Source organism: Pelecanus crispus, chromosome 19 (genome assembly GCF_030463565.1).
Source record: "Pelecanus crispus isolate bPelCri1 chromosome 19, bPelCri1.pri, whole genome shotgun sequence".
Taxonomy (NCBI): Eukaryota; Metazoa; Chordata; class Aves; order Pelecaniformes; family Pelecanidae; genus Pelecanus; species Pelecanus crispus.
This window is the reverse complement of record NC_134661.1, coordinates 1,382,111-1,523,233: the sequence shown is the minus strand read 5'-3', so window position 1 is coordinate 1,523,233 and position 141,123 is coordinate 1,382,111. Positions and strand designations below refer to the sequence as shown.

Genomic DNA, 141,123 nt, shown 5'->3' with positions numbered 1-141,123 from the left:
GGGCTGCTGGATCTTATTTTAAGAGAGAACTTTTGAGGGATGCCGAGGGGATGCCTTGTGGCTCATCGGCCGCTGTTGATGGTGCTTTTAAGGAGTTACAGAAGAAACCTGGAGCCACCGAGGGTTTCAGCTGCCACGGCAGGTTGCTGCATCCCATCTCAGGTTGCTGCATCCCATCTCAGGTTGCTGCATCCCGTCTCCCAGGTGTCTCAGCTCTGTGCACAAGGGAGGGACGACAGTAGTGCCTATCTGGGGATCGGGGTGTATCAAGGATTAGAGGAATTATCAAAGGCTTGCAGGAGGCTGCCAGCAAGCTAGCAGGGGGTCAGAAGGTTATCAGCACGATGGAGAAGCTATATTTCTTGTATGTCTTTCCACGAGAGGAAAAAACCTCAGCTGAGTTGGGAAAGCCCCATCAACTGCGCCTTCTTGCTGGCACTATCCTCTAAGATTTAGGGGACAGCAAAGAGGCCCCATGTGCCCCAGGGCAGTGACTCCTGAAGGAGTACCGGGTCCACAAAGTCATTCTTTTCGTGCTGGGATCTGATGGAGGGCACAGGGTGGAGGGCAGTCAGTCAGACGGAGCACGAACAGAACTGAAAGAGAGCTGCAAGCTCCCCAGGGCTGGCCTGGGGAACGTCCCCCGGCAGCAGCGATAACTGATATTAAGAAAATAGAGAACTACCTCGTCTTTCTCTCTCTCAGTTTGGGGAAGTGAGAGGGAAATCTCCTACTGCAAAGGGCCTGCAGATGCTGATGAAGAGGTCCAGCACCAGCATTTGCACAGAAGGATGATGTTTCCTTTGAGCGTGGAAAGAGGCAGCCCTCAGCCCAGCCGGAGAAGCCGCAGTCCTCACGGGCACAGGGTGCACTTTCTTGCATCAGTGAACACCAGGGTGAGCCTCATAACAAGGTAGCGATGGGTTGATCACCGCGATGCAGCCCCAAAGCTGGTGAACCAACCGTTGCCTGCAGCCTAGGCGGCAACCATTGCCACCTCCCCGTGAAGACATTTTCTTCCACCTTCCCCATCTTTGCCCTCTAACAAAGATAACCCATGGGGAGACAGAGAGGCTGCAGGACAGACTGGGCAGGGCTGGAGGGGAGCTGGTGGAGCACAGCGGGGTTCAACCCATGCTGCAGGTCCTACCCCAGCTGAGCTCCCCCACTGCCTGGCTCCCAGGTCGGTAACACTCTGAAATGCTGGCACCTTGTGGCAGCTTGGAAAAATAGCATTTATACCGAAGCCAAACCTGTTCATCCCTTGCTATTTCAGATCTGCTTGGATGGGGAGGAAATTCTGATAAGCAGAGCGAGAAACTGGGCACATTTGTTTGGGGAGAAGGTATGAGGCTGCCAAGAAGGGATGTGGAAGTCCTGCTCCTCCCACCGCACTATTTCTGCAGCAGCCCTGTCCCGGCTGTGCGAGCCTTTCATAGGATGTGGTCTTTCAAACAACAAACTTCCCAGATGCATTTTGATCCTGATTCTTCCTCCGTGCCATATTTTGCCCTCCCTGTGGTATCTGGGCTGGGAATCTGTGTCAATCAGCTGAGGAACTGAGACCACATGAGACATTTCCCTCATCCTGGAGATCTCTCTCATCTGATTTTGGAAGATCTAAGAGACCTGGGATTTGATGGCAGCTCTGTCCCCACTGGCCAGCAGTGCTAGATATATTGTAGGGGTAAAAAATATCTGTGGGTTTGGCTCAGATCTGATACAACTCTTTTTGCCAGATGGACTATCAGCTGAGCTCGGCTGCAATGCTGCGGATCCTTATCCGGCAAGGGAAGGGTTATTTAAACCATATGAACAAGTGAGTTCCCACAAATGCAGCTTAAGGTTGATTCATATAGGTGCTCAGCGGGTGCCAAATCTCTTCACTAAGAGTCTGGACAGCCGTCCTATAGAAGCACAAATTTTTATCTCGGTGCATTAAATTGTCAAGATACTGCAGAGCAGCTCCCACCCCTCCCTCCTGCTCCTGCACTGCTCTCCCAGCGCTGCTTTTCCACGCACACCGTTCCTGGTGTGGAGAAACCGTCTGAGATGCTCCAGGAGCTCCTATGATCATCGCTGCTTTACGGCTTTGAAAATGTCTTGGGGACCTGGAGCCCTTTAATAGAACAGGAAACGTCAAATATTACATGGATATAAATAACTCAGTAAAAGTGGGTTACAAGAACATCTGGTTTTGCACACTCCCATGCAGTCTGGTGGCACTGGGAGAGAAACAGAGAGATAACTCACAATTTTTGTCCGTAGGAAGAGACTTTTGGACGTCAGCAGGGCCACGCCTTGGTCATCCAAATCTGCAAGTCCCCTGTCAGCTATGATGGGAGTCCAGGATTAAAGATGAGTCCAAGTCAGTAGCATAGTGAGTGGACATATGTCCTACCTCCAAGGCACAGTCCTACTTGTCATCAGCTCTCCCAAATACTTCCTCGTGCTTACCCGTGTTGACTGTCCTGTCCGGGTTGAGGCCCAGCCAGCTGGCCCGTGGCCAAGGGCTGTCTCACTCAGGCTTTGGGAGATGTGAACTCAAAAAACCCGGAAAGGATGACGTAGACCCAGGTGTCCATATATCTGTCCTGACGCACCTGGCCGTGCTGCCAGCAGTGATCTCTTCCCTGCTCCCCGTGGCTTCGTGCCTTAGCTCAGAGGCAGGAGGACGGGAAGGTGTCATGGAGATCGGGGGAGCCATGGAGGTGTTTTCTGCCGAGCATCTGCTTGTCTCACAGCCTGTGGAGGCTGGAAGGACCAGGGTGGCTATGCGCTCCCAGGGAGGACTTGTGAAACGTGTGCGTTTGCAAAATGTGCTGGGGTTGCTTCTGAGAAAGATAACCGACTTACAACGAATGTGCAGGCTTGCTGAAGCAATGTTTTTACAGCCATGGTGGGCTACGGAAGATGATGCTTGTAGAGAAAAGACCAACTTAAGATAGATGAACTGCAACAGTGGGAAAGAATAGACACACTTTTGGGTGCAAGATCATTCTTCAGTGACTGCTTTGTGCTTTTGTTTTACTGGTGAGACAGCCTGTGAGCATTTCTTTACCCAGAGAGGCTTCTGACATGTAAGCCCAGCTCTAAATAGCTTCCTCCTTTATTAGAAATAACCATTGGCACAAGCTGCCACGGGAAGTGATGGATTCTCCATCTCTTGAAGTCTTTAAATCAAGACCGGATGCCTTTTTGGAAGAGATGTATAGCCAAACAGAAATTATTGGGCTCACTGTAGGAATAAGGGGATGGACTCATATGGCCTGCGTTAGACAGGAAGTCAGCCTGGATAATCTATGGTCCTTTCTGGCTTTAAGATCTATGAAAGTTCAGATCCGCAGCCAAAGTATGGGGCTCTTCACGTGTCTTTAAAACAAAAGCACCCCGGGGTATGGGAAAGCCTCTGAACTCCTTGGAAAGCTACCAGTACCCATGGATTTATTTTCACTGGTACCTGAAGCAATGCCATGTCCCAGTAAATTATTTCTTCTCAAGACTTTGGATGGGGAGAAGACCTCAGAGGGCCAGATGGGGACCTGGGAGGCAGGCAGGACAGTGCAGGATTTGGGTTGCACCCCTACTTGGGGAGATAACTGCGGCTGGAGGGACCATCTCCATGTACCACACGGAAATGCCGGCATGAAGAAATGCTCTGGCATGGCTGCTCCAGGCTGCTGAGTTTGGCCGCCCAGCTCTGCTGCTATGGGATAACCCCGTGGAGAGAGAAAGAGGGGCTGGGGAGGATTTGGGGCATTGCCTCAAGTGTCGACTTGTGTCGGACTTGGCTCCTTCGCACTTACGGGCTTGCCATGAAGAGGCTTCCCCCTCGAGGGGAACTCTTCCCTGGGAGAAAATGAGAGACAGGGCTGCTCAGTCTGATGCAGTAAAATAATAAGTAAACCGAGGCTTGATTGATCAGAAAAAGGAGGGCAGACAGGTTCAGAGTTCAGGAATGAGTCAGTGCGAGCTAGGTTCCCCCTGGCCCGCGCACCGCGAGCTGTGCACGCTGGCCGGCGCCTGCGGCGTGCAGTCGGGTATGTCACTGTGCGGGGAGGCTTCGTCTTACCCGCTGGGACCCCCCTCCCCGCAGCTTTCGTTGCCCCACACCTGCCTCTTCAGCCCAGGTGGTGGTTGTGGTGGTTTGAGCTTGAAGCAGACTGAGCCTCCGCCAAGCTCGTTTCATGCTACCCGCCAAAAAACCCCTCCAAACGATCGCGGCTTTTGGCTCCCAGGAATGGTTGGGCCCTCAAGCCGTGGCTGCAAATGCGTCTTCTCCACCATCCATCCCCTTCCCAGTTCTTCAGCATTGGGGGGTGCCCTTTTTTTGCCCTCTCATCCCAAGTGACCTCATCTCATAGTAATTACAGCAGCAGGGAAAGCCGGTGCGAACTCCCTGCCTCTGCAAGCTGAGCGGCCAAAACAAGTGGAGCTCGGAGAATATATTTTTGGCTCCATCTCCTCTTTTCAGCACTCAGGAGATGAATGTGGAAAGCAAGCCAGAAAAGCCAGTAGTGAATGAATCCACTGGGTGCAAAATTAAGAAGAAAAGCACGATCCAGATCTGTTAACAGTGATGTTGCGCTTCAGATCTTCCAAAGGTGAACCGAAATAAGGGAGACCAAAGACAAGTTTATGAGTTTATAACCCTTGTGCGCGTTTTCCAGCTGATCTAATAAGAAAAGGGCGTGTTGCTTATGACCTTTGCCTCCCTGAAGGAGAAAAGGGGACAGAAAAGGAGTCTTTCTTCAGCTACGAGCCTGTCTGCACCTGCCAGATCTTGTGACCTCGGCCCAGAGGAAGGCGGGTTTGCGCTACACTTCACTGGGGCTCACTCATCTCTAACCCTTCTCAGTGTTTTGGCTCTGGCCCAGGGCTTGCAGTGCCGGACGGATGGCGCCAGGCGGCTCCCAATGATGCTTTTCAGGCCACAGCTTGTTGCAGGCTTAAAACAATTCCAGAAACACAGGGAAGCGGAGAGTGTCACTTCAGAGAAAAGCAAAATGTGAAGTATGTGCATACTTTTAGTCCCGCGAAAAAGAAAAAAAAAACCCAACCCCAAAATAATGAGAGGTGCCAGGAAATGTGTGCAAGTCTTCGGTGGCGAGATGCACCCGCAGCACACCCGGCTTTTGCTTCAGCTCAGATGCTTTTTCACGTAGCGTTAAGTCTTTTAAGTGAAGTCAACAGTTTAGAAACAGTCTTAAAGAGTTCAAATCTGCCTTAACCTTAAAAACAAGCTGCTTCATTACTGGAGAAATGCCTCTACATTCCCTCCTCTTTTTAATTTAAACAAAAACGTTATAATGTTGCAACCTAAACATTTGTGCTAATAGATGAGAACTTAGGTGGCATTGACTCGCTGCTGATAGTAAAAGGAAGTGAAACTGGTTAAAATGTTTTCATTACCCAAGAAGAAAGAAAGAAAGAAAGAAAGAAAGAAAGAAAGAAAGAAAGAAAGAAAGAAAGAAAGAAAGAAAGAAAGAAAGAAAGAAAGAAAGAAAGAAGGAAAGAAAGAAAGAAAGAAAGAAAGAAAGAAGGAAAAGAAAGAAAGAAAGAAAGAAAGAAAGAGAGAAAGAAAGAAAGAGAGAGAGAAAGAAAGAAAGAGAGAAAGAGAGAAAGAAAGAAAGAAAGAGAGACAAAAGAAAGAGAGAAAGAAAGAGAGAAAGAAAGAAAGAGACAAAAGAAAGAGAGAAAGAGAGAAAGAGAGAGAGAGAGAAAGAAAGAAAGAAAGAAAGACAAAAGAAAGAAAGAAAGAGAGAAAGAAAGAAAGAGAGAAAGAGAGAGAGAAAGAGAGAAAGAAAGAAAGAGAGAGAGAGAGAGAGAAAGAAAGAAAGAAAGAAAGAAAGAAAGAAAAGAAAGAAAGAAAGACAGACAGACGACTATTGCATTATGATTTTTTAGTTGTAGGAATGGAAGGACTTCACTGTAACACCAGTGAGGATTTTATTTGCTCTTACTTTTAATTGCAAAATGTGCTTTTAATGCAACTAAAATAAATATAGAAATGTGTGTGTGTTTGCTGAAGTGGGTGCACTGGAAGCATATTGCACTGAGCCCAGGTAGGTTTGTCGAGCCTGGGGGACTCAGCAGCGGCTGTGCCAAGGGACGGGTTTCTGCTCAGCGATGGTGGACAACCCCCTCCTTTCCCCGTGCTTTGGTTTCCAGCTGTATAGCAAGGATTACAAAACCTTCCTCCTGTGTAAGGAGCACTGAAATGTGCTGATGAGCGGCGCAGCAGAAATGGGGTTTCATCCTATAGGTACCGTGTTGCGCCCGTGGACATATGTTCTCTGGATGCCCTGCCCGGACCTTACCAAGTTAGTTAATCCTGCTGCAGGGTAGGATCCCTTGACGTACCGCGATGCTCCAACATTGCTCCACGGAGGTGCCTGCGCTGGCACCGCTGTTTTCGGAGCCAAGTCACTTGACCTCTTGCTATAGCTCAGCTCCCGACCGTTTTGAAAGTAAATACACTCCTTTCCTACGGTGGGGGTGACAGCACTTCCCTGCCGTACAGATGTGCAGCAAAGATAAACAGCCTGAAGAGTGTGAGCTTCTCCAGATGCTGTGATGGGGGCAACTGGAGGCAGAAATAACCCAAAAAAGCAGGATGACACCCCATCTGGGTGCTCCGGACCTGATCCCCATGAGCGCAAACCTCCTGAGAGCACAGTGATTTTTGCCAAAGCAAGGATGTGCTTGTGCACAATAACCCTCTTTTATCAGAGGACCGTGGACCCCCTTGCTTTGCCCCCCGGGGAGATTAAGGGGCTTGGGGGGGACCCCGGGGCGAGGGCTGCCTTCAGGAGGCGTGCTTGTGCTTTCTTAGGCGCTCGCTGCCCTAGAAGGGAGAGGCAAAGCAGAGATGCAATCCCTCCTGTTTATAGCAAACCGTCTCTCGAAAACACAGCGCCTTTGCTGCAGGAGATGCAGCTTTCTGGGAAGGTGCTGCCCGTGACCGCTGTGAATTTAAAAGAAAAAAAAAAAAGAGTTCTTTTAATTGTGAACTACAAAGGTTTGGGGTTTTGAAGAAGCAAAAACAACTTTGAGGATGCTGGAGTGTGAGCAAGCTATGGGCTTCAGCATCACAAATAAGCGCATCGAGGAAGAGAAGAGCTCGTTGCCTGTAAGATGTGGAGATAATCCAAAGCCCAATGCGGGTCTTACATGGGAAGGTGTCCCTAAAGGGGTGCTCCTTTCTCGTTGGGGCGGAGGCTGCAGTCCTCTCCACTTCCCATGCAGGGTGGTTTGCCAAAGCTCTTAGTCACGCTGTGTGTGCCCCAGATGCTGCTGCCCTGTCCTAACCTGTGCCGTGACCTCCGCAGGGGAAGAAATACAGTGGTCTGAGTGGAGGGAGGGGGAATCAAGACTTCCTGAGCAGGACTGGAGGAAAAATAAAAATAACTTGGAGAAAAATAAAGCCTCAGCCCCAAATCCCCTTATTCTTTCCCCTGGGGCTGCATCCCTACTTTGCATCCCCTTCTCCAGCTTGGGAAATGGGTCTGGCAGCACTTGCTCCCCGCTCGAGCCTTCCAGCTCCGTGATGTTTCCGAGCAGGATCACCGTAAAAGCACCCAGATGAAGCTGCGGGCGGGAGGGCCGCGGCTGCTTGCTGCGATTCTCCTCTTGATGAAAGCCAGTGGGGTTTTTCACCAATAAGGCAGGAGTGAAAGCAGGGCCTCAGCGTTTGGCTCCTTGTTATTAAATTGCCTGTAATTCTAGGCAATGTCCCAAGGCCTGCCGAAAGGACTGTGTTCATCATACAACAAAATAATAGCCATCATAATTAATAAACTCTAATGGCAAAACACAGAAGCCAGAGCGCAGGTAAATGACAGGGGCAGAGGATCCTTTTAATGTCTACAGGACTAACCCTTCATGCTTCCCTCACTGCCGAATGCACTTCAAGTATTTCCCAATCATTTGCACATTCTTGGCTTATAATTTGCATTGCGGCCCTTCACAAACACGGTAGCTCAGATTTCCAGGGCTGCGATGCTCGGAGCACCCGTGGATTTGCTGTCCCCCATTAGCCCGGAGCGGGCTGCATCCCGCTGTGGTCCCCGGTCGTCCTCACCTCCCCATCCCCGAGCATGTCTGGCCTGTGTGAGCGCGGCTGGAGGAGACGGAGAGGATGGGAAGGTTGGCTGTCGCTGGGGCTGGGAGAAAAGCGGGGAGCAGGGGTGCTTAAAATAAACCTGATCCGCACATGAGTGTTATTGCAGCCGTGCTGGGTAAGGCCAGGGCTGTGTCCTCCCAAGAGGAGTGCTGGCCGCCAGCAAAAATCCTCTTAACAACAATTAATGGCATCTAATTACTCTTTCTTTTGTCTTTTATTTAACAACAAGGCTCAGCCCAGGAAGTCCTGGCTTCCACCGTTGGAGTGTTTTGACTCTGGGACTGTAAATGGCCTCGTTTCTTGGACAAGCACCACCACGAAGGTCCCCAAGCTCCTGCTGGTCTTCTCTTACCCCCCACGGATGCCCAAGGGCACGGGGCGTCGTGGCGAGATGCCCTGCACCATCAGCATCCGCTGCACTGCCTCGTGTCTCGGCACGGCCCGAGCTGGGAAAATTTCCCTCCTTCCCTCCCCAGATCCCCTTTTCCCCAGTGTCCCCTTGGGGGCTGTGTCTGTCCCAGGGAAGGGAGGTGTGTGATGAAATGCTTGCATTAACCCAAACCAGTGGCCCCACCACGGGCTCATACTGGGAGCCAGAGGCGGAAGTAGAAGAAAAGGGCCTGATCCTTCCCCAGTATCCTCCCTGAGCGCCGATAGCTGCAGCGCTGGGATTTCCTGACCCAAAAGCGGTTTCTTTAGCAGCCCTCAGTGGATTTTTCTTCCTTGAATTCCTTGAGCTGGTTCTTGACCCCGTGCCAGCCTTTCATCTCTTCTGGCAGCTGGCGATAGCATCCATCTCGTCGTCCTCCCACGGTGGACGAACGGGCTCCAAGGTGGGATGCAGCAGGCCTCGGCTCCTGGCTCCCGGCACAGCATCTCCGGCAGATCCAGGAGATGCAGGAGCGGGACCGTCTCCACGGGGGGACTTGCGAGGGCAGAGGACCACAAGGATCAATTTTAACTGCTGGGAAAGAGCACCCCGATGCCAAGCGCCAGCGTAGCTGGCACGAGCGGGCATAGATGTCTGGGGTGCAGAAGCCGCTCGTTGCAGACAAGGGTTTTTTTTGGGAAATGGTGGGGGATAACCACAAGCCAGTCCCTGGCGGAGTAAAAGGCTGCAGGGACTCCCCGTGCCCCACAGCGTGCATGGAAGGGGGGCAGGAGGGCCCGCTCCCGAGCCGGGACGGGGAGGTGAAGCCACGTTTGGGGAGGATGGGTGTGCAGCAGGGTGGAAGGATGGGGATTTACCTCCGTTGTTTGGAAAGCGTGAAAACGTGGTAAAACTCTCCCCGTGAGCCGAGGGCAGGGGAGTGACCCCTTTTCTGCCACGGAGGGGGCACGGGAGGGGACCGGCCCAGGATGGGGCAGCAGCCACACGTGCAGGCAGGAAGAGGCAGCTAAAATAAGCAGATGGGTGGAAAAGGGAGGAGAGAGTATTAAGGAGATAACAGAAAGGTTAGAGAGGAAAGTCGGAGGAAGTGAGCTGAAAACAGCCTGAATGTCATGAAAAGGTGAAGCTGAGCCTCATGACGGGCACAGAGCCCCGAGATTAGCAAAGCCGTGTCGTGATGCGCAAGGCTGCGTCGAGACACACCAAAAGCTGCCCCCCCTGCATCCTCCTCCCTCCGGCATCGACCCAGGGGGTCACTTGGAAATCGTCCGTAATGTCAGGCGTGGGCTCCCGAGGGCAGCGCGCAGGCAGCGGCACTGCCGGTGCCCGCAGCAGCTGGGCAGGTTGCCTCTTCCCTCATGGGATTATTTTTTTATTCCCTCCAGAAGGCGATCGGCTGCTTTGTAGCGTGCAATATGTCCTTGGCATTTGGGAACGAAGCCCAAATAAATGATCGGCTCCAATCGTTTCTAACACGGGCTGGTTTTTATTTCAGCGGCTCATCCACGTGTGGGAACAGAACCGGTGTAACACTTTGCTGCTGCTTCGACATTATCGTGAGCCAGATTGAAATACTCGGGGGCTTTGTGTTTTCCAAATGCAGAGCAAGCTTACGACTAAGCCCCCAGGTGCCATTACCTCATGTTTGTTTGCACGGGCTGGGAATAACACCGGCAGCATTTGGTGTCAAAGCCCTGCCAGACACCTTTTCGCTTGATGTAATTCTTGTGGCAGCCACCCCAGCACTGAGGATGCTCTTTGGCCCTTACGGTTTACTCCCATTTCCTGACTGCCAATCTTCATTTAACTCATTGAGCTCTGCATCACGACACGGCCAGGGCGATGAGCCTCGTGGCCTCGGCGGAGGAGCTGGGGCTGTAGCAGCTGGAGAAAAAGGAAGAGGAGAGGACCAGGGAGATAAAGCCCCCTCCCCAGCAAGCCTGCGCTGCAGCTGATAAGAGCCCTCACGGGTTGTAATGGGAGCCCTGGCTGCCTGTTTCCTCACAAAGTCATGACTCAGGGATAATGTTCACATCCTCCGAACGGCGAGGGAGCTAAAAATACAGCCAGGAAAATGAGAATGAGCGAGCGAGCATGAATGAGAGCGTGAGCGAGAAATGCACTGGGGAAAAGAGAGAGGAAGCATGAATGAAAGAGCCTGGGAGAGAGAGAGTGAAAATAGCCGGACCCTTCCAAGTTTCCAAGCTGCAAACCTTTGCTTGCAATCAACGCTCTGGCAAAGCCCTGCTTGCAAGTCAAGCCCATCCCGTGAATTCGTCTTTGTAAGCAACCCTCCTGGCATCCCCCTCCGCGAGCGGGAGGGCAGGACACCCTGCTCCGGAGGGGCTGCATCCCCCGGGGACACCGCGGGGGCTTCCCCCCGTGCCACCCATGCCGCAGCATCGTCCGCAAAGGAGGGCGTCCAGCCTATGTGGGCAAACCCAAACGCACAAGCGAGTTGTCCCATGGCTGCACACGCCGTTGTGGTCTCCCCTGGAAGGAGGGATGCGCCTCTGCCCTCGGCGTGGGTCCCTGCCCCACCGTTCCCCCAGACCCTGTTTCTCCATCATTTCCCAGTGTTTTGTTTTTTTTTTTAAAATGAGCGCCGTTGCTGTGAGTTACTGCCTTCCCCCTCTCCGAGCCCCAGGCACCTGCACGCACACAAGAGCTCATTCTCCTGAGAAGACAAATGATTTTGCCCCCCCCGCCATAGCCCCCCTGTATTGCAAAATGGCCCCTTGGAGCTGAAATATGTTTTACACGTTTATCACAGGGCTGAGGTTTCACCTGCAGCCCCCTTGGCACTGTGCGCTGCACCAGCGCAGGGGAAAGGCTGCTCCCTGTCCTCTGTCCTCTACAGCTCCCCTCCTGCAAAGCCAGGGTGGATAAATGCGCCCTAGAACAGGTCTTTAAGGTTGGGAGACCCTCTCTGCCCCGGGTGGAAGGTGCATTCCAGAGCAGGATTATAAGAAGTGTCTCTGGGTTCTTGAGAAATGCCTGCAGCGTCATTTTCTCTCTGGCTTTGGCAGGACTGAGGGGAACATCCTGCAGAAAGCAAAGCCCCTTCCCTGCAGGCTGCAGTTCCATTACCGAGAGGTTTTTCTACCAAAATGCCACGTTCGGATGTCTCCCCTCCCTCGCCATCTCGGCCGGCAGCGCCGAACGCGCCGAACACAGGCTGGTCCCTGCCCGCAGCGCCCAGAGAGGGCTGGCAGGGAGCGGTCTCCCCGACACATCCCATCTCCCGGCACGTGCCGGAGCCTTGTTTCAATTACTTCTTCCTGGGGATCCGACTGATCTGACACAGGCCCTCGCCCGCCACTTCCCCGCTCCTGGTTTTTGTTCCGAGTTTCTTTTGTCCGAGGTTTCCTCCGTGGGGTCGGGCAGGGAGAGGGATGCTGGAGGGATGCTGCTGCGCGGGGCAGGGAGAAGCGAGCCTGCACAGTGAGGCGGGGAGCCCACGGGTCCGTAACAGCCATTAGGCACGCACCGACCGTGTGCAACACATCCCTGGGAGCAGCTCTGGAGCATGCAGGTGTTGCAAGGGTGTCGGGATTGGGAGGATGCCGGGGCCAAGACACGGGATAAAAGATGGGGAAAGAGGTTCACGGCTGGATGGGGATGTGTTGCCGTCGCAGCCCTGGCCCCTGGTACTCATTGCAGGGGCTTTGTGGCAGAAGACTCTGATGGCAAGGACCAAAGGTGCTAAGAAACCGCTACAAACCAGGGGGTCTCTACCACTGCCTAACCAGGATTTACCTAAAAACCAGCAAATCCAGCCCAACACATGCTAAAGCTGTAAAAAAGAGCAATTCTTGTACCCCCACCCTCCAGAGCTGCACAGGAATCGGGCTACGGATGGCATGCGGGTTCCTAAGCAACCTTTTTTTGGGAAAGAAATAAAAAAGGATTACTGACTCCTGAGTCATATGGATCCTATAGGCACTGCAGAATTCCTGCCAGCAGGAAGTCGCTCGGCCCCGGCGCTGCAGCCAGCCGCTGTCTGTGTGCCTGGATGCCAGTGGGTCACAAAGGGACAAGAAGAGCCGGCAAAGCCGGGCTAAATTCGACCCGTATCACAGATAGGAAGCGAGATTAGGTCCTCCTCCGTCATCGCCGCTGAGCCCAGCTCTCCTGACAAAGGCCCCAGGGGTGAGCCTGGTGCTAATCCAAGGAGCCAATTTTAGAGCCCGCTCTCCACAGACAATCTCTGATTGTTTGGGCTGTTTTGAAGTTTTCCCAGCCGTACCGTCATCGCATCCTGTGACTTGGCAGGAAAGGCTTTTGCGCAGGCACTGCTGCCAAGAAGCCCAAGAGGTGTGACAGCGTGGGCCGCGTGTCCCCCCGTTGTCCCCCTCCCCGGGTGTCGGGGAAGGGACTTGGTGGCCTCGGTGGAGGTGGTGGGGAAAAGCGGGTGGCTCCGGGCAGCGGATTGCTTGCGGTGTGACGGCCGTGCCACGGGGACCAAACACAGATGTGGCAGCTCAGGGCCACCCACCCTGGGTGCAGGGGACCCCTGCGGCCGCTGCAGGTGGGTGGAGGCGGCTGCAGCTGCGGGGTGCCCCGAGGAGCTCGGATGGGGCCGAGAGATGCTGAAAGGAGCAGGGGATTTTTCTCCCAGGCTGGGGGAAAAGCCATTACAACTGCAGCACAATTCTTCCCCTTCTTTCCCCTGCTAAATAACGTCTTTTTCCTCCTGGCAAACTACCAGCCCCACGCGCCTTCCTGTGCACCCCCAGCACCGTTGCATTCCCCCAGCTTTTCTGCTCCCTCGTCACCTGCAGCCCAGCAGCCGCCCGGCACGACCCAGCTCTGCCTGTGGGTTTTCCCTTTCGGCTGTCAGCAGTTTTGCCAGCTCCCTCTCGAAATGGGAAGCGGCCAAAGCAAGCAGGGATACCTGAACCTGCCATCCACCCACTTCTTGTCTGGACTCAAGATGTTTCAAAGCTCTCCCCTTTCTATTTCTATCCTTATTGTCATCCTGCTTTGAGAGGAAGGTCTCTTATTCCCCCCCTCCTTTTCTCTCTACAAAAATGGGACATTGTTTCTTCTTTCTTTGATTTAAAAGCCAAAAACAGTTATAGGAAACTGTTCAGCAGATGTTTTACAGTATGAACCTAGGGGGAGAAAAAAAAAAAAAAAAAAAGCTCTCCGATTTTGCTTGAGGATCTATATTTAGCCTAATGCTTCCTCCGATTCAGGGTTTGTGTTGGCATAGATGAGGCGTAGGTTTAAGCACTTTGATTGTAGTATTTATTTTATTTCTCCCATTTGTTGCATCCATTAAAATCTGGAGCTGACTGCATGAGCTAATGAAGCTCATTCAGGGAGGAGGTAAATTCGGCTTGCTCTGTGTTTCAGAAAGGTCCCTTTCAGCTCACAGATGCTCAGGGCGGGATTAAAAAAACATAATTTCTCATCCTATTTGCATTAGGATAAGCAAGGCTGTGTCCGCGCTCACGGCAGTGCCCTGTGCTTGTGCCCAGGGTGGCCAAAATAAAACAAAACTCCCGGCTGAGATTTATAAAGTCTCAGAGGGAGATTTACAGGCACTGAATGAACCGACGCTGTGAGCCTCGGTTCCTTGCGATGCGCTGAAAATGGAATTCGCTGATTTTTGGAAACAGCTTCAATCAGGACAGCCAAAACCCATCCTGTAAACCTTCCCCAGGCCAGACTCCTGCCGACTTCAAAAACCCAAGGACTCGGTACCAGCTGAGCAAGACCTTCTGGATAAGGACAAGGGTTAATGTTGCCAGCCGTGTGTGTTCCTCCCTCAACCAGAAGCAATGGGAGAAATCTCATCTTTGCACCATAAGATTATACTGCGGATGGGAAATAAAAAAGCCATCTGCTACCTGCAGGTCTGGGAAAGGCAGCTCTTGGGCAATGATGGCATCTCACCTGCTGTGAAATCCCTTCCCTGTCTCCATGTGGACCCTGCTTCCAAATGCTTGCAGTGCCACTCAACAAGGCAGACCCAGGAGGGGTTTGCTGGTGGAAAATGGAAGCTTGGAGTTTGCCCAAGGGACTGAGAGGAAGGCAACGCCGCGTTATCGCTGCCTGGTGAAGGTTGAGGCGTTCCCCATCTGGGAAAAGCGTCTGGAGCGGGAGTGACAGCCCGGTGATGCTCCACCACGGTGCTCTCCATCAGCCCTTCCTGCGAGCCGGGCTCCCCTTCTTGCCCGCTCTCAGCCTGAGCCAAAATTTCCATATCCTGCTGCAGGGCATTCAGCTGGAGCTGCCAGCTCTTCCCCCTGGGACACCGAGGGAAAACCTTAGGGAAAACCTGCTGGGATGCAGGTTCCCACAGGCTGGCACTCTGGATACGTGAGCAGGCAGCCACATTTGGGTGCCAGTGGTGGGAGCAGGAACAAGAGGCTCAGAGGTATCTTTGGGATGCAGTTTCTTCTGGACTTTGTGCTGAAAACTCACGTGTTTGCAGCTTATGAAGGGAGGGGATACCAGGACTACGTGTTGGATCTCCTAAGGAGCATCTGCAGTGGGACAAGACCGGGCAGAGACCCTGTAGACATTTCACTGAGCACCTCCACCAAGATGGAGAATCATCAGCAGAAGAAACCAGAAGATGAGTGTTAGTGAAGATACAGCTTGTTTGCAGCACCTAGCACAGAGATCCTTTGCAAACCTCCTTATCCTAATGGAGAGCCAAATCTAGGACCAAAAGTAAACCCCATACTTGCTTACTATTGGAAGTTTTCCATCAGGAAAAGCCGCACTGCGGTCTTATTTCCAGGGCTGTAAACCCAGAGCATCTCCCCTGAGACGGGAGGTGCACGTGGGCACCCAGGTGTAAGAGCAGGGAGGAATAAATCCGTGCCGGGACACGGGCTGGCCTTAAATGTGACACTGGGCACCACTGGCAGAGAGCTGGGCTGTGGTTTCGAGGCTGAAATCAAAGCTGTGTTTCCAGACATTAATGGCTTGTTTGTTGTCTAAGATGGTGGAAAAGCAGATAAAAGCCGTAGCCCAAATGACCTGTTTGATTTCCAATAGGGCATTGTTCGTGCCAGTTCTAAATAGCCTGCATTAGAAAGACAGAGCAATTAAAAAGGCAAACTCACCCAAATTCATGGGCTGAGCTCTGGGATGCTGGAAGGATAAAGGTCTAATTCATAGAAACATCTTTGGCTCCTTTATTTAGGATTTCTGTATATTATATATGCAGACAACCAGGAATGTAATTTTTTCCAGACTGCTTTTTGCATAAATTAGGATTGTTTGCTGTTCATCAGCTAACCCTGCCATGACCCCCCCTCCCCTCCATCCCCCCTTGCTCTGCTTAAAACCCGAGGGCCCACGCTGGCTCCCGCAGACTTCTGCCAGTGCTGGGAAGGGGGAAGGCCGGCTGGGGCATCCCAAGCTGCCCAGGGTGGCTTTTTTGGAGAGCTCTGGAGCTGCAATAAGGATGGACGGGTTAATGAAGCACCTAGAGCAGGTCGTAGGCTGTCGGTGAGGGTCCCCCCTCTCCTGGGTAGCCTCATCCAAGCTCAGCGGACGGATGCTGGGACGTGGTTCATGCACTTGGGGTCATGTAGTGCTGCATGGGAGATGCGAAGCGCTCCTTAAGGCAGCCTGGGTCTGGGTGGAAACCTGCTCGGCCCCGGGAGCGCTGATAAATGAGACGCTGCTGCTTCCCCTCCCACCCACACACTTCCACTTTCACTTCACATGTGGGACCCAGCACTGCAATCCCCAGCCTGGCCATAAATAACCCCTCCATCACCAGGCAGTCATGGTGACAGCGTGTATTAAGCGTGCCGGTACAAGCATTATTTTTCCTCTTTCTTCCTCCAGGAGCTCTCGGTGTCCTTCATGGAGGGGAACACCGTACCTCTCGGGGGATGTCACCTGTGTCCTGTTATCCCGCCTGAGCTCCCCCGATAATCGACGGAGGATACAAAAGAGAATCTGTCCAAATGTGCTTGGTGGAGCTCAGGAATTAAATATGAGAAGACACAGCTGTTCCGAAAGCCTAATCTTTGTCACAGACAAACTTTCCTTGACCTGGAACCATGTGGAAAATAAACAGAGAGGTAAAGGACACGTTAATAACTCATTTCCACAAAACCAAGCCTCACGTTTCTGCTACCGTATTTTTTTTCACCTTCTGCTCACTCTCGTAACAAAAAGTATTTTGTAAGATACGTACAGTTTTGCATGGGTTTAGACATGTAATTAGAGCGTTGTGCTGAAATACCTCCAGTCTACCTTGAGCCGTCGGGCACATCACACAACTTCCCTGCCCTATGGTTCTTCATACAGAAACACAGGATGATAATATTTTCTTTGCTGAGCACGTAACTCGTGTTCCTGGCCGGACGGTGGTACCCAGGAGGGCACAGATTTCGGCTCGGACCTCCTGAGATTATTGTAAAAACCACCGAACCCTTGCTTGTCCTCTGTTGTGCGTCTGTCAGCTGAGGGGGAACAAAAAGGCCCATCTGATATTGGAAAAAGGCCTCAAGAAAAAGAGTTTCCCAGGTTTCTCTGCTAGCCATATAACTCAAATGCAATGAAATTGCTTAGTTCTTACATCATTCGAGTTTTTTTCTCCTCCTCGCCCCCATCACAGTGGCATTTCTGACATTGAAAAGATGTGAGCCATGAAAGGAGAAGCCCAGCGACTTCAAAGGATGTGCTGTCTTGGGTCTGAGTCAAGTGATGAGTCACGAAACGGTGGTGATGGAAAGCCAACCGCTCCTTTCTCCGGGCCTGGGATCACGCACCCGGACCACGAGCTGATTTATGGATGCGGCTGCGATGCCGTGCTCGGCGGTGCTGCTGAGGTGTCCTCTCTCCTAGGGGGAAAACAGACCTCCCCAGGTCTCCAGGACCACCTTGAGTGGAGCCAAATGGGAAACTCGGGCTCTGCCTTCACAGCCTGCTCTCCAGATGCCGCTTCAGCCCCGCTGCCCACCCTCAGGGGCAGAGCAGGAGCTTTTTCACCACTCAACCCTTCCCCAACGTTTTTGGAGGCACTGCTTGCCAGGAGGGAGGTCTTCCCAGCCCAGGACACCAAGGCCACCGCATGCTGCTCTCCAAGCAAGGCCGCCTACCCTACAGAACCCAGTATCTGAAGAGAGCAGGCGGCACGAGGGGACCCAGCTTTCAGATTTCGGCTGGTGTCCTCAGACAACAGCAACAGCAGTAATGATAATTACAGCTTCCCGTTCATTATCATCATCCTTTAACCATAATAAGCTGCTTATTATTGTCAGAATGGGTTTTATATGACATTTTCACTGCGGTGCTAATCTTATTTTTTTAAAAAAGAAGATGCAAAGGGAAGCAGTTAAATGATCTCGATTCATTTTCTGTATTTTTATACTGGCTTGAGAAGCAGTTGACTTTTTAAAAATGTCAACATTTTTATCAACATTTTGAATTTCACTGCAGCAAGATGCAGGGAATATTTTAACAGATAAAAGAAAATAAAAATATCTCTCTTTTTTTACCCCCATGCTAATAGTAAGTTAAGTAATAAAGAGCAAGTGATTAACTGGCTGCTGAATTCATTTTGAAATCTGGCCAGATGTGTTCGAGCGAGCAGGAATTGTTAGTTGATAGCATTTTGTAAATCCGATCTTTATTTATATGCTTGCCTGGGAAAAGGGCACTTCTGAAATCTGGCTTTATAGTCCTAGATTAAATGATTTTGAATGAGGATTTTAATTTACAGATTTGAAGAGGGTATGTGTGATGAAATGCTACCATTTTTTTGTTCTGAGTGTATCAGACAGTCTAATCAAAGCTCCCCCTCCCTACCAACAGGCTTAATTTTTCTTGAAATGAGAGAGCTGGCAAATGATGACTGATTTTCCAGTTAACATTTTCATAAATGATAACTGATTTCCCTTTTTCTTACAGCTTTCAGGAGTTTCCACACATCCTCCCCTTGCGTTGTTAACGGTGTGAGCAGGACAGGCACCTGCAGAAAGGAGATTACGATGACAATATTCACATTGGCTGTTAGAAGAGTGATTATTTTTTGTGTTTGCAAGGCAGAATTCACAAATTTGCATCTTAAGGGCTCAGATTTGCAATGTTATGGCTAGAACTTCCCTAGAGATGTTGCTTAACATCAGAGTTAGAGCTGAGTGGAAATTTCTTACTTCCTCTTCCAGAATGAAAATATGGATGGGACTTGGTGTTATTTTGGGTTTTATCATATATATATACCCGTATATGTATTTATAGTCATGTGTATAGACTTCACATGAAAACTCAGAGTTGAAGGAAAGAATTTTTCTGCACATTGTGTCACACCCAAGCCAGTCTAACATCTTCAGATGCCAACATTATTTAAAGCCCATTTCTGCACGGTCCTTGTACCCCTTGTAGGAGTGAGGTAAACCATGTATGAGCAAGTTTATAGCAATTAACTCAATGCATATGAAGGAGATTTAACTGTAGCAGCTTCTAACCTAACACAGCCTCGCGTAAGTCACGTGTGGACCAGTTTTAAGCGTTCAGGATGCTCCCCGTACACCCTGAACTGCCTCTCTTTTCGTGTCTATCCTGTATCCATCACGTTGTATTGGAGACGATGGGTGTGACGCCTGACCTCAGGATGGAAAAACCCTGTTCTCCTGCTTTTGAGGACAGATATTTCCCCTGGGCTTGGACAGGGCATGCAGCATCCTTGAGCTCCATAGAAGGAGGCGATTAATCTGGGCAGAAGGGATGAGCGCTGGTGGTGCCTCTGGTTTGCTTTCGAGGCCAGCCAGCGACGGAAAGCCCCAGCACCTGGAGACCAGATGTGCACAGCTCTTGGTGGACCACTGCTGAAGCATCTGGGGCACAGGCTGTGTGACATTGCCTTGATTTTGCGGAGGGGCAGGGGGGAACGCTGCTGCAGCCTGGGCAAACCTGCCACAGCATTTACAAGCATGGGCAGCTCCGTGATCTGGCTGTATCACCCTCTCCCAGGGCAAACAGTGGTGGGGAAGGTAACCCTCCAAAATCCCCTTTCTTTGCTCCGTTCTGCTGGGGTCAGCACGTAACACCTGAAAGCAGACTCAGGCACTCAGGGCCATTTTATCAGTTCCTGCTCTGTTTTTCCAGTGTAATATGGAAATTATGATACTTACAGATCTATAAAGCGACGTGGAAGTTTATTACATGCAGCTTCTCACCCTTAGCGGCTTATGATCCTCAAACAGGACCGCAAGGCTGCAGGATCTCTCCCTGGAAAGCAATCTGGGGGCTGCAAGGGGGGGAGTTGTGGTAGGTGACAGTCGGTGACAGTCAGAGCACTCTGGCTGTGATGAATTTTGCCCAGGTGATCTGTGTTCACTCCCCAGCTCCGGGATACAAACCGTGACCCCCTCCAGTCATAGCCACCTCCAGGATGATGCTACTCTCATTTTCCATCCGTTCCTCTAGCTGCAAAATGGTCATAGGGATTTCTTAGGTTATTGGGAAAGGGGCTGTTTCTGCTGACACCTACGTCCAGCGCCTTCCAGAAGGAGCCCGTGTGCCCCTAAATTTAAGCAGCCTCCCAGTGCACAGCCCATGAAACATCCACGAGACATCTCAGATTCGGTAAAAACATTAATAACTACTTAGGTTAAACATTACGGAATCATTTTATATTTTTACGAGTACAAAGGAAATCCAAACCATCTGAAATGGAAAGTACTTCTCGAGGCACAATGGCTTTATGATAGATTCCATGAACCACCCGAAATTTAACCCAACTTTTTGCTGTGAGGTGAAGCAACTGGTTTAGGTGACTAATGTGGCAGCAGCGACCCCGAAACCAGGCGACCGTGTGCAAGCCGAGCGAGGTGATCGGCACGCAGCAGACGTCGTGCTGCCTTGTAAGAAACAGCCGAAAGCAGAAGCCTCTCCATTTTGCAGACACACAGTCGATTGGACAGCCATAATACACAGGCTATTAATATATAGATTACTGTATCGGAAGAACCGTCTGCTGCAGAGCAAAGCATCCAGCCCAGGGAAAGACATCTTGTTTGCAGCTGCCAGCGGGATTTATCCTGCAGCCTTGGGAAGAGTTGCCCAGATAAAAATTGATTGCTGGATGCATTCCACTCCTTTGGCGCTCAGACGTGACCAAGCCTTTGTACCAAAGCCCAGGAGGCTGGAAACTTTCCTGAGAAGATGGGAACCCTTTAAATAATTTCCTGCATTAAAATAGCTACAAGAGCGATCCGTGCCTTACAGCTGCAAGTTCAACAGGTAACGTATATTCGGGCCACCTGTAGCTGTGTGTTTCTAAGTTCAGGCAATGGCTAAAGTGGAGATCAGTTCTTAGGAGCTCGAGAAAATCCTCGAAGGACCTGTTAATAGTTTTATGTGCATAAATATTGTGGGGTTTTTTTGTTATTTGTCACTATGTGCATTTGAGCAATCCCCTGGGCTGGAGGGTGAAGAACAGGGGAGTCCCTTATGCCTGTGAACGCTAAAGTTTTGCAGGTTTGATTTCTCCGGGAAGCGTTTGGCAGCAGTAGACGCCACAGAAGCCCTGTGCAGGCAGAAATCATCCACGTGATAGCAAATACAGTTTTGGTCTGCACTTCGTAAATGTCCACTCAGCTGGGAGAATCCAAAATACCCATTTTTGGGCTGGGGAAGGGCGTCCCCAGGAGTTATTTCTCTCCCCAGACTGATCAGTGCTTCAGCCTGGATTTCCAGTGACAGTACGTAGATGTACACACTGCATCTTTTCAATCTGAGAATGCTGCAAACTTCCCTGAAAACCAGCCACTTGCCAAAATTCTGGCAAGCAGAATATTACAGTGTCAGCATATTGAGGCAATAAGGGCTGAGTCCCACGGCTTTTTTCCTGTTATATTACAGTTCGCTATTAGGATTTCTAGGGAAAATCAGCGCAGCTGTTCCCAGCGTCCCATTTTGCCCATAAACAAAATATCCCAGAACAGCACATATCCAACCCTTGGTGTTTGGGCTTTGCCCCGCTCCTGGGGCTGCTGGCAGGGGCTCGGCCGGAGGCAAGGCGGGGAGACGGGGATCTGAGCTGGAGCTGGAGAGGATTTTCAGCCTGGAGCCCTCTCCTGGAGGAAAAGGCAGCTTTGCTGCCTGGAGAGTGAGAGCAGGGGAGGCTGGATGGGCACCGTCCTCCTGCGTCCAGGACCTGGGGGTAGCGCTGGGGCTTTGGAGGTCCCTGGCCAGGCTGCGAGGGTGAGCAGGCCGGGCTGGGGGAGGCAGAGGTGGTGGGAGAGGGCAGCCCCACGTCCTGCTCCCCCAGAGCGGAGCGGGTAATTTACACTGAGGTTTTTGGAGTGAGCCCGCTGTAACCTGTGTTTCCGTCTCCCTCCCTTTTCCTGCCCAGCCGGGAAAACGCTTGCTTGCCCTTCTCCTCCCGGCAGCCTTCTCCTCTCCGGAGACCCCCTGGCCTCCTTTAGCATCTGCGTTAAAAGCAGTGATGCATTTGGGGTGATGCATGTTGGGGCCATCCACCTCTATCAATCAGGGGGCTGAACCAGTGGCTCCGTGCTGCCCGAGCGTCTCCCCTCTACGGTGCCATATGTAAAGGGAGATTGCTTCAGCCTTTATGCTTTTAAAAGCAAGCAGCAGCTACCATGGCGGGGTTTTTTGGCATGCCTGGTACCAGAGGCATGTGATAAGGGGTTCTGGGGCACGCTCCCAGGCTGCATCCGCAGCAGCGAGGGGAGCCTGATGGCTGGATCCTGCCCAGCTTTGGGGGTAAGGCAGGCACCAGAAAGTGCAGTGCCCTGGAGCCAGCGATGCCCTGGGATGTACACAGGAGCAGGAAAGCTGGAGGTGCCCAGGGGACCTTTTAGGAGGAAACAGCAATTTCTGCCATTAGGCACCTCCAGGCAGAGGCAGCAGCTGAGCTGAGGTTCGGGAATCAGGGCTGGATAAACCTCACCCCAGCTGTGCTCTACGTGCCTTTTTTTTTCAGTCGCCGTGCAAGAATAAGCTCCACTTCGCAGGGACTTTGGGGGGCCTGATTAACACCCCCGAAGCACGCTGGAGCCCTCGGATGGCTTCACAGGACACAGGAGCAGCGTGGACCCAAAGGCCACCGCCGCAGCCCCGGGGAGGCTGGTGGGAAGCTGCCCCCCATCACCACCTCCAAGCAACATGATTTTTTTTTTCCCCCCACCGGCGTGACATCTGCCAGAGGTGGCTTTTTCCTGGCTAGCGGTGGCCGCTGGAAGTGTGAGCGGCGTGGAGCTCGCCTTTCCCACCGCCCTGGATGCGGGGCTGACCACTCCCCCTCCCTTTGAATAGGCGGCCCTGCTGCAAACACTATGGTATTTCCATCCTCTCCAGCTCCAGCGCAGAGGATAGCACCAGGTAGTTGGAAAGAGATCGGAGACAAGTGTGGGAAGCCGTGGAGGACATAAGCTTTTCCCCTGGTCTTTCAGCTAAGTAGTAAGTGGTGGTGGGGAGAGAGTCGCTTTAAACTCTTTTGCGGGTTGTAGGTACCTGTGTTGATTTTCAGGACATCTAAGATTTGTTTTGCCGGTGATTTACTTTTACTCTCTCCATTTCCAGTTTCACCCAGTAACTGATTCACGTGCTTGCTAACAGTACTGCAGGATCTTATATAAATGTCTGAGCTGATGCTTCCCTTTAAAAATCCCTTTTTTTTTTATATAGAATATATACATTTTATATGTGTGTTTAGGAGAACGTTATTATTTTCCTCGTCTAGGTAGAAGGCTGCGCCTTGGCATTATTACAGTGGATTAAATTTGCAGTTCCTTTTATGTTTTGAGTTGCGTTTTGGTTTGGGTGGGGGTTGGTTTGTTTTTGCTGCAAGGCAGGGGGAGAAGCGAAGTGCCCGGGGTCAGATGCTCCCTCGACTCCCTCCAGCCCTGCTCACAGACAGACAGACAGAAGAGGAGTGGACCCCCTCAGACCGGGGCCGATTCCTGCCCTTGGAGGGACGCTTGTAAGGGGTTTGCTGCCACACCTCCGCCTGTTTTCAATAGCAATGCCATCCCCCAAAGGGCGGAAAGTGCCACAGGTGCCAGCGTTTGCTTTTGGGAGGAACCGGAGCCCCGAGTGCGCCAGCGGCAGGGATGTGCTGCCGTGCCGCTGCCGTGCCTTGGGAAGGGCACAATCCCGCACCCCTCACCCAGCCAAAAAGAGCCAGCGGGAGTTACGAGTCCCTGAGGAGCACAGCCAAGGCCTTCCCCCTTCCCATTAGTCTCTAAATCATTGCTTTGCTTGTGGTCACTCATTTGGTATTACAGTTACCATCAACTTCCCATCCTGTGCTGTCAACTGACACCTTTGGGGCTGTGGGCTGGGTCCAGAGCGGTTTCCTGCTTACGGGCTATTCCTGCTGCCTCTAATTTGGCTGTTTTTTCAAGCTCGCCCCTGCCAGTCGTGTAAACAATTTTCTGGCAAGCCAGATATTTTGGGCTACCCGGACATTTTCACCTTGAGCAGCAGGGAATGGCACCACTCAGCCAGTGGCTGGGATTTTTGTGGAAGCGCGCCGCGCATTTTGTGCATGGGGACTTAGCGCTGAGCTTCGGGTACCACGTGCACCTCCAAATTAGAAAACACCCCAGTGCCCTTTTCCTCCAACATCTGGCAAGTTGAGGCACAGAGAAACGAAAGATAACCTGGCTTTCTAAAGCGCTTTGGATGCTTAATGGAGAGAGGTGCTTGGTGGGATTTTCAAAGCACCAGTGGATCTGGGCAGGCTGCTCCCAAGCATCCTGCTGCGGGTTATACAGGGAGTCTGGAGCAAAACACAGACTTACAGCTGGGCCTTCAATCCCTAACCAAGACCCCTTTGCCACAGGGCAGGTTGGGCCCTCTGAGACGGGGAACGCGTGCTCCTCGCAGGGCCAGATCCTTCCCTGGTGCGGGGGATCCCTCGCTGAACAGTGGGAAACTCGTCCGGTTCTTTCCCCCTTTTGCTTTGCCCCAGCTGAGGATACGGCCCGTGACGTGGTGCTGTAAGTCTATTATTTGACGGAGGGAAATTCGTGAGTGAAATAACAGATGACCTAATTAACCCCCCACCCACCTATTCACATCTTCCTGCAATTGCAAGTAGCTGCTAGGATCCAAGGGAGAGCCACAGGATTTAATGGCAACAGCCTCTCTGGTTTAGTCTCCCACCTAAACCCCTCTCCTGGCCATGACCTGCCTCGTCAGCTCGCTATAGATTTGGCGGCGGCGTTATTTTAGCTTAATTATAAAATAGCAGCTGAGCAATAGATGAATGAGCAGGGTAAAGGCGAAGTCTAAAGCAGAAAGCACAGAGAACAAGGGCTCGTGGGCGCATGTGTATATGAGGCCGGTCCAAACCTGAACTGTCCTGGCACTGTCTCGCGACCGCTGTCATCCACCCCAGCTAGAGTTTGTCCAGCCAAATGGGAAGGCTCTTAAGGTACCGTCATATCTCCTTCAGATCTGACAGCTACCCAGAAAGGAAAGAGCACAGCTTTTAAAGCAGAAAGTGATGTGCTGACAGGCAGCCCCTCCTGCCCCAGCAACGGTGCGGACAAGCTTCTTACGGCAACGCTAATCCGGCGGCAATCACCACCGGGTAGTTAAGATAGTGGCTCAGGGGCTCCGATACTCGGCCTCTCACCCTCACTTTCCCTGTGTGACCTTAGCCAAGTCGTTTAATCTCTCGGAGTATCTACCAAGGGTGCAGAAGGGCAATTGCTATATTGCTCTATTTACCATAGCATCATTATTTACTGCCCTGCCCGGCTTCCCTTCAGCAAATCAGGTATTATCTCTGAGAACGCTGCAAACTTTTAAAATCGTAACAAATGTGGGATCCCCTGATACGAAACGGAGACGGGAGGCGGCCGATCTGTTAAAAAGCATGGTTTGTAACTAGGCAGGAAGAGAAACATGCTCGTTTCTATTGCTTGTATCCCTGCATTAGGGATGCTCCTTTTATTTTAAGCTGGTGCCGAGGTTTGATGAATTGTATGAGGTTTTTAACATGCCAACGGATCAACAAACACTCTTTCCCCTGAGAACTGAATTGGCAGGCGGCCTGGAAAGTGCCAGGTTTCCAAGGGTTAAAGCCTTGCGGAAGAATGTCATTTCCACAAGCTATTTTCCCCACCCCCTCAAAGATGATAAATTATTACTTGATGCAAAAATAAAATGGCTATCACTAAGCAGCTTTGGGTCAGTGAGCTGCCCCAGCGCAGCAGCCCGTGGACGATGGTCGTGTTGAAGGTGCTGCTTCTCATTTTTAAAGTCTTCATTCATGTTCTGGAAGTTAGAACTATTTTGGTGGGGTTGCTGATGCTGCCCCATCCTCCTGGCTTCCCATCTAACCCCATGGAAAAGGAATCTTGTTGGTTTATTGGGATGGAGAAAAGCACGCAAATACTGTTTTGCAGCTGTCCCGGTGACACCTTTACTGGGTCGCCAGCCTGGGGCTGAGGGATATGGGATATAGGATATGGGATATGGCATTTTCCTACAACTCGGAAACTGGGGAGCAATCTGAGCCAGCGGATTTTACAAGAAACAGGGGAGATGCGTGCACAGAGCACTAAACTGGGAAACAGAGATGGGAGCTGCTGCTCTTAACTCTGCCACAGGAAAGCCACTGTGGTCTTACTCCACTTCCATTTCCCCATCCTTAAAACAATATAATACTTAGGCATTATATGGGAATATTGTAAAGGGGCTTCATACATCCAGTAGACGAAGCTCGCTTTGTTTTAATACACATTTTTAACTCCTTCCTAACTTCTGCATGGGGGTGTGTGTTAATCAGGAGGACAAACAGCTTTTCCCTTTTTAAACTAAGCTGGGTAATTCGTTTAAAAAACAATCAAGTTTGCAAAAGAGGAGGGATGGATGTTGAAACGAAATTAAAATTTTAATTTAGTTTAGAAACGACCCAAGAGTCTAATAGCTTTGGCTGGTACTTGATCAAGCCCCAAAATAAATGCTGTTTCTCTCACACATGTTTTCACAATAAGACAGGAATAATAAGAGCAAACAATGAGACTGAAGTCAAGCTGTTAAGTCATTAAGGGTTTTACCAAATGGCTCCGAATCCCCTCTATTTATTAACAGCTCTCAGCAAGCTGTGGATCTTGATTATCTCGGTGTAAATCTGCAGTGATTTCCTTAATATCGGCCAAGTTACCTGCCACGAAGAGTGCTATCATTGAATTTAGTTCAGCTGCAAGCTCCTGAGCGGTCATTAAAGCTATCTAATGGCGTCCAAGGGGAGGAGAGGAACTATTTAGGCTCTTATTAGAGGAAGCTACAGAGAAGAAAAATATCGCTCAAACATCAGGGAAACTTGCTGACAGTGAGAGATGTATTGGGCTGTGAAGTAGTTTCCTATGGGAAGTGGTGGAAGTTCTGTTAAAATTAGCCCCGACAAAGCACTCCAGAGCTCCCTTTCTGCTGTCATCTTGCCTCCCCTTGCTGGCCTTGCATACCTGTTTTTCCAGAGCACAATTATTTTTGTGCACAGAATCTGCTCACCTGCCCTTTTCTAGCAGGGCTTGTCTTCCAGGTCCTTTTTGCAGCCTAAAGCCTGCGTCTCTCTGTCGTTTAACTGTTATCACCCACAAAATCTGCATCGGGCTGGGGGACTTGATTTAACTGGCATTGCAGTTGGACTTGTCTCGAACAGGCAGGGGCAGGGGTGCAAATGGTTGCTGAGGTTTGCGCTGTATTTCTGACCCCCGCTTGTGCTTTTTAACTTGCAGGGGAAGAGAACTTTTAACTTGCAGGGGAAGAGAAACTGAAAAGCAAAATGTCCTTGCTATAAATCTATCTGGTGCTGCTGTCTAAAGATGATGATTCCTCTTTTCCAGTCCAGGGCTCAGGAGGGGGTTGCTGGTGCTGCTTTGCAGCTCTGGCAATCTTATTGATATTCTTTACTGCATGAAGCCTTGTCCTGGGTGTCAGGATGGGTTTAGTGCTTCTCCTGTGACCGAAGCTCACGCTGCTTCGAGCATCAAGTGTGGTACTTTGCTGGAAGGTTCAGGTGGCAACGACATCCTGAGAAAGATGCAAATGACATTCAGAGAGGCATGAAAGCAGTTCTCGAGAACCAGTGCTACTTAGGTGTCTTGATCAAAGGGGGAAAAAAAAAAAAACCCAAACCCCAACTGCCTATTGCACAGGCTGCAAAGCAGGAAAAAGAGCTGCTCATGGAGACTGCTGTTTTAACTGCTGTTCTAAGGCTGTAACTCCTTACTCTCGGACACATGTGTGTCATCGAAATAGGTGAATCAGCCTGGAGATTTCTCTGTCTCCATTTTGCAGTGTCTGTCTTGCTTTGGTACGGTTTGGCAGCATTAGTCTTTACTTCAGAGCACGAGGGAGATCCGTTCATGTTTACGTGAGGCGGTTTACACTTGGGTAAGGTTAGGATCAGGGGACAGGTGTGTGATGGGCCGGGACTGACCGCCTTGCCCTTCATTAGCTGGGTTGCAGAAATGGGCTCCACGCACCTTCTTTGTTTTACCCAGCTGCAGGCTGACCCAGCTGCAATGAGATTTAAGCAAACGTGTTTTAACGCCTAGTTAGAGCAGGCTGGTAGGGTGTGCACAGATGCTGAGATTAGTTAAGGCTGCTCAGTCACAGTAACTTGCTGTATGTGTGGTTTTGAGTTGCTTCAAGTGCAAAAAAGAAATAGGCTCGTTGTTCTTTCACCACGTCGGTAGTTTGCAGTTTTGTGAATTAAGAAGTTTAAAAAAAAAAAAACAAAACAACAACAACTGGTGTTAGAGCAAAAGTTAGTAATAACAAGCAGGAAATTATGATAATAATTTAATATGCATAGGCATGCAGGTGTTTCACATTTGGCCATTAGTCACAGCGCGCGGTGGGAGACGCTATCCTGTTTGCTGAAGTGGTGAGTGAGGCACAGCTGAAGCAGGCTCTGTCCTTTGCCTGGGGTTTTGCCGGCTGCTCCCCGGCAGCAGCGGAGCCCCTGGCTCTGTGAGCAGGGAAGGAGCGGAGGGGAGGCTGGGAGCAGGTCCCAGCGCCTCCAGGAGCTGTTTGTGGGTGCAGTGCAGAAGTAGAGGTTGAAGGTAACGTGGTTGCGCCGGCTCTGTCTAGAAGACGACTTGGAGAAGTGTTTGCATCCGCGCTGGTTGCAGCCGGTGGCACCGGAGTTCTACAGAAATCAAAAGGGAGGTATTTCAGGGGAGCCGGAGCTGCTGTGTCCTCAGAGAGGTTAAAGCGGTGGCAGCTCTTCCGTCTCGCAGGCTCTGCCGTGTATCAGCGCGATGAAAATAGCCATTCCCCATGGCTCCAAGTCATATCCTGCCTGAGTGAGCCCTTCTGAGCCCAGGCGACTCCCCCTTTACTCTTTCCTCCCAGCACCTTTAAGTCATATTCCCCAAAACACAGAAAGTGCATTGGCCCTGCGTTTTCCACTGTGCATTTAAAGGAGAGGGGGAAAAAAACCCCTAGGTATTCGAAAACAGAGCCAGATTGCAGCTCCTTCACCTCAGCTACACAAATGGGCTAATCGATGATTAAAAATCACACCTGATGAACAGCACTGGTAGAAGGACTTGCTCAGAGGAGTACATCCCATGCTAGGAATGACACGTGAAACTGTAACGTGCTCCTGTGGGCTGAGACCGATATTTAGGGCGCTGCAAATGATTTGGGAATATAAGTCTCAGCAATGCAAGGGAGAGCTTTAGCAAGGGGGACGTAAGCTAAAATGCAGCAAAAGAGAAGACGTCTCTTGAAAAAAGTGAAGTTCTCTGTGAAACATTGTTCTTGATGAAAGTTATGGGGCAGCTATTAGCTCACTTGGTTTTACAGGAAAGGTGTTGATCTCAACAAACTGGCTGCTTTTTTTTTTTTGGTCAAAAAAAAAAAAAAAATCGGCAACAATTTCCCACCAGTTCTACAGCAAAGGAAATATGATCTCATCTTTCCTCAGAGTAGCTCCATCAGCTTCCAGGTGATAATTCATTCAGCACTGTCAGGCTCTCATCAGTTTACACTAATGGCTCCGTGTGTTTGCACTGTTGACACAACACATCCAATCACAATATCTGCTATTAATACAGGTATTTTTCCTCTTAACTTTTCCAGCTTAAACTCATTAAGATGATAGTCTGGTCTTAGCTTTATATGGCTGCGAGAAAGCACAGGTTTACTGACGCTCTCAATTTTTACGTTTTCTGCAGCAGGGTCTCTAATGTCCATCTCCGTTCCTGCAGGCACCTCTGAGATGATGAGTTACTATATGGACACAACCATCGGCAACACAGCCCCTTATCCTTTGGCTCGCCCTGGAGTGATGGTAAGAAAGCAGCTTGGGTTATTTTGCTTTCCCTAGCAGTGGGTTTTCTCTTTGGTTGCTGTGACTTTGCCAACCCATTCACTGACACGGCGTCAGCCGCTAAATCGTTCCAAGGTTTCACGTAGTTCAGAGCAGTGTCTGAATGCTGAGTGTTTACCCAGAGCTTATCTGAACCTCTTGAGCTTGCAAACCTCAACTGGAAATAGGATCGCTGCATCGGATTTCCTGCGCTTGTGTTCGGAGGAGGATTGTTAGGGTAACCATTGTCCCGCTGCCTCCGCTCCCCGTGCTGACCTTCACCCGCCGTGGACGAACGCAGCGGGATCAGGCTTTGGAAGAGGTTTGGTGGCTTTGGCTGGAGTTTTTGGACAATTTTGGTGCTCCCTCTCCTGAGTCATCTCCTTTCTGTCCTTGCAGCTGATGGGTGGTTAGGTATAATATATATTAGAGTGTGATCCTGGGCATGCCCGTGCCGACCGCCAGCAGCTATGGGACAGGTTTGGCCGTGCTTTGACCCTTATTTAGGGAAATCACATTAACAAATGTTTGCCCAAAGAAACGCTGGCCAGTGTTAAAGATCCTAGACGAGGTCAGATGAATGCTGTAACTCTGAGCTGAGACGCCAGGCTGCAGAGAAGACTTGCTAGAAAGCACAATTTTCACCAAATTAGGAAGAAAAGACCACTCTGACACATGAAATATTTCTAACACAGCTCGATATTTTTCCTTTAAATGGTTCCAAGCATGCATTTGGCTTTTAAATATTGATTGGGAACGAAGCAAAACCATTTCCTTGCAGGGAAATAATAATAAATGAAAACATCCAGAATTCATTTAGATGTATGTATATGTTGTTATCCTCCTATATAGAGATAAACATGTATATGTATCATATAGATATTATATGGTACATATGTACATACACGTATGTGTATATATATGGTAATTATGTCTATAAGGTATATACATATATACACACAATATCTATACATATTTACAAATATAGATGTATAAAACAGGTATGTGTAAAATAAAATTATAATTATATCCTGGGATTATTTCCATATACCTATATATGCTTGTATACGTTATACATTCATTTTCTTTATAAACTATAAATATAACTTTATATATTACACGTGTTTGGTTTTATTGTATATAAAGACAGTTATAATCTAGTATTACGTGTGGGTACATACATGCTTATATCACACATATAAACGATACATGTATATACATATTTAAAGTATTATGTGTAAACATAAAATAATACAGTATAGTTTGTAATATATGTATAATAATACATAAGTTTATCTATACACATGTGTATATGCTTCATGTCTGCATACCACGTATGTATATACACACTTATGTATACACACACATACATGTTCAGGGACACATAAACATAACTACCATAAATATAAATGCAAATCATGCAAAGATAAAGATGCTAATCACAAGTAATATCAGTGTAGATAGGAATATGAACGTAAATATGACGGCTTGCCCCAGCGCCCGCCGGCACGGGGCCGGGCTCCCCCATGGTGCCGGGGCTGCGACCCGGGCAGGGCTGCGGCCTCTCCACCCCCTCACGGCCCCCCTCATTTTGGGGGGGCAACGGGGTCCCCTCACGCTGCCAAAACCCAGCAGTTCCAGCTGGCGGGGCTGAAGCGAGCCCCCTCTGATGGAGGGTGCCCTCCCCACGGCCGGCCCTGCGGCGAGCCGCCTCCCCACCACGCTCTGGCTGAGCACAGCCTCGCTGCGGGCCTTCATTTTTTTTCCCTCCCGTTTGTTTTAAAAAGGGCCTTTTTGGCCTCCTCGTGATGCCCCCTCAGCCAGGTGAGTTTGGGTGACACCGTTTCTTCTGAGCAAACCCTGTCAGCCCGGGGCTTCGTGCCTGATTTGGGTGGGGGGGGGAAGGTGCACTGCCACCTTGCACATGGCGGCCATTTCGGGGTGCCGCTCCCCTGATGCTTTTCCCTCTCCTGCTCCCAGAAGCAAGGTGCCGCTGGCCCCTGCGAGGATCCCTGGGTGACCTGCGGCTTTCAGGCTGCCTGCTGCCAGCCCAGGACGTGCTGCCTGCTCTGGGACGAGCCTGCCACGCAAGAAGTGCCCACTGGCCTGGAGCACTACAGCACAGGTAGGACACCATTTTGGGGGTGGGTTTGTGAACGGGGATGGCACCTTTTCCTCCTGCGCTGTGGGGCTTGACAGCGTGTTTAGGTGAAAAGACAAGCCTTAAAGCCCTGCTTTGCTTTTGTTTGTTGTCCAGCGTGTCCCCCTTGTCTCCTTCCACCTGTATTTCATAGAATCATCGAATCGTTTAGGTTGGAAAAGACCTTTAAGATCATCCAGTCCAACCATTAACCTACACTACCAAGTCCACACTAAACCAATCAAGGGTAGACTAGACTAAATCAAGGGTAGACTAGACTAAATCAAGGGTAGACTAGACTACCTTCTGCCCCAGTCCTGACTTAATTTATTGGGGTGTTTTGCCCTTAATGCAGCCATAGGGCACCTACCACAGCATCACCAGGTTGGTACCTGCCTTGCTGGCTGTCGAGGGTCTCCCTCAGCGGAAACAGGGCAGAAAGCAGATAAAAACCTTAAAGCTGCTTTGTTTAACTATTCTCCTGTCAGAGTGATGCTGAAGGATGGGAGCTTCCTTCTTCCCTGCACATGGTGTGTGTGCCCGGCTGGGAGAACCCCTCTCCTCTTTCGGGTGGTGATTTTGATGTCCTGTGTGCACCTCCCTTGCATTTAGGGACTGCAGCCCTGGTTACTGATCCCTGGGGTCTTGACAGACACGGGGGTCTCCGGGAGGATACTGCGGGCAAGATGGACCTGCCAACCTGCTGGCTGCATCTTCAGCATTTCTCATAGCGTTTGCAGGCTGATGTCCTTGCCAGTGGCTTTGAAAAGTGGCCTTTGTGGAGGGTTGCAAGGAGCCGGGGACTCCCAGGTTTTAATTCCACTGTGGTAGTAATTTTGGGTCTCTTGCTGTTGTAGCTCATTGCCTTGCTCCTTGGGAGGGTGGTGGCATGGTCTTCAGGTAACCACAACTGGAGGTGTGTGGTCACGCTGTGCTGTCAGGGCTGCGTGGTTGCAATGCGCTGCACAGCTAAAGCAATTGGACTAGATGATCGTCTTCTCAAATGCATTCATAATTTGAAAGTCGTTACAAAATCGCCGGTGACTAATTCTTGCCCCGCACGTTGTTCAACCCGTGAATCTTCAAGCTGAGCTTGCAGTTTGGGTTGCTGCTTGTATAACCAACTGGTAGCACAGATGTCAGGCGGGCCCTCGGTCCTCCTGCCTGCGGGATGGGTGATGAAGCATCAGCAAAGAGCCCGGCTGCGCTGGGGCAGAGGAGAGGGCTTAAGTACGCCGTGGCACAGGCCAACCGCAGGAACTAAGCGAAAAAGCTCAAGTTGCATGAATGTGACCTTTGCAAAGGGCCAATATGAAGTTTATGTTTCGCTTAAGTCCCACATAAGCCTATCATGAAGCACTTAAATCCCATGTAAGCTTTTGCATGGCATGTGCTGGTCTTCTGTGACTTGTTCCTGGCTCGTTAGTTATGCACATTGGCCCCTCGGGAGGGGAAAAGCCCTGATGTTTAGAGACTTTCTGCAGCTAAAGAGTTCAGCAGAACCAGTGACTGTTGCAGTCAAATGTGCAGTTTGAAATCTCTCCTTGGCAAATATTCAGGCATTTCAATTTTTTTTTTTCCTCCTTTGGTGAGCACTTGTGTGTGAGCAGGAGATGGACGCAGAGCGCTGCGCCTGTGGCTGGAGCAAAACTCTGCTGCCTATTCCCAGCCGTTCTTATTTCAGCTATTTGCTCAACTCCTGTGGGTGACCTCTCTCAGCATGATGTCAACTCTGCTCTGACGAAATCTGCCCTTGCAGCATTTGGATTTACTCAAACATTTTGCAAATCTGTGCCTGGAAAGTTTTCTTTGTGTTTTTTTTCCCTACCCTCTCCCCTTTTCTGTGAAAGTGCTCTCTCCAGGGACCAACATATCTGCAACCCAGATCTTCATTACCCCATGCTGGGTCTGTGAAATTTCTTGTTGCAGCGACCAGAGCCTGGTTCAAGCCTCAGTGAAGCCAGTAAAAAAAAAAAAAAAGGCAAAAAGGCTCTCATTGTCTTCAACAGGTTTTGATCAAACTTTCGGTACATTGGGACGGGTAGGACAGGCCTCTGATTGTCTTGCAATACCTAAGAATTACTTTTCAGTTCTTCCTGTTGCAGTACAAGGTACTCTTTCTCTGATTTTCTTTCTTTTATTTTTTTTTTTTTATACTGCTGTTTCTTCAGTCTAAAGCAGTTGCTAATTTTAAATGAGAGGAAACTCTCATTTGTATATACTGCTAGGAACGGTCTTTCATTTCTCCTTTGTGTTTCGGGTGCACATTAAAACCATTTGTCATCTATTCTTCTGGTGTACTGGAGGCTATTTTGGTTTTCATGGTCTTAATGTTGGTGAAAAAAACAAGTCAACAAGGAAAATGCAAGTGTGAATATATCCTCTTGCAAAAGAAACCCACAACAATTCTAAGTTTTAGAGCTCCTTGAGTTTAGAGAAGATGTTTTGCCTTTGAAGCTTGGGTGAGGTTATTTACATTGTGCTTGAAGTTTGATTAGATTATTCAGTGATATGGATAAAGGAAAGCCTGAGGTGGATTTAGCTTGCTGATAAAGACAAGAAGGGGTGGATAAAGACAAGAAGGGGTGGTGGTGTTTTGTTTAAAAAAGCAAAAATTTGGAAATGGTATAGAGTCAGTTTTATTTGTTAGCTTGCTACCACAATCTGCAGTGCATATGTTGGGACTATTACTGCCCAGAGAATCAGCCTAAACTGGGTCCACCACAAGCAAAGGGCACATCCCAGAGGTGGTAGAAAAAAACTAGCAAGAAGGGAGCTGCTCCCTGTTTACGAAAAGCAGCTCCGCTCCTCAGACAGGTGGGAATAGGAGCATAGAGGCCATTGCACCTTAGCTGAACCATCGGGCAGCCCCAAATTAAGGGTGCCATGTGTCTGCCCGAAGCGGCAGGGCTGCTGAACGGATGCTGAAAGCCACACTTAGCGCCGTGTGTTTAATTCTTAAAGTAATAGTATCCTAATGTCACCCTCTGGTAACGTTTTTTGGCTGAGACAAGGTTAGGCACACAGCTGGAGTGGAGGAAAAGGTTTGATAGCAGTATTATCATTTCAGTACGGACATAGTCCTGACTGTGCTGCCTTTTTGAGCCAAGGCCACTTTGGCAACCCCTTCTACTCTGAATGGGTTTGTTTTCCTTAGTGATAGGGGAGATAAAACTGTTGTTAATGGCAAGCGAGGGATGAAATGACTCTGGCTGAAGAAGTTTCTACGACTGTTGTGCTGAATTAGCACGCTTGGACTGAAGGTGCTCCCAGCCTCTTGGACACTACAGGAGCATTTGGGGGAGTGATCTTGCTTTCACTGAGGCAAATAGGATCGGCTTCAGGATTTGCAAGGCAAGAAATGAGATTAAAGTGTTTTCTAGAGGAGAAATTAGAGCTGTGGATCTGATGCCACTGTGAAAGCAGTCCGGCTGATTTCGGTCAGGCTTTCCGCACCGAGATGCTGTCACGAATAAAAGGTATCACCTTAGGTTCATCCCCAACACCCAGCGCCGTTCAGACCGATGTTGTGGGAGACCAGCCTTACCCAGTCTGTTGCCGATGCTGCCTGGACATATTAGCTTAGTGCCACCTCTCAACCCACAATATTTTGGGTTTATTAGCTTTGGGGGTGGCATGTCCCTAATGCAGCAAACCTGCAGCCGACCCCCCGGTGCTTCACGGACATCGGGTCCCTGCAGCCTGGGCCATAGCAGTGTCGTGCTGGCTTTGGCAGGAAAGCAAAGCCCTTGTAGCTGGAGCAACACATTGCAGCATGCCACATTGCCCCACGCCCACGCAGACAAAATGGGGACGCCCTCCCCTTGCCCTCACCCTGCTAACTCTGGCTCTGATCTTCCTTCAAGCCCAGCTCTCAGCTCAGCCTGGACTGCAGGCAGGAGTCCCATGGGGCCCGCCTGCATCCGTGGCGAACTCTCCCTGCTTTTCCCCACGTTGCCCCCTCCTTCGCCGCGAGACCTGCTCTTTCCCTGGTGGAGATCCCCGGAGGAAAGCTCTTTCTGTGAGCAGTTTCTGGGCCGTCTTCCAGGCCCACGCTCGGAGGAAGGGGGCTTGGGGAGGAGGAGAGAGGCGGGGGAAGGTGAAAGCTGACCAGGCTCAGCCCGATGGCTTCTCCAGCTGCAGCACATTTTCTGAGCGAAGCTTATTAAAAAAAAAAAAAAAAAAATCTGCTTTTTTTTTTTCATGCCCTTTTATCCTATTTTTAACTGTGGCCTCCTTCCTTTTCTCAGCCTCCTCCAACGCTTCCCCCCTCCTCTGCGCTGCTGCTGCCTCCCCCGCACGCTCTCCGCAGAGATGAATGGGCGTCTTTTCACAGGGCACACACATCTGCTTGCGGCTGCGAGACCTAGCAGGACTTCTCAGGCACTTCTCCTGGACTGGCCAGTCTGTCCTCTCCCTCCTTAATAAACGAGGAGCGGGCAAGGGAGGATGTGGAGGAAGGTGAAGGGAAACAGAAGAGGGGGAGAAAAAAAAAAGGGGTGAACCACCACGGGGAGGGATGGGCGAGAGCCGAGGCGATGGATGCTAATTCATTGCAAGGCTCAACAAAATACCGCTTCTGCCCAACCTGCTGCCGGTTGTTTCCGCAGATCCGCAGCCACCCCTGGCCTTTCGGTCTGGCCCAGGGGACGAATGAGCCCTTTCTGCTGGGCTCTGTTGTCATCCTCTGGCCAGCGAGGTGGCCCAGCCTCTTGCAAGCCTTGGGGTCTGGTGCTGTTTATAGCCCGGTTGGAATGGGTTTTTCTTTGACCCTTTTTCCTCCTGGCAGCCTTTGGCTGTTTCATTGGCTCCAGTTAAAGGCATGTCACACCTACTATACTTGGGCGCTCCACGTTTGTTGAAAGACATGCATAATTTTCTCCATTAAAAGCACTTACTCCAATCTGTCGGTGGAGAGGAAAGATCCCTCCACACCTTGTGAACGAATTGCAGAGCCGTGGGCTGCCTGTTCGTGTCTTAGATTCTCCCGGCCCTTTTGCAAGGGCCCTGTGAAGGATGCTGAGCAGTTACTGGTTTGCTTTTCAGTGGGAGCTGGATTCAGTGTCTGACTTGTGTGGACCCTTCTTGTCTGGCAGGTGAGGAAAAGACGTGCAGGCGATACCTAGTGATGCTCCCTCTGCATCCCCTGCCGTAACCTGCTGCAAGTCAGCACTTGGAGAGGTTTCTTTGCGCTGAAGCAATAGAATGACAAAAATCCAGGCTTTCGCTTTTCTATTTGTTTCCTGCCTGACTCTGGAAAAATCCCTGTCTCGCCCCTCAAAGACAAAACCCAAGGGAGCTCCCTGCGTGTTGGGTCATCAGCAGAGAATGAGAGCTGAGCTCTTTTCCCACTTGAGCTGCAGACTGGTGTCAGCTGCCGCGCAGGGAGCAATCGCGCTCGGAACAGGGCGTTGGTCCCCTGGATGAGGCTTGGTGAAAGCTGGAAGGTTGTGGCTTGGTTTCTGGGTGATGCCTGCAAATTTGCTGAGGGCCTCCAGTATAACAGGGGGACGGGAGCTCCACAAGAAGCAAAACTCAAGTTAGCGCGCTGCACCAGGACCGTCGCAAAAATGAGCAGCAGCACTGGCAGCTTCGGTATGTCGTGGGGAAGGAATAACTTGATGTAGAGTCAAGGGGGAAAGGGACTAAGCAACAGGCTAGCCAGGGCTTCTGTGGTGCCTCGAGGATGACTGCAGAAGATGTCTCATTTTGGGTTGGTTTTGGAGTAGGATTGATCCCTCTATAGGCATGGAGTGCGGTGGATGTACCTGTTTCTTTTTCCGGAGGAGGTGACTATCCTGAGCCACCAAACACTTGCTTCAGACGGGCCACACAAAGCACAGCTGCTTTTTTTTTTTTAACTCTCCTTTGCCTACAGGGCCATGCTGGGACCCACCAGCGCTTGCCTCTGGGGATACTGGGCAGCAGAGCACACTCTCTACAGGGTTTGGGTTGCACGTGGCCAGCCCTTCTTGTAGCAGCACCTAGGTGGGCTTTGCTGTGCTGGCATGGAGCGGGGAGGGCAACATAAGTGAGGCCAGCTATTATTTTTATTTTCTCTCCGGATGGATAGGACTGGCTGGGTGATGCCAGCAGAGCGGCGTGCGTATGTGCAGGGCAGGCGGAGGGGGACGTGGGGAGCGCAGGGGGGCTGGGACCCTGAAAACAGCCTGTTTCTTTCAGATCCTGGCAGCATGAAGCACCTCTCTCTCCCTCCAGATGTTCACTGTGTTTATAGCTGCTGAAGCAAGAGACTGAACTCTCTCATTAATACGTTTCTCTCTCCCTTTCTCTCTCTCTCACATTGAAGCCAGAAGTCTCAGCTCAGAGGTTGCAGCTGGAAAGGAGCAGGGGGTGAGGGGTGGGAGAAAGAAGGGAGGTGTATGCAAGCCTCCCATCCCATTCAACTCCCCCTCTCCACTTTCCTCCCCCCGAATCCTCCCAAAATACACATGCCCCGAAAAAAGAAAAACACTAGCAGATTTTTTATTTCAGAAAGTAAACACTTAGGCCATGGGGGTCTGGAGGTTATGGGAAAAGAGGAAACCATTGGGCTAATCAGGCCAGGACACACTTCCCCTGCTGAAATAAACCAGAAATCATTGCATTACAGGGCGCCGCCGCGGTTAACCCTGGTGCTGCCAACACAGCTGAGCGCTGGGGAGCTGCGGAGAGCCCGGAGCCTGCCCACGCGTTTTCCCCGGCTCCCTGGTTTCCAGCCAGGGCGAAGCGCCGATGCGGCAGGAGAGCCAGCACTCTGCAGCAGCCCTTTGGCATGCTGGCCCTTTGGGAATGAGCCCTTGGGAATTTTTTAGTAGGGAAGGAAACCTTTTTTTTCTATGGTTTATGAGCCATCCTATAGAATTTCATAGTTATTCTTGCCTGAGAACTCTGCCTGACGGTTGCAAACCTCTGCAGAGAGGAAATCTTTCTCTGCTTAAATCAGCGAGATTTGGCGGTAATTTCTGCAGAGCTTTGAATGCTTTTCAGAAAGCTCTTTTTTCATCCTTGCTAGATTTGCATTAGGTGTATAAATGGTTAGATTACTGATTATTTAGTTGCAAACCCTTTGGGGAGGAATCCTTCCTGCTGTCTTTTACTCCTGTGTTTGTAGAGTGCCCAGCGTATGGGATCTGGCTGTAAGATGGGGACCCTTGACGCTCCTGCAGGACAAATAACAACTCCAGGTGTAAGTCCAGGTGTAAGTGAGCTAACGGGCCCTTTGTACCAACTTTACAAAGAGATCTCCATTTACCCTCTGTAAGCCTGGCCTTGGACTTCCCCTGGCTCCTTTCACAGTCTGAGTTGCACACTATAAATGGATGCTCACTACCAGGTCTCACACATTTTGAGACCGCCACATCTGTCTGTGTTTCAGAAAGGCTGGATGTTTATCGCTATAAATGAATGTTAGAGATTGTCCATTACTGTGAGCCTGGGTCTGTGTCATCAGAGCTCCTCACCGCGATTGCTGACTCCCTTTACATCCTGCCAGGCTGAGATTTTCAGAGAAGCCCGGATGGGTTTTGCACCCAGCTCCATGCTGCATCCAGGCTGCTTTGGAAACCCCAAATCTTAGCAGGATGCCCATGCTAACACAGTCTGCGACGGAGTCCATGGCACGGCACCCTAAGCCGGTGTTCCCCTGCAAGCCTTCCCTCTGCTAGCAATTACTGAGAGGGAACATGGCTGAAAGGAAAAGCCCGCATGGAGCACTTTTTAACCAAGTGAAAGTGATCTTTCCATTGGAGGTTTTACCTCATCTGTTACAGTGCAAGCGCTAGCGGTGAAAGGTGCCGTCACCGGTTCCTTGAGCCATCAGCCCTGCTCTTGCAACATTCCCACCAGAAGGCAAATCCCCAGATAGTGTGTGATAGGGGAGCTGCAGACCTGCAACGTCCCACCCCGCTATCTCAAGAATGCATTTGAACAGTAGCTGTTACTGCAGCCTCTGGAGGTCGAGGCTTCAGATGCAAATCGAGCTCTGTGGAGACAGTCCCACAGGGCAAATTTCAGAATTTTTGGAGTTGGTGTTCAGCTCAGATAAGCCCTTGAGAGCTCAGATACTTTATCTGAACCTTATCTGAGCTATTTGCATCACTTCAGTCTGAGAAACCAGGCTGTCAGACATTTGGGGAGGGCAGCAAGTTGTATTAGGATGTTCTGTCTTTTTCTTTTTTTACTGTTATTTCTAACACACAGACACCTCCAGGAGGGTTGGACTGTCCTGTGCCCCATGCAGCTCAAGGAGCTTATATGCAGGCTGGATAAATGAAGAGCAGGAAGGAGAAATGCTTAGAGCCACACAAGAGTAAGGACAGGATTAGGACCAATATTCCCAGAAAGCCCTGTAAGGGATTGCATCTCTCTGCTCTCTTTCTAAAACTGAACAGAAATAAGCTCGAGCTGCCCCTGTTGTTAAGTGTGGATGGAAATGATTCCTCCTTTTCCGAGCAGACCCAGGTCTGAGCTTTCTCTCATGCAGTGAGCTTTCTGCACCTTGTTTACTAGACCCTGTTCTGTGCACGTGAAGTTTCGCACCTTGCCTGGAGCTCCTTGGGGGAGACAGGGGGTCCGTGCTCTCTCACTGCTCTCTTAGCATCTCTCCTCTTCGTTCCTCCTTTGCAGCAATCAACTGGTCGACTGAAAGGACCCTGCAACGCCTGGTCTGTATAACACAACATCCTCTTCCCGGTCTGTGGGGTGGTTTCGTTCACCTGAGCTCTAGGTCCTGGTGGCTCTTCCCCAGCATCCATGGTCTTTTTACGGAGGAAGGGTCCTCAGGGATAACAACAGCAAATTTAGGAGATCTGGCTGAGATTACAAGGTCTTACAGCTGGGATTTGGAAGACCTTGGCTACGTCACTTACCAGAAAGTCTTTAGGCATCTAAACCCCACTGACTTCCTTTGGAGTGAGATGCCTAAATTGTTCAAAAGGCTGCCTGTGAGCCACTGCATAGCAGCTTCTCACATTGGAGATGCAGATGATTAATTCATTGCACATTTTATTGCGATGCTTAATTCATTGAGGTCAGGGGAGTGGCTGGAAGTCCCTGGAGAACGGTGTTGTACAAGTGCTTGATATTGTGGGAAAAAAAAAAAAAAAAGAAAAGAAAAGACGTTTTAAGCGACACTGAGCTGCTAGCGTGGCCGAGCCCTTGAAGCTGCTGAACACGTGCTGAAGTTTACACAGCCCACCGGACGGACCTTCCCCTCTGGGGTTTTGTATCAATAGGCTTTGAAAAAGTTGCAGCGGGTCAATTGTTGGCTGTTTCACAATAGATGAAATACAGTTTCTCTCTCTCGCAGCTGGTTCCCGGGAAGGGAGGCTGCCTCTCTGGCAAGAGGCAGGGCTAATGAGGTTGTGTGTACGTTGGGAGGATGGTTTCTCTGCAGAAGAGCCATGGGACTGTTGCAGCGGGCGGCTTGCCGGCCTCCAAATTACTCGAGTGAGGTGTGGGAAAAGCATGGGATGGAGGGTGGAATTTGCATGCGGGCTTATTTTTAGTGTTAGGCTTTCCTTTCGAGCTTCTCAGCCAGCACGAGCGGTGCAGGTCCATCCTTCGGGAGCTGCCTTCGGAGACCTCTGATCTCCTCTTAGAGACAGGGTTCCTCTTTTGGCATTTTTTCTTCCCCTGCAATGCTGCAAGGGCAGGTTAGGGTTCAAGGCCGGGATCTAGCCTTTAATCCCCCGAAGCCGGCTGCAGCCCTCGGCAAGCCTGCGGGCAAACGCGGTTGGCTTCAACCCGCTCAGTGGGAACGCCGCCACTGATTTTAGCGATGAAAGGGGTGGGTGCGCACACCGAAAAGCGATATAATAAAGTTCATGACTGGACTTCCCTTCCTGGAAAGGGAAACAAGGCTGCTGACATGTCATACGCTGCGTGAGCAGGGGCGTGCGGGGCAGCAGAAACGCTTGCAGCTATTCGTGCTTCCCAAAGCAAAAGAAACTGCTCCACCAAAGCAGAGACTTCATTTCTAAGAAGAGCTGGCCAAACTACTTCTCCCCTAAGTCATCAGCAACTATTTTTCAGGAGTCAGAAATGCCTATCTCTCCTTGTTTGTGTGATTCACTCTCCACATCCTAAGTTCAAGGCGGGGGCAGAGGGCACTTGTTTTGGCCAGACTGATGTCAGCATTGAGGTAGAATAGGAAAAAAGGAGGAGATGCCCCAAGGGAGCCTGTTCATGGAAAATTTCTAATTTGGTCAGTTCCAGGCATCTCACAGAAAAGCCTGCACTTGGGAGATTTCAACCCAGTTTTGCAGGCTCAAGAGGCATGAATAATTATGGAAGGTAGTGATGGAAATAAAGCTGGCATCTCAGTCCTGCCCTGGACCAGCTCTTCACCACGCTGCAACCGTGGGCTATCTACATCTCCTGTGAAATGTCTCCAGAGATGCTCAGACCTTCTCTTCCCCTGCTTTGCATCTAGTTACTGCCTAACCCCAGGAGACCAGATGCTTCCTTTGTCTGGCAGCTTTCGTTGTGTTTCTATCCAGGCAAACAGCTAGTACATGGAAGTAGTAGCAGTTTCCCTTGCTTTACAGTAATCAAAATGACAGGATAACGAGGCAACGCAGTAGCCTGCTTTGCCTTCCACTTGTGCTGAGTTCCGGGCTGGGTGTCAGTCCCCTATCTAGATGAAATACAGCTTTTTGACTTTTCTTCTTGTTGCTGCCAAAAGTGACGGATTGTTCCGCGGAAATCATCAATATTTTGTCAAAATGAAATCCAAACATTTCCAGCCAAAACTCAGCATTTTCTGGTGCTGGCTGTGTTGATGTGAAAACAAATCTCTGTGGGAAATGCCAACATGGAAAGCAAATGGAGAAATAGGTTGGACTATTCTGCAGAATACTTCTCCCCACTCTCTGATTCAGATGTGTGTCTGAGGTGCTGCAAGGCAGAGGGTGGTTGACCCCGAGGGCTAAATCTGGATCACTCGTATGTTTATTTAGACCAGATTGGTGTAAACAGATACGCTCTGTTGACACGCAAAAGGAGCCCGGTCTGCGCAGTTTGTACCACAAAGTATGCGTGCACAGTAAGTACCAATTCTCCCTCCCTGCTTTCTGACAGCAGGACGTGATGCTTCATCCGAGCTACAGTTTCAGGCTAAGGGAACTGATTTTTAAGGTTTCATCCATCTGCTCTTGCCTCATTCATGTCACTCTGTCTTCCTGCCCCCCACATTTGCACCTAGTAAGGCTGTCGGTCTGCCTCTGTGTTTAGTGTAGCAGATACTTCCATAACCATCCATCTTCTGAAATCCCTCCCCGGGGGCCTCGCAGCGCTGTAGTCAGCAGCCTACAGTGGCACCGGACCATGATGGGAGGACTTTCGGCTCCACACCCACCTGAAACGCAATGGTTTTATCGGGGCTCTCCCACGCCTGCCAAGTGCATCTCGACGCTCCCCTCCCTGTTGCTGCCGCTCCTCACTTCATTAGCGCCAGAGATGTTTATAAATGAAAGAGATAATATTTTTCGTTTCCAGTTTGGGTTTCCAGGGCAGCCACTTTCTAAAGCACTTAGGAAGTTTAGAGAAGATGAGGTTATATAAACGATTTTCCCCCCCTGGGCTCTTATTAATCAAGTGGCTTGTGGAGCCATTCCCATAGCTTTGGGATCAAGGGCACTAGCTGGGTGAGGGGAGGCAGGCAGTTAATACAAGACATCTTTTTCTTGGCTCTTGCCCTTTTTTTTGTAGGTTAGTGATGAATGAAGCAGTCAGACTGGCTGTTGGGGTTTGAAAGCAGCTGGAGGGCTGAGTAGCATGCTCCTAGGTTACATTCAAACTGTGTTTTGGGCTTGACTCTTGTACCAACTCCTTGTAGGCCTTCAAGCGAGCCATGTAGCATCTTTTAATGACGGTTTACCTGGCCCTGTTGATACGTCCCTGTAAAATTTTATTATTTGATGTAAAATGTTTGCATTGCTTGAGCGTAGAGTTCGTATCATTTCTCTAGCAATGGGCAATGAGCTGATCCTTGTGCTTTTACAATAAAAGCCTACGGACGTGCATACATACACTGTAATTAATATATTTCCTGGCAAGCCCTGATGCATTTCTAAAACTTCCCAGCATTTTCCCACACCAGGCTCCAACAGTGGCTGCTACCCAGGATGGCTGTGAGCAGCACGGGCGGCTCGTGGGTTTGGAAAACAGGAGCAAGCTTTTGTTCCCATTAGAACGAAACCAAGTGCTGCCTACTCCTCCTCCATGTCCTTCCTCCCGCTGTCTCCCCACCATGAGAGCTGAGGAATGGGGTCTTTCTGTTTTCCTTGGGTGGATGGAGCTCCGTCTGTAGCGGCAGATCCAGCTGTTTCAAGCCTGGAGCCAAAGGGCCACAGGAAATCAGCTCATTAGTCTGTTGACCCACCTTCCCAGTTTTCCAGCCATGCTCTCTCGGTGTGAAAATAATGATTTAAATAGCCAAGGGTGGAAAATAATGATTTAAAGGGGGTAAAGGGGATATTCGCAACTATTGCTGACTGCACACTTGGCAGAAGGAAACTGTATTTCTTCCGGGTCTTGGGAGCGTGTGAGAAAAGGTGTTGAACATCTGGAGCGATTTAGCCGTTTCGTGCTGTTGTGCGAGGCTGCATGCTCGCGGTGGTGCAAATGTAGCTCACCCTGAAGAACCGGGATGGGTTGACGGAGAGAAAAGCCGCTCGTGGAGTTTGGCTTGAGCAGGTGCAGGTTGGGCGTTGCAGAGGAGCCGTGTTGACCTTCTCCAGGGACGGATGATGGGTTGTGGTGGCCCCTGGCCTGCCTGAAGCATTGCTCGGGACTTTGCAGACAGCCCCTCTGACGTTTGATGTATCGACTGAATGAATTTTCTTGACTTGCCAGAACACTTTTTGTGTTCAAAAAACGGGTAGATGTGGCACTTTGGGAAATGGTTTATTGGGCATGGTGGTGTTGGGTTGATGGTTGGACTGATGATCTTAGAGATCCTTTCCAACCTTTATGATTCCTAGTTTTTACTTTCATTAAAAAATAATCCAGCCACCAAGCCAGGAAACATGAAATTATGACTCTCCCCTTAATTGGTTTAGTGGTGGACTTGGTAGTGTAGGTTAATGGTTGGACTGGATGATCTTCAAGGTCTTTTCCAACCTAAACGATTCTGTGATTCTATGATTCTATGGTTCTAACTAATTTGCAGATTGGAAGGAAAGTCCAAGCATCAGAGATATATTGTGTTTCATCTCACTCGTGATGCTAAAGCACAAATTGGGCTTCCCAGCTAAAAAGGCAGATTCTGTTTCAGCTCATTCACAGCCGAGACCTACCCGTCCCACAGAAACCTCCTCGAAGAGGTGAACTAAACTGGGCGAAAAGAGGGTTTGTTAACAGGTTACTTTTAATTGACTTTTACTTTTTTTTCCATTTTGAAATTTCTTCCAATTTTAAAAGTGCAAAAATAGAAAGTTTTAGCTCAGCTTGAATCACACACCATTTTCCTCGTTTATTTTCTTTTCACTGTTTTAGCCCAATGAGAAGTGTGTGAAAAAAACCCCATGGTTTGCATCAACCCAGAACATACTTAGAAAAAATGTTTACGCCTGCTTTTTTTCCTCCAACTACTAGCAAAGCCCCCAGAAATAATAAATAAATCAGCTGTTTTCACCACTTTTGCTGCAGGCGGTGGGGAAGCAGACAGGGAAGCGATCCAGTTTGTGTGCCGAACCCCCTTGTATCTCAAGATCTCCATTCAACAGCTTTCCAAAGATAATTAAAAAACCTGAAATAACTGGTGATGATGATGATAGCTGTAGATGGGTGACCATTCTTCCAGTGGAGTCGCAGGCCCCTGCTGACCAGCTGTCTCTTCCCCATTTACACCAGCAAGGATTTAGGACCTAGGCGAACTAATCAGGAGACCCTCATGGGGAGAGAGGCGTGTTATTTAATTAGCTTTACAATGGACTGACTGGGAGGCACGTGGTGGCTCTAATGGAAGGAGATAGATGTCCTTTTAGCTGGGCTAATTGTTAGGAAATAGCAGAGTCTTTGTTCAGCCCCAGCATGTGGCCTGTGATCTCTCAGAGCCCAGGGGCTGCCCGCTTATAATTTTAGACAGATCTATTCAAGCCTGCTCTGTAGCGTGGGGCCGAACAAGACGGGTATTGTTGCAGAGCCAGGATCGCCGTCCAAGAAAACCACCCCGAAAAACCCAAACACGTGTAGAGCGGAATATTTCTCTGTCGTTTATTCACAATCGGGCCGGGTTGCCAAGCGGAGACAATTGCAAGCGAGGAGGTTTCCAGCGCCGGGCGAGGGTTTTTCCTCTTTGAAACACATACGCGGGCGAATCCTTCATCCCAGGAGCGATGCGGCGGGCTGAAGGGGTGTCTCTGCCAGCAGAGCCTGTCTGGGGAGGGCAGCTTTAGGGCTTTAATTGCTAGTGTGGGTCTCATCCTGCAATTCCCTTGCCATGGGCATGGTGTACGCGGGGTAATCATGCCCATCGCCGAATTATCTCCATAGGCTGGCTGTATGCACCTGTCATCTCCTGGTCATGGTGGGGCAGTGGTTTGGGCTGGAGGGATCTTGGCCATTGTGGATGCAGTACCTGTGCCTCTCCCGCGTGGCAAGGGACGGGAATCCCAGTTCTCTTTCCTGAGCTTTCCTCTCAAATCTCTCTCTGGCAAGACCCCATCACAGTCCCCAGCTCCTGAGCTTTTCCTTCGGGACTGCCGAACTGATGTTCCCAGCCCCTTGTGAAGCAAGAAACTGTCATTTTGTTAAAAAAGGGAGATGGAGGCACAAGGGTTTGTAAGAGGTCATGTGAACATATTGACCAGGAATTAAACTTCTGTCTCTTGAACCCCCCTGTCCTGGCCACAGCGGGGGGTCATTGCAGTCAAGTGTTTTATTTCCCTGCGCTGACCACTTCCAACTGGCTGTGTGCAAGTGTGTTTTTCTGGTGGCTGCCATTCTTAGGCTGTGAATTTGTATATGAATTTTTCAGTGGTTGGTGCTGGACTGACCTTCCTTGGGAGGTGCTTGTGTGGCTCCTGGCACCTTCATGAAAGTGAGATGTGGCTGTTACTTGGTATTTCTGGAATCTTTTTTTGTCAGTGGTGACTTTTTTGAAAGATTGAAAGAGCAGGTAAGTTTAGTGAACACAGTCTAGCTGTCCAGGAGATCTGCTTTGTTAGCAATGATCCCATTGCCTCTCCTTCGCAATCCCTCACCTGTGTCCCAGGGAAGGGGATCCCAAGGACCATCAGAAATCGGTGCGGTAACCTCTGTCACCAGAGATTGGTGAATGCCAAGGGTGAAGTCGCAAGCAGAGATGTGTTGCTTAACTCTGAGCTGGCTGCATTTGTTTCTGCAATGAAGGAGGCTGCCCAAGAGATCTGACCGAAGATGAGGAGTCCTACAGATGAGGTTTGATGTGTATCATGTGTGTGTGCCCAGAGTAATTGCAGATATGAAGAGTTAAACAGCAAAAATCCTCAGGTTATGTTTACCAAGAACTCAGTGCTGTTACTTGAGGAGGAGAGGGAAAACGTACCAAGAGCAAACAGGGCTGCAGAACAGCTTATGAGGATTTTCCATCCAGCCAGTTCTTCCAGCAGGGTAACAAGTGAGTGACAGCACCCCCCGCCAACGAAATTTAAGGCAGAATTACATTGCTGGCGCCCAGATTAGCTAATCAGGTTGTGAATCAGCATGGGACCTCTGGGAAACCAGTAGCAGGAGGCACTTGAAGATGCTCGAGCAGCTTGCGAGACTGTTGATTGAGGTACCTATGGCGTGTCGACCGGAGCCGTCGCTCCCTCGCAGCCACGCGGAGATGTGTGTGCGCTGGAGTCCTGACTCCTAGCTGGCCACAAAGATGCTTTTGTGAGCCATCTCCGCTGGGGAGTTAATGAGAGCAGGAGTCCGGGAGGCTCGGAGGCGGCTTCCTCTGCTCGCGCCTGGAGGGCAATCAGAGGACGGTATTGTGGCAGCGCTGTCTCGGGGCTGAGCCGGGGTCTGAAGTCTGGATCTCCGCAGTGTGAACAGAAACTCGCTTTTAATGCAGACGGCGCGGAGGATGGGGACTTTCCGTGACTCCAGCCCTATAGCGTGGAGCAGCGAGGGGACCCCAGAGGCCACAGCCATCTGGGTCACGGAGGAGCCAACGCTTTCGTGATGGTCGTCGCCTCCTGGCCGCAAATGCTAGATCTGAGAGCAGCCTGCCTTCCCTACAGACAGCCCGGGGGGCACACGCAGTACGTGCTGACTAGTGAGCTCTGTTTCCATGCCCGCTGCTTAGCCAAAAAGGAGAGGCTCTGGTCACCAGGACTACTAATCCAGCCTCCTTTTACCAGCATAAAACAACTCGCTCAAATACCTCCCAGCTATTACGGCGCTTGAAAGAATTTCTCATATCATTTTAAATTCCAGGAAAGGTATCTCCCTGGGGAATGGTCATGGCAGCTGCTTGCTCTTTCCTCTCATTGCAGAGGGCCACCTCCACACCCAGAGCCACCTCCCTGCTCTTTCCTTTCTTGGAGTGGTGGCCGCTGCTCTTTCCAACAATGTCCCCCTGATGATAAACCCTTTCATGTCTCTGTTTCTCCCTGGAATTGCACGACACTTTTTCCCCCCCCCCCTTCCCCTTTGCTCCTGATTTTTGTCTCATGCCCTCTGGATACTGTTTACTTGACAAAACATCAAACCGAAGCCCTGACCGCTTGCGGTCATTAAAAATCCCATGGCAGTTTTGGGGAAGGCTCCAATTTGGCTAATTACGTTCTGCCATAAATATCCCCCTGCAGTTTTAATTGGATATGGTGTTCTTCATTTCCTGTCCATAACAGCTGGGTGGTGTTGCTGCGCGTTATTACGTAGCCGTTGTATTTCACCCCAGAGGTGGCCGCGCTTTGGTAGCAGCAGTGCTAGGAAAAGCTCCTTCTCCAGACTACCAGTAACACCTAATCCTCAGCCTGCTGTAACGAGAATAGGTAAATCTGAGACAGAGGAGAAGCTGTCCCAGCTCCATAACATCTGGAGGAGAGCCAGCAGCTGCCTGTTTGCAAAAAGGGCCGTGACAGGAGCAAATTTGGCCCTGCCAAAGGGAAAGAGCCGGCCCCGGCTAGGAGACAGGTCATGGAAGAGCAGTCCTGCCAGCACTGAGCGTTCGGAAATCACGGCAAAAGCTCCAGTCTTGCAATACCTTTCCTCGATGCTAAATGAATGATCATTATTATTCTTCTAAACCAAGGTTAGTCAGCGTCCCTGGGAACAATGTGGCATTACTGCCCGTCCTTTCTTTGTTCCAAACTGTTGAAAAACAGTCAGGCTGCATTGTGGAGGGAGGGCAGATGCTTATCTCCGATCAACGGCAAAGTCTTTTGGCTATATTAATGGCAGGACGGCTGTTCTCCGCAACTCAGCATCCTCCCTCCACAGGAGAGAGCTTGAATAGATATTAACGTTGAATAACGACAGAATGGAAAAGGAGGGTGAGACTTGGATGTGGAAGAGGAAAGATTTTTTTCTAAAGCCTGTAAGCAGCAAATAGGAACCAGTTGCTGAGGCGAAGTCATGTTTGGCAGGTCTTGGACTCCAAATGGTCACATCCCAGCTGAAGAAACTAATCAATGGATTCCTTCCATGCCTTCTGCGAACACTGAGCCATTGAGCGGCTCAGCTGGAGTTCAGAGCCAGGGCTTTCATGTTGCAGGCTCTGAAGTGAACACAAATTAAGGCAGCCGCTAGGACGGAGTCGAGTTCGAAGGAGAGATTCAGCTGCCCTGGGAGGAAATCTCTGTCCGCAGCCTCTCCGTTCTTTTCCTCCACTTTGGGGATTTTGCCCCAGTGCTACTTTTGGAAGCATTTCTAGATTCCCTGCACGCTGGGGCTGCCATATATTGCACAAACACAATGATACAGAAGTTTGGGGGAGCGTGGAGGGGGGCTGAGGCAGGGGAGCGGAGAAGCGCAGAGCTACGCCGCAGCCATGCTGCACCAAGCTGTGGCTTAGTGTCATCGGCTTTGCAGGATCAGGGCTGAGCCGGGATGCCAAAAGCATGTGTATCTTTCCTAATAAAAACCACACAAGCTGCGAGAAAGATCTTTATTAGAGCCTTTGTACTGGGCTAGAAGAGAAGGAGCCCCATTACAGGTGCACTGGAGCTCAGCCAGTCCTTAAGACTGTAACGCTTGCAGGAGAGGCCGAGCCAAACGCATCGGCCCATGGCAGCCAGGTTAAAGCCCAGCCACCGCAGGGGCAGCCGCTGCCTCCTCCTCCCATGCCACTTTGTAATCCCGCTGGCAGCTCCATCCGGGACCATCTCTGCTCCCGAGAGCCTTCTCCTACGCAGCGTCGACAGCCCGTCCCCGTCAGCGCCCGCTCGGGCAAGCCCCGGCGACCTCGCCGTGCGCCTCCTCATCTGTTTCAGTCTGGGGATTGTGGTTTGCTGCGCTCGCTCGGAGCGGGGTGGATTATCGAGCGCCGCCGAATCAGGGCGGCGGGGGGGGCGGAACGCTCGGGTCATTTCAATACGGTTGGGACCGCAGGTGCTCGCTGATGGCTTCATCGCCGCGGCCGAGAGCTCGCAGCCAGCTGTGTAAACCGGTCCCCCCGCGCCAGCGCGCACACACGCACGCACTCTCCCACACTCGCCCCGCCGCAGGATCGCAGCCTGCCTGCGCGCACGCTCGCCCGGGAGTTCGCAGCGCGCCGAGAGAAGTGTAGGAAGGGGAAGATTGTCAGGCTGCTGTAACTGCATCGGGTTTCTCTTCCCAAGCCTGCTCTGGAAGGGATCATGTAGAGAGGCAGCTGTTTCTCCTGAATCCCCTTTTGATTTTCAACTGGAAACATTCTGCTAAATTTCCTCTCTACGGTTTCTTCCTTCAATCGTTGCTGTCCATCCCGTATGGGGAAGAGGGGAAAGAAACCCAAAACGAAGGGCAGGTGCAAGCCCATTATCCTACACGGGGAGAGGCAACAGGGACCAAGTTTTATCCTGACAGCCATCCTCTTCTCACTTTCGGATTTCCAGGTTCATTCCTGTGGTAGGCTTCAAGGCAAGGACCCACCACCCGAGCTTCCCAACCTTGTGCCCTGCCTGAGCACAGCTCAGCTTCTCCAGAGCACACGGGAATCGGTGGAGGGAGGTTACGTATTGGTCACGCAGCACGTCGCCGCTCCTACTGCGCTGCTGCAGGAATAGCTTGCCCAATAACTGAGCTTGCAAGTAAATTGGAAAGACGATCGCCTGTAAAATTGGAAATGCGAGCGCCTGTCAGTGGGTGAGGCGCCTGCAAGATGAACTTTCGGCGGGTGCTAACTGCCTGCCCAGTTTTGCTAGCTCTCGAACTTCTTGCTGGCTGCACCTTGAGCTATCCGCCTGGATAAAACCGGCTGCTCAGGCGAGCCAGAATCAGGCTCTCGATTTGTGGCCCCAGCACCTTGCAGCTTTCTTTTAGTTACGCGACCTTTTCTTCTATAAATACACCTTAGGCAACTGAGAAAGGCACCGCCGAAGCAGCTAGAAATAATCCTAAGCTGTAACGTTTGCATCTGCAGCTCGTCTTTCAGTGCGTTTGAAGGTTTCTACGGTGTTTGCAGGCAGGACCCTGGTTCATCCTATGGGTTACGGGCAGCCTTGAACCCCGGAGGCTGACTCACGGGGCTGCCCTCTTCCCCCCGTTACAGCCGGGATGTTCATTTGAGCCCATCTTTGATCAGAGCAGCCCCGTCTCTGCCAGCATCTCAGAGACTGTTAAGACTTTCAGAGTGAGAGAACCACAAGAGTTGGTTGCTAATGACTTTTTTTTTTTTTTTTTTTAACACTTGTACCGGTAAATTGACATCTGTGAGTCATAATCTCCCTTCTGCTCTGCCGTTTGTGGTCTGAAGTTTATTGCTACCTAAATATAATAAAACATATTTCATGTGAAAACCGATATTCTTCTGTTAACTTCATGCCATGCTGGCGTGATACTCATCTTTGCATCTTTAAGATGCTTTTTATCCAGTCAGTTCCCAAACCTTTTTGGCCTCCCACCTGTACGACGCACGCCCTTCCACCACCACCCCGGCCGTATGCCCCGTCGCCAGATGGCCCGGCGTGCCTGGGCACGCTCGCTCTGCCCTGACCGGACCCGCTCATTGGGATGCGCTTGCGGGTTGGGAGAGCGTCAGGCCGCTCCGAGCAGGAGCCGTGCCGGCGATGCGAGCGCGAAGAGGGGGTGATGCGAGCGTGAAGGGGTGATGCGAGTGTGAAGGGGTGATGCGAGCATGGAGAAGGGGTGATGCGAGTGTGAAGAAGGGGTGATGCGAGCATGGAGAAGGGGTGATGCGAGCGTGAAGGGGTGATGCGAGCGTGAAGGGGTGATGCGAGCATGGAGAAGGGGTGATGCGAGCGTGAAGAAAGGGTGATGAGAGCGTGAAGAAGGGGTGATGAGAGCACAGAGAAGGGGTGATGTGAGCACAAAGGGGTGATGCGAGCGTGAAGAAGGGGTGATGAGAGCACAGAGAAGGGGTGACGCGAGCACGGAGAAGGGGTGATGTGAGCACGAAGGGGTGACGCGAGCACAGAGAAGGGGTGATGTGAGCACAGAGAAGGGGTGATGAGAGCACAGAGAAGGGGTGACGCGAGCACAGAGAAGGGGTGATGAGAGCAGAGAGAAGGGGTGATGCAAGCACGAAGGGGTGACGCGAGCACAGAGAAGGGGTGATGTGAGCACGGAGAAGGGGTGATGCGAGCACGGAGAAGGTGTGATGTGAGCACAAAGGGGTGATGTGAGCACAGAGAAGGGGTGACGTGAGCACGAAGGGGTGATGTGAGCATGGAGAAGGGGTGACATGAGCACGAAGGGGTGATATGAGCACGGAGAAGGGGTGATGTGAGCGTGAAGAAGGGGTGACGCGAGCACAGAGAAGGGGTGATGTGAGCACAGAGAAGGGGTGATGCGAGCATGAAGGGGTGATGCGAGCGTGAAGAAGGGGTGATGCGAGCGTGAAAGGCAGAGGTTCGAGTCGAGACAGGCCGGGTGAAGGCAACTGGCCTGGTTTCAAGAAACCCGGCTTTTCGGCAGGCCGCCCGCGGCTCCAGCTCGGGGCTGCGTGCAGCCAGCGGCGTTTTCCCGTGGCTACACCCGCGACTCCCTTCGTCCCTTCGCGTTTCGGGGCTGGGATGCAAGCGGAGGTCGTGGCGGAGGCGCAGCAGCACCCAACTTCGTGCTGGGTGCGCTGAGACCCCCCCCCCAGCACCCCACACCCCCATCATCACCCCGCACCCCCCCCCCCCCCCGGGGCCGCGCCGCTCCCCCCGAGCCCGGGGCAGCTCCGGCTCCGCTCCCCGCGGCGCCGGGTGCCGAGGCCGCCCCCGGGGCGGGGGCAGGCGGGTCCCTCCCCGCCGCTGTCACCGCTCGGGGCCGGCCCAGCGCCCTCCCCTCGGCGGCTCAGCCCGGGCCGGGGCGGCGGCGGCGGCGGGGGCCGGGCGAGGCGGAGCGGAGCGGCGGCGGGGGAGCGCGGAAGGGGCGGCGGAGGAGCGGAGCGGGAGAGGGGAGCGAGGGAGCGCGGCAGGAAGGCGAGAGGAGAGGAAGAGGAGAAGGAGGAGGAGGAGGAGGAGGGAGGCAGGCGCCCGGCCGCCGCTGCCCCGGGCGCCCCGCTCCGCGCACGGCGGGGCTCAGCAGCCGCCGCCGCCGCCCCCGGTCCCGGCGCGACGCCCCCGCGGCGCTGCCCCAGCCATGAAGGCGGCGGTGGACCTGACCATCATCAAGACGGAGAAGGTGGACATCGAGCTCTTCCCGTCCCCCGGTAAGAGCCCTGCGCCCCCTTCCCCCTGCCCCCCCCCGCCGCGGATCCCTTCTCCCCCTTTTCCGCAGCGAGGGGGGTGGTGGGGAAATAGCTGCCCGCTGAAAGGTTGGGGGTCGGTTGTTTGGGTTTTTTTCTTTTTGGGGGGTGTCTTTGGGAAGGGAAAATGAAAGGCCCCCCCCCCCACAAATTGCAGCGGAGCGGCGCCGCCCGGCCCTGCGCTCCCCCGGCTCTGCCCCGCGGCACCGCTGGGGGAAGGCGAACTCCCGTCCCTCGCTTCCCGAGAAACTTTTTTAAAGACTTTCCACCCCTCCACCACCACCCCCCTTCTCTTAAAAAACAACCCACCGCCCCTCCAGCCTCCCTTTCTCATGCTTCTGGCATCCTTGCGGGGATGTAGGCAAGCACCTCCGGCTGGGAGGCAGGAGGGATGCACTCGGATTTTCTTTTTTTTTTTTTTTAAATTTATTTTTTTTAATTTATGTATTTTTTAACGAGCTCCCCAGGGCACCCCTACACTTTCCCGAGTGGGTGAGCCACGCCGGGGCTGGCAGCCCTGCACAAGCTCCTTATCTGGGATGTACGTTCCCCTCATCCCTCGCTGGAAATGCCCGGTGTGGTCCAAGCGCTCCTGGTATTTGGGAAACAAAACTCCAGCGGCATCTCCTCTAGATTTACCCTGTTTAAACCAGGAAAGCCCGCTGCTTTGATTTTTTTTTTCTTTTTTTTCTTCCCCTCTCTGGAGCTGGAGAAATGGGTGGAGGAAGGGTGCAGGGAAGATAGCAATATGCTGAATCGAGGCGTGTGAGGGTTTTTTTTTGTTGTAGCAATAGGTTTAGCTGCTGCTGGCTGCGATTAACGCTAATAGTTGAGCCTTTACCATAAGAAGGGCTGTTGTTCGCATACTGATGTCGTCTGCCTGCCTGCTGACCCCAGACGCTCAACTGACCTTGCTCTGGCGAGGTAGAGGATGGGGCTTGGAGGACCTGCAGGGAAAAAAACCTTCTCTTTCTGGGTACAAGGGAAAGGTGAAATGAATCCTGTTGCTTCATCTCTCCCTGCTGTAATTCCCACCGCGCTGAAGTGGAGGTTTGCTGGATTTTGTGCAGCGCCGGCGCGCCCAGGAAAATCCAGTTGAAGATCAGAGTTGTGCGTTTCTTTGCCAGTTTGCAAGTTTCTAGGAAACCCAGAAAGGGGGCTCAGCTCCTGCCAGGCAATATGATTTCAGGCTGCATGTGGGAAATAAAATGACAGCTGACTGCTGGAGTGCAAGGGGGGCCGGAGCGGCGCAGGGGTTGGTGCTCAGACTTAAAATAGATGCTTGTGTAGGATCAGCTTGTCTGCAGAGAGCTCCAGTAAGTCAGCACAAGCCTGGGGGATCTGCCACCGATGGGCTACACGGCGTCCGATGCGGGGAGAGTGTCTTTTGCACCATCCATCTTCCCTCTCTACCTGCACGTAGAGAGGACCCGGTCTCTGGTTATAGCTATTTCGGTGCTCTGTGCCTCTGACTGCAAGGCTGAGCCTGGCTTTGAGGTGTGGGCTCTGAAGGGCCGGGCTTCAAAATGCAGTGGGGATGCTGAGGATGATTTTCCAAAGCACCTGTGCAGGTTAAATGAGAGGCTCTGGTGGAGCTGAGGACCTGTTTGTGCCTATTTCCTAAAGCTTTGGTTAAAAGAACGTTTACTGGAGGCTCATTCCTGTGCTTCAGGTCATGACAGCAGTCTTGTTTGCTTGCAGGGGAAGAAAATGGGATGGAAGAAGCATCTGGTCCATTGGGGCAGCAGGGCTGGGAGGATGTGCGGTTTATTTTTCAGTTCAGACCGGAGTATCTGTTTAAATTTCCACATCCCCTGACATGGGTGAGAGCATGTTACAGAGGCATCCGTATTGTTTAGGTGTTTGAGCATTGGATCGATGTAATTGCCTTGTGCCTGAAGTGAGGACTCGGGGTTCCGCGCTGCCTTAAGTTCATTTTCTTCTCTCCGTGAAAGCTCTTTTGCACCTTATGTCAGCAAGCAGCTTTCTGAGTTGACCCAAAGTTTAAACTTTGGCAGGAAGAGCACTGAAAAACAAAACCCAAAAAGGTAAAAAAGAGCTGACTCCCTATCGACTTCAGCTGCAGTCGCTTCTGTTTTGGTGGCTACGCTAACAACTGTGAGCCAAAAAGGTCAATGTTGTCAATTAGCTGGCTTAACCTCATTTCCCCTCTAACTTTTCAGAGAACGCTGAAGCTTTCTTCCTTGGTCGGATTGATGTTGAGAGAAGGAGTCTAGATGCTGCTAGCTTATATTTCTGTGGATCTAGCAATGCCATGCGTAGGGGACATAAATTTTCTCTACTCCTGTCTGTTTTGGCTTGCCTCTGAGGACTTAACTGCTCCCTGATGGCTTGTTCAGCCCTTGGTCTCGTTGCTGAATCTGCCACCAAATGTGCCCGTTGCCCTTCTTTTCAAAATGGGTATGAGCCTCGCTGAGAAGGAGTCCTGCCCCTTGTCGCCAGCAAGCAGCAAAGCAGAATTACTTCACGGTATCCATAGGGTTAAGCTTACACAGGGAGAGTCGTTACAGGCATAGGTTTTCAATTGTGCAAGATGTTTAATGTGCCAGGTGCTCGATGCCCCGTAAAACTGCAGAGATGCATTGGCCGTGCGGTACCGTCCCCCTCTCGCTCCCCTGAAATAAAAGCCCGCTCCAACCCACACGTGCAGGCAGCCTCTGCGTGTAAAAGTTAGATGGGATTTGTAGTGTGTCCAAAAGGTTTAAAAATAACCTGAAAGGGATGTGAAGTTGTACAAAGCTTCCAAAGCCAAATTCCCCCCCGCTGTTGCCAGCAAGAATGTGTGAGTGAGATGAAGCCCGGAGCCAAAAAACCACGGTGGTGGGCTTGTCCTTTAATATACAAGTTGTACGTGCGTGGGTTTTCATTATAAGGATCGCATAGAGGAGATGGTGGCGTCACTTTCGATTGCAGGTATATGACTGATGCACCAATGGGTTGGTGGGACTTAGTTTACCGGCTTTTTTTCAGACAGTAAAAACCCAAACCATGCAAAAGCCAACCCTAACGGGAAGTTAACCTTGCGACTGGTAAACGCTGCCCTCCGCAAATCAATTTGTTTCCTCCAGTTCTGCAAAGCTCTCTTTGCTGTCTGTGGTCAGAGTTAAAAGCAGCTCTGCAACCCTTGCTGGAAGCCGAGAGCGCGTAATTGGGACTCCCAAATACTGAGAGATAACGACATTTCTTGCTAATGAAGCTGCTGACTCGCTGCCCCCGAGGCGTCCTGCAAGGTACCGTACATAGAAGGGCTGTAATGGCAGGCGGTGATGCTGGGCATCCCAGGTGAGGCAGAGATGCTGGGCTCCCCGTCCTCCTGCATCCGCTCCCCCTCTCGCTTCCTTTCTCTGGAGGTGCGTTACGGGCACGGTGGTGGATTTGTTCCTGCCTGGCATGAAAAGAGGAATGTGGCCTGCGCACATGTGGCGTAGAAATGCCAAGGGGACGGAAGGGCCCCGTGCGTTTCGGCGCTTCCCGTGTGTACCCGAAGGACAGCTGGGAGACACGCGTTGTTGCCGTCAGCCTGTGTGTGCCTGTGGCATCCCAGGGGTGCATTTTTATCTGGCAAGAGCCTTTCCCTCTGTTTAGGGTTTGGGACAACGTCGGGTCAGGGCTGGAGCAGGATTTCTGCCGCTGTGGTTGCTGCAGGGTACAGGGAAGTGGACAGCTTCTATGCAGTGTATATTCGGATGTAGGACCTGCCTGAATGACGCTGCTTCCCCTTCCCATAGCCAGGTCAATCTTTTCTTTTTGTCCTTTGCTTTCACTTTCAATGCAGGCAAATAAGGGAGTTTGCATTTAAAGCGAGTGTTCTGGCAAATGCATACCCTCCTCCTCCGCAGTGCCTCGCTGCAGGGAAATGGCAAAGTGCTTTACGAGTCCGAATGCATCTTCGTTATGGTCTTAGGATGGGATCCTTCATCCTTCCCTCTGTCTTGTCTAGGGAGGGCAAGTTTCCAACCATACCTTTGCTCCAGGTCTTTATATATCTGCACAGAACAGGGTCACAGCTGGATCAGCCCGTTCAGGGGAGTCAATTTGCCGAGCTGGCTGGTGATAAGAGTAGTAGTGCACAGGGACTTGGAACATCACCTCTTCCAAAAAAGAAGGTGTGATCCTGACATATCCCTGTACAGCACGCAGACTCCAGGCTGGTTCCTACAGCTGTGTCAGCCGCTGCGTGACTCAGTTTCCCTGCTGCTCTTAAGAGGTCGGTCTTGTTGGTGGCTTGCATGGTCACTTTTTCGCATGCGGGATGAAATGCAGCAGCAGAATGCCAGCATTTCCCTCTCTGCTTTGAGATGTCCTCCATCCTTTCCTCTGCATCAGCTGTACTGCAAGAGCTTTTACCTGTCCGCACCGGGACGGGCTGCACGCACACAAAATGCCAGAGTGTTTGCCTGGAAGCCCAGCAAAGCCTGGGGAAAGGAAACAAGCACTGAAAGGTGAAGTGATTTCAGGGATGGGGAGAATTGCATCTGGCATCTTTCTGAATGCGTTTGCTTCTGCATTAACAGCAAAGGTGAGAGCTCAGATTGCTCTTGTGTGGGCATTGAATCATCAGCCAACAAGGGCAAGGCTCTAATAAATTGAGAGCTTTGGGCTCCTGTGGCATTTTCAATGCTGATTGCCTGTGGAGGAGGTGAGAATTTGAACTGAAAAAGAGCAATTATCTTTCTATGCACTTACAAAATGCCCATCAGTGTGGTATCCAGCTAGGATGGGGGAATGATAGTTTCCCAGGAGGGAAGGGACTGTTGGCACCTGGCTGCCACCAGCTCCAACATTTTTAGTGTCAACTTCTGTCTGCTTAAGGGACAAAGCTGTGAAAAGAGGTGCAAAGAGGGCAACTCCATGGACCTTTCCTTCAGGGATACACCGACTAAAGCACATCCCTGACTACAGCACTTGTAACCTGGGTACAGGGAGGGAGATTTCCAGGAAAAAGGACCAAAGCCCCATTCCTTCCACTTTTTCATCATGAACTTCCCCAAAGCACGTAACAACTGTGTAATTACAGTGTAGTTACACGAAGAGGCTGCTAATTTGCCATGTAATTATGGCGTGCCCTGCTTTGACAGGCCTTATAAAATGAAGGGATAACGCGGTCTCATGCTGGAAAGCCACGCTCGAGCTCTCCAAAGCGAGCTGACAAGCACGTCGGATGCCATCCCGCTCTCCCAAATCCATAGCAGATTGCTGGCAGGCAGGCAGCAAGTAGCTGGGAGCGTGCGCGCTCTCCAGTGGGACCGTGGCACGCTGGGTTTTACCAGGGGAACCAGCTTTTGAGTGAAAAAAGCAGCGACTGCATCCTCCTGGATGGATCCCTGCTGTGTGGCTGAGCTGGGGGGACAGTGGGAACCGGGTTTAGGGAAATAGCGGTGCGAAGGTCGTCCTGTGGTTAGAGCTTGGGATCACAGTTTGACGCTGGAGGCAAAAGCGGAAGGTGGCTTGGTGTTCTTCACCAGTTGCTGTTTTGGTGAGAGCAGATACATCTCAGGCACTCGGGGAAGAGGTAGGTGGGAGTAAGACCAGACTTTTGTCTGGATACGGGTTAGGGATGTAAACTTGGCAGATGCGTCATCCGGAATGGCTGTTTTCAGTTGCGGGTACCGGTATCAGGAGGGATTTTGGGAAAGAAAGGGTCTTTTCCTTTTTGCACTCTCAGCTGCTCCTTGCATGGGCACAAGGCGAGCAAATTACATGACTCAGGAGAGCAAGCGTCATTGCTGTCCCTGGAACGGATCCAAAGGATGGAGCTGCTGGCATCTTCCAGGCTTACAAATTTTGCTCGGGGGAAGACCTGGGCTTGGCAGGATGGTGCCAGGGGACTGACTGAAGTGAAGAAGGAGGGGATGATCCGCCTTACTTGAGCGTGAAAATGCCCATGGAGCCAGGGACTGACTCTTCATTGCACTGTGAGTTTGGGGATCCCCACGGAAGCTGGGGTCTTCCTTATGGGTGCAGAATTGTGCCTCCCTCGGTCGAGACCTGACTCCCCAGGTTTGCTTCTCTTCTGCGAGTCACGGGCCAGTTTGCAGCTTGTCCAAATCAGCGTAGCTCCACTGAAGCCGGGGATATATGCTCTGATCCAGAGTAAAGCCTCATCACTGCAGAAGCCAGCGGGACATATCTGTAGCTGATATAAACTGTACAGCTGTCTCACAGCCAAAAATTGGGCCTGCATCCCCCTTTTTTTTTTTTCCAACCCGCGACATAATTATGCATCTCAACTCTTTTGTTCCTCTTCCGTGACTAAGCTGCTCGCTGCCTGTGTTTCTTTTTTTTCTTCTTCATTGTATAGTTTATAATCTTCCAACTAGATACAGAAAAAAAAATTGTTTGCAGTGCTGGCCAAGAAGGCTCTGGTTTCCCTGGCATCGGGCCATGCTTACATCTCCAGTCAAAATACTGCTGGTTAAACAATAAATATTTATTGATTCTCCTACAAGCTCCTACATTTTTCCCAGGTGCAGTGGAATTTGAGGGGGGGCCACTTGAGTCCTGCCCATCACAAAACTGTGAGATCGCTCCGGAGATAACGTCTCTCTAATGGTCTGGGATGCAAAGCTGGGTTCAGTCCTGCTGCGTGGCCCCTCACGTCCAGCCTATAGATCTGCTCGCTTCTGTCTGTCCCAGCTTCCCCAGGTTTGACGATTTGTGCCTGTGACTGCTGCAGGCTTTGGTGGTAATTATCTGAAAACGTGCAAATCTACAAATCGCTTTACCTGCCTGGATATCTCCTTGAACACGCAGGAGGGACTCACATCCTGGCGGGGGGGATACATACTTCGATGTCGTGTTCGAGAGGTGGCCAAAAAAAAAAAACCCCCAAAAAAAAACTCAGGGTGGTTTCGGTTTGTAATTTGGTCAAAAGGCACAGCCTTCGTAGCTAGATTGTAGACGCCTGCCGGATCTGAAAGTATGTAACATTAACAGGCTGCAAATGTTTGCATGCAAAGCCTGAGCTTCTGCAAGGCTGCCTGTGTTTAGATGAAGGCAAAGCTCTCGGCGCTTACATTCAAAAGTGCTCTACGTTGTTCTGTTCCCTTCTCTAATGTGGTGGGTGGCTCGGAGTAACTTTTGGCTTATTTAGCCCCGGATGGGGGGCAAACCAAGAGCTCTCCGCCGTTGCTCGCCTCTTTCTGAACTGTGAGATGAAACTGCACATTTTTGTCTTGAGGTTTTTTGTGGTTTGTTTTTTTGTTTTTTTTTTTTCCACTCAACTGGCAAAAATCTGGTTTGCTCTTCTGTCCCATGCACAGCATCACGTCATTGGGACGATATCTGTATGTGCAGGACTGGGCAGGCGATGCCTTTTTCCTCGTCGCCTCCCCTGGTCTTGCTGACCGTGCACGATTTTTTGGCGTGTCTCAAATTGCTGCCGATGCCTGGCTCCCTCCGTCCGGCGACCTGTGCTCCACACAAGGTGGACCTGTGGTTTGCGAGAAGCCAGGATGCTGTGCTGGTGCGGCACGGTCGTTCAGTCGTGCCTCTGGTTCCTGTAGCCACGCAGCCTGTGGATAAATATAACCCGCCAGAAAAATATTACAAATGCAAGGAAGAAATAACAGCTTTCTTTCCCAGAGAGGAAAATCACCTCGTTTCTGTGGTTCCCTCTGGTTTGGGAATGAGAGCTGAAGATCAGAGGTCACCGTGAGCCCTCAGCTATTTGCTGGCGGCAGCCCCCGTTGTGGATTGGGATGTGCAAAATCGCCGGGCTCTGTCTGGGTCTGAGCTGTTCGGGCTCTGGGGCTGTAATTCCCATCTCCATCATCTCCTGGCTGGTGATGGACACGGCAGCAATCCCCTGCTCCAGCAATCCCCTGCTTTCCAGCTTTTTTTGCTCCTGGTAAACCTTTCCTATAAAGCCAGAAGAGGCAGAGACCTCCATTTCAGGTGGTGGGTGCGGAAAACCCAGCGTTATTCCGACTGGAACGCGTGTCTGGTGGGCTAAGCCGTGCCGGCTCCGCATCCCCCAGCGCCCTGGCTGGCTTTGCAGCGGGGATTGCTCTCCTGTGAGATGTGGCTGTGCGTAGGAAACCTTCCCTGCTGAAGACCGTGTTGCTGGGGTGACTGTGGAGCTGCAGTCCGGCTCCTCACCCCGGCTGAGCGTTCAGAGCTTGTTAATGAACGAAATGCATTTTCTTACATGGAGGGGATTTTAAATTGGCTCCACATGGATTATGTACGTTGTCGCACTTTCCCGGAGGGTGATGGCATGAGTAGGAATGTGGGTTTGATGAAAGAAGCCAGACTCTGAGTCAAAAGCGGAGCGGCTCCCCCCGCGCTCTCCTCCCCGTGCCCCCTCACCCCCCCATCTCATTTCAAATATTTGACGTGATTCCAAGGCATTCTTCAGATGGCTGGTGGGGAGCGCAGGAGAAGCCAGCCAGTGGGACTTTGCTTTTTTTTTTTTTTAAATGCAGCGTGCTTTTGGGGCCTCTGACCCCAAAAGATGTTGAAGAATGGCTTGATGAGACCTGGTTTGAGGGGAAACTGAGGCACGGTGCCCCCGTTATGCTGCAGCAGGGATGTGGGAGCATCCCCAGTCGTGTGCTCCAGGTCTCCCTCTACTTGCAGTATTTAGGTTTTCTCATGGTCTGTGTTAAGCCGTACAGCACCTCTCTGGCTCCTGCACAGCACCAGGCAGGCCAGGACCCATCTGCCTCTTGGGATTTCCAGTTTGGGTGTACTGGCTGACTCTGATTTGGACTGGGAGCTAGGCTGGGGGAGAGGCGAACGGCTCAGCCCCGCGTCCCTCCAGGAACCAAGTGTCTTGTATAGCAGGATGAGGGTTGTGTGTCCTCGTGTTGGCTGGAGACCTGGGCTGGGATTTGCCCCGGGATGCTGCCTCTGCTGGGATTTGCACTGGGATGCTGCCTCTGCTGGGATGTGCTTGGAGGTGTCCGGGTGAAAACTGCTGACTAAGGGAAAGCTGCCACTGATGCTGCAGCCAGTAGACTCCAGAAACTGGAGCTGGATGCTGGGAAGCGCTTTGGGGTTTGTTTTCTGTGCGTTTTGGGGTTTGTTTTCTGTTGCTTCCCTGACCCTGTCAGCAGCATCTATCACAATAATCAAAATGTGGCTTTTTGACCCACATGAAAGTTGGGTTTTTTTTTTTTTTCATAGGTGTCTGCATGTGTTTGTGCAAAACCACTTAATTTTGGTCAGTGTTCTGGAAGCAGCAAGGTGCTTTTTTTTTTTTTTTTTACCTTTTAGTTTTGAGAAATTGTTTACCGAAAAATGAACCATCAGAAGAAACAACTTGCAAAAGCTGACTACTCCTGGCTTTTTCCACTGGAAAATTAAAAAAAGATGTAGTGGAACACGTGAAATTTGGGTCTTTTTTTTTTTTCTTTTTCTTTTTTTACACATTATTGTTAGAAGCGGTTTTAAAATGCAATGCCAAGTGCTTTCTCTTTTAAAATGCTCAAGGCATGTTACCCAACCGCTCCAGCTTCTCTAGACCGCTTCGTGAGGTCAGTAGATGCAATTCCTCCTCGTTTGCAGCCGGAGGTGGGGAAAAACTCATTTACTCAATCCCCAGCATCAGCCGCAGGCGGCAGATGAGTCCGGCAGGTTGGTAGCAGCATCGTGGCTCCCCATCCCGGACCCCGACCCGGTGGCTTTTCCCAGACCTGTGCTTTCGAAGGGATGCGAAGAAATTTGGGCTTGATGTCAGAGGACTGTCCCTGGTTCTGGGAAGCCCGGTGCCGCTGCGGCGCTGGGAAAGTTTCGCTTTCCAGCGTCAGCGGTGGGGTTTCGGAGCTGTCACGGTAGCCGTGGCCCGGCGGGGTGGTTAGTCACTGGGGCTGGTTTCCATCCCTTTAAGCGGCTCCAGATTTGAAGCTGGCTCTAAAGTTTGCAACTTGAAAGGCCCCGGCCGTGCGCCTGTTTTGCCTTCGAGCTGGATGACTCTCGCGCGTTCCTGCTTTCAAACGGCCCAGCCCCGAGCAGCCGGGGCCATATGGATCCTATAGAGCGACCTGGCAGCCCGACGGACTGGCGTAGCGTCAACAGGGTGAGGAGGGAAGGGGGCTTGGCAGGGAGCGGGGGGCTGCCCCTGCTCTGAGCTGGTCCCCGGCTGGACCAGCCCTCTCGCCGCTAGCCCAAGCCGTTTGGCATCTTCAGGCTGCGATCGAGGGCTGCCGCCTCGTCCTTGGCTTCCCTGGGAGTTTGCTGGCTGCCGGTCCTGAGCGCTCATTGAAAGCCGGAGTTAGGCCTGGAAAAAAAAAGTAAAATAGATAAAGAAAAGGAGGAAGAAGGGGGGAAAAAAAAGCCCAGAGAAAAAGACGAAAAGCGAAGGGGAGGGTTAGTGTGCCTTTAAACAGCTGTGCGCCAGCGTGTGTAACTGCTCTTGCTAATCTGGTGACTAACTCGGCGCGGTGCAAAGCAGCAGCGAAGCCGGCTGCCAAGCCGGGCTGCGTCCTCGGCCCAAGGCTCGAGGAGTCATCGGGTCCCCTCCCTCCTTCCATCCCGCGCCCCGCCGGGGTGCCGTTCCCCCCCCGCCCCAGCCGCCCCACCACTCCCCATGGCAATTTATTTACTCATCTGGAGGGCACAGCCCCGGCGGTCTCTTGACTCAGCAGTCCGGGGCCGATGGGAGCCGCGGGAGCAAATTCCAGGCAAGAAATAATCTCATGACTTGTCTCGGAAAAGATTGCTCCAAAAAGATCCCCTTACGGTCACAGAGCGCTCCGTGCCTGCCCCTCCGGCAGAGCCCTGACGAGGCTCCCGATTTCCCAACCTCGGGGAGCCGGGGCAGTCAGCCAAGGCAGCCCGGGGGGACTCGTTGGACCTTTCTCCCTTGGAAAAAGAGGGATGGATTTGGAGATGGAGGTGGCGTGGGGGCCCCGGAGCTGGTGCCTGTCCCCCCCGCCCCAGGGCACAGGGTTGTGGGGAGCTGGAGCTGGCTTGCCAGGGCAGGGAGCCCAGAGCTTGGGGTTGTGTTGATTTTTGGGTCATTCCTCCTTTTTCTTCCCCCAATTCCCAGGGAGGGGTTTAAACCCTTCCTCTGCCCCCAGGCAATTTCGGTTCTTCCAGCAGTGTTTTTGCTCAGACACCAGCGTTACCTTCAGCGGGGCTGGCACCGTGGATGATTTATGAATGGCATTTATGCTTTTTTTGCCTGTTGGCTTTTTTTCATCCTACTTGTCTCTCTCGCCCTGGCCCTTATTCCCCACCTCCTCCCCATCCAGAGTCACTTGAGTGCCATCCCCTTTTGAAGGCACTTTGGGAGGTCTGGTTCCATGCCCAGTGCTGGGGATGGGGTGGGATTAGGCTGGGTTGGGAATCGAGTATCTTTGCAAACCTGCATTTTTCTGTGAGGAAGGCTGGCCCCGTGGGCGGGCAGGGCTTGCGGAGCTGACAGCTCTCGTGCCTCCTTCTCAACCGGGATCAAGGCTTGGGAGCACGCGGCTCCTGGGGCTGTGACCGCAGGGACACGGGTGTCTGCGGGTGTCCTGTGTCCCTGGAAGGGTGCCCGTCCACCGCGGCGGCCGTGCTGCCTGTTGGGATGAAGACGCCTGGGGCGAGGAACCAGCCTGTGGCTCCCGCTCCCCATACACTTACGTTTCCACCCCAGCCCCTGAGCAGCAGGAGGTTGGGGCCGAGCTGCCAAGGGCAGCGGGGAGGCTCGCACCCCCGAGCCACCCATCCAGGGCCCTGCCGAAGCTCCTCCGAGCTTCTTACGGTCGGTGGAGGATTCCCAGAGTTCCTGGCAAGGGCTCCCGGCTTCTGAGTCGCCAAATGACACCCCCTCCACCCCCTCCTCCATTTACGTCTCCTCCTAATAGCCTCTTGGCCTGCGCAGCCGAATTCAATCAGCCCTTTCACCATCTGCTCCCAGGCACTTCTGCCGGGGAAGGCTCGGGGCCAGAGAGGCTGTAATTCCTTAATAGCTTCCGGATGCTGCGCGCGGGGTGGATGCGAGGGCTGCGAGTGTCTCAGCCTCTCTCCCCCCCAGCCTTCCCTGAGGTTTCCAAGCTCGGGCTTCCTCTGGGCAAATCCGAGCACCTCCAGCCGCTCTGATTTATCCCTGCCCACCCTTCGCTCTCCCGTCTCTCCGGGCTGAGGCCAATAGGTGACATAATCCCTGTCCTGGACAACCTTGGCTCTGGGATGGGGATGACTGAAGCTGATGGGGCAGCCCAGTTCATTTTTGGCCGCCTTCCCCAGCTCACTCCCACCTTCTTCATCTTCCCAGGGCTTTGTTTGGCCCAATCTCTGTGCTGGTCCCTTCCCCAGTGGGAAGTTTCCTAGAAGTCGGAGCTGGAAAAGACAACTTTCCCGGGCTCGTTTGGGAAAACCCTTTCTCTACTGCATGGGCATGCTTGATAACCTGGAGGCTGCATGGTGTAGCCTGGAAGAGGCAAAGCCCAGGAGCTCTGTGCTCACCCAGGGATGGAGGAGGCTTAATCTTGGGGCTCCAGCCGCCTGCTGTGCTTGGGAAAATCCTCTTGTTCTTCACTTTCCTTCTCTGCTTAAAAATAATACTACCAGGAGAATCATTCGTGGGATGTTGTGAAATGAAATCGGTTTGGCACCGGTGTTTCTGAGGCACTGCCTCTGCTGTGGGCTGGGCAGTTTTGGTTCCCAGGTTTCTTGCAGGGCCCTTCCTGGCCTCCATCACTGGAGGAGCTTGGTTCACTCTCCGGGAACAGGGAGGTGAAACAGTGTCACAGGCAGCATCGGGGATGGCCTTGTCCCTTGTCCCCTCCTGGCCCCAAGGCTGATGTGACCCTCGTTCGCCTTGCCCCAGCGACACCTTTGCTTGCACGGCTTTCAGCCCAGCCAGCAAAATCCTCCCCGGTTTGTGGCTGCTGGGGTTATCTGCTCCTGTGCAAAGCAGGCCTGTCTCAGGGCTGGTGGGCGGAAACGTTCAGTGTGCAATGGGCGTAGACCGTGTGTAGCTCTCGTTCGTGGGCTGGGACACGGGTGGTGCTCACAGAGGTGTCGTTTGGTGGCATTAGTGGAGTCACAACCCCGAGGTCTGCCTGGGGAACCGAGAAGACGGGGCTGGCTCAGGCAGCAAAGCAGAGAGAGCCGGTCCTTTCCTTCGAGCATCTTTTGCCTCTTCTGTTTAGTTGGTTCTTTCTCCCCTCCTGTTAAACGATGCTGCGCTGAGAGATGCAGCTAGTGTAGGGAAGATGCTTGGAGTGTGCAGTGAATGTTGTGAGCTGCTTTGGTTTTGATTTCAGCTGCAGGGGGCTGGTGTGTGTATTTGTGAGCCGCAGAGAGGGAGGAAGGATACCTTCAGAGAGGAGGCGTCAAGGTACTTGCAAGTGCAAGTCTTCAGTGGCAGTAAATCCAGTGATGCAAAGAAGTAAATCCATATTTAGCGCGGGGGAATTAGAGGTATGTGGATCGTTACGCTACCTGCCATCTCTTGGCAGCTGCTAGCAGAGTTGACTGTTTGCTCTAAAGAGTTATAAATAATTTTGTTGATTAAAGTGATTGATTATCCTAGGTCTAATATTATTTAGCCAGAGTAAACAGTGCTGAGATTTACCAGCCGCGCTCTGACCTCCCAACCCTGATCTGTTTGCAAAAAGCCTGTGCAATTGTTTGATTTCAAAACTAAATACCCTAATCTCTCCTCTTCTCCTTTGGTAACTGCAAAGGCAACTGGACAGCTCGGCCTGATAAGGGAGGACAGACCTGGAGTCCTCGTGTGCAGTGGCAGGTCCCTGGGCAGAAAGGGGCGAGGTGGTGAGATGGGGACCTGATGGTCACCAGGTGAGGACAGGCTAAAGCTCTTGGGCTGCTTCTCTTCCCCCGCACGTACTCGCCTTGCTCATGGAGCCGCTGCCTGCGCTTCCTGGGCAGAGCCGAAACACTCCCTGCTGTATGGAAAAAAAAAAAAGATGCTATCAAAAGCCTAGTATTAGATGAAGGGCTTTCTCTGGGTAAGGCGGCAGCAGCGATCCCTCTGCAATCCATGGGGGATGTGATACGCTGCAACTTGCACCCTCCCATTGAGCAATCGGCCGTGGGTTTTTTTTTGCCGGCTTGGCTGTACGTCTGGCTGGCGTTGCCCTGAAGGGAAGGGTTGGCCAGGAAGGCTGCGGAGGTGGGGGTGGGACGGGCGTCAGGAATCTGCAGCTGCAGAGCAATGTGGCAAGCTTCGCTCTGTACCCTGCCGCCCCCGGGGCAGCGTGCCTGCTCGGGAGGTGACCCGGAGCTGCCGAGCCTCCCTTCCTCATCATCGGCTTGATCCCTTCTGCATCACTGGCTTCGTGCTCTCTGCATCATGTGGAGATGTCCTGGGCTTGAGGAATGCTGTAGGAACATCCGTGGGCACCTTCCACTCGTGACCGATAGGCACTTTTATTGTATGGACACCACCGATGTGTCTCTGCAGCAGGTCCAGCCCTTCCAGCTTTAACAAACATTCTTGGTTTATGAACGAGAGAGCTGGTGAGGGGAAGAGAACGACTTTGATGTGGAAGGAGATATTTTGGGGGTTGAACATCCTAGCTTGAGGGCACTTCAGACTGTGTCCTGCCATGTGGTACCCTCGTGTCTGGCATGACGTGGCATTGACTCAGCCTGGGGGCAAGGGCCAAGGCCGGCACACAGAGAGATCAGTTTATGCAGGACTTGGGCTGAAAATCAAGTGAAGGTTGGGGAATTCCTTGGGACAGACAGATTGGAGGCATCTGGCTGAGTGTCTGCATGTCTAATCCCTTCCCGAGGCAAGGATAATTGAGGCTCCTTTTTAGGACCAGTGGGCTCCCAGCAGCAGGGACATCTATGGAGTCCATCTACACCAGAAGCGTGTCGTATCGTGGCGATGGGCAGCGCAAATAATTGGTTTTTCATTCCGGGCACAGAGTCATTTCACGTGGCTGTGGATATGCAGTGAAACCATCCCGAGCTGTGAGGTCATGTGTAGCTGCTTACAAAATGTGTTGGCACGGCGCATTCTTCAGGTGTGTTTGAGCCGACTTAGAGGGGGTGGGATCTCTCTGTGGGCTGATGAAAGAGCTCAGCGTGAGTGAAGGTTCCTTGGCCCTTATCCCTGCTGCGAGGGGACAGCCCTGCCAAGAGATCTCAGCCTTCCCTTTTCACACTTCCGATCCTGACAGCATCTTCCTCGCACAATGTCCCGCTGATTAACCTCAACCCGGCCTTGCAAAATCTCTGCTCTCCCTTTTCTGGGAGGCTATCACGCGTGGTTTGGCAGCCCCATCCTTCCCCCGGAGTAAGCAGCTGGAGGCGTTGGAGCTGAATCCCTATTGCGTGTCTGTCTGTATCCCTGGATGATGAAGGAGAGGGAGATGAATATCTGGAGGAGAGAGTGAGGGTTTGTTTGGATAGAGAAATGCTCAGTCTGAACTGCTCGGGTATGATTACAGTAGTACCTTGGTCGCATCCTGCGTGTGCTTTTGCAGCCCAGGGTAAATCTACGTCAGGGTGCTGGGGTGCACCCTTCTCTTGGGACAGATCCTCCGGTGGCATCACTTCTTCATCGAAGATGCCAGAAATGGCATCATCAGCCAGAGATATGAGGTGAGAACAGCAGAAACCCTGGTTTTGACCTGGCTGGGAAAGAAATGTATGCTCTTGCGGATGGTGGGAAGTGCTGGGTGTGGATGACCTGGACCACTGTCTCCTCCGCAGAGTGCCCAAGCCCAGTCGTGGGTTTGCTTTGGGAGGGCGCGGGCCGTGCTCTTGTGGCTGTGGAAACCTCCAGGGTGGTGAAGCCAGCGCGGCCGGCCTTGCAGGGCTCCCAGCCCAGCCCGAAGAGAGCAAGGAATTTCAAGAGGCTTCTGGTCCCAGGCGTGAGCCATTTGAATACCTCGGGCACCCTTCCAAGAAGCAAATGAGTATCTAGTTGTTTGTTCGGTGGGGATCGCTGGGTTTTTGGAGGGTTTTTTTAATTTTTTTCTCAGTGCTGTTGAGCAATTTGAGCTTCGCTGCTGGGACTTGGGGTGCGAGGAGCTGGGTTTTAGCCGCTTGTTTGCAGAGGAGCATCTCCCAGAGCTGGAGCAGCGATGCAGGGCAGTTGACACAGGCATGACCTGGACTTGCTATTTACACTTGACCTCCTTGCAGTCGGGGCTGAGTGTCCATTACAGGCTTTGCTGAGCCCACCCCGCGCTCCCATTAGTGCGTGTGTGCCTGTGCATGGGGATTAGAGCTCTTTAGCAGCGCGGTTAGTGGGGATTAGAGCGAATTATCACAGGGGAAGCATGTCTCATAGGTTTGCGCGGGGCTGGGAGCGTCCTCCCAGCCCTGCTAAGGAAGGATCCGAGGCAAACAAGCCTGAAAGTGAGATGCTAATCCTATCTTCAGAGGGGACGCCCCAGCTCATGTGATGTTTGATTGGGAAAGCAGGCGGGTGAAGGGTGACAAGGGCCTGACCGCTGCAAGAAGCAGCCTCAACTCCCAAGCAGGAGTGGTTTGGGCACTTGGAGGTTGTTCCTCTCTGCCTCTGCGTTGGCTGCAGCCTCCTGGTCTGGCTCTCTCCGGAGCTGACCTGTGAGCTCAGCCTCCGTGCGGGTTTTGCACGGGTTTAATTAACTCCGGACTCTGCCGTCAGGCCAGCGGCTTTGGAAAAGGCTTGTGCAAGTCTTTAATTGTCATGCTGTTAAATCTAAAGCGACGGGAGCCGTTTTGAAGCTGATTCAAGAGTGTTTGCCTTTGCGGTGGGAGGGGGCTTGTGTTAGCAGCGGTGCCGGAGCTAAACCACGCCGGCCGTGTAGCACAGCCTAACCTTCGCTGTTGCTTTGTCTTGATGGAAAAATCTTTTTGCTGACTGCTTTGCATAGTTTTGATGAGCGTTGTTAAACTGTGGCCACAGTCCCCAACCTCAGAGGTGGCCGCATCTCCCCAGCGCTTGCTTTTATCCATCTGTGCTCCTTCCAGCAGCTGAGATGGGGAGGACGGAGCGAAGCCCTCCACTGAGGGAAGCCCCGCTTCGCGTTGCTGCAGGAAGACGAACCGTAGGTCCTGTCTCTGCCTTCTGAGGCTGGGGAAACTTTCCCGTAATTGCAGCGAGCGTTGACTCAAGCCCTGTGGTTTTGCTTAGCTTCGGTCCAGGGGTTTCTCTAGCACTTCTTTCCCTCCTCTCCCCCACAAAAGCCGGGAGGACCGAGCGAGCTGACCACCAGGCTGCTGTTCCCCTGCGAGCTCCTGGGACTGCAGGGGATGCCGCTTTCCCAGGATCTCCGTCCAACACCCACGTTATAAAGCTGGGAGAGAGAGAGGGAGTGGAAAGGAGCCTGAACGAGGGCCGCAGGCAGGCTCGGAGGGCGAAGCCTGCCACTTCGATAGCATCGGGACAGTGGGTGAAGCATCCTTTCACCTGCCCGTGCTGCTGCCTGGTTCCTCGCCGGCTGCAAGATACCCGGAGCCTAAACAAACCCTCTCTCACCTTTGGGTTGCTCTGTGTCCAGTTCTCCTCGTGGGCACATCTCCTCCGAGCACCCTCTTCTAGCAAGCTTGCACCCATGCAAGGGTGTCTCCATTTTACAGAGGGGCGAAGCAATTTACCCCAAAGCCCGAGGCCGAGCAGAGCATCCTGACATCTCACCCTCACCTTAACCTTTCCCCTTCCTCGCTCCCTGTGATGCTCTAAGTGCTGCGAGTCCAAACTTTGGCAGAGATGCTTTTATCTGCATTTAGTGAAGACGGTTTTCAGGCCCTTTATTTAGGGGAAGAGCTCGCCCCCATGACACACCACATCTCCATAAGAAAGCTGCTGAATGCCGGAAGAAAGCCGGCTTTGTTTTGCTTTCTGCAGCGCTAAGCAGTGTGGGCTTTCGGTTTCCTCTCTTGTTTTTCTCTTGAAGCCCAGCTTTCATCTCAGAGTATTTATTTTTCACTGCTTGAAGGACAAAAAAAAAAGACTTATTTTTCTTTTTTTTTTTAAAAAAGAAATATATTTATTTTAAATTAGAATAGCAAATGTCTGTGCCTTTTGTGCCATTCCTTGCAGAGGGAAGCAGGGCTGGTCTCTGGCAAGTTGCTGCAGGAAGGGGAATCAAATCTCCCCTCTGTACTGCCCGGTGCTCTGCCTCTCTGTCCCCGTCCTGGCGCTGCATCCCCAGCAAACGCCTCTCCCAGTGCTCACCCCTTCTTCCCATCTGTCCTTGCTTCCCAGTTTTCCCCCCTGTTCCCTTTTTTCCAGCTTTCTGTCCTGCTTTCCCTTTCCCCCCCCGAATTTCACTGCCCTTTCCGTCCGAGGAGCCCTAATTGGAACAGGCCGGCTCCTCTCCTGCTTCCTGCGTGGGAGTGAGAGGCAACGCTTGTGAAAACAGTTCAAAAGTGCAGACAAATTTTTGCCTAATCCTGCCTAAATAACAGGGGGCTCAGCCGGGGTTATTTGCCCGGGTCTCCCTGCTCCAGAGCGGGAGGCACCTGGGAAAGGCAAAGCTGTCCCGGGGGGGAGCGGAGGTGGCTGGTGGTGGTGGTGGTGGAAACCTGAGAGGATGGGGAGACGGTGCTGTGCCGTGCCCGGGCTGCTGCGTCGGGGAGCGTGGGAAGGGTCTCAGCTCCCGGCCCCCCTCTCCCTAAGCCTCCTCTTATCCTGAGAAAGGTTTCTCTGCTGCTGAACCCTGCCAGCTGGGGGACATGGGGAAATCTGCGTTTCAGCTTCCCCCAATCCTAACTCTGCTCTGGTTTCGGTCCTCGTGGCGGCTGGGATAGAGGGGGCTCGGCTCGGCGGGGGGGCGAGCCGGGGCAGCGTCGGGCTTGGCGTGGGTGGGAGATGGGGGGTCTTGGGGCTTGGTGGTCAGGGGCTCGCTGCGGGCAGATGGGAAGAGGGTAGGAGAGTAGGAGAGCAAGCCCACGTCGCTCCTTGCAGCTTCTGAGAAGCTCCGTCGCAGACATCCAGCGGTGGGAAATGTCGGGACCGTGGACACCCCGAGGTGGGGCAGCGCGGGTGGCTGTCACGCGCGGGGCTCAGAGGAGGATCGCGGCCAGCTCCGGGCTCAAGGACTGAGGTCTTTTGAGGGAGACAGGCACAAATCCGTGCAGCCCTTGGATGCACAGTCCCAGAGAGATGATTTTTCGTGACTCTCTGCAAATGATCTGGTTTGAAACCAACACGCGTCTTCTCCCGAACTTGTCCCCACGCCTCTTTCAAGCCACCAAAAGGCCTGAAATCCTCATGATACCCGCATGCTGCGGGGTTAGTCTCAGGCCTGGGAAGGGGAGGACGAGGAGGCTGGGCAAGGAGCGGGCTTTTACCTGAGACAACAGCGCGATGGGTTCCTGCCCTTGGTGTCCATCCATCAGAGCAAGGGCAGGAGGAGGCCGCCAGGTCAGCTGGCTCCACTCTGACCCGCTGTACATCCATTTACATGCAGGCTACCGGGTAAAATAGCGGGGACCAGACAAGGACACGCTGCGGCTTTTGATGGGAAAAAAAGTGAGTGGCCGAGAGGAGCTTTAAAGATGCATTGACCCCGAGTGGAAACTCTGGTGAAAAATGACTTTCCTCCCATCCTTCTGCTCAGAGCATCTTTTTTTCCTTTACTGCCATTTATTTTGCTTATGCAATCAGATGCTAATGCTTTGGCATGCGGCGGAGTCGCTAGCATTTTAAGGTCAAAATCCCGAAAGTTTGTAAATCGTAGTCCTTTAAAAAGATCAGATGCGTAGAAACAGTTTATACATGCGAAGCCTGGTGAGAGCAGAGTGGGAATTTGGCTGGGAGATGAACTCGGCGATCTTGGCCTCTCTGCCCCTTTGCTGGCTGGTTTTCTCCCAGGCTCCGCATCTGTTGGTGCAGCACCTAGCACAAGTGGGGCGGTGGGTTTTGGGCAGATCCCCCTTAGCATAAAACCCGTATAGGGGTGCGGTGCTGGCTCTCGGCACTGTCAGGGTTGTTGTTATCCTCCTGTCTTTCTGAAGTCCCGTCCCCAGGAATGTCAGGGAGCTGGGGGAGAAATAGAGGTCTGGTTTTGAGAAGCCTCCGGGGTCTCAAACAGAGCCCCCAGATGATCCCTCCTTGCTTTGGGAAGCTGCAGCCAGATGAATAGATGTCCCTCTCTGCCTTCCCACCGTGCAAGGCAAATTACTTATCTCTGCTCTACAGATGCTGGAGATGCTGGTGACATAATTTTCCAGAGCGACTGCAACTCGCGTTAGTATTTAAAAATCAAACCATAACACCCTGCCTGGTCTCCCAGGAAAAATCAAATGCAGTTCCCTGTCAGTGCAGCGGCAGCAAGAGGAGGACATGGCATCTGGGCAGCAAACTGCACGTGGCAGCCGTGTCGATGAAGCTTTAATAGGCGTCGTAAAAACGATACAGCAAACCGAGACTGGGATGCAACACCGTGGTCGCCTGGCCCCTGCTGCTGCGCTTGCTTTTCGGATTAAAACCCTGAAATTTCTAAACGGAGCTTAGGTGTAACAGCTGGGGTTGGCGCTGGCTAACGCTCCTTCCCATACATTTCTTCCGAGCCCCTGTGTGTGCACACATGCATGCGTGTGTGTACTTTGTGGACAGCAGGAGGTACACAAAAGGAGACATTTTATTTGTGCGAGCTTTGATTAAAATCTTGGAAACAGGTTTCAGATGGCAGTGAAAGCTGAAACCGGGGGAGCTAAGCCTGGGTTGCTTTTGTTACCGAAATTCTGCTTGGCTCTGACCTTTAGGCATCCCAAACTGAAGGCGAAGGACTTGTCTGCGGGCACCGGAGGACTTCACCAGGGCTCGATTGTCCTCCCTGGGAAGTAAATCCCCTGCACCCAGCAAAGTTGCATCGGGGAGAGCCGGGTAAAACCCATCGTGCTCACTTGGACACTCAGGGATTAACAAAGAAAATTATATTTAAGTAAATTCAGTACCTCCAAACCAGCAGAGGCAAAATTTAGGTTAAAAACTGTCTGTCCCCCCCCGTCTCTTTCAGATCACGCAGCTAAGACTTGTCCACAAACACCTATGCAGAGCTTTACAAACAAGTTCAGTTTTACACGTGTGAGCTTTTCTGTAGATGTGGGACACTGCTGAGTAAAATAAGGCTTCTGCAAGCGTTAGCAGGCTTGGGGCTTTTTGGCTGTTTTGTCTTCTGAAGAAATTTGAACTAGTAGCTATGGTCTAACAGGAAAAAAAGTAGATGGTGTTTCAATCCTAAATCTGCCAAGTACAACGTATTTTGAAGGAGAAGCCTTGAAATGCACATTTTGGTTTATTTTGGTGTTTAAATAGAAACCCTCCTCTGGCTCTTTGCTTTTAAATGTTTTTTTTTTTTAATTTGAAAATAGACTGTTTGCTTCTCCAATGACCTCTCCCTGGGAATCACTTTTAAGTCTTCCCTGTTTTGACATGTTGTTTGTGCAGAGCTCAGCGTTCACCTTACTAAACCGAAACCTTATCCTCCGCTACTGAAAAAATTGATTCGCTGGGTACGTGCAAACCCAACCCCATGAGTCCTGCGGCAGAAAACGGGGATCGGTGATAGGTACTCGCTTGTATTGCGGAAATAAAAATACAATTTTGCACGCCGCTCACCTTGCCCTGCTGCTCTTCGTGGCTTGCCTAAGGAGGTCATCTCTGCACAGGTTTTCGTGAGTGATTCAGTGTAAAAATTGGGGTTAGAAATGTTTTCTTAGCCTAAGTCTGACTCATCTTCCCATAGCACCCGGGAGCAGTGAACTGCCGTTTAACCAGCCGGCGGAGGGGAGCGGATTCCTGGGTGGTCCCTGTAACCACAGAGCACAGAAAGCAAAGCATTAAAATGTAACATGAGGATGAAGGGAAAGGGGCACTGAACCACTTTCTCCCAGTGTTATCTCAAAGCAGCAGATGGAGAGCAGAGATAGCGAGGGTAGCTGCTCATTTTTCCGTGCCCTCTCCAGCCAAATCCAGTAAATAATGAAGTGTAATTTGCCAAATAGCCTTCGAATGTATTATTTGCTTTCGAAGGTCCACTGTGGCAGGGAATCCTTGATTTATGTGGTGGGGTTAGGGGGAGGAATCAGGTCCTGAGAAGCTCAGTGGCAGGGATTTTACTGGTCCTACCTGAGCAAAGAGTCGTGCAAATCATTGCACGAGCGCCTTGGTGACTAACGTGAGAGGGAGCTGCAAATAGAGGGGGTGATTTTGCGTGTCTTTTACTTGGGGACGATAGGTCAAAGGTGTGAAGATGGAGACAGAAAAGTGGTTCTGTTTGGTTTGGCGGTGGAATTGCATTTGGCGCATCCAGCTGATGACCTGGGGATGCTTCGCAGCGTGGTCAACCCCACTCTGTGCTGCAGAGCTGCATGTTGGGGGCTTATTGACCCAACCCCCAGATTCCCACTTGCAAAAAAACCCAACACTGTGTTGTTTGGACATCAAATGATGCCTGCAAGTTTGGCTGTGGAGGGCCCGAGTGGAACAGGAACCCCAGACTGGGACGAACTGGAAGGAAGCGTTGTTGCACTGGGCTGCCCGTGCTCGGCAGCTGCAGCGCTGTCTCCAGCCTTGCCTTTGCCGTTGCGTTAGGGATGCACTCAACGCCACTTGGAACAAGCACTTGCCAGCATTTTGCAGGTATAATGGCTTATTAAATCGGAGCTTAAATTAACTTAGAGTGATGGTAAGCCGAGGTGGCTGGGATTTCTACAAAACAGAGAATTCTTTGACTTTTGATGTCTACATCCAGACATTCATGAAAACACCAAAAGAGCTTGCGTATGTTGTCATTTTTCCACTGAGAAGTTTTCATTGAAAAATTTCCAATAGGCTACAGCGCTAAACCAGCCTCAGGTGGAAGATTTACATAGGAGACCGATAAAGTTCAGTCGTTTGAGACGGTTGGTTGTATGAGGCTTTCCTTCTCTGCGAAAGATGTTTTTCAGGAATGCTTAAAATACATGAAAAAGAGCCAAACCTTTATTCAGATCGAGGAGTTCTTTGGTTTTTTTTTCAAATGGTTGCTTTTGTTTATGAAACTCTTTGGCTACAAATATCCGCGTCCTTCCAAATAAATTAGAAAAATTAAAAAAAAAAAGAAAGGAAGAGCTTTGCTTCTCGTCAGGACTTACTCCAAGGCCTGGCTCTTGGCTTGGCCCCGCGCTCTCCCATGGGGGCGGCTGAGCATTGTTCAGTGACTCACCCCGAATCGCGTCGCTCCGTGCTATGGGCTGTGCATGATGTAACTATGTGCTAACGTGGGATTTTCCAGCTCTTTGTTTTCCCTCTCTCCTCGAATGGGTTTTCTGCTGGTTCTTCATCCTGCCTCAGCTTGCTGTCAACTTACTTTTTCCAGGATTGCCTGTGATTCTTTCAAATTAATTTTTTCCCCTTGCTTTTCTTTTGACTGGAATGCCCAGAAGTGGAGCGGTAATTCAGAGATGTCTCCCTGCATTCTTCTTCGCCCTGACGTGGGACTCTCTACCTTCTTTGGCGTCTGGAGCTGCTCAGCTATCTCCCAGGCTCCAGACACCACCTGGGGTGATGAAGCCCAGCAGGCTGATGTCTGTAAAGGTCTTGGATATCACTGTCAAATTTCCAGTAGCGCATTCGTGGTTGGCTTGTAGGGAGACCATGTGCACCATGTAACCTAGCTTACCAGACATGGCTTGTTTATGACCTTTCAGTACAGGCTTATTATAAACACAAGATTCTTCTTCTTGTATTTGAGAAGCCTGCTCATGGACTTGCAGGGTTTAGGTGTAGGGCTAGAGGGTCTGGGTGTGAAAATATCAGAAGAAAAATTTTCTCTGTTTTTCTGACAATTCAGTGGCCAGCACGACTCCTGTTGTCTTCCCCAGTCCCGCGTCCTTATGGCCATTTTTCTCTCCTCCTCCTTTCAGACATGGAATGTCCGGATGTGCCTTTATTAACTCCCAGCAGCAAAGAAATGATGTCTCAGGCATTGAAAGCCACCTTCAGCGGCTTCGCAAAAGAGCAACAGCGGCTGGGAATCCCCAAAGGTAAGACGTGGCTTCCCAGCGGGCAGCTGTGGCAGACACAGAGATGGTGTCCTCCTGCCAGGCTGCCCTTCTCCACATCTGCCATCTCTTTTATTGATTCTCTTCAGGTAGTGTTGCCTTGTTTCTTGGCAGCTTCAGCTGGAAAAATCTGGACATGCAGGCAAACCCTTTCAGTACCACTATACCTGTCTGGCAGATTGTGCCTGTCTGTCCTGCTAATTTCTGCTGGACAACTGCTCTTGCAGCTTTGGGGACCCGCTCCTTTTGGAGGCAGTTCCAGGATTCTATTTGCAAGTCATCTCCGCTATACGGAGAAGCAGCGGGGACCCTTTGCAAGAGGCTGATGATGGGGATAAACCAAGCAAAATGGAGAAATGGGTGGGAGAAGGGGTCAGAGAACTGGTGGGATTTTTAAAAGTCCCAAACAAATCCACAGCTCGTTCCTTGTGTGAAATACAGCTGATCCAAACCATAGGTCCAGTGTTGCCCCACCACATTTTACCCTTATGCCAATGGACTGTCTATGGGATGGAGCTCTGCAGGTGTTTATCTACTGAGACAGCTGTAGCACTGTTTGTGTCCTGTTTTCCTGGGGAAATGGCATGTGGTTGCACATTAATGGATCTCTTCTACAACGCCTTGTTGCAGATCCCCAGCAGTGGACGGAGACGCACGTGCGGGACTGGGTGATGTGGGCGGTGAACGAGTTTAGTCTGAAGGGAGTGGATTTCCAGAAGTTTTGCATGAACGGAGCTGCCCTCTGTGCCCTGGGCAAGGAGTGCTTCCTGGAGCTAGCGCCTGACTTTGTGGGAGATATCCTTTGGGAACATCTGGAGATCTTGCAGAAAGGTGAGTCCCGGAGTCTCCAGGGCGAATGGCTCACGCCATCCCGGCTAACCTGATTTTGGGCCTTCCCAAAGACCTTGGCTCGCAGTCTGGCAGTGCAATGAGGTGTTCAGCTTAGGCTTTAATCCCAGTAAAAGCAACTTTCAAAGCCCAGCTTTCCAGTAGGATTTCAAATGGGCATCCCAAGCGGTAGTGGGCAATGCAAATCCTGGCACTGCTTGAAAGAGGAAGGGTGTTTGTGCCGGCTGCTTGGCAGGAATCCACAGCAGGCAGGGACGCTCTGCCTGCCTGGAAACGATGGTGGGATTTTCCGAAGCATTCCTCCTCAGCTCATTCAGCTCCTGTTGTGAATTTTCCTACATCCTCTGGTGGAACTGGGTACAACAATACCACCAAAATCCCACCCTAATTTCCCAGCTGCGAATGGAAGCTGCTTTGCTTTGTTCTGTGTCCCAAAAGGTGTAATGGCGTTTTGTTGAGTGGCTGTCGCCCTGCCAGGAGAAGCCACCTCTGCCAGTCCCTGCATGACAGTATTTAAGGGCGTTAATATTCATTGACCGGGGACACACACATTGATTTTTGGGTGTCGATGTTCATAGCGTCTGGATGCCCGAGCAACACTTAATCTGGGATGGTTTCAAAAGAGCAGGTGAAGAGCTTAACACCTTTAACTGAGCCACGAGCAGGAGCAGCAGCAAATCTGGGCTCTTCCTCTAGCTCCTTTTTGTGCAGAGCTGTTGGCTTTCCTGGAATATCCCTTGCGCTGTCATACCGACCCTGTGTGCTTGTCAGCGGGCCTGTTCTGGTGGCAGGAAGAGGAGGGGGAACAAAGTTATGCCTTCCAGGAAACCGTTGACAAATGGATGTTAATTGCTGATTACTAATTTTACTGCTACCTGTGGTTTGCAAAAGGTAAACACAGCTCTTCCCAGGGTCTGTGTATGACAGGCTGTTTTTCTGCTCTTTGACTCTATATCTGTTCTGTTCTTCTTGTTTTGCATAATTTTTATTGAGTGCTTATATCAACAGCAGGCAGTTTAACCAAACAAAGCAAAACCTTGCGGTCAGTCCAATTTCTCCTTGCTATAAGCCATCACTTGTAATGCAGCTCTACCTTCCCGCAACCCTTCTTCATTTGTTTGGGCTGCAACCCACTGGAGAGGGCTGCGACGTGCTGCAGGTACTGACTGAGGCATCAGAGCTGGGTTTGCAGCTCCTTCCTGCAGACTCCCCAAGGCATGGAGATGAACTTGGTGCTGTAGTTTCACAGTAGAGTAGGGATCGTGTTTCCTTATAGCATTGACACGCACACGGGTGTTCAGATGCTGCAATGACAAGGATGCAGAAGGTCTGAGAGAGAGAGAGGAGCTTTTACAAAGAAACTGAAAAGCTTTGTTCCTGTTGCAGCTTTTCTTCCAAAAGGATGAATAAGAATAAAGCTGAATTTCTTTGTCGCAGCACTGCTGGTGTAGCCCTGGGAACCAAGAAATCTCGGTTCTGTGCTCAGTTTTACTGGTGACTTTGTCACTTCTTGCGTAATCTATCTGAGCCTTAGCTTCTATGGTGGGTTCTTCACAAATTTCCCAGAATGGCAATATCTGTGAAGTATTTGGATAGTAACTAAGAGAGCTTCCAAGAAATAACCAGTTGCACCCCAAGGACTAATTTCTGTTTTCTCTGTAAGTCATGGGATACTCGTCTTACTGGTAGTACATCTCCTAACCCCTGACAAGATCTGGGTTCTGTTGTGCTGGTGCTGTACAAACATAACGTGCAAAATTTCCTCTGTCGCATCTCTCCCCACGCAAGAGGAGATGGTTGTCTCCACTTTGCAGTTGGGGATGTGAAGCGTGAAGAGATCAAGGTTTCTCCAGGCTCATCCATGGGGTCAGGGTCCAACTTGCCAGTCCCTGTCTCTTCCATCTTCCCCAGCCACCCACCAGCATCACTTGGGGGTGTTGATGCTGGGAGTGGTGGTTAACCCCAAAATGTTTGGCTTTACCTATAGCGGTGCGACCGCCGGCATCGGGTCATGCTGGGACAGGCTGTGACCTTGCTGTCCCTTCAGCTATCATGCCTCCTTTGTGAGCGCTTCTGAGAGTGACTCATGTACCACAGGCTGCTCAGGGTTTAAAAACGGCAGCAGATGGGCAACTTTTCCCTGCATGGATTTGGGTATTTTCAGGCATATTTTTCCAAATTTCTTCCTAAAATAAACTCCTCAGTTACCAGCAGTCAGCAGTGCCCTCCACTTGACTGTAAGCATAGCTGGAAGGTTGCTCTCTTTCTCTGTGGTCACCCACCCTGCCCCTTGGCAGACACCGTGGGGAGAGGAAAAGAGCGTTTCTCATTAGGTCTCTCTGTTTGCACAAAACCTCCTTTTGTTAGAGAATATTTTCCACCCTGCAATCCCCAGGAGAGAGGGCCAAAATTAGGCTCCTTGCAAGCGAACGTGCGTTATCTTCGGTTCGCTCCTCTTTAGCCTCAGCAGAAATAAACATAACCCGGAGTTGTCTGTGTGTTTTTTATTTTGGTTACCCTCTGCAAAGAAAATAAAATCTCCCATGCCGGTATCTTTGCCCACATGCCGTGCTGGAATGAGTAAGGTGTTAATGGAAAAACTGGTCAGGGTAGGTGCAATGTGGCTTTTACATGGGAAAGCAAATTCGGCGCCAAGCCCAGGAGTACCAGAGTGCTCGGAAAAAGCAACGGCAAGCGGAGGATCTATGCTTTGATGTGATACGTGCTCTTTCTCAGAGAATTATGCCTATAGAAAGGCTAAAATTTTGCCTGCTGCCCATACATACACCGCCGAGTCTGTACCAGGAGTTGGGTGGTGGACAGTGCGACAAAGCTTTTCTGAGCATGGGATCCACTGCCAGCAGCTGGTGTAAGGTAAAAGGGTGCTGCGTAGGCTGGGAATTAGCATTAATTTGGGGTTGTAGGAGCTGGTTTTGGTATGCATTACCCACTCACTTGCACACACCTACTGCTGGTCTAAAAATAGGGGCTTTTTCAGGAAAACAGTTCTCCTTGTATGGTGGGGTTTTTTCATGAGCTCATACATGTAAGCGTGATAAGCAATCCTGAAGAGAATGAAAGACGACAAAAATTAAGGCAAGCAAGGAAATTATGCAATTAGTATTTCAGAACCACCTGGAGCCTCTGGTTGAGCAAGTTGTTGCTGTTTTGTTTTGTTTTGTTTAAATTTGGGCATGCTTGCAGCAAGAATTCCCAAAGGAACCCAAGTGCATCAAGCACTTGTTTTGGTGGGATTTCAGTTCTTTGAATGGATTTCTGTTCCTTTGAACATCCCAGTTTAACCCAGAGAGGAGCATTTTAGGAAGCTCAGACCTCTCTGCGTTACAGCAAGTATTGCGAAGCACGATCTGCCTAGGGACATGTGACATTTCCTTCCTTTTGTCTTTGCAGAAGAGGTAAAACCATACCCAGCAAACGGAGTGAATACAACATATCCAGAATCCCGCTATACTTCAGACTACTTAATTAGTAAGTCTCAATTATCAGTATCATTCTGGTGCTTCCAGGCATGAAAGTGCCACCTATTAGAGGTTTGTCTGCATCACATGAGCACTGCACCATGCAGCTGTTGCTCTGTCATGGCAGAGCATGCAAAGAGTGCAATTTTGTCTTTCCTAGTGTTTTGGGTTTATTTAGAAGCCACCTTTATTTTTTGGGGACTGCTTGGGATGCCATAAGCTGCCTTTGCAAGCACTATTTGTTTGAAGCGGTAGCTCAGTAGACCTGAAAAGCGACCTCAACACCCCAGAACATTAGGAATTTTAAAAAACGTATTAAAACAGGGGAGGACATGGGGGAAGAAGGTTTAATTCCGAATTGCTAGGTAGGAGCCTAGCAAGGAAAGAGATGAGTCATCAGTCTAGACTCCTGCACTTCCCATTGCCATTGGTTTGGAGATGTTCTGTGAGGGCATTTGAAATCTGTGATGTATGTCATGAACCAGCAAAGAAAGCCAACTCACCTGAAACGGGATTCCAGGCTCTGGCCGATGAGGAGAGGTGACCATGGAAGTGACTCATCGATTACAATCATCCATGAAACTTCTTTGCCCTGTATCTCCTTTGCTGAGACTATGCTCTTCACGATTTTCCAGCTTTTTCCCACTAGCAGCTTGCTTGAGAGGAGTTTTGGCGTAATGCACATTGATGGTGGTTGAGGATGTCTTATTTTTTTAAATTGCTGCCAATTATAAGACACAACCTTTCTGTAGCTTTTAGAAACCTTACTCAAAATTAGTGCCCACTTGTTCCAGGTATTTTATATCCGGAGACAGTCTCCTCTTGCACTGCAGACCTCAACTCTCACTGTGCTGTGGGAGACTGGAGGGGGAGTGAGCAACGCTCTGGTTTCTTTGAGCTGCTTGTGTTTGGGTTGCTTTCTGATGCTCCCGTTCTGCCGGCAGGTTATGGCATCGAGCATGCACAGTGTGTGCCTCCCTCCGAGTTCTCTGAGCCCAGCTTCATCACAGAGTCCTACCAGACCCTCCACCCCATCAGCTCGGAAGAGCTCCTGTCCCTCAAGTACGAGAACGACTATCCCTCGGTCATCCTGCGTGACCCAGTCCAGACGGACTCCCTGCAGACAGACTACTTCACGATCAAGCAAGAAGTAGTAACGCCAGATAACATGTGCATGGGACGTGCCAGTCGAGGTAAAGTTGGGCATCTCCCAGGGTTTGCTTGGGTTCTTGCCACCTCAACCTATATCAACATAAGCGCTGCCTTCCCCTCTGTAGGAGATGGACTTTGTGGGGACCAAGGCCATCAGGGCACCGTGCAATGCCAGTAACGAAGCCATATATCTTATGAGACTGAATTCCCAGAGGGATTCCCTGATGGCTTTGAGCCCTCCCTGCCTTTCTGTCTAGGGAAAACATGAAGAAGGTCTTTCTTTTCTCTACTCTGCTGCCTGTTTTTACAACATCTGCAGAAATGTAGCATTTCTGGCTCTGTACTTTGATGTCAAACTTGAGTGAAGTTAAAATAGGCTTTAAGGTTATTAGGGAGGACAGACTGCTGTGTGGTTGTATAAATCTCATTTTCCTAGGAGACCAGGCAAAAACCCACAAATCCTTCACAAGTTCTCATCAGGAACTGCTGTCCAAGGCTCTGAAGGGTTTTACACTTGATGATCCGAAGTCTCTATCCATTATCTCCATTGATTTTGATGGCTGTTTGCTTGGACTGACACTGTGTTCTGATGAACCCAAGCCCTGTGCTTTGTTAGGAGATGCAGATGTCATGGGTTGAGTCAGCGACAGAGCTGAAGGACCCCCCAAATCCTTGTGCTACAACCCTACATCTCCAAAGAGTTATAGGTACATGATTCCTGTTTGAGATGATGGGATTTAAACACCTAAACACTTTTGAGGATCTGAGCCCAAATGCCTTTTCAATTAATATTATTAAATTCTGAACACATGGGGCCCAGGTGCCCGACTACTTTGTAATTACATTGCTTAATGCAAGGCTGAGGATCTGGCTCGCAGTGTATATTCAAAGCAAAAGTTTAATCCATCGAGCTCAAAGTCACTTACAAAGGGGTATCATTATCTCCTGATTCCAGGTAGGGAACCTGAGGCATGGGGAAGACATCTGACCTGCCTGCGATTGCGTCCTGAATAGAATCCAGGTGTCCCCATGTCTAAAATTCATTATAGTAACGTGTTGCTGTGAGCCAGGTTTGATGTTGAACATTTAAGCCCATTCATCCAGCTACGAGAGCTGAAAGCCAGAGCCCTTTGCAGGTCTGCATCACATACGCATTGCTCAGTGGAGCTCATTTTAAATTTCTCATTCTTTTTCCAAGCTGGGAGAGCTAATGACAGGAAAGTTATTATTTGTATTATTACCTCTGCTTCTGCTGCTGGCTGAGTGTTAATATGTGAGAGGTGACTTGGAAGATATAGTGAGCCAAAAGGGCAGTGGTGTTATAATTTTAGGTAAACTCCTTTTTCTGGGACTGTTTTTCTGGCTTTCACCAATGTCTTTCCCTTTTCTTGACCTTTTCTTTAACATAGATGATTTCATAATAATGGTCACTGAAATGCAATTATTCAGGCATGCTTTTGCAATTGTACCTTGAGCCTGTTCTCACTGGCAAGCTAAAAAGGCTCCAGGGGAGGGAAGGAAGAGCCCCTAACTCAGCACTGGGGACCAAGGGCCCCTGGTGTTAGCAAACACGTTAACATACTGATTGCAATTAAAGAAATGCAACAGGCCACGGCCACGCTTAACACTAACGCTACATTTCAGCCATGTAGAAGGGCCTTTGCGTGGCATTAATCCTCCCAGAGTGGTGTAAAGAAGCCTTGACACAAAGCAAGAGCCCAGCTTATTTATATTTACGTACATCTTTACCTTCCACTGTATTAAAAGGTTGGTCTGTTGCGAAGTCAAGCGCTTCAGCTGTGGGAAATTCAGGGTGAAGGTTTTCCAGACAGTTTCCTTTTGTCTTTCTTTGTGTTGGCTTTAAGAGTTAATTTTGTGGTTCCACAGGAGTTGTTTCACTCTGCCTTATCAGTGAGGACGTCTGGTTGGAAAGTGTAGCTGCCAAACTCCTAACAAGTTTCTCCTGCGTAGGTGCAAGGCACGATTTTTCCAAAGGCTCATGTTTAGGTCACCTTTAGGTGAATTTTCAATGAAATGACCCAAGTCACATCTCCGACACTGTGGTGGTTCATCGGACAGATTTTTAGTGCCTTGTCTAAACGAGCTTGTGCCGCAGGACTTCTCAGGGAAGTGGTTATGCCAGTTAATGAACATGCACAAAGCGGTGTTAAGTTTCCCCTTGCAGGATTCAGGAAGTGATTGAAGTGTATTCTGTGAAATTCTCAAAAAAACTAAAAGCAAAAAATAAAATGAGTTTGAAGCGTGGATATTACCAGCAGAATCAAGCCAATGGATCCAAACTTCAGATGATTCTGGGCCAGCAATCAGGGCAGAGCCCATCGTAGTTGAGTCTTTTCGCAGCAAGTGCTCTTCAAACTACAATACAACAAATATTTGTGGGAGCATGCCAGCATCCTTCCACGTTCCTGGTCCCCTGTGATTTACTATCTGGGCCCAAGCTGTGGGTAGCTCTGCCAATGGAAATTTCTCCAGGAGTTCTTGCACAATCCCAGCAGCTGTTTTTAGCCCAGTTTGGGAAATTAGTGAACTTGAATGATCCTGTTACGCTCTTAGTTTGTCAGTAAAGATGTTGAGCAATCGGCAGCGTACAGGAGATCAGAGAGAGCAATTTCGGTTTGTTCTTTGGATCCTTTTTTAGCTCTCTGTTTTAAGTACAGAGGGTATACTTATGCTGTCTCTAGTGGGTGTAAAGCAGCATAGCGCTGCTGAGGATCTGGCCTCTCGTGTTCTGGTCTTTACTAAAAATACCCCAGAGAGTAGCCTTGATACAACCCAGCTGTGCTCACCTTACCAGAACTGGAAAAATAGCTGTTTGAGCTCTCAGCCTTTTGCTCTCCTCCTCCATCAAATCTGCTGCCGTTTGGGGATTTGGAGGTGGAAGCTGGTTGTAACATATGGCAATAAAAGGCTGCTGTATAGTTTTGCAGGAAACATCAAAAGTAAAGAAGCTGGGAGTCCAGTGCCCTTGAATATGCCTGAGCAGTGTTTATACAGGGCTGGCAGATACAATATGGGACTTACTGGAGACCCATATCTTTCAGCAGCAAGAGCAAGAGGTCTTGGAGTGTGCGTGTTTAGGCACCTGAACTGAGCCTTGAATATCTGCCTAAAGGGGATTCTTTCTCTGCCGTCGCCTTTTTGAAACAGAGGACAAGTTCCAGTTAGCCCCAGGCATTGGTCTTGAGTAGAGAGTCAGGACTTTGGGTTTTCCCCCTGACTCTCTGCCTTGCTCTACAGCCTGAACTTCTCCGGGGCTCAGATAGCCCTGCTCTGAATTACGAATGTAAAAGTATCCCAGTTTCAGGCCGCACTTCTGAGTTTGTTTGGAGATGAGGTGTAGTGGGACAGCATCATTTGCCTGGTTGCCTTCTGCCTGCTCAGCGGGCAGGCAAAGCATCCTTAGAATCATAGAATCATCGAATCGTTTAGGTTGGAAAAGACCTTTAAGATCATCCAGTCCAACCATTAACCTCACACTACCAAGTCCACCACTAAGCCAGTTAAGGGGAGAGTCGTAATTATTTCATGTTTCCTGGGTTGGTGGCTGGATTATTTTTTAATGAAAGTAAAACTAGGAATCACTAAGGTTGGAAAGGATCTCGAAGATCATCAGTCCAACCATCAACACAACACCACTAAACCATGTCCCCACGTGCCACCTCTGCCCATTTTTTGAACACCTCCAGGGATGGGGACTCCACCACCTCTCTGGGCAGCCTGACCCACTCTTTCCGTGAAGAAATTTTTCCTAATATCCAATCTAAACCTCCCCTGACGGAACTTGAGGCCATTTCCTCTCGCATCTTTCTCCTGGCTGCGGCAAGCTAGAGCATCCCCGTGCTGGCCAGGCACATCTCACATGCCCTTCCTTCTCGCCAGGTAAGCTGGGCGGCCAGGACTCCTTCGAGAGCATAGAGAGCTACGACAGCTGTGACCGGCTGACGCAGTCCTGGAGCAGCCAGTCCTCCTTCCAGAGCCTGCAGCGCGTCCCCTCCTACGACAGCTTTGACTCGGAGGACTACCCCGCCGCCCTGCCCAACCACAAGCCCAAGGGCACCTTCAAGGACTATGTTCGCGATCGGGCCGATATGAACAAGGACAAGCCTGTCATTCCTGCTGCTGCCCTTGCTGGCTACACAGGTAGGGTCATGCTCCTCAGGAAACCGCCTCTCTGCTGAGCGTCTTGGCTAGAGCCTCTCCATCAGTGGAGGGCAGAGCCTCCGGGGTCTCTGGGTTGCCCAATGTCTGCGTCGCTGGCTCAGTGGTCTGTGAGTGAGGGGTTTTGGGGTGCCCCTGGGGCAGCCACGTGCCTGCAGGCACACCTGAGAGCCCCCCAAGGCTGCATGTCCTTCAAGCGTGGGCACTCCAGACCCCATGGAGGATGTAGGAGCTGGCTGAGTGCAGGGCATTTGATGCCTTGTGTTTTCATTTACGCCTGGATGCCTCCTGCTCGGGTCTGGTAGGAACTGGTATCTGGTTTGTATTGCTGACTACACAAGATAGTAGAGAGCCCTCGTTTCCCCCTCCAACAATTTTATGCAACGTGCTGGCCACTTGCATGTGGTTTCCTATCTCGGGCAGGAGCGGCTGCATTTCTGGCGTTGCTGTGTGTCACGTGAAATGATCTTCTCCCCTTTTGGCATGGAGGAAGCATTTGGTTTTGCTCTTTACCTTCGTGCGAGGCAGGGATGGGATGGTGCCAAAGCAGACCCAAACATTTTCCATTCCCTGCACTGGGAGAGATGAGAAGGTGATAGGCCACGGAAACTTCAGCTTTTTATATGACAGCCCTCCAGCAATCTGGCATCTCCATGGAGAGAAACCTGGTGGGATGGGGCTTCCAGCTAAAATTGAGATAATGCTTTCCAGTCCTTCTGTGCCATGCCTTTTCCCTGTACTATAAGTAAAACTCGCAGGGTAGCCTCCTGCCAGTTCCCCTTTCCCTCGTACGTACTGATCTCTCCTGCCCCAGCTGCTAGCAGCTGTGGCCCGGAGGAGCCAAGCGGTGGAAATAGTTTGTGCAGATAAAGATCATCAAAAGGTTCAGAGCAGATCCCGAGGTGCGACTGTCCCTGAAATCTCCTCCCACGCACAGCTCATCTTAGGGCTGATATCTAGTTTTTTGTGAGGGGGGGAGAGGTGCAGAGGGGAAGAGAGGTGGAGAGATAATTTTAGGAGCTATGTGTAAAAAAGGAAGTGGTTTGTTGCTATAGCTTTAGTTAGAAAGAAAGCTCAGCCCTGCCTGCTGAATGAGCTTGTTTCGACCAAGTCTATGCAAAATAAAAGTGTGCTCTGCTATTCCTGAATGGTTTTTGACTGGGGGATGTGGTGGGGAGAGGCATGAGCGGTAGGAGGGGCCGTGCCCTGGGACACCGTCCTCCGCCACACCACGGAAGTTGATGTTCCTAAGAAAAGAGACCAGTGAGCACAACTTGCAGTTTTTATTCCTATTTTCTCCTGATAACGCCTTTCACTATGGCCCGTGGAAGTGTTTTGGGTACCCAGGGCCTGGTCAGGACCGTTGGCTGCTTTTTAACAGCTGGGGAAACTGAGGCACGGAGGCACTGGCAAAACTAGGAGCTTTATTTTCCAAGCTGGACGTTTCCCTCCACGTTTGCTGTAGCTCATGGAAAAGAGCCGCCCCCGTAGAGAGGCGGTGTTCCCAGCTCCCTCCGTGAGCGAGGAGCCGAAGTCGGGGGCTGGATCCTGTGCTTTGCCAAGGAGTATTAGCACCCCAAAGAGTTTGCTTGGACTCGTGCCACCAGGAAGGGGAGACTTCGGTTAATGCAATGCCAGAGCACACTTCCAAACACTTTGCGCTGCATAACATTTTCCCTTGCTTCATTTCAAACCCCGTTTTGAGCTGGGAAGATAATCCCTTGGCCCAGGCATTTCGGTGTGATCAATAAGTGAGAGCGCCTGATTTTTTTTTTTTTTTTTTTTTTTGCATTGCTTCACTTGAGAGACTTTAAATGGGGAGATGAAAATCAGAGGTTTCCAGAATCAGCGGTCACTTGGAAATCCTTAGGCTGGAGCACTGCATGCTTGCTCCGGAGGCTGCTAAGCAGTAATTCTGTCCTCAAACCGCCACAGCCTGCATTTACTGTTGGGAACGATCTTTGGACAGATGATCTTTGCAGGCATGTGACTCCAGAGATGTCCTCTGTCCCTTTTTAAAGCCTACTGACCTGTCAGCACCTTAACGTTTTCTGTGCAAAGGGAGCCCTGCATGGGTGCAAAGCGAAGCCAGGTTGCTGCAAAAGAAGGTCACAGCAAGAGCAAGTGAGAACATGTTGCATTACGAACTGTAGGAGAACTGCGCACTTTCAAAACTGTTTCGTTTTAGTGTATTTCTGAAAAAAAAAAAAAAAAAACAAAACCCAACCAAAACCCAGGCTGGCCGCTGAGAAGTGCTGGACCTCTTTCTTGGGCCAGCTGAGCAAGGAGTGTGGGGACTCTCAGGCAGAACTCCTAGGTCCTTCTTTTTTTTTGCTTTGCTTTACATTACTTTTACTTTACGCGGGGGGAGGAAGTGCTGTGTAGCAGCTTAGAGCAGAGGAACTTAAAAGTCTGGGCTCTGTTTGCAGCTCTGGTGAGGAGGTGGAGCCTCCAAAAGAGCAGAGCAGGGGATTACCAGCCCAGGGTCGCAAAGCAGCCGGGACCCCTGCTTTCCCTTTCTCACGCAGATGATGCCTTGAGCACACGTCCAACACCGCTCACCAGCCAGGGGAGCACCCAAGAGACAGGCCAGGGTGTGCGCTTTTTAGGGCTGGAAGGTTGAAGCCTGGGAGATCGCGTCCTTCATCTCCAGGGCTCTCTGGGTTGACTTTAAGAACTTGACAGTATTGTTCAGGTTTTGTTACCGGGGGCCTGTTTTGCCAGTGGCCCAGGGAGGTGGCACGATGCTTTATCGCAGCCGCGGCAGATCTCTGATGGTATCTGCCCTAGGAGGTGCATGCTTTGGCGAGAAGGTGCATTTTGGCGGAAGCTCCATTTGCGTTTGATGTGTTCTTCACCCAGCTCGCGAGCAGCTTTTCAGAGCCGCGTTATCTGCCCCCACATCTTGACCTAATTTAACAAGTTGCCATGGTTGCTCAGATGGAGGTTGATGCAATTTTCTTATCTTTTTTTGAAGGAGAAATGTAACTGCTCAGGAGTTGGTGAACTTCAGTTTCCATAGCTGCAGGGAGGGCCGCCTCTGGACACCTCTGCTTTTGGGGCCACCTCTCTCAAAGCTTGGCCAGCTTGAGTTTTACAGGGGGCCAGATTTTTTTTTTTTTTGACACGACCTAGGAAACGGAGACAGAACGCATCTGTTTAAATTTAGGCAAGCGGTGCGTCAGGATGCATCTTCTCTGCAGGCAGATGTGCTAAAGCTCACGTTGGCTTAGCTGAGCTCAGTTTAAGCTCCCTGGGTCGTGCAGTGTTTGGTGTGGGCGGGCGGCTCGTGCTAGGTGCACGCTTGCACACGGGCACAGATCCCTCCGTACCTGAGCCCAGCTGGGCTAAATCGAGCTCAGCTTTGCCTCCGTGCCGCCTGCAGCCCTGCCTGGGGCTGTGCCGTCGCTGGATCCTGCAAGCTGCTGCCTCCGACGGGTACCACGGCCACCCAGCATCCTTTGTGAGAGCTGCTGCCCCATGGATAAATGCGGACGGTCTGTAGCAGAGAAGCGCGCAGCCCATGCGGAGGGCAGGTGGTGTGGGTCTGACCGCACTGGGCTTTGGCCTTTCTGCCCTATATTTATTTTTCCACTGCTCTGACCTACTTGTGCTGCTGCCCTCTTGCTGGTGCAGGTTCAGTGGAGGCTCAGACCCTCTCTCTGCCCCTGAGGTTGGCAATAGCCACTCAGGGCTGAATTGTTTTCAGCTTTTCTTGAGCGCTCCAAAGCACCTGCAGGGGTTTACAGCCAAGATGTGGTGTTTGTTTGCTTTGTGGCAAGTAGGACCTCAGCAGTGTCTGTGCAGGCCGGGGCTTTCCACCTCGCAGTGTTGTCTTGTCACACCAGAGCTGTGATGTTCCAAGCTGCCGCTTCACATAGCTGAACAGACAGAGCAGAGCGATTCCCCTCGTGTTTGAGACGCGAAAGGAGGAAAGGAAGATGAAGCGAGTGCACACCAAACCTTGATCCCTCATCTGCAAGGCTGGTTTTGCATCCGTGATACTGTCCTTTCTTATGGACCTGGTTAGGAAGTTGCTGATGGCCTTTATAGACAATCTCAGCACCTAAAGAGTTAATGCCCCCTTCCCAGCTAATATCACACACGGCCTGAGCGTCTCTCTTATCAACGGATTGCTGCTATCTTCATTATCGTGCTGCCCTAAAAGAAGACAGAAAGTAGCGCAGGGAATAGCCACCTCTGCAGATGCTATCTTGCCTGAGCGCCCAGGAGCGCTTCTATCTACCAAACCGTTTTGCCCGGGCCAGATCCAGCCCTGATCCTCGCTGTCAGCATTTGCAGTACCGTGCCAATAGGGCCCAAATTTGCCTGCTAAACCCATCTGCCCTGTCCAAATTGTCTGGGGTGCAGAGCCTGAAGCCTTTGACAAGCCTCTGTTTCTGCGCGATGCTTATCTGTGACGCAGAAGTGAAAGCACGCAGCTGCTGTTTTGCAAGAAAGTCAAGTCGGTGCCAAAGAAAGTGGGTCTCTTTCAAGAGAGCTTGTGTGCTGCTTCCCCTCTTCTTCTTGTTTGCCTGTGCTGCTGGCCTGAGGCTTCCACCAGTGAGCTCCCCGGACGTGCTGTGGTCATTGGCATCCAAAAATCTGCCAGCAGCTGCCTTCCCAGTCCCTCTCCCACCGTGGTCCGGGCGTTCTTGACATCCAGAGTCTGTACAGTAGCTTTCCTAGAAACATCAGCATCTTTCCTGCCTGCTTGCACACACTTCTGGAGAAATGTGCCCGTACGGGCATCCGTAGCCACTTGTATCGTGGGTTAGGGGAATCTGGAGATGCAGTCTGCTGCCCCAGCAATCAGCAGCAGAACAACAACACCTCCAGCCCCCGTGCGATGCAGGGGTTGTTTTTAGCTCGCTTGTTCTGGTCATACCCTTTACCTGCCCTTGCAGGGGGACTTCAAATGTGACCAGCCAGGGGCTCCTGCCCGCTTTCTGCCTCCAGTGCAGAGCCTGCATGGGCTCAGCAGCCCTTTTCGCCTCTGCAAGTGGGGAGCTCAAGGGTGGGGCTCAGGCCTGGTTCAGTGGTTCCTACTCCACCTGCCAGACATGTGCAAATGACAGTGAAATCAGCCCCACGCAACGCTGCCCGACCGTGACGGCAGCTCAGCTCTCACCAGAGCTGCTGCAGCCACCAGCAGCGGTTTCTCAGCAGGCTGGAGGTGATGGCAAAGCAGCAAGCGTGGCTTGGTCCCCTCCTTCGAGCAACGAGCTGGAGCGTTGCACGGCAGCTCTTGGCCTGCAGGACCACCTTCAGGGGGAGATGTGAAGTTCACGAAACCCCCTCTGCTTTGCCAGATGCCTCAGGAGTGAGACCAGTCCTCCCAGCACGTTCTTCCTCGAAACAGAGATGCATCAGGAAAGCCGAACTGGCTTAGAGTGGCCCGCCTGGCCGCTCTCCTGCCTGTAAGCATGGCCAAAAGCCTGTGGCTCCCCAAAGAAGGTGCTTTCTGGGTCCTTCCCTGCTTTCTTCACGCCTGCTTTTTGGAGAGGCTCCCATCCCAGCTCCACCGCTGCCCTCCCACCCATGCAGAGCTGGCACTTCGCGGTGGCGTGACTACCTGCGTCAGTCTGGGCAAGAGCTGGGGAGGAGGCGGGTGGGCTTGGTCTAACGCAGGGGTGATGGGGATGAGCTTTGCCATCCCCGTCCCCAGCGTAGCAGGGGGGCATTGGGGACCTCCAGCACCACAGTGTCATCGAAGGGGACTCGGGAAGGGTGGGCACGTGAGCAAGGCGAAGGCTGTTTTGGAGACGTTGCTATGCCCAATTGTTTTGTTGGGTTGGAACCACAAACCACAGAGCGAAAAGCATAGGTGCGCCGCTTTTTTTTTTTTCAGTAGGGTTTTTTTTTCTTCTTTTCTTGTTGTTTGAAAGAAGGAAAACAAAACAGAGGTCGTTGAGAGGGGTGGGGGTGTGAAACCGTCTCAAGAGAGAGTGGGGATGACGTGTTTTGGGCTGTGCCTTCGCGGGTACGGCGCGGGTGCCTGTCTGCCCCAGCCGGGTGGTACCACCATCGCTGCGCCAGTGAAAGTGCCTGTTGTGCATATTTTGGTTTCAAACCCCTCCAGAGCCGCTGGGTAGGAAGGTGGTAGGGGACCTGCAGTCCCAACCGAGGGAGGGTGGCACAGGAATGGCGGTGGCACCGACCCCTTTGCTCTGGGGACACCCATGGCTGCCACGGGAGGACTGGTGCCGAGGAGGCACCGCGCAACCAGCGGTTCCCGCTGTAGCAGCTGGCCGTTATCCGGCTTAAGAGGCATATTTTCCCCCTGACGCGAGAGAATTCCTGCGGTGTGACACTCCCCGCTGAAGGACCCCGTTCAGTGCCACCAGGGCCAGACAGGGCCCCCATTGTGGCCCCGGCGGGCGGGCGAGCCCCTCCGGCGGGCACTATTCTTAGCAGCCTCCACGGGTGCCGGAGGTCGTGGCGGGGCGGGAGGACATCCCACCACCCTCTTGAGTCCTCGCCTTGTCTTTTGTGGAGCAGGGGCTGCCCCTGTTCCCCAGCCAGGGCTGGGCTTGCTCTGGGAAGCCCCTGGGAGGCAAGACCAGTGCTATAAAAGGTGTCTTGTGTCCCTCCACCCCACGCTTGGGGCTGCATCCAAAAAAAAGCTGCAAGAACACTCCAGCGGTGGTTGTTTTTGGAGATAACCAAGGCAACAGGTCGTGTGGTGGGCTACACCCGCCGAGCTACGCCGGCCTTGGGGTAGTCGGTACGGCTGTGCGTGCTTGTACCATGAAGTGATGCGGACCAGGCGTCGCAGTGGGGATTTCCAGCCCCGGCTGGGGATGAGCAGAAGGATTGAAGCAGAAGTGATGGAAAACGGGCTCTGCTCCCAGCTCCTGCGGGGGTGGTGGTTTGGGGTGCAGAGACAAGCCTGGCAGCTTCACGCTTGCCCTGATGGCTTTAGGGGCATGACGTCGGGGGGGTGGCATCTCTGCACAAGCCAAGGGTCACCTTGAAATCCTTTTAGGCACTGGAAAAAATAACTCCCTGCTCCTTGCTGGTCTGCAGAGTGGGCAAAAGAAGCTCATTTCTGAAGATAGCCCTCCCAGCACTAATTGCAGCTCTACTGGCCCACCACATGATGCATGGACCTCCAGCACCTCTTCCCCGATCATTTCGCCTTCCTACCCTGCCACCTCCCCAGGAGCTGTTTTCGGGCACGCAGGCTCGGGCATGTGCCGGGGTTTGGTTCCTGCCACCTCGTGCATCGCCCGCCTCGCTGACATTTCGGAGTCGTGCCCCAGCGGCAGCAGCACATCTGCAGGGCCTCCGCTGCCTTCGCCTCTGGCAGGGCGTGTGTTTATAGGAGCTGAGACATGCCTGCGAGCCCTGCAGTAAACACATTCTTGACATAATTGCTTGTCCAACACAGAGGCATTTGGGGTTTTACGCGTGTCCCGCAGGCAGCTCGGAATAGACCTTGGGAATCCCTGTTCCAAGGATGACACCGCTTCCTTCAAAATCCCAAAATACCCAGCAGAGCGGCACCCGGCGCAGCGGCAGGAGCCCTACCTCGCTTGCTGGAGAGAGGGTGAGAAATTGCTGGGTTTCCCGACACCTCTCCATGCCAGCTGGCAGCCGGGCCACGAGCACCAAGCGTGAACTGCGCCGGCTGCTTGGCTCGGGGTTAAAGACACTTGAACCTTGAAAGTCTCCCACAAAGCCAGGGTGGCCCAGGGGTTGCTTACCCAAAAACCTGGTGCCTAGGTGATGGGTTTCCATCCGTCTTATTTTGAGGAAGGAATAAAAAAAAACCCGCGTGTTCTTTGGTTGGGCAGGAGAGAAATCAATGCGAGGTGATGAACGTGGTGTTGCTTCAGTCTTGACTCCTAGGACTGTTTCTCTGATAACCTGATTTGGGTGTTGGATGCTCTCTGGACGTGTGTAGAGAATTGGTGCAAAGTCAGACAGGCCAAGAGAAACCGGCCCCGCGTGAATTCACCTGCACTTCCCCGCGGAGGACCTCAGGCAGCTGAAATAAGCTTTTTCCCCAGTGTTTTCTCTGTATTTAAAGTTGGCTGCTATAAATAGGTCTAAGCTTTGAGATGCGGTGGCATGTCAGGCCAGGGTTTTGGCTCTTCCCTTTCGGATGAGAGGCGAAGGCGTCATCTGAATTTCCTCCCTCATTTTGGCGCCGATAACCCAACTCCATCCCTACCGGAGAGCGTGGTCGCGAAGTCAACGTCTTGGCAGGCTCCTGCCGAGAAGGACGGGCTGGAGCCTTTCCCCGCTGAGCGTCGTCTTCCCACTTACAAGCAGAGAGATGCTGCGAGCTCCCGGCTTTGTCCTGCCCGTGGCTGTGCGATAACCCTCAGGCCTTGGCAGAGGCCTGCAAAACCCTGGAGCAGTTCCTTAGGGATAACAGAAGGGAAACAATTTGGGGAGGGCTGGACGGGGCACAGCGATTCCCCTGTCCCGGAGCCAGCTCTCTCATTTCCTCCTCCCCAGCAGTTTGTCTGCTTTTGAGTCATTTTAAACCTTGTGGAAAAGGGGGAACAGCCCTCTCTTCCCTCCGCGGGTTATCCCGCAGCCACAGCTCTGACAGCCTTCATTGTCAGTCGTGGAAATAGGCTGTTCTCCATTCCTTTTTCTGAGTGCGTAACTCTTTTTTTCCCTGCTTGAAGCTTGTGCTCATTGCTGTCAGCAGGCGGGTTTACCCCAGCCTGCCGTCCTAATCCAGCCTGTGCAATTCTTCTGGTGATAAATCATTTCCTCTAACCTCCGGCTCTGTTTATTATTATTATTGTCATTCCTATTAGTAGTGATATATTCTAAGCTGCATTTAAAACATGGCAAAATCTCTCCCGAAACACGTTGCCCAGAGCTAAGCGCAGTGTTTTGGGTGCGGCCGCATTTGGAAGTTGCTCATCAAAGAGATTTTGGCTTGAGGGCTTCTCCTCTACCTTTGATTGGGACACAAGCGCAGAGAAGAGAGAAGGATTTCGAAATTGCTCACGTACACCATTAATCCAGCCAAAACCAGGCTGCGAAGCCGCAGGCTCTCAGCGGGGTGCACTGGGTGCTGCAGGTTAGACGTGTCGGGCTCAGGACCCTGATGCAAATTGCTGTGGGCCAAAATTAGCGCCCAGGGGAGCGATGGAGACCGCGGCGTTGTAAGGAGAAGCTGAATGTACGTGGCGTGGGATGCTGCGCGCCGCCTCGTGCCTCTCCAGCTGGATTAGGGGAGCCAGCAGCCGCAGGGAGGTTTGCTTATGGCTCTGCGAAGACCGTGCCAAGACCCCGATGGGGAGATCCACCGGTCCTGAGCTGGTGACATCTGTCTGCCAAGCCAGCCAGCCCCTGTCTTCCCCGCGCTCCAGCAGCCCGCTGAGCTCTGCGAGCCGGCGGAGCCCATTCCTGCAGCAACACGCCCTGGAAAGGGGCCAAATAATTTTCATACCTGGGTCCCCCCTTATCTCGGTAAACAGCAACGGAGCAAAGAGTCAAGGTCGGGAAGCGAGAGTCTGCCGGAGTTCATGCGATGGCCAGGAGCTTTTTGGCACGGAGAAAACGGTGGTGCTCTTGTGCCAAGACAATGACTCCTTGCAGTTTGGATGCCAGAAAAATAATCCTATTTATGTAACGCGACGTGAAGCATTCCAGTGCATGAATATTCAGCCCTTACTGCAAATAGGAAGCTCATTTACCTGCAGGATTTAACTCTCAAGCTGTTGTCTCAGCCCCGATCTTGCCCTGTGGCTGCTGACGGGTTTTTTTTGATTGTAGAAGGTTTTATTTTTTTTTCAGTGAGCACTGTTTGCATGTGATTCCCCGCCCCCCCCCCCCCCCCCCCCCCGCCCCTGGGATGGAAGAGGCTGTGCTTTTCCTGGCATTAATGTCTCATGTTTCCTTTGTCTTTCTAGGCAGTGGACCCATCCAACTGTGGCAATTCCTGCTGGAACTGCTCACTGACAAGTCCTGTCAGTCCTTCATCAGCTGGACGGGCGATGGCTGGGAATTCAAACTTTCCGACCCAGACGAGGTAGAGTGACTGGGAATTAAGTGCACAGCCCAAACGCCGCTGAAATATCAGTGTGGATAACCCTCCCCTCCTCCCTTCAGGGCGGAGACTTGGGCAGTCACGTCGTTCTGGTCTTGGGTGTGTGTAGGGAAGAACAATGAATTAGAGCCCAGCTGAAAACTTGTTAAAAACGGGGCTGCAGTAATACCTAGGAAGCAGTAATTTGTGCCCAAAGTTGGTGTGAAGTAGCTGAAACACCGTAGGGAGGGGCGTATTGGCAAAACTCTTCAGGTAGGATGTGTACAGTTGAGGGCTTCCCACTGATTTTGGGGAACAGATGGGACATTCGTTCCCTTCCCTGACTTCTGTGTCCTCACAGAGTCCTCTGCAATGTTCTGCCGTTGCATGGAGGTTGCTTTTCCCAAACTTTAATGCTTGTGACCCGTCCGTGCCCATCTTAAAGATGAGGAAAGTCCTCTCCCTTCCCTCATGTCCAGCACTGCTGCTTGCCGATGGCTGCCCAACCCAGCCAGAAACACTCTTCCTTCCCTTCCCAGCGACGCGCATTCCCCCCTTTGACTCTTCCCACCCCTCTCCCAGGTGGCCAGGCGATGGGGCAAGAGGAAAAACAAACCCAAGATGAACTACGAGAAGCTGAGCCGTGGCTTGCGCTACTACTACGACAAGAACATCATCCACAAGACGGCGGGGAAACGCTACGTCTACCGTTTCGTCTGCGACCTGCAGAGCCTGCTGGGCTACACGCCCGAGGAGCTCCACGCCATGCTGGACGTCAAGCCCGATGCCGATGAGTGAAGATGGCCGGCCGGGGCGGAGGATCACCCTGTGTCGTTTTGGAGAGTCGATGGGACTTTTGCTGTTGGTTCCTTTTTTTTTTTTTTCTGTTATTTTTGTTGTTCGTAATTTTTTTTTTTTTAAAGATTTGATGCTTTGAGGATGTTGGGAGAGAGGGTGGTGGAAGAGGCAAACTTTTGGCTGAAACCTAAAAAGTTTGGTTCGGAGAAGGATGGGCTTTTTTTTTTTTTCCTGAAAGCTCCAAGACAGGCTTTTTTGGGGTGAAACTCTGAGTTTTAAGAAAGCCAGAAAAATGTAGCTCTCTTAAAAAAACAAACAAACCCCTCCCCATCCCTTGCTGTTTAGAAAAAATATTATCAAATGGATCCCTTCGGTTTTTGTGTTATTCGCACACAAACTGACAGTTCAGGAGATGACAGTGTTCCCGAGGATTTGAGGATTTTAAACTTTTTTTGGGGGGTGGGGAGGGAAAATCAAAGTGGGTGAATATTCCTGCTTTGGGGAGGGGCAATATAGGAAAAAACCAAGAACTGTTTGTCGTTCTTGTTACATCACCTTTCTGTCAGTTGTCTTCTTTTCTACAAAAGACAGAATTTTTGCGAGGAGGGATCAAGACTCTTTTTTTTTTTTTTTTTAATTTTCTAAAGTTTTATTTTATTAAATTTTGTGCCAGTATTTTTTTTTAAATAGTCTTAAGCTCTAAGATGGTCTCAGTATTGCAATATTGTGTGTGTCTGTTTCTGTTATGCCAGCAGAGAGTTTTATCACAGTGAGGAAAAAGGAAAAAAAAAAAAAAAAAAAAACCGAATTAGTTTATGTAGACCCCACTGGAGAAGCGTAGCACTACGATTTGGCATCTCCGAATCGTATGTGAAGGAAAATTAACTCCGAACTGGCTCCTGGTGATGCTGGCTGGGTGTGCCGCTCTTGCTTCCAGTCCCACACGCTTTGCTCCGCCGTTCGCTGATAAAGCTGGTTGAAATATCCGCCTTTTTTTTGTTGTTACGAAAGGGCCTTTTTGTACCGCTGTGTTTTGTGCGTGAAACCTATCAGGATTTGCAGGGAAAACGTCTTTTTGAGTTTTCCAAATCACTTTTTTACTCAAGGAACACTTTGGTGCTTTCAGAAAATTTGGGGGGTTTTTTGTTTTTGTTTTTTTTTTTTTCTGGAGGGGAAAGGGGAGAGATTCCCATGTTCTGAATGTGATAAATGGAAAATATAGAAGTTGATTGGGGGAAAAAAAAGAATAATCAGGAAAAAGTTGAAAAACCAAAGGGAAATGTTCTTTCCTTCCTGTTTCGACCGGCTCTATCTTTATTGCTGTATGTCTTAACCAGCCTGGGCACACACAGAAAGGAAATTGTCCTTGCAAATGGGTTCTTTACTGCTCTTTGTAAGCTTGATCCTGCAAACCCTGTCAGGGTGTGATTAACATGAAGCATACGACCGGTGATGGCGGGGTAAACGAGAGGTCTCGTGTGCTTGCCCGAGACGGTTGCGGGATCGGTGCCGGGGGGAGCTGCTCCGTCTGTCCTCCAAACCTTTTGCAGCGGGGTTTGCGTTCAGAGGCATAAATCCTGCTGGCACCGAGCGCTTCCCGGGATGCTCTGAGCAGATCCAGGCTGACAACCGCCTTTGGGCTGGGCTGGGTGTGAGTTGGAGGATCAGGCAGTGAGCGTTTTCATATCCAGATATGACCCCGAAGCCGGATCCGTACGGATCCGACTGCCAAAATGGGGTCTTTTCGCCCCTGAGACCCACTGGGCGTTTTCTTTTTAAAGACAGTATTACACGTTTGAACCAAAAGTACCTTCTTTTTGTGTTGTTCGTCTGTCCGTCTGTGTGTTTTAGGTAGTTGTGTTCGTTACAGAGGCACTGTGAGATGGTAGCGGGGGGCGAAGCGGGGAGAGGCTTTCCAGAGATGCTCGCTGGGTGATGCCTGCTTGATCCAGGCTGATACATCGGGTCGGCAGGACAGGACTGTGCGTGCAAAGAGCTGAAATATTCGGGCACGTAACCCCCCTGCGCAGGGACGACGTTGGATGGGGAGCTCGACCCTGGGGCAAGGTGATGCTCAGAGGTGCTGGGCTCTCCTCTGCTTCCTCCGGAGCTGGGGGCACCTAGCACCTCTGTATCCCCGGTTGGTCATTTTGGGGTGAGTCAGCCCCAAAACCGCTGCGTGCTTTAAAAAAGTGATGGTGGAGGGGAAATGAATGGGCCCAGCGGGAGCTCCAGCCAAGGGGGATGGAAGCAGATGGTGGTTTTGGTAAGGGAGGTTGGTAGTTACGCTGTTAGCTCATGGGGCTGGGGCTGTGCATCATCCTGCTGAGCATACGGAAATAAAAGGGTGGGATGGATGGAAAGGAAGGAAAATGAGATGGAAGGAAGGTGAAGGAGCATGCAGCAAAGGAGGAGAGGGACGCTGCCTGCTGGGAGGTTAAACTTCAGCTCGTCTCCTCAGGTGGACAGGGCGGATGGGAGAAAGCAGCTTGGCCAGCTGGAGAGAGGAAAGGAAAACGTAGATATCGTGGACAAGGTCCCCCCACTGGCGAGGTAGCGGGGCAGAGCTCCACTGCAGAGCCAAGGCTCGCCGCAGCCGCTGAGCAGGCTGAAAAGGGTGTCGAGCAAGGTGCGACGGCACAGAAATGTGCCGGGGAGGAGCAGCTAAAGAGCATCCCAACAGGACACACCGTCTGCGTTGGATTTTCAGCAGTCGGGTGGGTTTTTTAGGTGTTCGGGGTTGCTGTCTTGCATGCAGCTGCAAAGTGCCCTTAGCTCACCTTCACCGGCCACTTTGGGCATTGCTTTGAAAAATCCCCCTTACACCCTTATAAAGGGTGCTGCCAGGAGGCCAGGCACCCCGTCACGACATGTCTCCTGCTTTGCTCGGTTGCTCCACTGCAGCTGAAGTGCCTTTTTCGAGCAGAAAACAGGGATGACATTTCCCTCCGACGGAAGGAACCGCAGGTTTGGGTACCAGCCCCATCCTTCTGCCAGGCTAAATCCCTCGTCCTCTCCACCGTGCTTATTTTTTCCAGGTTTCCAAGGCAAACCTCTGCGTGCCCAGTGATTTTGGGGAGATGGTTTAAAGGTTAGAAAGGGCAAGTCGTTGGAAAGCAGCTCTGTTTTTTTGGAAGTAGCCCCTGGCTGGAGCTTCTCCATCGTTTCTCCCAGCCATTCGCCATCCCAGCTCGCAGCCTGTGTGCTGCAAGTGCAGCAGGAAAAGGGCAGTACAGCCCTAGGGACGTCAGGTTCATCATTTTCTATTTTCCTTTGCTTTTTATTCCCATTTTAGAGACCATCCCAGAGAGGGCTGTGCGCTGTTTATACACTGGAAATTTGCAGATTTGTTTTTGTTTCCTTTATTTTTTTTTTTCTTTCTGCTTTTTAATTGCCTTTTGGCGAGGGATGTGCTGAACCAGATGTGCTGGAACCCAAACCCTCTGACCTCCTACTCTTCGAGGCCATGAAAATTTGGTTAAGCCACACACACGTGCTGGACCAGAAGGATGGGTTTGAGAGGGATGACGGAGATCTGCCGGGGATGGGACTCGCTCCTGTGCTGGTTTCTCTGCATGGGGGTGAGCTTCACCCTCGGCAGACACACGTGGCTTTTGGAAATGGGGTAATTTTGTCTTGTTTTGGAATGTCTCAGGTGTGTTTGGTAATTTTGGGATGTTTTCTGTGTTCTGCTCGTGATCTGCTGTTCTCCACGCAGGGGCCTGTCCCCTTCACCTCCCCAGCAAAGCCTGAACCCTACCCTGGGAGCTCAGCTCTCGCAAGCAGCTTTCCAGGGCCTCGGCAATCGATATTTGGGACCTCAGTAAAAAGGAAAAAAAAAAAAAACAAACCACCAAACTGATGAAAAAAGCAAGCACTTTTTCTGCTGCCTGTCCCTCTCCATCTCTGTGTGTAGGATGACCGTAACCCATGGACACTCGTGTGTGTGCAAGCGTAGACCCATTTTATTTCCACGCTACCACCGTCCCGCTCCCAGCGTGACCGTTCAGGTGGAGAAATAGCCAAACGGGGCAAGAAATACAAGATACTGTAAGATTTAACCTTCTCGCGTCTTTCCAAACCGACACCTCCTCCAAAAAATTGGTCCCAGTAAGCACCGATAAATTCAGATGCTGCAGGAAACGTCTCCATCTTCTGACTCTTCTTCTTCTGGAGGGGTTTTCTGTGAGGCTTTAGGGCTTGGTTGCTTGTTCCTCGTTAACGTCGCAAAATTTGGATGCCTTGGCGTGCTCTGCTCTCTGGTAGGGTCTATATAACATCCCTGAGCTGTTGTCTACATTCCAAAGAGGTTTAAATAAATGATAAATCTATGTATACATATATGTTATAATGGAATATCTCCAGGAATTAACTGCCTCAGTAAAAAAAAAAAAAAAAAAGGTCTTTGTTTTGTTTTGTTTTGTTTTTACACATGGGATTTTTTTTTTAAGCTGATAAACATAGAGGAAGAAAAAAAAAAGAGATTGTTATATTGTGCTGTTCGACTATTTTCCAACTTGTATTTTCATATAATTTATATTTTTTAAAAGTGGAAAAAAATTTTAAAAGCGAGATTAAAAAAAAGAAAAAGCAGGTGCTTTTTAAAAAAACTGAGCTGAGGTAGCTTAGAGATGTAGCGATGTGTGTGTGTGTCCGTGTGTTGTGTTTCGTTTTGTTTTGGGTTTTTTTTTTTAAAGGATACAAAAAAAAGTCCCTCCTACATTGAATTCTTAAAGAAGGAGGGGATTGGTTTTGTTTTAATTGCTGATGCTGGCACATCATTTTGCTGGAGAGTTTTTTATATACTGTAGCCTTATTTCATATCCTATTTTAAACCATGTGAAATTAAAAGAAGAATAATTCATAACCCTCGGTGTCGGTGTGCTTATTCGTAGCCTTTACTCTTTAAATTTGCGGAGCCAAGTGGAAAAACGACGAACCTTAGAAAACTTGAGAAATCCCATCAACCTTGCTTTTTTTTTTCATTTTTAAAGAGAATTGTGTGGTTATAGGAAATAAGGGGCTGGCTGGCATCGCGGCCTCTGGTCTTGGGGGCTGGAGCCCTGATGCCGCACCCGGCCGGCTGGAGCACGGGTTGTCCTCTCCGGCTCCCCGGAGACCGTCACCACTCCGCATCGCTGTCCCAGGGGCAATTCCAGGGTTTCAAAATGGTCTTTCATCCTGAATCGTCACTGGGAGCTTGGGATATCTGTGGTTTACCACCCCAGATGACTTTTATAGTAGTAGTTTCTTCAGCAGGCTCTTGTGAAGTGGCTGTAGCCAACTCGCAAAGGCCCGTGGCCACCAGCTCGCCCTTGCTGCACAGTGAAGATAGAATCAGAGAATCAGAGAATCATTGAATTGTTCAGGTTGGAAAAGCCCTTTAAGATCACCCAGTCCAACCATTAACCTACACTACCAAGTCCACCACTAAACCAGTTAAGGGGAGAATCATAATTAATTTCATGTTTCCTGCCTGCCTTGGTGGCTGGATTATTTTTTAATGAAAGTAAAACTAGGAAGCATTAAGGTTGGAAAGGAGCTCTAAGATCACCAGTCCAACCATCAACCCAACACCCCCATGCCCACTAAACCATGTCCCCAAGTGCCACCTCTGCCCGTTTGTTGAACCCCTCCAGGGATGGGGACTCCACCACCTCTCTGGGCAGCCTGGTCCAATGCTTGACCACTCCTTCTGTGAAGAAATTTCTCCTGATATCCAATCTAAACCTCCCCTGACACAGCTTGAGGCCATTTCCTCTCATTCTATCGCTGGTTACTTGGGAGAAGAGCCCAGCACCTCCTCCCTGCCCCCTCCTGTCAGGCAGCTGTAGAGAGCGATCAGGTCTCCCCTCAGCCTCCTCTTCTCCAGGCTGAACACCCCCAGCTCCCTCAGCCGCTCCCCACCAGCCCTGTGCTCCAGACCCTGCCCCAGCTCCGTTGCCCTTCTCTGGACACGCTCCAGCAACTCAAGATGCTGCTGGGCGTCTGTTTTCCTCCTTGAGACCTCGGCCTGTGGTCCATCAAGAGGAGAAATCTGCCTCTGGGCTCCTAATGGATCAAATCAGACCACTGTGCTTCAGATCTTTGTAAAACACATGCATTTTTATACACGATGTTTTTCCCCAGTGAGTTTTATGCTGGCTTGGGTATCCCCTCGTCCTCATCAAGCCAGGAGGAAATCTGTGTTCTGCCTAATTGATTGGAGCCCGGTAGCGTGTAGCTCTGGAGGTGCTGGTTCATAAGGCCAGCATCTCGGAGAGGTTCACAGTCCACAAGCTGACGCATATTCATAGGGCGGGTGAATTTGTGTGATGGGACATTCCCAGAGGACAATATCATTGACGCTTGTTTGCTTGAATCAGCATGAAGCAGACTAGACAAAGCGCTCAGAAAAGTGCCGCTTAGATTTGTTGAATACCAAGAAGGGCGGCGGAGTCATCGGCATAAAGAGGATGCAACGGATGAATCCAGGATAAGGAATATTTTTGCTAACTCCATTTATAGTAACTCAGCTTGCAGCCAGGCAGGAAGCAAGATGTCCCGGGGAAGGACTGAAGGACGAGAGGTGGAGAACCGTGATGGTCCTCAGCGCAGCCATAGCGTGGTCCCGGGATGCCTGCGGGACCCCCCTGTATTTTGAAAGCTAAGCCCCGAGCTTAGCTACAGCGGGGGCTGGCAGAGAGGCTGGGGGAGACCCCAAAACGGGGCCATCTCTGGGGACACGGGGCCGGCGAGCACCCAGCCTGCTCCGTCCTTGGCTGGGAGACACGGAGCTCCGGGCAGAAGCGGAGCTTGCCTTCGCCGCCAGCCGAGCCGCCACGGGACCTTGATCTTGCCGGAGCTCTTTTCATCGCAGCTGGAGCGGCTGGGCCAGGCGACGTGGCCTCGTGCTCGGCAGAGCCCGGCCGCCCTGGGTAAATAAACAGCGAGCGCAGCTCCTTTCCCATCCGCCGCTTTCAAGTCTCCGTGCAGCCTTTCCACGCCGGAGGCCTCGTGGTGGAGGAGCAGCAGCTAAAAACCAAAGGGGTGACCGTGCCCCCGGCCTTCATAGACTCATAGAATCATAGAATCGTTGAGGTTGGAAAAGCCCTTTAAGATCATCCAGTCCAACCATTAACCTACACTACCAAGCCCACACTAAACCAGTCAAGGGTAGACCAGACTGAACCATGTCCCCAGTGCCACCTCTGCCCGTTTTTTGAACACTTCCAGGGATGGGGACTCCCCCACATCTCTGGGCAGCCTGTTCCAATGCTTGACCACCCTTTCTGTGAAGAAATTTTTCCTAATTTCCAACCTAAACCTCCCCTGGCACAGCTTGAGCCCATTTCCTCTCGTCCTGTCGCTGACTACTTGGGAGAAGAGCCCAACACCCACCTCACTACACCCTCCTTTCAGGAGCTGCAGAGCGATCAGGTCTCCCCTCAGCCTCCTCTTCTCCAGGCTGAACACCCCCAGCTCTCTCAGCCGCTCCCCACCAGCCCTGTGCTCCAGACCCTGCCCCAGCTCCGCTGCCCGCCTCTGGACACGCTCCAGCACCCCAATGTCCTTCTTGTGCTGAGGGGCCCAAAACTGGACACAGCATTCCAGGTGCGGCCTCAGCAGCGCCGAGCACAGGGGCACAATCACCTCCCTGCTCCTGCTGGCCACACCATTCCTGACACAAGCCAGGATGCTGTTGGCCTTCTTGGCCACCTGGGCACACTGCTGGCTCATGTTCAGCCGCTGTCGACCAACACCCCCAGATCCTTTTCAGCCAGGCAGCTTCCAGCCACTCCTCCCCAAGCCTGCAGCGCTGCATGGGGTTGTTGTGCCCGAAGGTTTTCCCCGCCTCGCAGAAGGGCTGTGCAAGCAGGGGAGCCGGCAGCGTTCCGCAAGCCCTTGCAAAACCTGAGGATGCCGCCGGTCCTTGCAAGCGAGAGGGAAGGAAAGGAATTAAAAGCTGAAGAGGAAGCTGAGCTGCAGGCACCCAGCATCCCTCATCCCCACCCCAGCAATCGCAGATGATCGCTTTAACGCTTGCACTAAAAATACCGGCCAGAGGCCTGGCGGGGGAAGCCCCCGCGCACCTGGGGCACCCGCTAGGGAAATGATGGCCAGCAGTTAACGGCCCCGGCACCGAGCACCCCACCTCCCTGCTCCCCAAAAGGAAGCACCGGGGGCGGCGGCCGAAGCCAATGCTCCCCCCTCGATACCCCTTCCTTGTCCCCGCTCCCGTCCCCTTTTCCCGTGCCGAGGCTCTCTGGGCCAGCACCAGCTGCAAGAACCTGCTTAGGAAATTCGGGACGGCGAAGCGGAGTTTGCAGCCAGAGCTGCAAAAGCCTCACGGCTGCAGCTCTGCACCCCCAAAAGCAACCCCTGGCTGTTGCAGCGACGCACCCTGCAAGCATGCTGTTAATAAAAGCGCATCGAAATGGAGCTTAACGGGAAGGGGGTTGCTGGGAGGGATGAGCTCCCCAGCAGGAAAAGCCTGCGTGGGGAATTGCACCTTTAGGAGGCTTTTGCACGGCTTATTGGCCCCAGGTGCTGTCGTGTGGCTGCTCAGGCGCGTGATTTAAACAAAGCCGGAGCAGCGAGCGGGGTTTTTCCAGACTCTAGCGTATATTTGGCCAGGGATGCACGCATCCAGCAGCGCAGCGGAGCAGCAGGCAGCGTCTCCCATGGGCCGGGGGCTGGTGCCTGCGGGGCGGAGCGGGGTTTTGCACGCTTGAAAGCAGCTGCACGCGCCGAGAGCGAGCTGCCGCTCCTCACTAGAGGCCGGCAAGCAAACGGGTCTTTTTCAGGTTGCTGTCTTGAAATGAGACATCTAAACTGGCGCTTGAGGGAAATAAAGAGATTGAAACAGGAACTGAAATTACTGAAGACTAAACTGAGGGAAGGGCTCTCTAGAAATCTCTGAGATAGAACAAGAGAGGTGGAAGGAGGCGGTGGAAGAGGAGTAAACGTGAACATGGGGGAAGGCAGCAGGCGGACGGAGAGGGAGAGGCGCGAGGAGGCAGGCTGGGCGGCCGCGGCGGCAAGGCGATGAGCTTGGCTCCTTCCCTGGGTGACGCGGGGCACGCACACGCCTGCACCTGCACACGCACATGCATGCACCTGCACCTGCACACGCACACGTGCACGCACATGCAGATGCACGCACGTTGTTCGCGCCTGCGTGCTTGCTGGGGATGACGAGGGCCTTACACCAGAATAACGGGAGGTTTAGGGCTGCTGGAAGGTATTTAGGCGCTTGGGCCCTATTTACGCACCCGGGGCTCGCCGTGCCCGGGGCGGTGCTGCCGCGGGTGGTGCCGAGGGTGCCAGGGCCGCCTTTCGGAGTCAGCACTTTCCGCTCCATGCACTGTTTGCTTTCCACAGCCGGCTGCCTCCCGCTGCGCCGAGGCCTCTGAACGCCATCCAACAGCAACTTTCCGGCTCCTCCAGCGGCCTTTCCCCTGCGCCGGCGAGCGCTGCCGTTCCCTGGCCTCGCTTGAAAGCTGGCCCCACAATGAGCTATTGTGCCAGGCTGCTCCGGAGGGGAGGCAGCGACCGGGGCCAAAACCCGGCTGCTGGGGGGGCTGTGCGCCTGCCAGCGCCCAGCTGCCTCCTGGGGAGCCCGGGGCCAGGGACGCTTCCCAGAATGCCACGTCCCCGGGGTGGGGATGCTCCCCAAAACACCGCGTCCCCGGGGTGGGGATGCTCCCTGAGATGCTGCATCCTCGGGGTGGGGATGCTCCCCAAAACGCCGCGTCCCCGGGGTGGGGATGCTCCCTGAGATGCTGCATCCTCGGGGTGGGGATGCTCCCCAAAACGCCATGTCCCTGGGGTGGGGATGCTCCCCAAAATGCTGCATCCTCGGGGTGGGGATGCTCCCCAAAACGCCATGTCCCTGGGGTGGGGATGCTCCCCGAGATGCTGCATCCTCAGGGTGGGGATGCTCCCCAAAATGCTGCGTCCTCAGGGTGGGGATGCTCCCCAAAACGCCATGTCCCTGGGGTGGGGATGCTCCCCAAAATGCCGCGTCCACGCGTCCCTGGGGTGGGGATGCTCCCCAAAACACTGTGTCCCTAGGGTGGGGATGCTCCCCGAGATGCTGCGTCCCCCTCTTGCCTGCAGCGTTCTTTTGGGGTTTGGGGTGGGAGCAGGACACTCGCAGCCCTGGCCCTGCTAACCTGAGCTTATTTCTTCCTTAAGGCAGCCCTGGCTTTGCAAGGGGTGAAATCGGGATGTGCTAATACCCCCCAGCTCGAATTGCCCTTGATGGACCCGGTGAGGAGACCCTGCTGCCTCCCGCTCCGCACCCCCAGCCCAACTCTGGGCTGTTTCTTAGCTGCCTTCCTACACCCCCTTCTCCTTCCCATCCCCTTCTCCTTCTCCCCTCCCAGCATCCCAAATCCACCATCTCCCACCTCCCCTCCTGGCCAGGGTCATCCCCAGCCCCCTCCCTCCCATCTCCTCCCGCTCCAGCTCCAGCACCGTGGAAAAGGCATCGTAGGAACGGTGCCATGTATTTTCAGCTTCGATTAATGACATTTACCAGCTGGAAACGACGAGGCGAAGCCAGAGCCATGCAACCCGTTGGCTCGGTGCGGACCACCAGCGTGCCCGCCGCGGACCACCGGCAAGCCCGGGGCCCCGAGCCCAAACCCAAGCAGCCCTGGGGCTCATGGGGAGCTGGGTGCGGGCGGCTGCGTGGGCTGGGAGGGATGGAGGGGAGGGAAAAGTGCTGCTGAGGTCAAACCCCAGCGGAGGAAGGAGTTTCTTTTGGAGGGGGAAAATCGTCCTTTCAGGGAGTAGGCACTCCAAGGAAAATTAAAAATAAAAATCCACCCAAATAGGGTTTTTCTTTGGGGTTTTTATGTTTCTCCCCTTCCCCATCCCGGTTGCTCCTGCAGAACTCCCAGCTGCAGCTTTGCGCCTGTGATGGCATCGCTGCTGGGGGCTCTGCTGGAAGGGGGGGAACCCTTTGCTAAACGAGCTCAAGAAATCAGGCAGGGGCATTTGGCAGCGGGAAAGGGGTTTGCTGCCGGTCTGATAGGGCAGGAGGGCTCGGCAGGTCCCACAGCGTAGGTTTAGGAGGCAGAAGATGTGACTTGTGGAGCTGTTAGGACGTTTCACCTCTTTCCCCCTCTGTGCCTCAGTTTCCCCAAGTGCAAACCCATTTCCAAAGCCTTCCCTGCCTGGCTTAAAAGAACCACACGAGCCCGGGGCTCCCTGTTTGGGAGCGGGATGGGGTGGCTGCTCCTGGCAGCCCCGCCACTGTTTTGCCAAAGCCTTTTTCCAATTCCCCGTATACTCAGCCAGAATAAACCCGGCGCTGCAGAATAAACCCGTGCCCGCATCTCTGGTGGCCTTTCCCCAGCTCTACCCCAAATATCTCCCGGGAAGGTGGGATGGGGGTCACAGGGGGATGTTGCCTGGGGTTTCCCTGCGGACACTGCACACAAAACCTCGGGGCTGGGACCCTCGGCATGGGGCTGCAGGGCTCAGGGTCATGTGGGAAGGTCGGGAGGGTGCTCGCTCTGAACAGCTCAGGGCACTTGCTTCCTATGAACAGCCTTTGCAAGCGGCTATGTTTTTCCAAATACCCCCACCTGGCTCCCCAAAATGCTTTTCTGGGAAAATGGGGGACGGCTGAGAGAGCAGAGGCATCAACAGGGAGGATTAAAAATTAACCTGGGTGATTTTGGACCTTAATAAAGTGCAAAAGGCAAACCCCGCTCTGCAGAGCATCGCTTCATCCAGCTTGGACCCGCCCTGCTATTTTGGGGTCCGGCAGGCTCAGGGACACTCGAAATGGGGTTGGTGGCGGTGGCTGCAGCTCGGGGAGGACGAAGGCAGATGGAGGCACTGTGTCCCCCTGCAACTGCCCCAAACCCTGGGTGAAGGTGGCCCTTCTTGGCCTGGGCTGGAGGCGTTTTGCAGCCCTTGGGGTGAGCACCATCAGCATCTGTTTCCAACCCACCTGATAGCTTCTGCTCCAAGCCCCCCGTGCCCCCCAAAACCCAGGTCCCATCAAACCCCCCCAGTCAGGGCAAGCAGAAAGCCCTTGTTGGAGCGGAGCTCCCCATAAATCACCAAGCTCTGCATCACCAAGGGCTCGTTTTTCATCCCGAAGGCACCAAAAAAAATAGCAAGCGGGGGAAATACCGCTCTCAGCATGAATGTGGCACGGCCCCGGTTCGGCTGAGGTGTGATCTTGCCATCATCCTTCGGCGACGCAGGGGAAAAGCCCTTTGCTGGTGCAAAGCGATGGATCCGCGCTCATTTATGCCTTTAAGTGTAAATCTAAATCCCACAGCCCATTTCCCAGTTGAATTTGGAAATCTCTGGCACTGTTGACCTATTTAAAGGCAGTGCCAAGCTCTTGGCTGGGATGCGCCAAGGGGTTTAGATCCCACAGTGTCAAATTTATTCTGGTTTCTCCGGGATGCCAGCAGCTTCTGCAGTGATTTCAGCCACCCAGCACTTGCCTGAGCCCCGCTGGGACTCCCAGCACCCATGGGTGCCTTTGCAAAGGGTATGGCTGGGTAATTCAAAGTGTTTTCAGCATCTAAGGAAGCATGACCCAGCTGATAGTCTCAGATGTTACAGAAATGATGATTTTTTTGCAAGATTTTTTTGCTGTATGAGATTCTGCTTGGTGCTGCCATGGGGTTTGCCAGGTTTTGGTAAGATCTGTCCTTCATTTTAATGTCCGTGCATCCTTGTCCCCTGGTAAAATAAGGATAACAACCAAAAAAGAGTGCCTGGTCTCATGGCTCTGCCCATATATGAATCTGATTTTGGGGTGAATAAGCAGGGGAATATGAACTCGGAGCAGCAAGGAACATCCCGGTCGTGTGACAGCTTTTGGGCTCCAGCAGCACCAATATTTACAGCCAGAGTCGGGGAGCTGCAAAATTGGCCGCAATTCAGGGCAGAGCAAGGAAAATGATTGGAATGAGGCTCCGGGAGCTTCATGTCTCTCCCTACGGGTAGGAAAGGGCTTATCCAGCTCACAGGCTCCCTCCCTCTGCGGGGAAGAGAAATTTGGCAGTGGAGGGCTGAGGGATCTGGAGGCAAAAACCAGGCGGTGAACAAATTGAAAGTGGAAATGAGGAAGATGTATTTTGCGATGAGGTTTGTTAACCGCTGGAAGGGCTTGCTCATGACTGCCGTGGCTTAAATGGGGCCTGGGGGGCTCTTGTTTTGCTCCCCCCCCCCCCCCCCCAAATATTTGCTCAAAGACAGACATCCATGCCTTGTAGCAGAAGGCACCACAGCTCCTCACGGAGATCCCATCAGGCTGCCAAGGCAGAGGTGCTGACAACAAGCCTGGGATTTTCCCATGAGTTTTGGGAGATTTTTTGCAACCAAATCTTATTTTGAGCTGGAAACGGACTTCAGTGCCAAAGGGAAGCCCATCCCTCACTAATCCCAACATTGCAATGTTGTAGCAGTAGCAAAATGGGATTTTGCATCTTTTTCTTCCCAACCGCCTAGGGCTGCACCAGCCCAGGGCAAAGCTGGTGCCTGTCCCCAGAACCTCCCAACCTGAACCCAAAATGGTGGTTGCAACCAGACACGCAGGGAAAAAAACAGAGCGATGAGGCTGCCTGGTCACGGTGAGTCAGCAGCAACCTCAAGAGCGGCGAGGCCGTGCCAACTTCTTGCTCACTCACCAGCAAAGAGAAAAAAAACCCAAGGCAAGCCCAACAACTCAACAAAAAGCCATTTGCAAGTCCTCTCAGGAAGAGCCACCCGGTGCACACACAACACGCTGGCAGGAAAACACGATGCAATTTCCATAGGAGCATTCCTGATGGCGGCCTGGGGATCTGTGCAATCCTTCTCCGTTAAAATTAGCAACGAGGAATGTGTAATTCCTACCGGGATGGCTTATGGAAATGATAAACAGAAACAGAACAAATAAAGTTTTATGTGTGGATTTAGAAATCTCAGCAGCTGGAGCGTTCGATTCCCCCACCGTGAGCATCGGGCTTGTAGGAGAGAGGGGAAAAAGAGCGCAGGCTGCTTCCAGAAGTTGCACATTTTAGCTAAATTAGTTTAATAAACAATTTGGTTTGTGATTCAAGCTTGCTTAACCACACAAGCAAAACTGATACAAATCAGTCGTAGGCCGGTATGCGCTCGCCAGCTGGGTTTGCACGAATCTGCAAGCCAGTCCTCACCCCCCGTGTGCATGCTTGGAGATGACCCATCGCAGATAAGGGCTGGATTAGTTCAGGAAAGCGGATAGAAGAAGGATTTGAAGAATTTAGCCCCAAATCTTGCCTTGACCGTGACCAAAATGAGGTGGCACAGGAGGAGCACCAGCACAGAGCAGGTGATGGTCCTCCAGCCCCGCGTTGTGTGCGGACTTGCATCCTTTTCTCTTTGCTAAGCATCCTGTACCAGGATGGTCTCTCAGACTCGTTGACAATTTTCTCAGACATTCTTTTTAAGCTGTAGCGATCTTCGTTTTGGGTTGCCGTAACTACAGAAATAAACACAGAAGTTTCTGGTGGTGGATAAAAATGACTTGTGGTTTTTGACCGACCAACTTCTGTGCATTCAGCTTCCAGATGCTCTGAAGAGGACGGCTTTTCAGAGAGCGCTGGTGATGTCGTCTGGGAAAAGCAGGGCTGTTTAAAGCCATTCAAAGTGGGGTCCCAAAGTTTAGGGTGTAGGAGTTTATGAGGAATTTATAAGTAGAAGCTGATGGAAGTATGGGGCAGGAGGAGGGGGTCGTCATTTAGCAACGTGCATGAAGGTGCAATGGGAAAAAATGCTGGTGCCTTCCCGTGTGCAATTCTTCTTAAGAATGATGAAGGTGGTCTGCAAGGGTTGATTTGTTCATAAGCACCTAGTAGATATGGTTCACATCCTAGCAGATACTAGAAATGCTGACAAATGGGAACTCAGTTCTTGCCTCCCCTGTTTTCCTCCCACCGAGACACCGAGAGTCATTGGAGAAGTACCCAGACCCAGCTGCCCATTTGCTTTTCTTGTCATGCTCTGGTGGCATGGAGAGGTCCAAGCCATGCATGTCCCCATTTCTGCTGGACAAACCCTCTCTGTGAGCTTCATCTCACCCAACTGCAGCCACCAAAATCACTAGCATAGTTCCTGACTCGTTCTTGAAGCCCCAAGACAGTGATATGATGGATGGTAAGAGCAAAGTCTTGGGGGACTCCAACCCTGCATGTCCTGATGAGGAGTCCCATGGTGTCCTCCTGTGGATGAAATCCTAGTCACCAGCAGATGTGTTTTTGTGAACATCCCTTGGAAAAACAGCCAGGGAGGAGGCCAATAGATCTCCCTTGAGAAAAGCAAAGCCTGTAGCAGAAAAGCTGGTGGTAAATGAATGAAAGTCCAGCAAAGGAACTTGGAGCTGTGAAGATCTCAGCCCACTAGCGGGGCTTCCTAACCTAAACCAGATTTCTGTAGGAAATAACTCTAGGACATTTCCACCACAAACTATGCACTGCTGCTGCTTGGATAAGTCCGTACACCGTCATCCCAGTCTATTTTTTCCCCATCTTCCCTTCCAAGCATTGTTTCAAGCCCAAAGACGCTGCCGCAGCCGGCTGGGTGCCCTGGGAAATAACTTTCCCACCACTTTCTCCCTCCCCATGAAGGACACAGGGGGAAGCAGACTAGAGGTCTCGCCGAAGTCAGCGGGAAGTACATGGTTGTGTGTGCGTGTGTTATTATTTAGGAGCATGGTTGGGAGGAGGCAACGTTGGCTCTTCATCCCCATCACCAACAGAGCAAAGCTGGGGTTGAGTTGGTCGCTCAGGCTCCACGCAGGAAAGCGTGGGTCGGGCTGGGAAGCAAGAAGCCTGGCTTGAAAGTCAGGATGGAGAAGACAATATCCATCCGCTTTCCAGGAATGGAAGATGAACACAAGGGACCATGACCTCAGGCAGAGTTGAATGGGCCAACACAACCCCAGCTTGCTCTCCTCTTCCATGCCGGATGCTCGGAGGCGCAGGACATGTCTACCCTGCAGCCCCATGGCTCTGCCAGCTTCTTGATCACTTGAATTGCCAAATGAAAGGAAAGCCTGAAAAGGGCATAATTTGCATTCATGGAAAAGGCAATAATCCCTCAAGACAATTTTCTAGGTGAAGAATGGGATTTCTGATAAATTCTGATAAAAGGTGTCTGCTTTCCATAGAAATTCTGGGATTGACGTTACAAAAGAGGGGAAGGAATCAACACAGACTTACACAGAAATACTCACTGTGTGGGAGTAAACTGGGTAGAGTTTGACTTTTAGCTGAAAAATAACAATTTTCTGGGAGTGGAGTGGAACCAAATTAAATCAAAACATGTTTTGACCATCTTTCCGAAAAATCCTGGCATCTTTCTCTCCCAAAGGCTGCCGGGTACTGGAGTCTGCAACCCAAGCAGCTTTCCCAGCATGGCACTGGGGGTCTTTCTGCCATCCTTTCCATATCTTGTAGCCCTTTCTGCCTGCAAAAGCAAGCCCTGATCTTGCTTCGAGAACTGTGACCCTCCAATAAGATGACTTCAAAAGCTTTGAAATAGCTGACCATGGGCAGGTATAAAGAGCTGCATCTTCTGAGATGAAGCTGATAATTCAACGTTGGTAAGATTGAAGTGAGAGAGAAGTTACCCACCACCGGTAGGCAGAGGGATAAGCAGGTACAGCAGTTAAACATTGGCTGGGAAAGTAAGTCAGATATGATTTGGTTGCTGGCATCTCCCCCAGGTCTGTAAGCAACGCTGTGCCAATATTTTGGGTGCCAGAAATCTCTATCACCAAAGGCAGCCCAGCCCCGAGAATCCTTTTGGAAGGAGAAGGGGAGGGAGGTGGAAATGGAAAATGTTCAGAAAAAAAATCACGGTCAGTGGGGTTTCTAAAGGGTTTGCAATCCAGTGCGACGGCTGTCGGAGGTCAGCGCTGATGGCTGGAGTTTTTGGTGGCCATTCGAGGCTTTGGAGGCAACAAGAGAGGGATGGATACCTCCATCTGCCTGGGTGGAGAGAGGTGGCCCAACCAACCTGCTGAGCTCTGGCTGGTACGTGGCGATGCCACCGATGTACCCCGAATAATTCATGCACTTCCACTTGTTTTTCTGGGCAGGGAGAAGTCTTCTTTCCAGAAACTGGAAACGGGGCAAGCCCATGGGGTTTCCAGGCATTTGGGGGTTTGCTCCCTGTAGGTCCAGGCTGGCTGGTGCGAGGGCAGCGGGAATTAACTCTCTGAGCATCTATCAACCCCTCAACAGCAGCTGCCTTGGCCCGAAGCCCAGGAAAGGATTTATAACATCAAGAGCAAAAGGATAAACTTCACCTCTGCATCGCTGACAGCTAAAGCTACCTGGAAGAGGAAACTTTATTTTTTAATGTGGCATTATTTGAACATCTGTTGGAGAAGGAGTTTTGGGGAGCCTGGGCATTTCCTCCTGGGGCTAATCCAATTAACCCAGTGTGGGGAAAGCTTTACGAGCACAACTGGGATTGCCATGGTCCCTTTGGGAGAGGGGAACATGGGATTTAACTGTCCCGGGGGAGATGTGCCTTCACTTCTAAAGTCCAGCTGCAGGAGCAGGGGCTCCTAACCCCGAGCTTGGTCTGCATGGACTGGACAGCGTTGCTTTCATCCCTGAAGATCTTCCCAGCTTTCCTGATTGCTCCTAAAATCCCCCCATCATCTAGGATTTGGGAGTAGCCAGATCCGGTCTTTGCAAGTTGAAGTAAAGCAAGTAAAGCTATAAGGAATAAGGTAAAACTGAATTTAGTGATCCTTTCAATAGGGAAGGGATCAAAGTTAGCTGAATGTTGCTGGGGGGAAGGAAGATGCTGATCCTGGAGACTGATTTCTGGATGTGCCCAGGACTTTGTCGGCCGCTGATGGGACAGGGAAGGAGAATACTGCTTTGATTTGCTTCATTTCGCCATTGCCATTGCAAACCTCTTATGACCGCTCACTCCCAGTTCTCCCCGTATTGCACCACTGGGTTTCCCACAAAATTAACTGGAACCCGAGCACGAAGAAATCCTCCGCAGAGAGCAGAGAAAGTGGGGGGTACCCCGGCAGCTGCGGGGACTCGGGGTGCCCTGCCTTGCTGCCCTGCTCCCACCCTCCCAGGGAGCCGACTTCAAAACGCCGGCCAGTAACGTGAACCCGGCTGCCCCGTAGGAATGAAGGGTTTTACCAGTGCTGGTACCAAAAATTCCCCGAGTCCCTGAGCAGCGTGTAAGCCCTGGGAGTCTAAACATGTTCCCTGGCATTAATCACTGGTAATAGAAACCAGAGCTGGCTCTTGTCCCCGCTGAGTCAATGCAACCCTTGACAACGCATTGGGAAATACGCACGCAGGCTGAGAACGGGGCATGAAAGAAATTCCAGGCAGGGCTTTTTTTTTTTTTTTTCTTTTTAAGTGGAATTTCGAAATTGGAAAAACATAAAGGGAGTAAAAATAGAAACAACAACAGCAGAAACCTCAGCGATCTGCTGTCTCTGAACCTCCCTCCTCCTTACCTCCCTGACAATCTCTTCCCAGTCCCCACACAAAGTTTGGTTGGGTTGGGGGAGGCAGGTAGGACCCTGAGGCAGAGAAAAGCCTCCTATGATCCAGCTGGCAAGTGGTTTCATGGCACCCTGGAGCAGAGGGTGTCGAGGTGGCATCAGAGCCGCACCATCCTATGAGACCTCCGTGAATCCCACGGCGATTTCAGGTGCCACCGCTGGACGTTAAAACATCCCATCCCCACCATTTTGCCATGAGAAGCAGAGATGTCACCCAGGGGATCGGGTCTAAATCCTTGCTCCTGACCCTTTTCCATGCCTGGGCATCTCACGTCTGGCTCTTTCCCCCTTCTCCAGCTGTGTATATAGGATGAGCTCAGCAAAAGATCACTGCGAGACTAATTGAAGTAGCAGGGACCTTCGAAGCACTTAGGAGAGATGGACTCTTGAAACCCTTAATGAGGTTTTGCTGAAATGGCAGCTAAATGATCTCCTCGCCCTAGTATTTAGGAAGCAATTGATAGAGGCTCCTGTTGGGGAGACAAATCTCTCCGTAACTTTATTGGATGGTGTCAAAAAGTGAAAGGATTGTTTTTGAGTCGGTGTCCATAAGCATCTGGAGTCCCTGGGGTGTTTTGGAGCATCAGGGCTTGATGTCCATACAAAGAAAATTGCAATCAGGGAAAAAAAAAAACAACAAAACCCACCCCAAACCCCCTAAACAACCATCCTCTCTCGCTGCAGATTTTCCCACCAGATGAAAACTTGGATGTTTTATAGAAATGTTAAAAATGTGATGACAATCCCAGCCCCTGCTGCAGCCTCACGCTGATCCCTGGGGGGATGCTGAACTCCAAACATCTTGAACCGCCCCCCCCCCCCACCCCCGGTCCCTCGTCTCGTAGGAGTTATCCCTCTAGCAGAGGTTTTGGTGCCTAGCAGGACCGGTTTCTCTTTCTCTTTAAATTCCTGCTGGTTTGATGCTGGTCTGATGGAGGGAGCGTCATGCCTGGGGACGACATGTGGAAATGTTACTTTAAACACTGGGGTTTTTTGGCAAAGCTCACCTAGGCATGAAGTTTTAGCGTCTCTCTAAGATAAGCAGGGAAACTGAGGCACGCTCCCAGGCGCAGGAGTGGGCAGCGAGTGCCTGTATCCCCCAATGATGCTCCTGGGGGAAAAGGAAAGCTGAGATTGCTGTCGCTTTTTTATCCTCAGCATCTTCCCCCCTTTGCCAAAAATATGAAGAAAAGAGAATGAAAATTAGCTATTTCATAAAAACGTCTTTCTTAAAGGCTCTGTTGAAAGCGCCGTTAAGAATACTGTGTATTTGCATTATTGTAGCATCTAAGAGCCTCTCTGAGGGAAGAGGTCATGTTTATCTGCGATCTGTGAGAAAAAATGGGGCAAAAAATGATGGTTCCTGCCCACGCACTTCGGCGTTGAAAGAGATACTCTGTCCCAGATGGATGCAATTAGGGGGAAGGCAGCAAGAAAAAATATTATGCAGGTGCTGTGGGACATTTCTGGAAACTTCAGACGCTGCTTTTCCCAGTGCTTGAAATCCCACTCCTATTTACTGAACTATCCCAATGCCTGAAATCCCACTCCTATTTACTGAACTATCCCAATGCCTGAAATCCCACTCCTATTTACTGAACTATCCCAATGCTTGAAATCCCACTCCTATTTGCTGAATTATTGCTGTTTTCCTGCACATGCAGCCCGATTCGGGAGGCTTAGGAAACACTTGGATGGTGCTGAAGGATATTTTACTTTTTTTCCTTTTTCCTTTTGCTGCTTTTCCCAATTTTACGCCCAACTGCATCCCAAAAACATGGTTCTCGCAGGCTCGCCGCTATCTGCAACAACGTTGGAAGGGTTGGCTCTTGGCACAGGTTACTCTTCACCGTGGGACTTGTGGCTTTGAAATAAGCCCTTTTTTTGCTCCGATTATCCTACCCAGATAAAAACCCCCAAGTTTTTCCAAGGAAAGCACTGCAGGGAGGCTCCTTGCTGCCGGCCGGTCGCTGCCGGCCGTGAGAACTTGGGCTTTTAGGAGGGATTTTGGCGACTCGGTTTGTTTGATTTATTTATTTTTCCTCTGACAGAGAGAAAGGGGATGCAAATGGATTTGGGCAGCACAGCAGAGGGTGGCATTGCTCCGGGTGGAGGGCATCACACGGGTCCATGGGGAGCTTGGTAGTGGCTTTTATTTTGGTTAGAATTGCATGAAAGCTGCATGAAATGCCCCGTCTAATCCCCAGGATACGAGGTGGAGGGCAACCCCCGTCCCTGCTCCATGCCTCAGTTTCCTCACCTCAAAAATGATATTGAAAAGCATTTCTCTGTGGGTTTTTTTTGGCAGAAAGGCTCCCCAGACTCTGCATTTTAGGTCCAGGACATGGAGCTGAACAGCACTGGTGGAAAAGATGGAGGAATGGGAAAAGAAACCCCAGAACTGGGGGAAAGTCCTGTGTGCATTGCCATGCAAACAGCACAGCGAATTCCCGATGGCACCATTTTTGCAGGGACAAGAGGAGACAGTTTTTCTGCCTCCTGGTATTTTTAGCAGCTGCCGCCCCTGGGCAGCTCATCCTAATCAGTTAGCTGCCATCTCACGTTAAGAAATTTCGGTGACAATGCATCTTACGCGGGGTCATTTCCTCCGGGGCAGGCTTCTGCTGGCCACAGCAACACTGCAAGCTTCTGTTTAACATCTGGTCCTACTTCTCCCGTGGCCTTTTGGGTCACTGGCTCTGCCCAGCCCATCTCCCCTTTCACCCCGGCTCGCTCGGTGGGGACGGAGAGAGGGAGCATCGTTCCCTCCCCATCTCCCGCTGTCACTACCTCCAACACCCCCGCGATGAGTTTTGGCGTCTGGATGTGTTCCTCGCCCCCGTGCGAGGTCATCCGTGTGGGTCACATTTGGTGGCGCTGGCCTTTGACCCGTTGCTCCCACAGAAAGCAGCTTTCCCCATCAGATAACTCTGTGTTGGTGGGGCGTCACCGCTCCAGCACAGTGCAGGGCGTTGCTGAGCCTGATGTTGTGTGAGCATGCTCTCTGCCTGGCAGACAGAATTTTGGGTCCAGCAACCAAATTTCTCATAAGCACAGAAGTGCTGGGCTGCAGTGCAAGCTCAACCCCTTATTTGACATCAGAGAATCTCCACTGCAGCTTCCATGAGCCTGTTGGAAACTCTGTGGTTCCTGCCCGGTAAAATTAAGGGTTTGGCTCCTTACCAAAAGCAATCAGCTTTCTGCTTTCCAATAACATAGCTTTAGTAATGACACGAGGGAATATGGTCCTCAGAGGAGCCACGGAGATGGAGGAGCAGCAAAGTTTACAGCCCTGAAGCCTTGTTTTTTTACATGAAACCCCACCAAAATGTCAGTAAAATTTCTTCCCCGCTATTTTCCTATGGCAGTGTCTCACCTGGGTGAAACATCACCCTTGCCGGTGTGTGGACTTTGCCTTCTGACTTATTTGGGTATCACAGGGTCGGGACGGGAAGGTCCCCACGGCCACCTCGGTGCTCGGGCAGGAGGATGGGGTATCCCTGGGAAATCAAGCGCGTGGTTTTAATTTTCCTCTCAATCCGTAGAGAAAAGGAAAGCAAGAAGATTTATGGCCTCCCTTCTCCTCCTCCAGGTTTATAAATAGCATTTATCAGGTGCTGGGCACATGGTGGCTTTTGGGGGAATGGCAGAGAGGGATCAAAAGCAACATTGAGTTCCTCCTCCCCTCCCCTTTCAACATGTCTAATCTCTGCTCCCATCTATAAATGGCCACATTAACCTCTCCGGTTCAAACTGGAGATTTGCTGGGGGGATTTTGCCGCCTGAAAGCCTTGAAACCAGCCCCCGGCTTCTGTGCACCAGCCCCGACTCCCCATGGCTTTGATGTTTGCCCTGGGAAACTCAGGTTATCACACTGATGGAGAAGCTCCAGGGGTCCATGCAAGGAGACCCCGTTTCCACGGGCGCGTCGTGGCACTCACACCATTAAAAGGGTCCTTGGGGTGAAGGAAGGCAGCTTGAGGAAGAAAAAACAACCCCAAAAAATAAAACCAATGAGGGTGGTTGCATATTGCCATTGCACAGAAGTGGGTCAATAAGTGGGTTACCCATAACTTTGGTTTTTTACTGTTATTTTTCACTTAAGACAGTGATCGCTATTTTTTATGGTGCCATTTTCCTGAAAGTGGTTTTTTTTTAAGATCAGAAATATTTACTTCTGAAAGAAAAGTTCAATTTGCAAATGAAAAGGTGAACCGTACTCACAAACAAAGCTCCATGAAAGGAAAAGAAACAGATGAAAAAGGCCAAAGTGTCAGAGAGGGGAAAGGGGTTTTGTAGAAAGAGAGGAAAATAATTTCTATGTATTTTCCTCTTTTGCCTGATTTTTTGCAAGCGTGTCCTTAATGATGGCAGCCAGCCTCCTTGGGATGCTGGGTAACACTTGGCTTTACCAAAGAGCTATTAATCTGAATTACCAGGAAAGGGAAAAGCAGATTTTTGATACCAAGAAGTAAGAGCCTCTAGGGATGCTTTATAGAAAGAAAATAACAGCTTTAAAACCTGCAGAGCTCAGTTTCTAAATCACCCTTCCAGCTAGAGCTCCGGCTTTGAAACAACACCGCGTTTCATGGGAAACACTCAGACCAAGCCCAGCCAAGATGCCACCATTCACCGAAGCCATCGCCGCACGCCGCGAATCTCAACACGCCTCCCTAAACCTGCGACCAAGAGCGTACCCAAAAATCCTCATCAGGAGAAATCAGGAGCTGCCCCTGGAAGGTGACGTGCAAGAAAAATGCCCAGCGATGGTTTTCTGTCAACCTTTTTAATGCTTTTTAGGGAAAATGGAGTTTTGCCCCGAGTGGCGTCGGCGCAAGGCTGGAGCTGTACGAGCAAGCGGTGGCACAGAAACCATGAGCATTTATCTTTCCCTGCTCCGAGGCAATTATCACACGATCGTTATCTCCCGCTGTTAAAAGGAGTTATGGTGCAAACACAGAGCAGGGGCTAATCGTAGCAGAGCACCCAGGGGCACCCCAGCCCCGCCAAAGATAATGAACCCAAGCAAAGATAACGTTTTCCCATGGGGATACGGCTTCCAGAAGGGCTGATGGTAAAGTTGTGCCGGGATTAACCTTTTCAGACCCCTCCCTGAGTTTGGAAAGTGGTTGGGTTTTCTTTTTTTTTTTTTTTTTTGAGATGTCAGGCCCAGGAACAAATAGATGAGAGAAGTTTTCCAGCACTCGATGATTCAAATCTCCTTCCCCTTCCACTTACAAAGGGTTTTTTTTGGGTTTGTTTTTTTTTTTTTTGCAGATGCCTTTACTGATTTCAGTGTAGCTTTGCATCAGAGGAGCTGTAAATGGAGGATTAAAAATCTTCAGTAAACAATGCTGCTCCACACTCACTCTGAGCAGATTTCCAGGTGATAAAACTCCACTAACGTCAGCAGGAATGGACATGAGGTTGGAAAATCGTTGTCAACAGAATTGCAAAACGACCAGCTGCTGGCTTGAAGTGGCTCTCTTAAAGCAAAATGATGAAACAATGGCTTTTTAACTGATTACTGTGTTTTAAATATGTTTTTAAAATACTTCTTTGCCCAAGTGCTGGAGTCCCATGTCTGACCCATCTTGGCAGCCCTTCCTTCCATGCCCCATGCTCTTGGCTGGCACATGATGTCGATTTTGATAGGCATGGGGCATCTTTTGGGCTCACAAATAAATGAATCACAGACTTTCCACTGCTGCTGTGTGCCCAGGGAAAACAGGCTTTGTACACCCACCGAGGAGCGGGACTTTCCAGCCCCTCTCAGCGGTGGCCTGCTGGCCAGCTGGATTTAGGGGATTTGAGCCCACTTGCATGACTCTCCCAAGTCCCGTGGCATTTGCATGTGCTGTTTTGCACAGTGTCTTCTGTATTTAGTTTAGACGTTTTCCAGACTGACATTATCTCCTGGGGCTGCCCATTCCCACCATTACGGGTGCCCCCGCCCAAGCGGGGCAGCTTTGTGTTTCTGTGGTGAAAGCAGTAGCTGAACCCTGCTACCAGACCCATCCATCCAGAGCACAGGGGAAGAGCTCAGCCATGTGTTTGACATCACCTCAGTGGTCGACAGGAGCCCGCAGATGCCAAATAAAAACTCCAGCGAGCAGTTTCAGTCCTGTCCATCCGTCCAAGAGGTCCAAGGCATCCTCGCCAACAGCTTTGGGCTGTACAATCTCAGGCCATCGCCCCCAACAAGCTCCTTTGAACTCCGACCTGCTGGGCCACGGTGGCCACGAGCGAGCATTGTTTGAACACCGTTTTAATCTGGTTAGATATATTTAATGCACCGACATGTCTTAAACTGGAGGAGATCTAAGCCCTGCCTGGCAGGTGTGACGGAAAGCAGACGCTGTCTTCGTTGGCTCTCTGGCTTCGGAGGTCCTGGTGGGAAAAGAATGATCCGAAGCACTTGCCTGGATGTTTTGTGGTGTGCGAGCATCCACCAAAGCTGGGTGAGGTGAGGGAGGAAGGTGAAAAAACACAGGAAGTGGAAAGGAAGCAAAGGAAGGTAAACAGAAAAGGGCATAGAAAGACGAGATGATGGGGACGAGGCACCAGGAGAAGGCTCCAGCTTCTCAACAAAAGACAAGGGCAGTGGAGCCCGTACTTTCCTTCTTGTTGAGAGCAAACATTCACAAAAGAAATTGGTATTTTCTTGCTCTTTCCTCTTCAAAAAACAACTCGTTTCCAATAAAACGCAAAGCCAAACTCCTTTCGCATGGAGTGTGTATCGTAAACAGTGCAATTTTTAGGAGAATTCTTATTTAACCTGAGCATCCTCGGTTTTTTTAGTCAAAAAGTAATCTTACAAAAAAGTGCTTTATGTAAATGGAAAACACCATGGAAAGGGTTGTATATTTTTGGTTTTATTGCCTTGCAGGATAGACTATGGAGCCAGGGAGCTACTGCCCATTCCTACCCCCTGGCTCTTTCCAGCCCCAGTGAATTAGTGCTGATTTATCCCGGCAGGAGACCCGGATTGTGTCCTGGAAATGGGGGAAGGAGCAGATCTGGCCCCTGCAAAGGTGAGCAAGGAAAATCTCAGCTCCTTTTTCTGGCACTCCCACAGCTGCAGTTGTCTCTGCACAAAGTCTGTGTGATCTATTAAACATCTCAAATAAGGATTTAATTTAGTTTTAATAAGACAGTTTGGGAGATGTTAATTAAATTGAGTTATTAAAAACACATGGGCTGGACTTGGCTAATGCATTTCCTTTTTTTATTAAGTCCATTAAAAAATAGGGGAAGATAGAAGGGGAAAAAGAAAAAAGTGCTGTCTTTAGATGCAGAAAATCATTCAAAAGGCTTCTTTTTCCTTTGCGGAATGAAACGTGTCTCAAGCATACTGGGACATGAACAAGTACCAAAAAACCAGCCAGGGGAACTTGAATCCTCCCAGGCTCAGCAAGACCTGGCTTAAGGATGAAGCCAAAATGATGAATCCCCTCAAACCTAAGTGTCCAGCGAGTCTCTGCACGCTGAAACAGAATTTCCTCGCACCTCCGTCCCTGCAGCTGCACGATGGAAGCGATGCTGGAGCGGTGCAGCCACGCATCGCTTCCATCCACCCCGTTGTGCTCCAGCTGAGAAAACTACAGGAACGCACCTTTTTATCATCTCACATAATCAGATTTTTCCTACTTCTGGCAAAAATGCTGCTGGGAATCTCTTTAGTTGAAGGGATTGTCAGGGTGATTTGGTTAAGCTGAAGAAAAACTCCCACATGCTTTAAAAATGACAAAGATTTTATTAGCTGGAAGTGTAACCAGCCATAATTAGCTTTGCAGTCCTGACTTAATAGATTTATAAGCTTTAGAGGATACAATGCACCGGTGAGACAATCTGAACTGACCTGTGTAGGAAATTTATCCTGTAGTTCCCAAATTAACCTGTTCTTTATGTCTGGGCTATGTATATACGACTCTTGGAGGCACATGGTCCTGCCCCCAGGGCTGCAGAGGATGGGGAACCCACCGAGGCTTTATCCCAGCTCTCTCCAACCTGTGGGGCAATTCAGGGCATTGCATTTTCCTGCTTTACTCCTTAATTTCTCTGGGATGTCTTCTTTTTTCCAGAGCACCTTTTGCTGTTATTAATGATGTATCAATATTGGCAGGTCACGCCTCCCAGCTGCAGATGAGGCTTGGCCCTTCTACACCCTTTTCTGCTCAGAATGTGGCTGGAAAGGGATTAACAGCACCGGGGAAAAATCTTAAGGACCTGATTAGATTCACCAAAACTTTGAAGTGCACTGGAAAACGAAAACACTGGAAAACAAAACACGACAACCTTCTCCCCGTGCCTGTCCCCCTCAAGGAGCTTTGCGATGGATTTCTGGTGGCTCACGTTGCAGAGGCGCCCGACTGCTAGCTCCGTTATTATGAAGATTAAGATGTTAAATGCCAGGATGGCATTAAAAAAGCATATTTGTTATATGCATCCCTTGTGTCATGCAGGCATTCACTGAGCCGGGGTGGAAAAGATCATCAATCCCAACTGAATCACTGGGGAAACTGAGGCAGGAATGGGGGCAAGCTCTCCGCAGGGTGCTTCTCCATGCTTGGTGGAGTTGCAGTGATGCTCTGTGAAGACATTGATGAGTATTTTTGGGTGTGTCCCCAGGTAAGATGGATTTAAGCCAAACATCTCCAGAGCCAGGTTTTGGAGGGGCTCTTGGATTTCCATGGCCTTAAGCTGGGCTTTTGCTCACCTGCCCAGAGCCACCCACCAAGGGTCCCATGCCGATGTCCCTACGGGTGCATACAACAGGGAGACGCCACTGTACCACACACGTCTCCTCCTCACAGTGGTATTTATCCTGCTGTCTAAACAATCTTCTGCTTATCCTGGTTCCTCACAGCCTGGATGATCCCGGAGGAAATAAAGGAATCAGGGCTTGGGAAGGTTTCTGGAAGGGCTGGTGGGGAAATGACTTTTATTTTCCTGGTGTGGGGAGAGGGGTGTTGCGACACAAAAGGATGCAAGAGGTTTTGGTGAATCTGAGGAGCGGCAGGGATCTGGTTTTCATTGAAATCTCATAAATTTTCAGGGGACTTATTTCCTTCCCCACCAGAAGTAATGGTTAATTAAGAAGAAAAAAAGAAATTTTTGTCTTTTTGGCCAAAAAATGTGAATTTCTTCCCAAAATTCCCTCATTGCAGGGCTGAACAGCTCTGCAAAGCCTCCCTATCCCACGCCGGCCAGCATCAAAAATGATTTTCCCCCCTCCAACCCTCCTTGCTCTTCCTTCCCCCATCCTGGGCACAGGGAGTGGCAGCCACCTCCACTTTGGAGTGGGGAAAAAAAAAGGGTGGGTGTTTGGTTTGGCATATCCACCGATTTTCCAGCTTCTAAACATCCAGAATGTTCCTGCAAATCCCTGTCATTGGCTTCTTCCCACTTTCGCTGCTAAAATCTCCTGTTTGTCCTCACCCCATGTGCCCAGAGCTCTCCTGCTCCTCTAAATCCCTTTTCCCGTTGAATCCCCGCAATGTTCGTGTTTGCCCTGGAGCTTCATCCCGGGCTTGAAGGGCAGCAGAACTGCGCTCAGGCTCTCTTTAGAGGAAGGAAAACCCATCCTATAAATGATACCTCTTCCCCTACTGCGGGTAAAATAAATCATCCCGCTAGACAACTTTGGGTTGCCCTGAGGAGCTAATCCTGGAAATGCTCCATGGAACCATCCCAAAGCATCTGCTACGGGTTCTCCAGGCCTGGGATTTGCTCCGATGTTTCTTGCCACAGCCATGCTGAAGCCACCTCTTCCCTGCAGAAGAAAAGCCGCGTTTCTGAGTGCCGCAGCACTATCCTAAGCATCTATAATGTTATATTAAAAATAAATATATGATCTTATGCAGCAGAAATTTCAGGGCCGAGGCCAGGGGAGGATGGGGACGGGTAGATGTGCCTCGCACAGCCTTTGCTTTCTGCTACACCGCAGTGAAGACCACAGAGACAGCAGCGTCTCAGCAGTGTGAATGAGAGCACAGTGTGGTTAGGCATGAGCCAAATTGCTTTGAAAGCCTACCTGCATTCGGAAAAAAAACCCAACCAGCCTGTCTCTGGTGAGAGCCACCAGCCTGGACCAGATACACAGAATTAATGTGGCTTTCTGAAATAAATTTGGCACATTAGGCAGGTTTTTCAGGCTACGGAGTCTCACTATTTCCCTTGTAACCCCTTGCCTCAGTTTCCCCATCTGTAAAATGGGTGGGTTTATGTGGGTAGTGTTGCATCGTGTGGACTCCACGAGTCCAGCTGTAGCTTGGGGACATCTTTTGGGTCTCCTACCATCTCCTTCCTTCCAGCCTGCCTGCACAACAAAGCAGCCTGTGTCCTCTCCTCCCCACCCCACGCTGGGGCCCGGGCTCTGATAAAAGCTGCTGAGTTTACAAACAGGGAGGCTCTGGTTTCCTGAGTCACAGCAGCAAGGCGTGGGGAGCGTGTGGGAGGCTGCGACGTGGCTTTGTGCAGACGCCGGCTTGGGATGTACAACGAGATGGACCTGGGAGATGCGGCGGCTCCAAGGGCTTTGGGCAATCCAAGAGGAATTGAGCCTCATTGGTTTTATGGCCACGGAGCTGAGATTTATCTCTTCTTCATCTCCGGAAAGGCTGGGAGAAAAGAAAACCTGTGTGTCGCAGCAATTTTCTCCCCAGGTAGCCCAAAGCCTGCTTGCTTTGTGTGGTGAGGACATGGCATGTGGGAGCACCTCCACCCAACAGCCTTGGTGGTTGCAGAGCACTTTGAAACTACTCCAAGAGTTTCAGGGCACTGATTTTGGAGCCATGTCCCCATGGGATCCAGGGCATTAGCCCTGCAGAGACATCTCAACGCAAGGTGACCTGCACCAAGCAAGGTGGATCCCACCCTTAGCAAGCAAGCACGAGCGAGCACCTCACCGAGCGCTTGTCCACCCTTTCATCTAGATGACCAGCGATAAAGAAACCCACAACTCTGAGTGTTTCTCTAATGACCTGAATATAAAGAAAGGGAAATTCCACTTCCCGTAGCTACCACTAACCAGTCAGTAAAAGAAAGAGCTTTTCCTTTCCAATCACATTATTTCAGATCTTTTTAGAAGTTCAGTATGAACCCAGCTGGGCTTGATGTCCCGTGGTGCATGAAGGCTTTGGGAAGTGTCCGCTGGACATGGAGGAACTGTGGGTTTTTCCAATTACACCATCAATGTGTGACCCTGTTCTCTCTCTCTCTGCTTCTCCTTACTAATTAGAGATGGAGTTTATCTCCCCTGACTGTAGGCTGCAGATCTAGGTAGGAACTATATTTTTCCTCCAAATGAGGGAAAGAGCAGAAAGTGATAGGGCATCCTCCAGAGACCTCGGCAGCAGCACCAGGAGCATCGATGCAACTGGGGACTTGTGTAGGAACTCAACCAGAAAAGTCCAAAGGGAGAATTAATGCAGGGAGAAAATACTTGGCATAAACCCATGGCAGGATCTCACAGCTCTTTCAGAAGCATCCTGGCTACCATCTGGAAGGAAGGTGGATCTCCAACCTCAACTGCATCAGCTGTAATGTCCCTGCTCATTTGAGGTGGGAAAGCAGCACCATCCTTTCTTTTTGTCCTGGAGAAATACACATCTCCCTGCTGTAAACTCCCATATCACACAACCCCCATGTTCCTTGATGCACAATTTCTTTCACCAAAAAGTGCCCCCCTGCTTGCAAGAAATGGCTTTCCTTCCCCAAGCTGCTGCTTGTTTGCAGGAGGAGTTTCAGGGGGACAAAGGTGATGCAGGATGGGATTTATGCTGGCAAACGGATGCACGGTGCTAAGGCAAAGCTCGTTTTGCACTGACTGAAGCAGGTCTAGCAGATGAATAAATAGTCACGGCACAGAGAAACCTCAGCCTACGCTGGCAGCAGGACCTTCCTCCTGCCAGGGCGTGGGTGGGATGCTTTGGGTCTGGTTGGCCAGCTCCGCCTCGGAGATGGTGACATCCAGACACAGGCTTTCCATGGAAAATGCACGCACTATTTTGCTTTAGAATTAAAATAAAATTCAAAATGAAAACTAAAGTCTACTTTTTAAAATTTTTCTCATGAGATCTAGTTTTGCCAAAACCAACACATTCAAAATCATACTGGGAGTTGCTTCGGTCCCTTCCCTACCAGCGATCAGTGAAACTTAGAGAGTGCACATGTAAGCCTTCAGCTGAGTTTCCATCACATTACCATCCTCAGCAAAGGAAATTCCATTCCCTTGCAAAGACCAGCTCTGATGAACACCGTCGTGATGCAGTGACATTTCTACTGCCTCTCTTATAGGGGATTATTCCTGTCATCCATCCCTTTCCCCTGCCCCAAACCCCACAAACAGTGATCTCAATCACCTAATAAATAAGAAAGCACGTGAGCTTTTATTTTGATATCAAATATTGATTAATAGAAGCTCTACGGAGAGCGTTTTTTTTTTTTTCTTTTTTTCTATTTTTTTGTGACAAAATCAACGTTTTCAGGCAGCTACTCCCTCCTGCGTATAAGCCCACTGCCAGCCTGGCAGCCCAGCCCTGAAAAGCCCAAAAACCTTGGGCTGGGCTCCGGGGTAGGAAACATCTGGAAATATATTTTCCTCGCCTGTCATGGCCAGATAAAGAATAAGTGTTAAGTGACAGCTGTGGGGTCTGCACATCTGACAGCCCAGCCGGGGCTCCAGGTGGGATTTTGGGGGGTAATTCACCATCGCCAAGTCAGGACCGGGAAAAAACCCACAAATATTGGAGCTTCATGAGCCACGGCGGTGGGACCGGGGGCTGACGCAAGGCTATTGTTCGCACGCCGCTGTTTGCACGTCGAGGGGGGGAAAAAAAGGACTCGTGTTCCTCCAGCGATGAGTAGACGCGGGGATTGACGTCCCCACCTGGACCCAGAGGTTGAGGGCTGGGGAACCGGCAGCAAAGATAATTATTTATACAGCGTTTGACTAATGAATGGCTTTGAATGGGGGTTTCCTGGAGCGCTCGCTCCACCCAGCTTTTGCAAGGGTTAGATTAATGCTGGGAGGGTTATTGTTTGGCTTTGTTTAATTCCCGCTGCTGCGACTGCACCAGGGGGGTTTGGGCGGCGGGAGGGGACCGTGCTAGCCAGGATGTTGGATGGGGGATGGAGTTTGGCCCTGTGGGTAAATTTTACAAACTATGGGGTTAGTAACATCTCCATTTAGGCAAAAAAAAGTGGAAAAAATGGGGATAAATCACCCCCCTGCACAGCGCAGAGAGGACGATGGTGGGAACGGGCCACCCTTCTGCCCAACTTGCTGATCACAACCTCTTCAGAGCAAACGCAAGGGTTTGTTTTCCTCCTTTTTGCAATTTTACCCTCTTTCTGGCATGAGCAAAATGCCTTTTCCCTATGCCTCGTATCTCTGCTGGGACAGCATCATGGTGACGGCCGGGGAACCCTCACGCTCATCCACTCACCCAAGCAAAAGCAACTGAAATTGTGGTCGGGAACTCATATTTTCTTGACACACCTTTTCTCATTAAACATCAAGTTCTCTTTTTTCAGCCTGAAATGTATCCCTTCAGCAGAGAGAAGCCCAGACCCCATCCTGTTTTGGCCCAGCTCTGTCGCAGAGGTCAGTGGCAGCGGGGGAAATGCCTGCGAGCTCTCGGCAACACCCGTGCCCCAGCGAAGGTCCTTTGCCAGCGTTGTTAATTTACCTCCCCAAACAATAAAAGTTATTTGGGCAAAAGGTCTCTTTTGCTGTAATAAAATGTTTCGCACACGATACCAGGGCAGAATGTAGATTTTTTTTTTTTTTCCCCTTTCCTAATCCAGCACACATACAAGACTTGCCTGCATCAAGGCATGGCCATGGCCATGGACCACCGGGCTACAACCTTCTACCTGCTCTAGGAGAGAAGAAAAAGCCCATTTTGGGCCCAAATCTGAGCCTGGATGTTGTTTTGGGGTTACACAGCATTTCAGGGAAGTGAAAGGACTTGGGATAGCCCAGATCATATTGCTCGGTTCAAAACACGCCTGTCCTGGAGGACGGGATGAACTCAGAGGGTTTGAGCTGACAGATGGACAAACAACGAGGGAGCTGCTCTCCCACTGACAGCCCTCACTTTTCCTCTGCAATGGGTGAACGGTCGTAGGACAAACCCAGCAGGGTTTGCAAGCTGGTGGCACGCACATGGCCCATTTGCAACAGCGATAGGGTGTCTTACAGCCCATCCTGGCTCAACCTGTCTTTTCCCAAATTTCAGAGGCCTTATGGATTTGCTGGATGCATCCCAAGCCGCCGTCCCCCTCTCCACTGGAACGATAAATAGGATTTTACGGAGGCCTCTGAGGAGTGGCCGGGACTGGCTCCTCCCGAGCCCCGTAAACAGGAAAGCGAGGAAACGAGGAGTCGAGCCCCGGCTCATCCAGGACGCGGGGTGCGCGCTGGGGCTGCCGGCACACAATGCCGCGCCGGAAAGGGGGGTTATAAATACCCGGGGTCATGGCCGGGCTCCGGCGAACAATAGGGAGAGGGAGGATGGAAAAGGCCGGCGAGGACGAGCCGCTCGCACTGCGGGGCCAAGGCCGCCATGCCAGGTGGTACAGCAGTGGTGCAGCTCGGCTCCCAGGGGTTTGGGGGTGCAATTGGCCTCTGCGGGGTGGCGGGTGTTGTGGGGTGGTGGGTGTTCCCCGAGCCGCACGGTGACCTCCCCATCAGCAGAGCTGTGCCGGTTTCTTTGCAGGGTTGGGTAGTTTGGTGTGGGCTGGATGCTGGCGGTTTTGGTTTGGCAATTGGAGCTCCCTGTTGCTGGCTCTGGGGTTTTCACTCCCCCAAAAGGGGTGCATGGATGCCGGTTTGCCATGGCAGGGGTGGCAGGGGACACAGCACCCAGTTGTTGTTGGACGGGGTGATTTAAGGTACCACCATGGTTTCACGCTGAGCATCCCAGCAGCCTGGAGAGGAGGGGTCACACCTCCTGCTCCACACCAAGGCTTGCAGGACTTTGCAAGGACACCCTAAATCTAGCCAGGACCTTACACCACTGCAATTTTAGAGGTGTTTGGTAGCGAGGGTGCGGCTCATGAATGATGTGGGCAACTTACGTTGCTCTTCCAGAGCTGGCTGGAGGCAGGCAGGCTTCCCCACCCTGCTCCAGCATCTCGTGGGGTTATCTGTGCACGTTGCCACAATTCCCGAGGACACAGGAGGCTGCAATGCTCCCCAGCTGTATAATCCACCCCACGAAGCCACCTCTGCTCTGTGCTAATCTAAAGACGTCAAAGGAAGCAAGAGCTATGGACAGATAAACTGGGATAAAGGGGGATGCTGCAGCCCGGCTCAGCCTCAGCGGCGAAGGTCAGCGATAGCTGGCTGCGGTGGGTGCTGATCATCAGGACTTTGCTCGATAATGAAAGGCAGGTCAGGGCCGGCAAGAATTGCAGGAAACATCTTGGCCGCTCGCGACCGTCGGCGAGAGCATCGTGACTGCGCTGGAGGGGAGCCCGGCCCCTTCCTGCACCCCAGACGTGGCGTGGTCCCCCGGCACAGGGATGCTCAGGAAGCTGCTCTGCTGGGAGCTGCCTCCGGGACAGCAGCCCGTAGTTCAAATACCTTTGTATACATTGATTTTTCCATTCTGCTCCTTCAGAGAGGCATGCTGGTCATCAAAATCGCCCCTGGGGCTTGTACTCCTGCCTGAAAGGGCTTTTTAACCCTGTGCATGAAAGTGTTTGAGCATCGCTGCTAGCTGCACGGAGAGCTCAATGAATTTGGCCCTGGAAATCCCCTAATTCAGGCCGGAAGCTGGGCTGGGGTGGTTGCTCTGGTCTCTGGACTTTGCACCTTGGCTGCTCAGCTCTGAGCTCGCCTGCAAGAGCATCCTCATGGTGAGAGCTGGCAGGTTCCTGCAAGCCAAAAACCCATTTCTAGTGGCCTCCTGCCTGAGGGTGGCTCCTTACTGGAGGCTCTGCTTCACCCCCAGACTACAGACTCGCACTTTTCCGTGGTCCAAAATGATTAGGGAGCAGGGCTGGACCTTGTAACCCACACCTGCATCTCTGTGGGGCTGAGCTCGGAGCAGCAGGGCCAGATCGCCTTCTCCAAGGCAGAGAAATCCCTCTTTGCACCCCCTCTCCGCCAGCTCTCCCCTCATCGCTGCCCCTATTAAAGATCGCATTTCCCGTTTCTCCTCTTTAATGGTGTCCCCGAGGAGCCGCCGCTTGCTCTTAATGCCTCTGCGCCCCTGGGAATGAGCTAAAACGACAGGGTTAATTCGGGAGGGGGCAGAGGATGCTGGAGCTGCAGATATCAATTAGCGATGACAGCTTGGAAATGGCTGGAGATAACATCTTCCAACATCCCCTCCTCAGAAGCATCCCTTCAGGTCCTTATTGCAGGAGCCAAAATACCCCAAAGTCCGCTCCTGTGGGCTCTTTACCTTTATATTTTATAAGTTGAAAACCAAATAGAACAATGGAATGATGCCAGGGAAAGCTGTTCCCTCTTTCACTTCATAGAGGAATGTGGAAAAGCAGTTTAGAAACCCCAGGAGAAATAATTATCAATTTTCTGCCGCAGCTGCCTGGAGCCGATGGGGTCCCGCAGCCCACGGGCATTAGCTGTGGCAGGAGGGTCAGCGTGGGGCTCTTCCAGCCCAGGAGCTGAATTCCACCCCCGAGAAGCGGAATTACATCCGTGCAAGTTGTATTGATACGAAACGACTTTATACAGATACCAATATACCCCAAATACAGATTATACACACGTATAAACGCACTGGCAACCACAAACGCCGTCGAAAATGCGTGAGATTTGCTGTTGCAGGAGACTTGGAGGAGTCTCTATAGCAAAAATCTTCCAAATAACTGCTGGTACCTTTCTAATTTCAGCTCTTTTTTTAAAAAAAAAAACTGTAATTTCTGCTGGAGGGGTTGGGGGATGCGCAAGCAGCATTTTTAAGGCAGCGGGTATGGAAAGCACATATAGGAAGGCACCAGCATCACTTGCAACACTTTTTGGGCCCTCTAGTGGTGTTGGCTGCACTGAGGGTCAGCTCTGCTTCCAAAAAACCAGCCCCCAAAAAAAGCAATTTGAACATTTTGCCTATTATTTTTCCTTAAATGAGGAGAAAAAACCCCAGCCCTTGTGCTTTTTTCTTTTCTCAAAGCACACCTATGGAAAGAGCTGTGCATCCGACCAGTCGAGACCTTTCGCTCTGCACCTTTTGAACCAACGAACAGCGTGCAAACACTCATTTCAAAACTGAAAAAAAACCTTTTGAAAAGCTAAAGGTGGAGTGATGCAGCAGGAGGAGAAACAGGGTGATGTGGGGACCGGGCTCTTTTTCTAACCTTTACTTTTCCCCCTTTCCATTTCAAAAGCAAATGATGTTGCAGGGGTCTTTGGGAGCTTACAGGGATGGTGGATTTATGAAAAGCTTACGTGTTCCTTTCCAAGCCGTGTTTCTAAAATAAATAGATGTTTATTTTGGTTGCAAAGGGAAAATGTATTTGAATTTTAGTTCCTGGCTGGAAGCTGCAACCATTTTAACAAAGGGGAGAATGGGAAAAGGCAACTTGAAAAGCATCCTCCTTGTATAGTTGGCGTTTGTTTATTAAATAAACCATAGATAATAAAATACTCCCCAAAGCCACCCTGTCCGTCATATCCTCTCCCAGTTTTTCGTAGGAAACATGCAGCTTTATGTTCTGCCTATACATTAAGTACCCCCCACCAATATTTATGCCTTAGTTAGGGGTGTGATTTTTTTTTTTTTTTTTTCCAGAAATAGCCGTTTCTAGGGGTTGCAGCGGGTGTAGGCAGAGGCAGCGTTTTTAGCGTGGGGTGCGAAAGGTTTTGGGGTGGACGTCTGCCATCTGCTACCCAGACATCCACCCTTCTGGCACCTCCACGGGCAGACAGGCTTGGTCAGGAGGTAAAAAAAAAGGATGCAGGGGGTATTTTGGTGGATATCCAAGGGGAATAAATCTCACGGAGCCCCATAGCCCGTGCTTAGAGCGGCGTTTAGAAAAATCTCCCGTGCCATATTGAATTATCCGCCTAAAAATGACTCTCCCACCCCTTTCCCACCGGCTCTGATGTGAAGGGGCTGGGGCTGGGCGGTGCATGACACAAGGTGGGTCAGTCCTCAGCAGCCCGGCAGCTTCTGTGGGTGCTTTCTGGATGCCAAAAGCCCCCGTTTTGCCCTCACGGACGGCTTGCAAAGGGCTCGAGGCATCACCTAACGCCTGTTCAGGCTGGGGCACAGCTTCGCGTAGGCAAGGGCAGGGTGGGAGCAGAGGTGCAGGGAACGGCGACAGGACTGGGGGGGACGGTACGCCCAGGCTGGTCAAGCTTTCCAATGTCAAGGTTGTCCTTGGTTGGTTTGGGGAGGTATCTAAGCTACAGAGTTGCCCGATTGGGGTGGGTTTGGGTTCAAAAGGTATTTTTCCGGTGCGATTTAGCGTGTGCACACTGGTGGAGTGGTCCAAAGGGCTCTGCGTAAGGGACCCCAAATTCAGCATCCTTCAACGCACCACCCCGAGCCCCAACCTGCCCTTTTTACCAGTTTGCAAACGCAAAAAAAAAAAATTCTGACAGTCCCCGGGGGCTTCATGCCCACGTCCTGAGGGCATTGACAAGGTTTGGGTGCTGGATGCCACTTTGAGAAGCCCCCGTTGAAAAATACAGAGCAAGACCTGAACGAGCGAGGATGGAGGGATGCCATCCTCTCCTTAATTACATTACGGGGGATAATAACGCTACCAATAATGATTCCGATGGATGAATGCGGAGGTGGCCGGGCCGTGCTGAGTGTCACGCAGACCAGAGGCTGAGCACTCACTGGCAGGAGGAAGAGACGTCAAGAGGCGAAGGACGCGGCGATGCCAAAGGGCACGCTTCTTCTCATAGGTTTTTCTCTTTTCTGGAGGAACGGGCAGGTGGGTGGGAGCGGGGAGGCTGCGTCGAGCCATAGATGAGCAAAATAGAAAGAGAAGATAAGGGAGACGGGATGCTGAAAAGAATGAGCTGGAGGGGGAGGGTGCATTTGCCAACACACCCACTTCTCTTGGAGGAAAAATGTTTTTTGCTTCACTACTGGCTGGCATCGCGGGCTGAGTCAGCGCTCCAGAGACGAGCGCGCGGGTGGACCTGGTAACCTGCAGCTCCTCCATGGCAGGGTTTGGGGTGAGCCCCCCGCCAGACCTCATGCCTGCAGGGAGCCCGGGGTACCTGCTGGGCTCTGAGGTGCAGCAGGAAGCACGGAAGGTTTAATAAAAGGTTTAAAAAAATAAAAAAGAAATAGGAAAAGGGCTATTTTACGTGCATGTAATCCACCTTGTGTCAGGGTACAGCAGCGTTTCACTGGATCCGTCGCTATCAAGTGAATTATCAGCATCTGCCCGCACATCTGGACACGGCTCGGGCTCTGCGGTGTTGGGCACAGGGTGAAATAAAAGCAAACAAGAGCTTTTTGGTTTTTTCCCCCTTTTTCACAAGGAAAACGCTGGCCAGCTCAGGTGCCCTTTTGCCGGGGTGAATCCATAGGGGTGTGCATCTGGCCCAGCATCGCCCCTAAGCGATTTTAGTGATTTTAGGGGGGGAATAACCCAGACCCAGACGTTGCCAAGATCTCTCTGGGGGCTAAGCTGATTTAAGATGCTCCCATCCTCACCTGCTTCATTTTTTAATAACTGAGGGTTTCTTTAAGTATAAACCACTCAGGAACAGCGCCTTTGGGATAAATATACAAATATATATATATAAAACTTCCTCTCAAACGTGCGCAACGCTGGTCCTGCCCCACGGGATGGGTGTTTTGGTGCAGGGTTTTACCGTCGATCTCCATTTCTCCGTCCCTCCGGCTGCGCTGTTATTTTTGGATTGCATTACACATCTCCCCAGATGGAAAGCCTCACTCCCTGGGGGGCAATAAAATGGCCTAAAAAAAGAAGAAAAAAGAAAGGTCCTGACCCCATCAGTAAAATAGTAACTGCGTTTCTCGGGGAGAAAATCCTTTTATGAGGTAGGGAAGAGGAAATTTGGGGCTGGGGGGATGGAGCTGGAGGGAAAATGGGGATCAAACGCACTAGCCCCATTCCTTTAGAGACTGTTGAAGGTTACAGTAGCATGAGGAGGGGATATAATTACACCAGGCTTCGTTAAAAAACCGCTTCTCGATGTGAAGATGGGCAAAGAGGGGAAGAAGGCGAAGTCCTCGGTCCCCAGGATGCTCCAACCCTTCAGTGCTTGGCAAAACAGGCTGAGAAAGGTGGAGGCTCTTTGCTGTTTTATTGGTATTTGGGTTGAATCGAGCCCAAATTAATCCTTTCTTCTGAGGCCTTTAAAGTATTTTCTCATGGAGGGGAAGGCCTTGTGGCTGATCAAAAAAATAAAAAAATTAATGTATCCGTGGAAAATCAGTATTTTACTAAATGCAAATTGTTGTTGTGGTTGACTGCTTTCTTTCCAACTTTTCCATATAAAGAAAGCTGGAAAGTCTGAATATTTCTGATCCTGGAAGTTTCTGGTTTCTAAAGAGAAGCCTGGTTTGGGAGGAAAAGTGAATGGAGAGGAAGGGGAGAGTTTATTTTCATCTGAAGTTGCTGATACTCCTCGGCAGACCTCTCCATTTGACCTGGCGGCAGACTGGGACTCAGTGAGGACACCCATGTATGTCCTTTATTGAACATTTTCTTTTTTATTTATTTATTCATTCAACCTTTATTGGGGTGCTTGAACAGGCAAGGCTGCTTCTCTTTTTAATGGGCAAAACACGGCTTTACCTGGGAAAATATCAGCTGCCATCAGAAAAGGGGGATTTTGTCAAAATAGACAACGGTTTGCATTTTCGGAGATGAACTTGACCTTTTCAGCACTGTTTCCTCCCCTGACTCATTGTCAGTCAAAGTTTCCCTGGACACGAGACTATTTTCTTGCTAGTTTATTACCAGCTCCTGGTTTACTCCACCAAAACTGCAACAATGAGCTCCAAAATCCTCCAATAAATGCAAAATATTGCAGCCAGCCATGATTTATCCCATCCATGCAGGCAAGGCATGTCCCCATGCCGTGCCTCAGTTTCCCTATGTCTACAAACAGGGTTGTGGTTTTTTTCACCCTTGCAAAGCGCATCGCGACTTTCTCATCCTCCTGTGAAAAATGATGCAATTAAAGGCTTTGATCTGCAAATGGATTAAAATCCCCCAAAACAAAGCTTATTGCAGCATGTGGGCCAGGAGCTCTTGTGTTTTCATCTCTGACCTCAACTCCTGTCAACAGATTTGCATTGGTCTGCAAATTTGTACGGGATAGATGCTCCATCTCTATTTGCAGATGTAGTCTGGAGGAAGGACTTGAAGGCCATGAAGCCGTTTTCTGCTCCAGCTGAATCATCGCCCAGGTTTCTCCGCCATGTAACTGCTCAAGAGCTGGAGCAGGAGCACCAACCCAACCACCACCCCAGTAATGACTCTTGCGGTTCTTAGCTCTCTGCACCTACTTATTTTGTTTTGCCTATCACAGGGTCCTCCGTTGCTATTCAGCCCTTTATCTTGATCGCCAGCGCTTCACTCCGCTTCTGGGCAAAGCATGTGCAAAACAAAACAAAACACAAAAAAATGTAAAAAAAAAAAAACCAAACCCCTCCTGCCTTCAAAAAAGGAGCTGTTACCAACCCGACCTGCAAGCAGAAATGAGACAAGGAGCTCTTTTCACATCTACCCGAAACCGATATCACACACACCTCTGAGTCACCGTGCTGTTTGCCTTGGTTTTTTTGGGTACACATGGTAACACTCAGGATCTCAGCACGAGAGGACTCGTAGAAATCTCTTTGCTGCATCTACAGTATTTGCTTTTCGGAGAGATGCAATGTAAAAGAGATGTTTCAAACAACCCGTGCGTCTTGTTGCATGGAGAGCATCCTACCCCAAAGCCTCCTCCACTACTGAGCATCAGTGACAATATGGCCCAATACGTTAAGGAATGTGGGTCCCTTACTGACTCCTTGAGATGCAGATTCACGAGCTTAATGAGGGCTGCACCCTTCTCAAAAGTTTCAGTTTGCAATGGCAGAAACTTTGGTTTTAACCAGATTTTGGCTATAAAAACCTTGCTCCGATGCTGGACCTACGAGCAGTCCCAGATGCTCCATCACCAGCTCGAGCTGAGCACCTTCATCCAGCTGAGCTCTTCTTTTTCTCTCGTTTTTCCTCTCTTTCTCTCTCTTTTCTCTCTTCTTTCCCTCTTTTTCTCTCTTTTTCTTTTTTTTTCCTATTAGCAAACTACCTGCAAGGTGGTTTCGAAGCGGCTGAACCTGGGTGCGTGAGTCAGGCGCGGGAGGACTGTCTTTCAGTCCGTGGGCAGCAAACTGCTTTTTGGGCGTGGGGTTTTCAGAGGCATCACCGAAAGTCGCTCGGACTTGGGCAACAAACTACCGCTTCCACCCCTGCAACCCTCCTACAGCGGCAGCGGGCAGGATTTTGTATGAGGCCTTCGTTGGCTGTGGAGCACAGGTTCAGTCAACCCCATCCGCGTGAGGTTCAAGCTCCTAAATCATCCACAAGCCTCAATGCTTTGAACTATATGGTCTTCATAATATCTATGATTTATTGCGGGGTTTTATTTCTGTCCTCGTGGTTGAGAAGTCCCTCTTTTCTCTTTATCCTCCCCCTGTTCTGCAAATATCTACCCGGGGTTGTCATCCCAAACCATGGGAGGGCAGAAGGTGCTGGAGAAGACTGTGGGAAAGGGGGATGCAAGAAGAACAGCTGGAGTTTTGGTCCTCACTTGGGTGATTTTTGCTTCTCCAGCCTTTTCCCACACTGTGCAGCAAAATAAATCCACACATTAATAAGAAACACCCTCAATTAACAAGAAATCTCCTCAATTAATAAGAAACGTCCTCAGTGGCATGGTCCAGCGCAGGGGAAGAGAAGAGTCTATGATGCTCCTGATCTTTGCCCCACGGGCTGCTGCGTACCTTCCTAATGGGATCCAACGGGATCTTCTCCTGCAGGATCTTGCGTTAACCCTTTTCCTGCTGCTGCTTAAGATCACAAATGCTGCAGCAGATTCGGAGCCTGGCTCCCACTGGGATACTCTCCAAATCCTCTTTGCACCAGCAGATGCCAAAAAGCCTTTGCAAAGCCGCCCTATACTGTGCATAAGGAGCCAACCCAGAGCATCAGCCTCGACTTTCCATCCACACCTGAATTTATTTTAAGATATTTTTGCACTACACGCCTACAAGCAGCCACCAAGCCATGCAGGGAATATGCACTGGAAAACAATATTTGGCTGAAGGCTGCCACCGGGCAAGGACGTCGGCCAAACACATAAACTGGTTATGGGGGAAACCCAAGAGTTCCTCCTTGTATCTATTTTTAAAAGCTTCGTCTCAACAAGGTGGTTAATTAAAGGTCGAGCTGCAAGTGGTTGTAAGCAACGCTGGCCACATTGTACCGCGGCTGTGCTGTATTTCCAAGGGGATTTATGTATCCTGGCTGGATGGGAATGGATGATGATCATCTCGGAGCCAGGATCTGGAGGACCAAGTCTGCAAACAACCGGGTAAATCCTGTCTGCATCGCTCCAGCCGCTGCGGGGAGGCCACGGTGGGGCTGGGGGTCCTGTTTATTGGCAGGGTCCTGACCTCCCCCCCGTTTATGACCCCCCCGGGACCTCCGCATGGAAAGGGGATTTGTAACGTAACACTAACAATAACACAGCGCAGACAGCCGTGACAGGGTCGTTTTCTCCTACACGCCACAGCTGGCTCCCTGGGATGGAGACGTGCGGGCGAAGGGGGCGAGGAGGGAGGTGCTCGGCACGCAGCTTATTAGCAGAGGGGTTTTTCTCCCTGGGTTTTGGCTCCAAGCTTGATCTGCTCCTTTCTTTTTTATTTGGATTTAAAAGAGGGAAACCTCCTGGACACTGGGGATGGGAATGTGGCAGCACGGCATGGCTGAGCTTTGGTGGATGGCTGCTCTGTGCTGAGCCATATCTGAACATGAGTGACAAAAAAAGGGCTTCCCTTGAGGGTTTTGCCTTGGCCTGGCAAGCAAGTTCAAGTGGTTTCTTCTCTGGAAACACGCTGCTCTTCCCCCCTACAGATTGCTGGATAAAGGAGGAAAAAATGAGAAGAAACTACCAATTGCTGGGACTGCCGTGGATGGAAAATCCAGCCCAGCGCTGCTTTAGCATCCATTTTCCGGCCTGGATGATACAGGATGAAGAAAGCAAATCCCAGGACTTTGCAAAGAGAAGGAAAGGGGTGCAAGCGGGCCTGGAGACATGGCCCCACACCACGTACCAGCTTTCCAGCTTTATTGACCGGCTGCAGGCAAGTCCTGAGAAATGCCCGTGCTGCAGGCAATATTTTCTTGCCTGTTAGGATGAAAAATGTGTGGGTAAAGGGCACTCAGCATGTTTACATCCAGCCACCAGCTGTTCTGCAGATTTCCAGTACAGCC

General features: G+C 51.2%; 1 protein-coding gene across 5 annotated transcripts; it reads left to right on the top strand.

Annotated features, from left to right (window-relative positions):
• The first annotated feature begins 22,801 nt into the window (after positions 1-22,801).
• Positions 22,802-98,177, top strand: ETS1 (ETS proto-oncogene 1, transcription factor). 5 transcript variants are annotated; one of them, XM_075723183.1, is made up of 10 exons: positions 22,802-22,847; positions 29,705-29,787; positions 31,786-31,930; positions 77,538-77,657; positions 78,306-78,506; positions 81,936-82,013; positions 82,948-83,196; positions 87,056-87,316; positions 97,219-97,337; positions 97,917-98,177. In XM_075723183.1, exons 1-10 carry the CDS (start codon positions 22,802-22,804, stop codon positions 98,130-98,132), a joined length of 1,518 nt encoding a protein of 505 aa, XP_075579298.1. In that variant the 3' UTR covers positions 98,133-98,177. The 5 variants fall into 5 exon arrangements, with proteins under 5 accessions (XP_075579298.1, XP_075579301.1, XP_075579299.1 ...); XM_075723186.1 differs by lacking the exon at positions 22,802-22,847 and having other exon boundaries at positions 29,707-29,787; positions 31,789-31,930; XM_075723184.1 differs by lacking the exons at positions 22,802-22,847; positions 29,705-29,787; positions 31,786-31,930 and adding an exon at positions 53,654-53,723.
• Positions 98,178-141,123: the final 42,946 nt, after the last annotated feature.

Excerpts from the sequence above, each read along its gene's own strand:
- ETS1 (XM_075723183.1), top strand. The coding sequence starts at position 22,802 with ATGGTATTTCCATCCTCTCCAGCTCCAGCGCAGAGGATAGCACCAG. Across the intron at positions 29,788-31,785 it reads TGGCTCGCCCTGGAGTGATG|AAGCAAGGTGCCGCTGGCCC; the intron begins GTAAGAAAGCAG and ends TCCTGCTCCCAG. Across the intron at positions 31,931-77,537 it reads CCTGGAGCACTACAGCACAG|ACATGGAATGTCCGGATGTG; the intron begins GTAGGACACCAT and ends TCCTCCTTTCAG.